Genomic DNA, 138609 nt, shown 5'->3' with positions numbered 1-138609 from the left:
CCTAAGCCAAAGGTGCATTTTACCACCGACATTAAGTGGAATCTAATTAACGACCGAAAGGCTGTAACATCGGTGAGCGAATTATGTGTCACGTGGTGTAGCATCGCTAACCGAATGACATTCTACATCTCACATAACTCACAACGTACTCATTACAAGCTGGGCATCTTCACGGCAAGTGATGAATTGGTAAAGCCGCAACCATCGGGTAGTACGGGTTAATCAAACCACATCAGTTTTTTTCCCCACAAACATAAGCGCCTACCGTCTGTCGCCGGCAGACAACGGGGTTAAGCGTAACATATCAATCGCACGTGGCACCGCACTGTCCACGGTAAAGAACGCGTTCCTGCGCGGTTGCACATCAAACAAGTTTCCGCGCACTCCGCGTGCGGACACCAGCATAAATTGTGGCCCCCAATGTCTGTGGCCGTTCTTGTGCGCTGGCTGGCTGCTTTGGCAATACCGTCCGACCCCCGTTGCAGCGGCCACGCGGCCAGCACACGTACATTGACGTTCATCTTCAGCCAGCGTGTGTACCTTTCACTTGCGGATCGCATGCAATGTGCGATCTTACGCTCTGGCGGAATGCCTCGGGGCCGTTCGCGTATTTTGATTATCGAATGTATCGCAAAATCGTGCCGGCCAACTTCACCGTGCAATCTCGTTTGGATTGGAGGGAATCTTCTTCTGTACATTTCCAACTTGACGTGGCGGCTATGTAATCGAAACCAGCGGCTTAGTTGCATATTAAAATTGCGTTATAAAGTAAGCTGCTTCATAGTTGTGTTTTGTATGGCAGTTGGATTGGTGCAACCTAAAGCCATTTTGATTTAAACAAATGTGTCATACTGAGAGTTTCTTAAAATAACCATCATTATTTAAGAATGGTTACTAGAAGAGGAAATTAATTAAATGCTGTCCCGATCGGTGAGTTATTAAAACCGAGATTTGAACATCCCACCGTGTGATTGATCGATTGCAGTACGATGTGCTTACCAGGTAGTCTATTAGGCATAAACTACTGAGAGCCGACTATTCTCGAACAGGTTGTCAAATAGTATTCCAACTATCAGTGAGAGCAAATGTATTTTATTTTAGAGTTATAGAAAGTTAATTTAAAATTAGTTATCTCTTTACCCTTACAGCTGTAAAGTACTAAGACCCATCACGTTTTTCATCATCACCGGTTAAAGGTTCAGATAATCTGTTTACTTTCATGTTGGTTGTGTATCGGTTTAGTTTAAAGCTCCAATCCTAATTGTGTGTAATCCGTTTAGAAATGGTACATCCATTTCTATCTCATCGTAACGTAACCAAAAGGAAAAACATCTGCCCGATCCGAATCAAATGCCAACCCATCGATGATGTGCATCGATCGAGTGAAAGATTGTAGCGAATTGTTTTCTGTTCGCTTCACCAGCCAAAACGAAACATCTGATACGGCACGTGACACACCGGCAAACGGTTTCACTTTCGACGATTGACCGATTCCGGACACTCGGTCTATATTGGTAATCCTTTCACTTGATCGCATTCCGGAGCACGGAACGATTCGATTGCGTATTGGAATCACACTAATTAGCGTCGTGAAGCTGGTCGCGAGTGGCAGCAATCCGTTGGGCACACCGCGATTAGATCTCCCACAGATCCTCGACGCAAAAGATCCTTGACATTTGAGCCGTGCAAGCGTGGTTCGTTTCATTGTCCGATGCGCTACGGGTAGGAATTATACTACATGCTTATGGATGTATACATAACATATGATGAAGGAAAATGAAGATCACCGCATCGGGCTCGTAAGACGATCGTGTTGGTTCATTTTAGAGTTGTTTACGTTCGCTTGCGAAGATCCGGTTGCTGGTAACCGCGATGCGATCATTCAAGTCGTTTGCCGAGGAAGAATAAAAGGAATCGGTAATAAAAAGAATCGTTTTATAAGGAACTGAACGTCACAGTGTGGGACTATTTGTGGATCATGTTAATTTGAAAAACTCTTCAAATTAGAAGCAGCTCGGTGATGTAATGGTAGCGGGCCCCAGTCTTCACACGACAGGATCGGTCCAAAATCCCATCGGGACCAATACCCCTGTACGCAGGGTAGGTTAAGTCCGAGAAAGCCAGAATTGGCAGACGCAGACCTCTATAGGTTGTTGTGCCGATAAAACAGAAGATTAAAAATTTAGTAGGCAACAGCAGACGCACCGAAAATCAAGTGTTGATTGTACAAAATCCGCTGTCCACATCCGGTTCATTCACATAACTCCAGCAAGGCTCGCGACTCGCTTCTTAAGTAATGAGGAAATGTTCTACTTTCCATTCCAGCTTTCAATTCAAACATGCTACCAACATGATCTCATATGTACGCGTGTGTGTGTGTATTTATATTCCTTCTCACCCACAGCCCTACTGACCGACCTGGACTCACAAGCTACACGCCCCAACTCGCTGGGTGAAATAATTAAAAGAATCACCGGAAATTGCACCACACGCGTTCACTCTGCCGGCTGGAATGGCGGTAAAAGTCGATCGTCAGCCCACGAAGATTGCACTTTTCCGACACCGAGCGTAGGTATTCAAATGGGGAGCAACCGGTCAGTGGCATTTTGCCCCAGCGGCACCGGTGTACCATAATTATTTACGCCAGGGCCCTCCAACATCGGCTGTGCAATAGCATCTGTGTGGTGGCATCTTCTGTGCCGTATTATGAAATGGGGCTGCCGTTGGTAGTCGTTTTGGAAATTGATACCTTTTACTAGCTGTGCGGGAAAATCGCGTACTAGCAAATGGGGTGCCTTCGGGCAACAGATGAGCTGTAGCGTGTGGTTTTGAATGTTATTTTGTAACAAATGTTTGTTCCTTGCTCGCGTTCATTTCTCACTAAAAGCTTTCTACTGAGAACGAAACATTGGAAAAAACATTTGCCATGTGTTGCACGTAGGAAAAATACTTGAACTCCGTCACGAAACATTGCTTTCATTCGAATCTATCTTAGCGTTCGTTCAAACTCGCTGGGCACAAACATGCAGAACTTCGCACCATGTAAAGGGTCGAGTGAATCACGTCTCTAGAACCTTCAGCTGTCTTTCACTCGCGTTCCCTCCTTGCGCACTGATGGGTCATCTTCCACCGAGGCTCTCTTCCACTCGCACACCGAAGATAGAAATAATGACCGAAGCAAACCCGAACCGAGCAATTCTCCGTACCCTTTGCGTTCCCAACGGTCCCTTCAAGCAAGGAGGGCCTCCATAATTGAATGCTTGCCCCGTGGTCGGTTCTTGCACGACCGGAGGAAACGAGTCGAAAGGGAAAGGACTTTGGTGTACGGTTGGATCTAACGCGGATACTGGAGCGGATGGTGTGCGGGATATGCGCGAAACGTTCAAACACCAAACAATCGCCGGACGATGTGGTACACGGTGGATTCGGTTCGGAGCACGATTCACTGACAAACGATACGGTGCAGGATTGTCATGGGGGGGGGGGGTCTGTCCAGAAGCAAACATCCAGAGACAGGTGCGCAAGGGTAAAGCGGTTGTTGGCGAGCGTACATCGTCAACCAGCGCACGACACGTGACCAGCGCAAGGTAAACCGCTTTTGCGCCTGTGGCCCAGTGGTTCGCACGATGGAAAATCGGTCACTTTCGGTCAGTCCACACCTGGGGGGACGGGGCAGAATAGGCGGCAGGAGGTTAGGACGGGCAAAGGGATACCGTCCTACGTCCTTCCACCGACCCGGATACGGTGCGATTCACCCGGCGGGGGAGAACTCGGATGAAGCGGATTTCGTTTGTTGCAGGTTCTCCCATAGTTTGGTGCTGCTAGTCGGTGCGATTGGCTTCAAGGTTGCATCAACGGTACCGTATGCGCGCGTACAACGATGCGAAAAAGGAACATGATCGCGATGTTTGCTGGTTTGACGGTACACAAAACCGGATCTTTTAGGCACGAACTGTATGGAACAGGATTTCAACGGTGTTGTTTGAGTGATTTAGCTAATTTTGCTTGTATTCTTTTGATTTTGAAGAAAATCCATCAAGTTTTCTTCGCATTTTGGTTTGAACGAGAAATTTTTAACATTGCTTTTGTAACATTAAGCACTAAATTATCCATCTTAAAGCGACGATTTAAACTTCATCGCGGGAGCAGTTCTTTGTGCATTAGCTTTATTACATTAGTAGTTGCGCGACATTTGTAAGGTTCCAAAACTAATCTCTTTCGTTTTCACTAACTATTTATAGAACAAATTGACAATTCAACTAAAGGTATTATAGATATTATATTATAAGTATTATAAGTATTATATATATTATAGATAGGGATACCTATTATTTTCTTGAAGCTTTATTGCGTTAGTAGACTATTCTAGTGGAGTGACATTTGTAAGGTTTCAAAGCTCTCCTCTATTTCTTACAAAAATATTGAACTGTCTCATTCTTGTTTTATTGAATTCTTTCACAAATGTATCTTTGAACTCTTGTTTCGGCTCTAAAGTTAGTATAAATGTATAATGTAAAATACACATGCGGATCTCAATTTACATAACATAATATGGTCATTTATTTCACCGATCACCTTATGAGGGTTGCTCGATACCTAGCACACATCCAGTCTTCTGTTCCGTACGAATCATCACATCGTCCCTTTCGATGGCAACACACTTAATTACACCCATCTCGCAGGATCCGTCCCATAATGAACGCTTTCATCCGATCAGGCATGGTGTTAATAACTCATTCTCTTGATAAATGAACAATCCCGACACCGCTGCATCATATTTATTCACATTGATACAACACGTTCAAGCGAATATCGTACTCTCTGCTGGTGGGCACCAGGAATGGAAATCCCCTTCCCTCCACCCTGTTCTCATGTTCCACGGGCATAAAGTCCAAGTGACGATGGGTTGAAAAATTGCTTAACCCACCGCACCACATGCGACCCACGTGAAAATGTCAAAACATCCTCATACTTCTCGTTGGTTTGCCTTCTGGCGCCACTAGGCACGTCGATCCCGACGTTGCCTTTATTTGCTTAAACAACACACATTGTAATATTCAATATTCCCACGTACCGTGTGCAGGGACAACCGCTCATTTAATACAACGGGCAGGGCGAAAATGGCCAATCGAGCCAAAGAAAGATCCGCACTATTAATCAACCTGCTACGGGGCGGTGATGGACGGTTCGATGGCCATGGGTAGTATCGGGGACAAAACCTTATCCCTTCGGGTTCGTCGCTTTGCAGCACCGTCAGTGGCACCGTGAGCTTCCTGAGAGTGATGCAAGCAGGACTTGTGACCCAGTAGCATACTGCCATTGTTCGACGAGCAAATCAAGCTATGGTGCCGTTTTTGATCAACACATCATGCGGAAAAGTTTGTTGTCATGCTGGGCTGTCATGCACTAAGAGCGCATCATTAGTCTCTTTGTTGTACGTTGATGATATTTTCACAGATAATATGCTATTTTTGTTGTTTATTTATTATTTTTTCCGAATGTAGCTATTTGTTGCTCACATGTTTCAAGTTTTTCAAATTTGATAAAATCATTTGCTGTTATTGTATTTTTGTTTATTTTATATTATTGTGTTGTTACTTATTTTCTCTCTACTTTAATAGTTTATTGCTTAAGTTCGCCTGACTATATCTTTGCTTTGTTCTTTTTATTTATTTAGTTTGTGTTATCATACATCTTTACTCGGTTCTTAAATTCTTTCTCATTACTACATGGATTTGTTTTCATCTTTTAGTACTGTCGTAAATTATTGATATTTTCACAGATAATATGCTAGTTTTGTTGTTTATTTATTAGCTATTTGTTGCTCACATTTTTAAAGTCTTTTGAATTGGATTACTGTTTTGCTATTAATTTATGTTGTATGTTGTTTAGTTTGTATTATTGTTTTGTTACTTATTTTCTCTCTACTGTAATAGTTTATTGCTTAAGTTAGCCTGACTATATCTTTGCTTTGTTCTTTTTATTTATTTAGTTTGTGTTATAATAAATCTTTACTTAGTTTTTAATTTCTTTCTAATTAATACATGGATCTGTATTCATCTTTTAGTACTGTCTTAAATTATTTTCTGATTTAACTGTATCTCATCAAGCAAAATTTGCTTTTTACTTTTTTTCTGCTAAATGCTTCAAAATTATGAAAGATCTTCTCTAAAAGTAAATGCAAATAATGTTTTCTACTATGAATATTACAATTAAATTATAAAGTAATAAAATGCAAATGAGCTTCATCCCTATCGTCGTCTTTGGCTATAAAATGCATTTCACATGGTTACCCATGTTGCCAGGTGCCGGGAATGAAATCATGCATCCGTTACCCCGTAACTGCACCATTGCACATTCCCTTTGATGTACACGAGGTGCCCCGTTTTGGGAGCCATTTTGTCGCGCAGTCCTCTATGTAGTTCGTCTTTATCCCCTGCAGTTCGATGATGCAAGCGATCTTCTTCATTCCGATGTAATCGATCGTCCGAATGGTTGTGCAAATGGAGGCATTTCCCTCCAGGCGATTATTGATGCGCCGGTGCTCGCGCATCGTGTTGCAACCAGTCTGCAGTGGACTTGCAGTGTACGGTTTTGCATTTGCGCATCAGCAAACAAAAACGGGGTAAATAGCTCGCAGAGCGTTTATTATCTGTGTACAGTTTTATCAACTATTTTTAAAGTCACTACATCTTCTTTACGACCAACCTTCATGTCAACGATTATTTTGTACTTAATTTGTACAAAAATTACTATCCATCTCCTACAGCCAGTATCACACACCGTTAACCCTGCTGTGAATACTTTCCCCTTTTCCGTTCGATGGTTGCATTCGCGTGCAATCGAATGCACCGCACGTGCACCTTTTGACCCGATCCATCTCCGAAAAATATCCCGCCGTGCCGGGTACGGTGACAAACGATTTGGAGACAAAGTTCGATGTGATGTTCGTTCGAGCAGAGTGAATCCTTCACCGAGGCAACCAGCTGGAGGGTGAACAGATGGAGTTGGAAACGATTCGATGCGCGACGGGGATTGATTAAAAGCGCCATCGGGCGAAGATGTGCCGGTGATCGTATACGATTGCATAACCTTCAAATTCTTCTGTATTGTTGCACTGCAGGTGTGCATGGGCTCATTGCCAAATGGTGGACTGTAGGAGGGAAAAAAATGTGAAGATGTGCCGTTGGTTCAGTTCAAAGGATCGCCTTATACGAATGCCCTCGCCGCTCTAGACAATTGTGTTTGAGCGTTGGAATCGAAAAAAATATAAAGTTACAATCAATCGCTCATAATGTAATATCCCGATTTGATCCCACCAAACTGTTGAATTGGAAAAATATTGACTTTCGATATTATTTTACGCTGCAGAGTGGAAGAATGATCTTCCAACAGGTATATTCAAGCATTTTTTTTATTGCAAGTCGAACATCCTCGTTCACATAACTCCTTCCCAAAATGGAACTGGTTTTTGTGATAGAATAAAATCGTAAACCACTTGCATCTTTCTTTCGCACCTCAGCGACCTTAAATGGTGTACCGAAATAGACACTGAAGGTAAGACAGCTTGAAAAGAAACAAAAAAAAATGAACGAATCATTCATTGAAGAGTAAAAAAAACCTACACACACACACACACGCATCAAACTTCGCGTTGCGATGCGTATTTACATAAAACACACCGAATATGTGTCATCACGCCGACGATGTCTGACCGCGTGCCAAGTTACTATTTCATCAAGTTGCAATTATGCGTCCGTTTTTTTTTAATTTATTTTTTGCTGTTTTTTCCAACCTCTCCACCGCCATTGGCACGTTGGGCGCGAGATGAGGTTACAGGGTTTTTTTTTCTTCTTTCTTCCCTGCCTGTCTTTGTTTCTTCGTGCGTCTTTCTTTCTTTAAAGTCCCTTCGGCAAAGCGTTTGGGGCAAGCGTTTTTTTTTTACGAAACGTCTGCCAAACGGAACCAACTTGGCGATCGTATCGCGTGCAGTGCAGTGAGATCGCCCGCAATTACCAACGATGACACAAATCTGACCGTTCGAATCATACCTTTTGCATTGGTTTCGGTTTCTTGCAAACAAATAAAAGCTCCTAACAAAAACACACATGCCGTGATGCGTGGAATGGAATGTTGTTACCTTTACAGCGCATCGAAATGGACGCAATTCTTCTGCCGATCGTAGCATCGATGATCATCGATTTCACCTTCATCTGTTTCTTGAGCCAATTTTTCGGTAAGGAAAAAGTCGAATGACAGATCATGTGCAATTGGCTGCGTTTTGGCCCCGCGCTCGTCTTCCGACATCGTCAAGGGCGTGGGAACTGACCGCTGACGGTGTTTAGTTTTTGCGTAATAAAATAATAACATCTAATAAGTGCATCAAACAGCGTAACTGTGCGATGTTGTTTTGTGATTGAGCAGAATCAAACATAAGCGTGCAATTATTTTCATTTTGATGATTTTATGTTCCCTTTGCTACTTTGTGCGATATGTTTAAAACGCTACTGACTTCATACAATGAGTTCGATGTCACAAATATTTTTTTGATTTACTGCAAATTTAGTGAAATTTTTCAAAATTACAAACAATCCAAGGTCTGCTTACATTGAATAAATATTTTTCAAGGCGTACATCTCTGAAGACACAAGCCGGTGTTTGTGTCTTATTTTCCCTCCAACCATCATCTGCCGTACAGGTGATGTGACATTTAAGATGATTTTAACGATTCACATAAATCACATAGCACCTAAAACGCGCGATTTGACTGCGGGTGTTTCGTGTTTTAATAAGCTCGAAAATACCACCATTTGCAGATTTGTGGCATGAAATTAGCCTCCGGGACTTGTACGTGTGCAATCAAGCGACGAACCTGCTGTCGTTTGAGGGATGGAAAAATAAAATGCAAAAAAAACAACACTCTCACAATCGTGTTTTATGCTTAACCTAATGTTGATTTTTCCACGTATCATGTGCACGCTGTGAGTAGCGTTTATTTAATGCTTCTTGGCAGTCAATAGGGAGAAACAAGTCGACGGGTACGGGATGATTTCACTTTCGTTAGAAACCATTCATCATGCTGGCGGCGATGTGCTGATGAACATGTGCTGATCTTTGATCCGCCGGGTCGGGTTGTCGAATGTTGAGCAAGTTTCGTGTGCGATAATACGCAGTTTTCGGATGTCAAATTGTCAGCCCGCTTCATCGGCCGGGTGCCTTCATTGTTACCCAAAATAAGCACGGCACGATGAGGGTTTCAGAAATTGAGAATAAGCTTCATTTGAGACAATCGATATAATCAGCAAAGACACCGATCACTTACGCAACGGTTCATGGAAGCTGGCGAAATATTCGCAATGTTTGTATTAAAAATTATACCAGTAAAAGCCTTCAATGCTTCCTGCTTTAGCAAATCAAAAGGTTAAATCACCCTAATTGACCAATTAAGCTCATTTATTTACGTTTAATAAGCTTATTAGACCACGTTCTACACGCAGCTCTCTGCAGAACCAATAACTTAATCGTAATCGGCTTTAATGTCAGCGCAGTGTGAGTAATAAAATAACAACGCGCTGTAACTCATCCTCGGTAGGGTATAAATTGAACAACCATTTGCATCTTTGCTCGATTATGAACCATTTTTTTTTGTTGCTGCTGTTTCCTTCTGATATCCCATCGGCTCGCTAATGTTTCTCTAATTTTACGTGCCATTTGCTAAATGCCAATAAAACTGATTCTCCATTAACATTTATCCTGCGTACACACGTTACAGAGCGTGTGGTGTGAAGGTCGGTTTGTCGGTACCAGCTGAATACGAGCGCCATGTGAACCCGCTGGCCTTATAAATCCGGCCCATCTGCCCCCATGCGCACATATGACCGCCCAACAATGCGACCACCTCTAACCGCGAACGATAGTTACACTGCAGGGATGCCTAATTCATCAGGATTTGCTTCTTTTATTGTTGTGCCGTCTGCAACACTGCCACTAACTTCGACCGCAAGGAATTAGGCACGGTATCAGCACGGCGAGGATGATGGCCTTTAATTTCCCACTGAAAGTTCATTCAATTAACCTCTCATTTGGATTGAAAGGGACAACATGAAAGAGTGAAAGAGAACTGTAGATTCTAATAAAGAACGAAGAATATCGCACCGGAGCACCTTTGACATTGTGGACATAAAGTATTGTGGCTTTTCTGCAAACAATTTTCTGAAGGAAACTTATAAAACAAAACGAACTCATCGGCTGTTAGCTCTTTCTACTGGAAAATAAACATACAGATGAGATTTCAATTCGCTACCCATTATACAAGAAATTAAGTAAATCAACAATTTCTCACCCAGGAATGCTCGGTGCGAAACCGAAATCGAAACAAAAGCGCTGCAATTCGCAACCATTTCTGCACACCAAAATGGTGCACCGCTTTTCCGATCCGTTTGCTTTTCTCGTTTTCGTTTCTCGGTACGCTGCGAAACTTCATGACAAAACAATTAAACCCCAAAAGCACCAGAAACTGGATCACAACCCGTAAATCAACCGCGAACGGGTAATAGCAAAAGCCAAAATCGGGCTTGATTAGTAGAATGATTGAAATAGAGCGTTTGTCTGTTATTGAAGCGTTTCTATCGTGGGACACTTGAAATGAGGTTGGTGTTTTTCGCGTGTTGCCTATGAGGTAAGAAGGAGATCTTACGCTATAAGTATTTCTAAATACTAAAAATATAGTGAGAATATATAAAATGTGATTGTGAGGTAATGGAATTTGTTGCGATTAAATAACACATCACAAGCGCCACAATGTATGCAATATGTTTACATAATGTGGTGCTTAATAATAATAATGCTTCTAGTCCTTCTCTTTGTACACTTATTATTGAGAAATCGTTTAAAAATTGATTGCCGTGGGATGATGTCAACATGATGTCATATTCCGTAAAAAAAGCTTATCAATCGAACCAGGTGCGAGTGAAAGGAATTCCACGTCGCTGAAGAATCCTTTCTCCTTCTCGTGGTGCCATTCTCTCGCGTTCGAAATCATCCTCATCCTTTGACCTTCTTACCTTTCCAAAGGTACATTACGACAGAGAACAAATAATCGCTGCACTAGAATGGATGGCGTCCCGGACAAATCCGCTTGGCAGCTTCGGTTCTGCGCGTACATCGCCACCGCGGTTCAATAAAATGTCAGTCCGAGGGAAGGGAACTAAAGGGAAAGGTTTCGTGCGGAGGTGGCTTGCCACACAGAAAGCACACATTCACACAATTTTAGCTAAACGCGACGGTAGCGACAGGCAGCCGTCATAAATCTAGACCGCAGCGAAGCGAGATGATCTTTACCGGGTTGATCGTTGATCGTTGACTTTCAAACTGTGGCTCGCCACCGTTTAGCGGATCGTCTTGAGCGCACGCAGCTGCCTAGGGAATGCAACCGAGAAGATCACGAGCGGGAAAGGAACAGAGGCTGCAACACAAAAACATCACCGTGGAAGGTTAGTTTGACGTCGACGACGACGACGACGACGGTGATGAGGATCTGCTGGTGATGCGATGCCATGATGAGTTGCTCCAGTTCTGAAGGTCTGTCAGCTCGCTCCTTACATCCACATTCTAGCACACTTTCAAATTCGACACGAGCAGTTGTAAATGTCGCACGCGTAAATCGACCACCATCGGAACGCTTCAGTCATGCAATCGCACAAAAATAAAGTACCCTGCAATCAGCCTAATTGAACGCACCTTCAAGAAATCCGTTGTTCCTGCGGGAGAGGCATCTACCGGTCGGGATGAGCACTAAAAATCTAACCACAGTGTAGGGTGTTAAATGGCTCCCGGGCATTCATTTCGAAGGATGGTACGATCACGATCGCCGGTGGTGTATGAGATTTCCGCAATCGCTTCACTCCCAATCTGGGACCGATTGATGATCCCGATGTGGTCATCGATTACCGAAAATCCTCCCAGCACATCCCGAACCCGAGGTGCTCTTTGACCGCACCGCAATGGACATGATTGGCGGGTTTCATGCACGGTTTGAAAATGTCGAACAGTTCGGACAGGGCTTGTGCCGCACGATGACGAGCTACCTCGTTCACTCCCGAACACGGAAAGGATGGTACTCCTCCGGGGTGGTGGCGCCGTACTAATTGTCGGTGCGGTGCACCGAAATGTGCACGTTCGTGATGGAGCGTGTGGCTGGCTGGTTCACGATCGTACTCACCGTGCAGCAGGGTAAGGTACAATTTTCCCCCAAAAATACGCTTGCAATTGAATTCGCGTACAGCGAAAGCGTTCGCTTTACCCTTTTGCACAATTTTTGGATATGCTTTTAAATATTCAATTGAAAATTGCTAACATAATTGGTCACTATTCCGCGATTTGATGACGACCTTTTGGGCAGTGGTTGCACCAGCATGCGTGCAATATACCGATTCAATCGATCGATGGATTTGAAATCGAGTCAATTGCAACGTATTCACAGTGAAGAATGCAGGGCTTCTCATCATTAATTAACCTCAACTAACATGCTATGTTTGCAAAGAAATTTTCTATTCCTCATGAGAGTGTTGCAGATGATATAGAAATATAATCACCGTTTATCACAAGCGCACCAAATGATATTACAAAAGTATTAGATGCCATCACGAGGGAAGAAACAATGAATACATGTTATGAAACATGATATCAGAATTGTAGCACTTGATATTACAAACAAAAAATCATAATTAGAGCAAATAAACTTAATTGAATCTATATATTGATCTTCAGTTTTTTATCAAAATATCGTTGGCATTTGAAAACTATGCTAATGCAATGAGCGTAATAGTTTCGAAATATTGTTGTTCAACCACTTTTGGGTAAGATATAAACGAATAAAACACGACTGTACGTGCTGATTGCCTGCCAAACCCTGTAAGGGTCGCGCAAACTTATACTCAAAAGTGCGAAACCCATCGAACGACACTTCGCGATCCACATCGATCGTATACCCTCGAGGGTGAACAAAAAATAAAGAGATCGCTTTCGTCAACATGCGTACACCGCTCCGGTACGGGTTAAATGCCCCGCACGGTGAAGTGCTTTGCGAAACCATGCCCGAAACCGAATCGGATCCGTTCTGTCGATCGATCGACATTGATCGAATGGGGCTGACGAATTGCGAATGGCCAATGCCATCGACACCTCCAGCGTTGGGGTCAAACACGTTGCCAACAACTGTTGTTGTTTACGATTGGTTTTTTTCTTCTTTGGGCGTGTATTGAGTGCATATGTTGCGAGCTCATATCGTATGCTCTCACACATCAATCGACTGATCTACAGACGGCAGCTCTTCCAATGTGGGGCAGACACACACAAAAACAAACGAATAAACAAATAAATATGCCCTTTTCCATCAGGAATCAATGGAACAAATATGACGTGCCTGATTGGATCTCGAAAATCAGAAGCTCGCCCTGCCCAAAAGCGTAACAAAAACTGACCCTAATTTGTCAGTGCGACTAAAACGAACCCTTACCACAAGGGTGGAGCTCACTTCACATGGCTTGCCTCATATCAGAATTTGTCCAAACGTTTGTCCCACCGTGACAAATGTGCAAATGCAGGCAACGATGGGAACAAAACCGCATACACGGCACCGAATGCGATGGCGGTTGTTGGCGTATGTTTTACACGTCGTAAAAAAAAATTCATTCATCACCGGTTGAATGCAGAGCGAAACGTAAACGATTACCACCATTCCATCGGGTGTCGCCGTCGCGCGCCTTTGGAGGTGTCATAACCACTTGCGCACAGTGCCGTTCTTCTCCATCGGTATGGCGCCTGGAATGACGTATTTATCTCACACGGTGACAAAATAATCGCCCACAAGAGGGGCTTCACCGTTAAGCAAGTACACGCCAGTGAAGTTTAGCAGCCCTCATGTGCAACTTAAACAACTAACGAAAGAAAAGGCAAACGAACCCCAAATCCGATTCTAGTACACGCGTTCGTCGCTTGGTCTGGCGCGCAAGTCTTTTGTTTGGTCGCTCGCCTATGATCAAGCCACACCGTTGCAGGCCGGCTAAGTTCGGTCCAGTTTGTGCGAGAAATTAAGCAGCAGATTTGCATACAATTCGGTGGACAATTGTGGTTTTTCATGTCGGGAGAAGCTGGTGCTGCCCTTTTTTTTTGCATACCACCCGGCTTAATGGACTCGGGCAGTATGAATGGACCCGTAGTCTTACAACGGTTCGGAGGAGTTTTTTCTTCTCACTCATGTTCGTATTATGATCGGCTCGGGTTGGTGGTGAAATTTTGCGACGTGTAATTAAAAGCGTATTAAAATTACTGCATCTCATAAACAGCTCCGAAACCGTCCGGACACACAGAGCTCGCGTGAACTGGGTTAGTGGATATGCATCGTCCAGACGCTTGCAGACGACCGCCACCACCGACAACAATCGCCCTCGCAATAGGGCATTGGGTCAAGTTGTCTGATGAGGAGGAAGGCAAAAAAAAATCAGTACCATTAGCATGTCGCAGTTCCATACTTATCACCTCAGTCCGGTACGATTCTTACCGTGGAAAGCACTCTTGCTCCATTCGGTTTGCACAATATTCTCCATTGCAATTGCTCCTGCCCGAAGAGGAGTACTTGGTACTTTCGATTTTTCCGCCGCGCAACAGTCGCATCTCGCTGGATCACCGAATCGAAGGTGCTCATTTTATCGACGTTACCGCTAAACCTCTTTTGGCTTAGAAGGAGAAAGGTGCGTGGCTTATGGTGCTCGGCTGTAGCTGCATCTCGATCCGGAGTTTCGACCCGGTGACGCTTATGTAATGCTAGAACGCCACCCCGCACACTAACTTACCATGGTACACGGACGATACGGGATGAAGTTATTACACCACTAATGATGCAGCCAGCACAGCCAGAGCCCTTTGCTGAACTGTTCGGCCACTGATCGACCGCGGCCGTGTGCATAAATTGCTGGTGACTGCACAAACGACTGCCGGTACACTGCGGGTTTGCGCAAATTATTGAGCTCGTTCGACGGAATGTCCTCCCGGGTTTTGGAGTGGGCCATATGATAATAAAAGTATCAAGCGGTTCCCATGCAGGCTGTGGTCAACGGGGGTACTGGAAGCTAAATAAACCGTCATACCGTTTTATGCGTTTTCTACTGCTGGTACACGGTCGCGGTAATGATGTTAGGTGTGTTTTATGCAAAAACACATGAACATAAATCATAAACATTAAGATAATCAAACATGAAATATGGCTCCGTTAAATGGTGCTATGTGTGGGCATTTTGTATTTTAATCATATATTTGTTATGTTTACACCAAGTGTTCGGACAAAATAAACGAAATGTTGAAGCTTTTTGTAAAATGTGACAACATTTTGTTGTGTTGATAATTGTCGAAAATATGCGCTCAAACGCCCCAATAATCCGGGAATTATTTTAAAACTTTGTGAAGCGGTAATCAGTTGAGAGTCATTTGCAGCTTTTCACCTCAAAAATGCTTATTCCGCACATAAAAAAGCAAGCTCATAAAGCATACATCCCGTTTGGGGTTATTAATTAGCTCACAGAATCATCAACATCTTTCCCCCGTTGCGTTCCATATTATCACACTGATGAAGTGCAATTATCACTTCTGGAAACTGCATGGCATCGGGACAAACTGACACCACCTATCAACACCCATGAAGCATTTCAGCCCATTCTTCTCCTACCAGACCACCGTAGAGCTTTAATGCAATTTCCGGGTGAATGAGTGAATCGCATCCGGAGCACGTTGAAAACTGCCATTCACTACTGCTGTGGGAGCAAAACGGTGCCTTCGCGTCAATATTCGCGAATCCACGACACGTAATCCCGACCCTCCCGGTGGTTTTGATGGTTAGTTCGGCAGAAAACTGTAATTTCTCGCCGTTCACGGTTTCGCTGTTCATCATTAATGATAGTCATTAGGCGGCGAGTATCGATCGACACCTTGGTGGGTACAAGCCTTCACACACTCAGGGAACCCCGACCGTTGGGGTATATTGAATTGAGTGAAAAATGGCACGGGAACAGAACGAATTGATGGCTACGTAATCTTTTAGGTGAGCAGATGTTTCGGAAAAGCTTTCCAGTATGTGTATCTCTGTGTTGGTAACGATGTTAAACACATTTGCTAAAACATTCACCAAAAACCTATCGCCCATGGTATTGCTATATTCTGGCGATCGCATTCCCGTTTAGTGGGAAAGAAAGAAAAAGATCGCCCCCCCCCAGTTCCCCCCCCGTGTTCGTTTTGTTTGTATAAACACAATCAAGAAGGGGAAACATGCAACGTACTGATATTGCAGAAGCCCAACCGATTGAAAACCGCAAAAAGGTTCGTCGCTTAATGCGGCGGCAAAAGCAAACACAGCCAACGTGGCGATCGAATGCGGCCCCGGTACCGGTACGGTGTTTAGTGATTGGTTGCATATTTTCCCACACTCCCACACTCGGGTGCCGCCGGGTGGACGACCTCCACAGGTGGACCCCGGGTGGAAAATATTCGCCACCCTAATGACTAACTGATGGTAGTCGTAAAATGACATCGCCCCCGGAGGCATTGCGCTCTAGCTAGGGGAAAATAAGGTTGAAAAAGGAAGGACGTTTGAAAATAGACGGCTAGCATTATGAAGATGCCGACAGTTTCATTTGGAACCCCTGCCAGGAACTATCGAGAGCAACAAGGGAGTAGAAGAAAAAAAGCCAGAGAAAATGCAGCAGTCTAGCGTTATGATTTTTTTCAAAGTCATTTTAGTTTATTTCAGACAGTTTTGCCAAGTTTCCATCAGCGAGCGATAGTTTTCATTTGGCCGTGCTGTTTGGCATGCTGTTTTTTTGCGTGTAATTATTTTTCAAATAAATAAATGTGTGCGAATTTTGCGTTGCTTTTCTTTCTCGCCATTTCTACGGAAGCTGGTTTCGGCCGTTCCCGTTGGTGTGAATGCACGAATTAATGTTTTAAAAGCAAGAATTGCATTGTGCTTTTCGGGAGACTCAGTTAGGTAACGCGCTTTCAACGCAATAGTTATAAACACTCCCAAGAAAGGCGGCGGGACGTGAAAAAGAGCGTTAGTTTTCATTAAAATAATTTCAATAAAAGTATGTCGTTCATGTCAACGAACAACTTGGAGGCACTCTGTTAGCGTGAGAAAAAGGAAATGCAAGGAGTAACATATCATATAAACAATACATTCCATAACAATTGCTTATGCACTATGAACTCTGGTGTGTAAGGAATAATGTCAAGTTGCCTCAATAAGTTTTCCATTTCTCACATTCACAACTTCTCGCTTGGTAGAGGGTTATTCCTGAGAGAGGATTTTCTTGAAACAATTGTATTCTTGAAAGGATAATTGAAATTGGAACTAATTAGATTCAAACACGCCAGATGCAGATTGGAACGTATTTTTTGCCGGAATGAATAAAAAATATAATAAATTCTGGTTAGTAAGACATTCGAATCAATCTCGTTCCGAAGCAAACCACTCATAAGCAATGGTTGAGGGGCAAAGCGACGATCCTGCAGGCGACGATCCTCATTAAACCTAGCACACGACACCGAACAGCATAAGCGGGAAGAGTAGCCCCTGACTGACTCAAGAGCCGTTTGACGGCAATTCTAGTTAAATTTCGTTTGAAATTTTCAAACCTAGGGGTCCGGAAATAAAAAGATAAATTTGATAAATCATACGAATATTAATAAAGCTTTTAACTGTAGATGCATTCGTCAGCATAGATTAAACTTAATTTCTTAGACTTTAGTATACATACATGTATAAAATTAATAGTTTAACCACAAAAATTGGTGCTAATGACCCATTTCATAAGTGGAACAATATAAGAATTCTGTTCAGACCTTGAAAGCGAACATTGAACAATTAATTTAAATTAGTTTTATCATTTCTTGAACTTTGTTGTCTGGTATTTAGTTTTGAAATCAAATTTCTTCTTGCTAAATTCATGTTTCTTAATTAAGTAAATAGACTCGACCAAAATAACCATTGATCATTGGGAAGGACCACTTCAACGTATCATTTCATCATACACATCGATCAACAGCATTTCATTCTAATTTGCATGAGAAAATTCCAACCTCCCATTTTAATCCGTCCATTTCTACCCAGCACAGCTCACAAATGCAGCCATGTTCTGTTTGCTTTCCGCCTCGAAAAATACGCTCAACAAACCCAATCTCCGCGCATTTACACATTCGACAGCACTGCAGCAAATGGAAACCCCCAAGAAAGCTGAAACAAAAACACATCATCCCCAACAACACACCGGCACGGAATAGCAGCCCAAAAAATTCTTCACGTCGCAAATCGCACCTTGCCAAATGACGGAAATGACCCACTTTGCACCGCACCGCAATGGGCGATTCGGAAAATTCTCACAATATGGAGCAATCGCCCGTGCTGCCGCCCACCGTCCGTTGGTCTAATTCCGTTGGGGCAAAGTTTTGTGATCTGATTTTCTAGCCACTTTTGTTTTCTTTCTTACATCAACATGCAGGACGGTGCAAAAAATAGGTACAGCGAAAAAAAGGAAAAAAAATTCCCCCCTGATCTACTAAACCAAACAAACTGACGTGCGAACCAAGCTGAAAGATGCCGCCAAACCCGATGAAGAAGAGCCGGGCACGATAAAAGGAAGCGTACACCAGCAATCTACGACGCTTGCCCTACCGCTACATCGTTGGCCGCACCGTGTCTAATCGTGGCCATGTTAGTCAACATAAAACTCCCACACCTACTCCACCTGCCGTGGAAAACCCCTCGCCTTAACAGCGTAATAGCCAAATGAAGCGAAGACAAACATGGCCCACCGACCGGTTAAAGTTTATTTTTGCTCACGTTAGAAGCATAGTTTTTCCGCGACACAATGCGCCAAAAAAAAACACAAGCTTAGCGAAGCAACTAAAGAAGCAAAAGAAAGAGAAAAACAAACAATCGAGAAAAAAAAGGTGTTACAGGGGCCCAAAAATGTGAAAACGCAACATAACGTTGGGCTGCGATGCCGTTTTCTTCCAAAAACACAAATCGTACCAGCAAGACGAGAAGTGGAAGAGGAAAATGAAACGACATAAAAGTAAAGATGAGTCAAATGAACGAGAAAAACTAACACTAAACAAACTGACACAGTGCATTTACAGCCGATTTGCCGTAGCTTCCCCACATGGCTGAATGAGGGGTTTTATTTTTCTTGTTGTTGCTCACCCTTTTTTTAAGCGAAGATCAACCGATCGTCACAATTACTGTGCAGCTGTTGTTATGATGACTTGTTTCTTTATTGCGCTGTGCGTTACTTTTGCGGTGAAAGCTGTGATGTAAATGAATTTCGAGACGAGCGGGCACAACACATTTCGATACAGTTTGGTAGATTGTCGTCGCACTTCATGTGGTCAATTGATCGCAGATTTTGGACAATAGGAAATCTCGCCGCATGTGTCATTCAGCCGTCCGTTTGTGCAAATATCTTTCACGGTATCTCGCGTGGCTGTTCATATTATTTCCCTACCTCAACACCACCCGCTCGGCAGAATCTCTCATTCTTCCCTGTTCGCAATTCGCGTTCGTCGGTGAGCGAATAGTTTGCGGCTGGGTTGATGCTAAGAGCTTTCGCCTTTCCTCCCTCACCACTCAACACCGTTTGCATTGTGCGCTCATCTTCTCCGCCCGGTAGGGAAAGAAGCCACAATAAGGGTGGTGGACGATGAGTATTTCAATGTTCCGTCCTTTCAGGCCCACACTTCCACAATTCGTTGCCCCGTGCCGCTTCAGGTGGAAAAAACATTATGCAATCTGCAGCATCACATCGGCCAGCATAAAGCGGGTGAATCCAGCCGACATTATTGCTTCATCTACTGAACGACGCTGAAGAAGATCCCGCGGAAACCTTTCCCCCCTTGTTGGTGTGCCTGGTGCCTGGGCTGACCGACTGGCCACCTTCGGTCGCGTCATCTGTCGCGCACGAGTGTCGCGCGTTGGTGGGGTCGCGTGCAGGGCAACGGGTTGCAGGGCACCGGGTTTGTTTGGCCCGTTTCGTTGGTGTGTTGGTGTGCAAAATAATTCCCACCCAGCCCGATCGGGGTTGCAATAGGATTGGCGATTCAATACGTACTCTACACGTACGAATCGCTAATTATGTAAATAGAAGCTATAAATGGAAAAAAGACATTCTTGGAATCATTTAAGGAGTCGCTGTTAGTAGATGCTGCTGTGGAATGCTTTGAATAATAATTGATTTTGCGAATAAAGTGAAATGTGTTAGGTATCGTCAATCGGAGTCTATTAATTGTATACATCGTGATATTCAACCAAGCCAATTCACTAAAGGAGTCCCCTTTTTCGGTCATTCATTCTTTAAAACCCTCTTACTCTCTTCTTGTTGACAATGTCGACTATGTTGACGGCCGTTACATTCCAGCCTCCCTACTATATAAGGACCTACATGAAGGGTTGAATTTTCCCTTTCGTATCTGCATATTGACAAGATCTTCTATGTCGAATATTCAAGTGAATCTTTTAATAGATGACAAATAATTGATTCTCCTTCTATTTCTAATCTATTTTCCACCGATTTAAGTGTTCACGTATTGACAATGTCGACTATGTCGACAGGTCTCAAAAGGATATTTGGAATCCTAGTATTTAGTCTAGATAACCAGCGACTTTTGGAGCAAGTATTAAATTATTCAATAACCATTAGAATAGTAATATTTTTTTAAACAAATAAAAATGAATAAATAAACAATATAAACAAACAAAAATACGATTATTAGATGAATTTTAAAGAGTTTAAACTACTTTATTATACAGAAAAAATTCCAAACCTTTTCGTATCGTCCTACCATCTTCTGTTAGGCTCCATTCCCAAAGAAACCTGATCAAAAGCAACTACCACAACCCTTTCCATTTTATGTTTTTTTTCTCCTTTGATCAATTTTCCTTTCGGAGCAAGTAAATAAATGTAGGGCACGGATTAAGCATGGAAAATCGAATTATCCGACAAACCCCGACTCTTAGTGGACCATTGCACTTAAAATAGGTCGTACGTATCCCAACTGACAAATTTACGCAATACTTGCATTTCTGCGTTATCCACCTTCTCGCACGGAACCCCCATCGGTATGCGAGGTGTCAGAAAGGAAAGTCCTCCTTCTTATCCTCCCTATTTTCACAGTTGACAAATGCTGTATGGCTTGAAAGAAAAGCGTACCTACGCGCACAGGTACTGTGGGGAAAAAGTGGTCAAAATGGACGCCCCACGTAAGTTTGGGGGTGGTTCAGCTTTACGCAACAGGTTGTGGGTATTACCCGGCGGTACCTGCCCCCAAGGTGTGTAAGCTAGGGGTGATCTTTTTTCGATTGCAACCCCCTATCCCCATCCCGCTCAGCGCGACAGACAGGGTGAGTGATGCATTTTCTTAGCACAATATCGCACACTGTGGATCACTTTTTTATTATTTGTAATGGTGCTAAAATTATGGGTTTGACCGTAACGACAGTATCCGTAATGGAAGTGTTTTATTATTTTCGAAAAGTTGTCCATCACTTCGCTTTCCCTTTGACGGTGTGCATTGTTGGAAGAAAAGGTGTTATGAAAAAGTGCTGTAACTGTGGTAGAATTATGATGTAACGCATTGATAATGGCATGTCATTGTGTAGCAAAATAGTCAGTTTTAGTCGCCAACTTTATGGATTTGTCTAGTAAAGAATTGGCTTTATGAACACCGTCTATTGTTTATGATAATTAGTGCTAGCTATATTTGAATAAACACATTCCTACATGTCGTACGGGGCAGCTAATTTGTCGAATCGCACCAATAAACACCGTATTAAAACGTTATGACACATTGACCACAGGGAAAGGTTATGGCTGGTGCTGGTCTACGAACTCGCCATGATCGTAAAATCAATTAGCATGCCTAACCCGACCGAGATGTTCCGAAATGGTGTTTAAATTTCTCACAACACCGATGGCGTAACATTTCGCTTTCTTTTCTACCAGCAAACTGTTGACCGCATGTCCGTTTGTGTACGCAAATGTGAACGTTCATTGTAATGATCTTGAAGCTGTAATGGTCTTGATGAAACTACAACATACATTTGCACCTGGAATAAATTTAACTTAAGTCCAATAAAGAATATTAAAGATTGTTCCAATACAGTTATAATAAAATACTCTTAAAAGAAAGTATTATCAAAGGTTGAATATCCCTTCGTTCTGATCTAACAAATCGACCCTTCAGCTCTGTAAACGAAGAGCAGAACCTCCCACAAAAGCACCACTTGCCGAATTGGGGACAGTTGTAAACCCGGCCACCGACCACTTTAAACGAGGAAACCAACCCAACCAGCGTTCGGTTTGTGGTTGCGGTCGAAAATTAATGACTAATTTGCGAACCAGATTATCCCATCCCGCAACGTGCCGTGGCCGTGCGGGAATAATGTGCACATTAAAGTCAAATTAACCCGAAACCCTTTGGCGAATGGATTGCCGGCTGGCTTCTGGAAGGGTTTGCTTCGTGATGCATGTTAAGGGTGAGAGTGCAAAACGGGATGGGTGTAAGATGAACGCAGAAAGGAAAAGTAAATCGAGAGCTGAAACGAGAGTGAAACCCGCGTACCGTTGGAAGACTGCTGCGGGTAATCTGGAAACGAACCAGGCTTAGTATCATGCACAATGCGGAGCTTATGGTTGATTGGGCCATATAGTTTGAGAAAAATTAGTATAATTTACAAACAGTTTACATCTGTTTTATGCCTATTATTAATTTCACTTTTAAGGTATACATTATTTTTTTTATTATAATTTAAACTGTTCCATTCCTTGCGATTGCCAATAAAACCCTGTCGAGGAATACAATATTTTAAAATTTTACAAAGACCGACATCACATACTGATGTTTAAGCTTAATAAGAATTTTCAAAATAGATAGAAGTCTTCTGCACGTCTGCATATCCCTGCAATCTATTCAAACAGAGCGAATTAAACAATACGTGTGTATGTCCTTCAGCACGATTGGCCGCGAAAAATCTTCAAGAACCATCGAACAAACGACAAGCGCCCGATCTAGCATCGTGCCGACTCTTCAACCAGGGTCCAAACAACACAAACAATGCCGCACAACTCTCGATGGCTGCGCCCAGCACTGTTACGCATTGCATGTCTGCAGGAAACAACACATCACGTAAAAGAAAATGCCGAAAACAAAACACTTTTCCTCAATTAAAACAAATCAGCCCAACTGTCTACTACCAACCAGCCGGTGGTTTGTTGCCCGACGATGCGGATGATGGTGATGAGGATGATGAAATGATAGCCTCCAATTTGCGTACCCTTAAGTCCGATTATTACTTTGGGAAAGTGTTTTCGGAAAGCCCTCGGCAGAGCGTCCGCCAGTGCGCTCGAGGAGTTCGCATTCGCCAGAGCCGAATGTCAAGGCTGGACCAATGGGGTTGGCTGCCATCGATCGGATCGAATGCGCGTGGGAAAATTCAATAACGTACCTTAACCCCGAAGAGCAGAATTACTCTTCGCCCCTCAAAACGGACTCCAATGGGCCAGAACTCCGAAGGTACTTACCAACATCAATCAACCCGCGATGATGGTTAGATGGGGGGTATTTTCTCCTCATTTTTTTTTGTTACTCAACAACAAACCGACAACAACGTACTACATGGAAATGGTTCAGTTCTGTAGCGCTTTATTTCTCTCTCCCCGGAAAACCCGGAACCGCACCATCTTCTTGGCGGGAACTCTTTCCCTAGCGAACTACATATTTTTAAACCCACCGTACAGTGAAATGTCGTCAAAGCATTTAACCCGCTTCGCGGTGTACAACCCCGCCAGCGATGGAAGCGCATCGTTAGGCTGCCATAAAGATGGTTGCTTGTTTTGTACCGCTCTTTACCAGCAATGCAGCAACATGCGGACGGAAACGACATTTTAAGGTTATGGCTCTGCCGAGCATGCGGCGCACGCGGTGTTGGTGGAGGTGGATCCTCCGGCACAGGATTCCGCGAGCCAGTTGATGGAGAGAAGCAAAGCCAACTGGAGAAGCAACGGAACGGAAAGAAATAAATGTCAAACAAGCGCACACACCCGCCTGGCGGCATTGGTGCGGGTTTTTCCTTCACCCCCAGAGGACGGGACAGGGGTTCCGCAGCATATTTGAAGATGAAACTTTGCTCGAGCAGGGAACTGGAGTAATGGTACTCGTCTTTCTAACTGTGTCAACTGCAGTCTACGCCGGGTCATAATGGCAAGGAGCAACGGTTTGGTTGGGTGTACCAACCGATAATGAAAGTAAGTGAAAGCATCATCCAATGACGTAATGATGATGCCTGCGAGCAGAATCAGAAGGAGCGTAGGCGAGCTGCCAAATAACTGCTATTTCGGTGCCCTTTTGCCGATGCCCATATGTACTCCCGGTAGTTGGGTGCGCGCGTTAAATGTGTACCCGTTGGGATGAAATGCTGAAAAAGGAATAAACATCTAGAGTGTATACTTTCGTTCGTGGATGAAATGATATGTTTGGCCATGCGGTAACTATTACGTTGGGATGCTGTGGGAATCGAATGGCAGAGACAAATATCATACTCTCAAGAATTATTTTGTGATAATGGCGGATTATGCCGTGTTTAAATTCTGGCTAATAAGCAACTGTTTGTAAAATTATAAATCAATTAAGGGATAGTAAAAACGACATTATATCAACTATATCTGTGCTGAATTTTGTACAATTTTTAAAAGACATAAACTTTAAAAATTATGATGCTAGAATTAAAACTCTACTAAAATTTGTAAAACTGAATTTAGCGTTAGATAAAGCTTTGTGCAGGATTTTTACTTCATTTTATTTGCATATTTTACAACATGTTGTGTATGATTAATTTTTTTTTGCATTTTCTAATTTATGTGAGTTTTTAGATTATTTACTGACAATTACTTTGTTCTACGATTTATAATTGAATTTAATGAAACAGTTTTAGTATAATAGTTACTGTTTCTACTAATATTTATTATTTTTTCGAATCCTTTAAAGAATACTCGATATATGTATGGTAAGGTTGCTTGACAATAAAAAAACGGAATAGCTTATTGACAACTAAAAATAATGTAAAATAATTACATTTTGTCGTAAAACAAAACCAAATCTTCTAGAACAAGGGAAAAACAAAAACAATAACCAATAAAAAAAATTACAGACAATAATGTAAAAATTTCATGTGAATATATGTATTATTATGGTTAAAAAAAAAACAATAAGTTATTATTCTATTTATTCAAACATGATAAAAACAAATATGTGTATGATGATATTGGTGGACTAAATTAATAGAAGCCGGTCACAAAGCGGGTATAGTGCTTGGTACGTAAGTAAGTAAATAAATAAAAGCCTATATTGCTTCTACAGGGCTCGCTTCAATAACATGAAACTTACAGAAATGTGAAATTAAAAAAAAAAACACACATCTAAATGAACAAACAATAATCGTAACTATAGGATGTAACAAAATTCAATGTGAAGAATCCGAAAAAAACCACAAATGAAAAAAATCAACTATAACAAGAGCTACAGACCAATTTATTATCCCATCCGTATCTTAATGATCATTTCCTTCTATTTTTGTCACATATTTAATATCATAATAAATAATATGTTTGCAAAATCACCAAAAACACAGCAAGTTCTGCTTAAATGCAACACTAATTGAAAAGACGACACAGTATTTTAGTGTTTCCTTATGTTCGAAACTCAGCCTGCTAAGAATTGAGAGTGACCTTAGCAAAATAGCTCCATTTTGGGAAGCCCCGTGAAAAAACTTCCGACTGCGTTCGGAATTTGTCACCAACGATCTAGACAAGATTTGGCCTCCCGATTGCACCCCTTCTTACACCTTTAGCTGCGGGGAAAAACATCTCCCTAGCATTTAATCTCATGCAAGAGCTGCTTCGACTTCGTCGCGGTGCCGAAGCTGAAAAAGTCACGCTACACCATATTCACCAGTGTGCCACGTATGCTTTCGGAGGTCGGATTCAAACAACCCAACACAACAAAAAACCCCTCAAAACATAGAAAATAATAAACCATACCCGTGCGCCATTGCCAAATGGATAGCGGAATGATCAGAATATGCTTGCATTCAGGAGAGGATAGGAAAGGGTTGTCGGTTTGATCACCGGAGGCCACGTTTGTTGCGGATCGGTACACATAACAGCAACAGCAACAAAAAAACAGCACGCTGCATATTACTCGCGCGGCCGCCGATTGGCATAAGGGGAGCAGATGTACCATTCTCCCTTCCTTTTCGCATACAGCGTCGGGTTGGTACCTGAAGAAGCTATAGCAACGCTTCGCTGCAGCATCTTCGTTTGCGATCGAGTGCGATCGGTCGGTTCCCTCTCCACGAACCTGGACGCGTGCACGGTGAAGACGGTCGGTCTTAGGCGCTTCCTTTCATTTTCAGCTCGCATCACTTCGATACTAGCCACAGGAAAGTGCAGTCGAGCTCGGGAACAGATCGAGCCACCAGTGTGCCTCACGGATGCCCGCCAGTGTTAGACATCCGGACGCCCGCTCGGTACGTTGTTGCACGTGTGTTTGTGTGCGTGTGTGTGTGTTTGTGTGTCTGGGAGGGTGGGAGTTGCTTTGTGTTAGAAATTTAAAGTTTCGTAAGAGTGAGAACAAAACAAGAAAATCAAACCCACAAGTTCAAGAAGTGTTCTAGAAGTTTTCGTACCGTAATGGGTTTCAAGAGTGACTGCTCTCGTCCAAGAATAGCTGGGAGGTTTTTCCGCACCAAATTTATGATCAACGTTAAACACGAGAAGATTTTTTGCTGTTGCCTCTGGAGCCCAGTTTTGTGCAATCAAAGTGTATTAGGGCCAGAGTGATTAAACACCTCCACCTCCACTCATAACCTGCTGAAAACAATAAATCACCTCCAGCAACGGGTATTGCACGGCTATCTCGAATGCAATGCCGTGTCGAACAGTTTTCCCAGAACAGCTGAGCAATGGGCGTAAGGCGTTTTTCCCTTCCCCGGTGAAGTGGAAGTGATGTTTGGTTGCAGCAGGGTGTCTCGTATTGTTCTTAGGCGGACAAATCATAAACCACAGCAACTCCACCAATGGTGTCCCACGTTGCGGATGGTGTGAACACTGACTACCCCCCGAACGTTGCGGTTCTGCATTCGGATCGAAAAATGCATTTCCCGGCCAACGGTGGGAACGCTTTGTGGGTGGGGTGATCGTGGCGGAACGCGTGAACGCGTGTCTGGGACCCCTCTGCGCAGTACGTACGGACGAACCGCGTGGTCGAAGCGGTTGTGGCATGAAACTCCGAACCACCGGACAGATCCGGTGCGTCTTTGTCAGTCATGATTTACGGTGCCAGTGAAACGGTTCTCCAAACTTCCGGTTTGCAAGAATTTTGTGTACCATTCGTTTCTTGTTCGCGCGTGTCTCGTCTCTTTCGAGTTTTTTCCGTTATTTACTATGTCTTTCTTTTCCCCATTTGTAGGTTTCTGTTCAGAGAGATGCAGAATCTGATCATGCGCTCAATAGTGACGACGTTTTGAGTGTTTATCATCTTTAGTGAATTTTTGCAAAACAAAAAAAAACCGAAATTAAACTAAGCGAACGGAAAGTGCTCTTATTTGCTATTCGACGTGTACGTTTAGAGGGATAGTGATTGGGGTTGGTTGGATATTTGGGCCAGAATAAGCAAAACGGCCACAGGCTTTCGTAGTGAAAGTGTGGTAGTGTACTAAAGTTAAGGTTTGCTTTGGCAGACAGAAAGCAAGCAAGTGTACGTTTTTTTTTTCTGTGTGTGTAGTGAATACTTTGCCCTCCTGTTAGTGTCCTGTCCCGTGTAGTTGGAGAATTTTGTGTACAAAACTCGATCCATAATGGAGCTGATGCAGCAGCTTACACTTTGCACGGGTAAGTTCCTTTCCTATGCCTTCGTTGAAGTCTTTCGTATTCCAAAGTCTTCCACACAACCGAAAGACATTGGAGCTGAAAAACCACGCTCTCAGTTATGCTGCAACGCGCCAATTGCACCAACACCAATTAGCAAATCGGTACGAAAATGTCCTAGCCCACGCATCCACCCTTTACACCGGTAGTCAGTTGCATCACGTAAAGAAGGTGTTTGATCGATCTTCGAAATCCGGGGCGCAGCTGCAACGATCTGCGATCACGACCCATTTCAACACCGGCACCGGAGAACATAGCGAGCGGGAATATATGCAAATGCTGTCAGCCCATCCCGGCATCGGGAATCCGCCTTGTCAGTGAGGGATCGGGATTAACACCCCGAATGTTGTGCGGATCAAATGGGGTGTGGGTTGACGATGTTTGCGATGATGCAGCAGGCGCGTTTTATGGGTGTTTTATTGGTGCGAATCTTTTTTTCATTCTGTCATCTGCAGAGAGTTGTATCTCAATGTAGTATGGTAATTTGCGATCCACTTTTATGGACCCGATAGACGTAAGTGGTGTCAAAGTTATTGGTTTGTGGATAATGTGTTGATAAGTTAAATTTTCTGTTTTGAATTTATGAGATTGCAGCATACATAAAGTGACTCCATGACATTGTTATTTCAAGATCATCCTCTAGTCTACAGGAATTCTTCTTCAGTCTGCCTCTCTTTAAAAGGAATTTTGTTGAGCAGGTTTCGACAATAATACGCCAATGTTATTACCTCACAGCGAAAAAAGGTAATCTCCTCCGGCCTTCTGTCCGGTCACATATGCGCTCATCCTAATCAGCTCCGGGATTGGCACATTCGCATACTGTCACCGACGCAGGAAATTTACATCCGCCATTAAATGGTTTATGATTTGCCGGACTTAACATTAAAGGCCCTCTCGAGGCGCGGCGACCTGTAGCATCTTTAGACCTCGAACAACCTTGACATGTGCCGCACTCGGTACTGTCCAGCCAAAAACTGCCTACCACAACAGCCTTCAAGCGGCCGGTACGGTTCTTTTTGTGATGCCTATTATGGTTAGGACGTGCCCGACGAATCTGGCACTAATAATACATCATCACCGCCACACGATTCCACTCGCATAACTCGACGGCCGATTTTTAATCATCGCTTTTTGACACCCTTGCCGACCTTTTACCACCGACCATCGGTAACGGTATGCAATCGCACTGTTCTACGGTGAGCCACATTATTCGGTAGCACGAACAAAATGAAGTCGTTGGCTGCGTCTGGTGCGGCCGTGTCATCCTTTCCGTCATGGTATCGAAAATACCAATCACCCTGAAGCAGACCCACGATGGCATATTCGAACTGGTGATCGCGTTGGCGGTTTGTGCCCCGTGACAACAGTGATCGTGAGAAAAATTCTTTTCCATCCCCATCCACCATGGGGCTGCGCGTGGATTCACGCTTAGGCAATCGACAACGGGCCACGATCGCGTGTAGAAATGAACTTTACCAGCTATAACCACTCCGGCGAGTGCTAACCTTGAAGGGTACATCTTCAAACAAACATCAAAACACGGACGGTTGTTGCGCACGTTGGAAGTGGTTTGAAAATGCGAGCAAATTAATGAAATGGCACCGAAACCGTTGGTTACGATTTTGGGGTAAAAAAAATTCTTCACCGATTCCGAGTGCCTTCGTAGCGTGTCAACATGAGCCACCCACCCCCAGGAAGGGATGGTAGCGATGCCATTTGTATGTGCACTTTTTACCGCTACCCTTTTGCGATGTGGCGGTTTGCATCTGTGTTTAATTCTCTTTCATCCCCTTTTGCACGATGAAGAAATTCAGAGACGTGTACTCATGGAGGAATTTTGTTGTAGTAGCGAAGGCACCAAAAAATATTGCAGAGGCTGAGCTGTGTTTCTCAATTTCCGTGGAAGGAAACGAATTTGTAGGAGAAGTTAATTAGCATATTTCATATAAAGTACTGTGGAATGTACTGTGTAGCAATATAAAGGAAGGAATTGATTTAACCATCTCGAACATGAACTTTCACACACACAAACATAATGAAAAACGTATTGCTCGGTTACTGTAAGAATTAAAAAAATGCAACTCGAAAGAAGTAAAATTTATTGCTATTGAAGGTTTATTTTCATTTGATATGAGACAAGTGTTTCCAGTACTTTGTGGGTTTAAAAGCTTAAAAGTTAGCATAAAGCACGATCAAATAACATGCTTGGTTTGGTTTCAACTGTCTGAAAAAGTGTTGAAGAATTTAAACCATTTTAAAGAAGCCATACTAAATACAATCATGGAACTTCAATGTTATAATAAAAAATGATAAATAATAAGTCATTTTTATTCACAATAGTTTTCGAGGGTAGCCGCGATAGTAGTAGTAGTAGAAATAGCAGTAATAGAAATCCAAGTGATTTAGTTAGTTAATTCATTCAGTTAATATTTTAAACAAAAGCATAACTGGTTCGAAATTCAGTCATTGGTAATCGTTTACGGTTTGAACGGATAGTAGTAGTATTAGTAGTGTTGGTAGTAGTATTATTAGTTATAATAGTTTCTTGGGATATAAACACATGTTGTAGTTTACATTTTAAACAATGGCATAATAAGTTCGCATTGATTTCAGATAATCAGGGACAGTCAATGCGCGAATTACATGATTCTTGGCTTACGCGAATTCCGAGATATGCAGATTCTATGAATTTGAAATCCCGCGAAGTTTTGTATTTAAAATTCATATACTAATTTGCTACTTCAAACAATTTATCGTTCATTGTTATTAATGTAAAATGTACTTTTAAAGGCATTTTTCCATAATTGTCTTAATATACGTGGAAATATCAATGTGCTTCGTAATGTGTTTGAACTTCGTAACCAATTTGAATGTGCTTCGTAATTTGCAATTAAGTATTCGATGCTTAATACGACATATAAACGGTGTTTTAAAAGAAACTCTAGTTAATAGGATATTCGAGGTATACGTATTGCTGTGGAACACATTATCCACGTGTCTCGGGTAATGATTGTATAGTGTTTTCTGGGACTGATGTGTGATGTATTGGTTGGATAGAATACAATAGAATAGGAAAAACTAGGAAAAAAAACCTGACACAAAATAAAGTAGTAATTTTCCCGCAGTTAATGCATAACTTTTTTTTCTGTTTGTATGACTTTAGACCGTCAAATACATTGAGAGGTAAAGTAAGTATATCGCACATCATCAACTCTGTTATTTGACAAATGTGTGAATGCTTGGCTCGCTCAGCAACATACTCTTTTGTGAAAAGCTATTCAAGTATTGTAGGGTTTTCTAATCAAAAATCAAAGATCATACGGCCTTTGGCCGTCATAATGGAAACAAATAAAAAAAATGTATAACTTTTATAGAACATAGTCTAAAGTAAGTTCTCTAGAAAATATTCAGCTCTGTAGAAAAAAACAAAACATCCCTTTAAAATTATTGATAATATTAAGAAAATGCGCATAAATACGTAATGGTTCTAGTGTTAAATAACCTTAAAAAAATAAAGAAAAAAATGCACCACCGATCTTATAATTATCACATCTGGCAAACAACAAATGAAGAAATGATATAACCCATTCACCCATTAAGCATTAAAGAAAAACCATTTATTTCCTTATGAACGGTTTTCCACAGTTTGCACGCCACTTTAGCGAAAACCCATCGAGCATATTAAATTAATTAAATTTAAAAATCATTTCCAAACACACACACACACCACCCAAAAGCTTTATAACCTTTTGGCACTTTCGCTGCACCGCCGCACTGTGATCGTCAATTTGTTGAATTACATTAATTTGCCTTTGCCATGCCTGTAATCGCAACGAAATTGCATTGTTTTACCTTCCTTTATCCCGCTCGCTGCCCGGTTTCACAACAGCGACACAAATGGGGGCAAATGAAAAAATTGTTTTTACAAGCATAATTTACACCGTCATCGGTTTTGGCGTTATGATCAGCAATTTGCACCGAGCAAAGCGGGATGCTGCTTTCCATACAATGGGTTAAGGCGGGAACAGCCGATTGGAAGCAGCAACAGCAGCGGCAAATCGTACTTCCGATCCCAATCGGTTGGCAAATGCAGACATTACATAATTGACCTCGTTAGCAAAACCCCACACAACAGAGTCTGCCGCTCTGAGTTCTGTGGCTCTAAAGGGGGGTTTATCTTCTGATGCTCAGTCTACAATGCACCACTACACGCACAATACAATGCATTATGATAATCGATGAACAGGCACACACGCACACGTTAAGGGGGTGAGAAAATGGGATGGGTTTGTTGCCGCTGCACTAATCGGCACCGCATCTTCAGGAAAATGAAGCCCCGATAATGATCATTCGTGAGGAAGACACAAAAAAAACCGGATAAGGGGTATGGTAAAAAACATAAATTAAAACATAATGATCCCCAACGCGAGTTGATCGATGGTACAACCTCTAGGTTGCATTTTGTGCTGTTTTTATCGTTTTTTTTTATTTGTTACTGGATAACCTGAAAGTGAAGGGTGCGAAATTGCATCTCACCCTACACTCACACATTACTTCCCAAACCGACCCTTACGGGAAGACCGGAGCCTCTTCTGAAGGTGATAAAAATCACAAGATCGTTCCACGTATTAATCAGTAAGCGACGAACCCCCATCCGATGTAAGTAACGCATGATTACACAACACAATCGTTATGATACGAAGTTTACATAAAATCTTGGCTGGGTTTTTTCTTCTTCATTGCGTGTCGTGCTCACTTCAGAATCGATACACCCAGCGTAAGGTGGAGCAGATAGGCAATGGTGTAATTATTTGTAAGAGTCTCCACAACCCTTGAGGTCAATGTGGGTGAAAGTAGCACTCCTAACGATCGTACATCAACAATCCCCCGAAAACACCCCACATTCGTATGTTCCATGTGCCTACACTCCCACTTGAGCTAATCCAGCTGCCCAGGTTTCCTCATGGATTTATCAACTTGCCCTGACAAGAACGATCCCACCACGGTACCGATCGTGCTCGTGAGCACCCATTCAGCGCGATCTCCCCTCATGCCCGATCGCTCCGTTATGCAACCGGACCGACGACTCCCACGGTTCTCATCAACGGTTGCAACGAGCATGGACGGTCAAAGGGGTGGGGGCTTTCGAAGATTACCCTTACTTTTGCTAATTACGCTACCGATCTAACTGGCCCATCCACAAGCCGTTGCAACCGGGTAAGCTGCGTGACCTTGTGACCATGATCGCGTCGCGATGCGTCGTTACTGCGTAACGGCTCGCTACCGAAAATCCGCTACCCCAAATTGTCCGATCCGACCGGGTGCTGTGTAATTTATTTTACCGCTTGTTACGGGCTTACAACATACGGCTCGGTGCCGCGGCCCGACATTGGTCACCCGCGAACAGTAGATCTGATGCTGCAAGACTGTGCCCGGTTGTTGGTGTGGCTGCGTGGGGTGTAGCGCGTTACATTTCGAACGAATCGCCCCAGAACAGATTCGATTCATCATCACCCGTCAACGAAACGTACATGCCCTGGTCTCATACACACCAGGTCCAGTTCGGTGGCCGCCGGTGACCTCCGCGGAGCATCGCGCACGCCAATGTGCATTGTTTCTGTTCCATCGCACCGCCCGGCTCGCAAAACATAAACGCCGCGCGCTGAGTATTCACCTTTGGCGAGCAGTTTGAAAATCGAAGCAACAAAAAAGAATCCAACGATCACAAACGAAACCTGCAATGCTGCCGGTTTCGATGGTGTAATTGGACAAAAAAAACGCTATTGCTTTCGCTACTGGATTGCAGTTTCCTTTCCATCCAACCGAAATGCTTTGGTTTGCATTTTTCGCCTATCGTCTTTTTTTTATGTGGCGCGAGTCCGAAAGCTTCTTCCACTCCAATGCCTAGCCTGGAATGGAAGCAATCATTCAATTTGCGGCCCCAAACCGAACCGGTGCGCAATGGTGTTGGGTCGGGAAAATAATGAGCAAACGGTGAGGCTACTGCTGGATGCACCGGGTGCAACCCGCGTTTCGGATCCGTGGCACCGACGGGCAAACGATCATCAATCATGCGCAGCGCAACGGATCATGCTGCATCGCTGTCGGGGAATTTCATTATACGAAAGTGCACGGGATGGAATTTTTCGTTGTGCGGATTTTATTTCTGGGCAATCCTTTTGGTTGGAATGTTTTGTAGAAGCCGAACGGGTTTAGGATGTTTGGGCCGCATTGATAAAATAGTGGGTGTTGCAGATGATTTATTGCTGCTGTAATTTAGTCGCAAGCTAGGTCGACAGCTTTGAGATTTGTTGATGCTTTATAAAACAACCATAATTGAGAATTGCATGAAATTTTGTTGGATTAAATTATAATTTGAAACAACAACTAAAGAAAGCTACAATAATTTACAATTTCAATTTACAATTTCACTTATTACTTCACAAGTTTTGTTCTATAAATTGGTATAATAATTACATAAGTAAACTTTTACATACTTTTGCAACGAATAATTATACAGACGTCAACGAAAATCGAAATGTTTTTGAGGTTTGCACAATCCACTACATAGATTACAATAATACCACAAACAACTATTAAGGGCTGTTATACACTGTTATACATTTAATGCCACTTCGTTTAACTATTTGTGTAATTTATTGCTTTATATGGTAGGATAGCTTTATGTATTGGATCTTTTAGAAAATAAATGTGACATTATGATAAAAATAAAACATCCGTGTGCATATCCGTGTATACCTGAAAATAACTCTCATCAACTCAAATATAACGCTCAGTAACGCAACGTTGTTTCTCGGCCCGGGAATTTCAGTGATTTACAAAAAGGTATACAGGTATGCAGGTATTTTAATAACACAATTTAAGCTTGAATTACTCATAACCAGTGTGTGTACTTCTGCTCAGACCAATCTTCAACCGCCTTACTCAATATGGTATGGATTAGTACATACCGTATGTACTAAAACACCTTAGCGTTACACTGTTATACACTAAACTACTATCCTATAATGAGCCCAATTTGAAGCACTTTTAAGTACGTTCGTGTTACCTCATGTATGCTAACGATTTGATTCCAATTCACTTGCATCGAATCATCTGCCAAACAGCCTGGCCGAGTGTATACCCATTTTTGGCATTCCATCTATGACCTTTGCCAACGAAATGCCGCACGAATCATCAACCTGCTGCTACAGCCGGTGTCGAAAGCGATCGTCATCATCATCACTTCGCCAATGGTGGTGGTAATTGTTGGCGTGGGTTTTTCAAAAGCTGTTTTGCAGCGACTCACATGATCGCCATCGTTACTGAATCAGGATCATACACCCGATTTAGGCTGGCCTGCTGGCATGCACAAGGCCCACAAAACGGTAGCGCTAACGGTAGCAAACGGCAAATTGCTACGGATGTAAAACAATTCCCCTGCTTCGTGTACTGCTCCACAGTGCAGTCAATCGGCCGTAATTGGGTAATGAGCTTTGAGGTTAAATGTCCGAACGAAGAAGGCATTCCTCCGCCGACAGGTGGTGACAGCGGGTATGGTGGACCATGCCTTTCAGCTGCGATTCGGCAATTTTAACGTCGTAGGAATCCAAACACACACAATGGACAGCTTAATGAGTGACCACCGGACAGGGAGGAGGCAAAGGTTCCCGCGTTCAATCGCGATAAAGATACGCACCCCGGTTGTGCAACTCGAATGGGTGGATGTGCTACACCAATGTCAGCGAGACGGACTGGTAAGGTTCACTGATCGGTACGGTGCTGATCGCCGAACCGAGTCGATCGGGATGCTAGATCGGTTTATAGCTGCTGCTTCAGTTCACGGCCTGGAGACAGCTCCATGTGGTCCATTGTAAGCGTCCCACGTGCAGCTGTGAGTTACCACATCGTCCAATAGGTCAAGCAGCACAAAAAAAAAGGTCAACTTTCACGGAAATGTCGTTGAAATGGGGAAAACAAAATTGTACGAAACAAAAACTAAATTCCACCCACCGCTGTTCCATCGTGGCGGTGGGTCTGGAAATCATTACACTTAAATCGTGATAACCGGAAGGGATGCTTCACCGGCAGAGGTTAGACGCTACCGCAACCGGTCACGCGCTCGGTGCATTCGTAAGCTATCGTGTTTTTTTCTAACAGCAAAAGAAGAACCAGCAACAGTAGAAGACGATCGAGAAGAAGGTTTCTAACCTGAACTCTGCCACCGCAGCGGTAAAAAACAATGGAGACCGACAGCCAAACGTCACTGTGCCATTGTAGTTCCCCGTACCATCCGACCGATCAACAACATTTGTTTCGCTGCGAAACGGCTTTGCGATTTGCATAAAACATGCGGCAGCAACAAACGGCTTGCGGTTGGAACCGGTGGCATACCCTTCCAAATATTCGCCATCGTGCGGTATTGGGTTCGGCAAAAACATTGGTGACATTAGCTATCGGTGGGGGGGGGTCGGTTTCGGTTGTGTCACAGGAAATGTCTCGGGCCAATGACTCCCCGATGGGTCCGTACCCCTCGCGCAAAAGGGGAAAACAAAAATTGATCTTTCGAGCATTCTCGTGAAGATGCTAACCTTTGCCGGCGTGAGCCATCTTCCAAATGCTAAACTAGTTGAAGTGCGGTGCAGCATCACTGCAGTTTGCTTGTCTAATGCAATTCTCATTCTCAAGCAACGTCGCGACACAGTTTCGACACCACCATGGTCGTAAATTATTTATAATAATCTTTTCTCCTTTTTTCCCCAGCCCTGCTGATGGCCGCCGCGATCGTAAGCAACAATGGACAGTTCCTGCCCGGACCACGCTACAGCCTGGACAACATGCCCAAAACGAGCTTCACCTGCCGGGACAAAATTCTCGGCGGGTACTACGCGGACTCGGAAACGCAATGCCAGATGTTTCACGTTTGCGTGAAGGTGGCCGGTGTCGGTGTAAGTATGCTACTCCCTTAAGGAACACCATGGTAGTAAATCTAAAAAAAAAGCACTCGTACGCCAAAACATCTTTGACCCGCTCGTTGACCCTTTTGATCTCCGGGGGTCACATCAGCGTCGAGTTCTTCATGCTCCTAAACACACGGTGGGAGAACACAGCGAAGCGTCGTGGTACAAACGAAACAAAACCAAAAAAAAACCTCATAGGCAAAAACAAAACTCGCTTCATATAATCGATGGAAATAGTTTGTTTGGTGGATGGCAAACGCGCGTCACCAGCGTTGGCTTCGAGCAAACCGTGTTAGGGAACCGTTCCCAAGAGACTCGCGTGACCTTTAGGTGGCGCGGTTTCGCTATGAGAGAGACAGAGAGAGTGGGAGGGGGAGCGAGCGGTAAAGTGGAAGGGAATGTCGAGTGGAGACAGGGCACGAGCATGGCATCATCAAGCAGTAGGCACCAGCCAAAGGTGGTCTCCTCTCGTTGACTTCGAACTCCCTAGTTGGGCTCGTGCTCGGCTGAGGATTTGTCTCCCAGTACCGCCAGCTCGTAAGATGCACCAAACCGAAGCGGTCTTTCCATTCGAATCCATTGTCGTGCCTTGTCTTTCGTCTCTTGCGTGGTGATCAGCAGGACGTCCTTGTCCGTGGTGGATACATCGATCCATCCAACTTCTATCGAGTTCTCGGACATACCTTACCCACATGCGCGCTCCTTTAGCACGATCAGGTGTCAAGCGCTTTGTCCTGTGGTGCTTCCCTCCATTAGGAACGAACATGGGTCGCCAAACGGAACTCGTGTATTCCAGGCGGGGTCCTTCCAACGACCAAGGACGTCCAAACACTTCCAAAGGGTGTGTTACCAGCAGCGAAACTCACGATCACATTCCTACTCCTGAAGCAAATGCCACAGATGGAATAGATAATGAAACAAGCCTGCTGGAGAAGAAAATAAATGCGACTAATCTAACCGCTTCGAAGCGTACGGATAGAAACTACTTTACTTTAAGCGATGATTTTAAACATTGGGACCATCATAAACCAACGATCCTGCTTTTAACTTTTATGACGCCCCTCCGAAGGACGTTTCGTAACGTGCGAGATCTACGCGACGCACCGAAATGGCAAAGATGGCACGGTCAAACTCATCGATCTGAGCCCACATTTCACACCTTCTTCGATCCGCAAAGTGACGATACCGATCTGCCAGTCTTGCGAGCGTATATGGGGTTGTGTGGCGGCCCATCTCCAGACCCAACAATGGCACCATCGCGCGGCACAACGAACACAACCGGAAAGCCGAAATCGGGTCACATTTAAAGTTCACAGCCTTTGCCGCGATGATCATGCTAGATCGAGATAATTGCTGGCGGGGGATGGTTTTTTTTTTGTGTGTAATAGTTTGAAACCCCGTTGACGGGATGGATCGTAAAGTAAAATCTATTAAATTAAGCTCAACAACATTGCCAAACGTTGGGTTGATAAATTTACTTTCAATTAAAATGGATCATCCGATCGGGGCCTTTCTCTTTCGGTGCCAAACAATTTGACAATCTTTACACTTTTTTATCAATCAATCAGTGGCTCAAGGCTCTTGCAGCTGGTTCTTCGCTTCGCGGGAATTTCCACATCCAACCCAAGGCAGTAGCGACTCAGTAGCGCGAATGGTAATGAAAACGAAACACCGTCTTTGGCGAATTTATTATATAATTCATCACCACCGCGATGAATAATAAACGATGATTTAGGCAGATTATGGTTTCGGGCCTGTGAACGGTTGCTAAAAACCAACAAATAAACTGTCCCCGCTTTCGGGGTCCCGGGCAAGGGGGCACCCCATGCCAGCTAATCAAACCGTACATTGCTTAACCGCAGACGCTGAAAGAACTGATGGAGCTGAGCTCGAGCACACACAAAAAAACTGAGAAACAACCGCAAACTCACAATTAATCATCATATTCACACCGCACCGTGTGCGCGTGTGCGCACACACCGTCACCGCAATGGACGGCCGGAGTCCGGTGCGGTTGAGACTTTTGTTGGCCGAATGGCAACCGCATGCACTGGGGTCTCTCGGTATCTACCAATCTGATCTTCCGCACGAATGAATGGCTACCGTGCTCGGTACACATTCAGCAGCTGCAGCAGGGGGAACCGATCAAAATGGGCGTTGGGTCTCTAGGCTGCAGCGGCGCCATACTGTCTGAGAAACTAAGCCACACCGCACGAGAATCAACCTGACGCGCGTTGCGTCGCGTGTGTACAACCTTCATCTGCAGGCCGTAATTACTGCGAGCTAAAGCTTAAGGCTCGATTTTTCAGTCGGTACGCGACTCTTTGGAGATCAGCAGCTTCACGATCTACGCTGCAGCGGTACGTGCGAATGCATACCAGCACTGGAAGAAAAGAGATGAAGGTTTGGCTAGTTGGCAGCATTGCCACACGGAGTTAGCGTTGCGTACTTTACACCTCGCCCGATAATATTATAGTGGAGGTATATCTCGACTCGACTCGTTGGTTGGTTTCGCTATTGTTTCAAGTTCTTGCATTCTTTTCGAAGTTACTGGAACACTTATTCATTGAAAGTCACTGCAAGCCTGCATACGATGTAGAATTCTCACAAATTAATTATACGTTTCATCTACGCCTGCGACACTCCCCTGCGAACCAGAGCCATAAAGCTGCGAAAGGAAAGAAAATGCACCAACTGCATGACTCCGTTTTGATTGATTGAAGGGAATTAATCGTTTTCCGGCTTCTTTTTTCTGCTCATTTGATCAACGCCCATCAGGTGCAAGATTTCCGCTTCCTCTGCCCCAATGGTACGGCTTTCGATCAGGAAGCCCAGATCTGTGCCGATTGGGGTGATGTCGACTGTGAAGCGGCCACACTGTACTACGGCAGCGATAACTTCGACCTGTACCGGTTGGGTTCCGGATTCGAGAGCAAGCGGGCCCCGTTCGCGGAGGAGGAAGAGGCCACCTTCCATCTGCAGCGTGCCGAAACGAGTAAGTGTCATTCCGCAAGGGTTTTTTTTTTTGTTTTTCATTTCAAGGACAAATCCTGAAGAGGTATTTGCTATTGCAAAAAGTACTGCCACGGTGGCAAATGTTACTGTGCGTTACTAAACCATCTCGATCCACATATTCTACAGGCGATGCTCGAAGAAGCAAGCAGTACATCGTTAACCAGAGCTCCAAACCACAGCAACCACCGAGCCTGAATCAGATCCCCAGCGTACAGAAACCGGCCCATCCCCAGCAACCTCAGCAATACTTCCGTCAACCGGTGACACCGTCCACCACCACGACGACCACGTCCACCACAACGACCACAACGACCCCCTCCACGCCAGCGGAACGCATCTTCTACAAAACGAGCCAAGCGCCCACCAAGCTGCACCAGAAACATGTGGAGCACAAGCAACATCAGCTTTTGCTGAACCAGCAGCAGCTTCTTCAGGCGCAACACTATCGGCAGCTAACGGCGGCTGCAGCCACCGCAACGCCCGCCGATCGTCGACCGGCGGTGGAAGAGATTCGCACCACGACACCATCATTCGGCAACAACTTTGCGCGCTCCCAGCATCAGCAACAGCAGCAACAGCAACGACAGCCCCAGTTGCAACAGCCGCAACAATCTCGCGCAACGCAGCACAGCGACTTCAACAGTAAATAGCGTAGCTTTTAGTGTGTTTGTTTGTGTCTAGTCGAACGCTTCATCATCCATCTCATCAACATCATCACCAATGCCTGACTGACATCCGGAAGGTTCCTTCCGGTTCGCTCAAACTCGTACATCTAAAACAAAAAACAAACCCGAACCATTTTTCTCTTGCATGACTCAACATGGCTGAACTACCATTTCTAGACGACTCTACTGGACTGATTGATATAATTACGCACATCATTTCACTTGCTTCACCTAAATCGTTGATTACGTCGAGTGCACGCCGGGGGCCAAGCCCTACTGCCAACCTGCATGCCGCTTTAAATGTCTGTGCCGGTGCACCGTTCCTCCCCAATCACGGCCGGGGAACTCCATTACACCTTGTGCCTCATCATGTTCATCGATCGAAATAAGATAATTGAATGATTATTGATGGTTTTTCACACTTATTAAATCGTAACATTTGTGTTTTTTCCTTCTCCATTTCCTCATTATGTTTCCGTTTTCTTCTCTGATTTTTCAAAAATCTTTGTTTCTTTGTTCCACATTTTTGTTGCCGCACCCTTCGCTCCGTTTCGCACGCTCGCTAGACGATGAGATCTTCCGTGGATCGCACAGTTCGCACTTCTACAACAACCGGAACAATGGTAAGGAGGACTACGAGGAGGAACTTTACCGGAAGTCCACGACGACCGCTCGGACAACGGTTGCGGCCGGCACGAATCGGGCGGCATCGCCCCAAGCTGGAACACGTGGCCGCAATCGGGGACGCGGTAGTGTCCGTGCCCATCATCTGAACGCGCTGCGCAATGAGATTAAGCCGAGTACAAGCACAACGCCCGTCAGCGTGACGAAACAGCAGCCAAATCACCAGCAATACCCGCACCAGCAACAGTTGCAACAGCAGCGACAGGTGCAGCAGCAACAGCAACTGCAGCAACAGCCACGCCAACAGAATACCAAGCTGCAGACGACGACACCCGATGACTTTGTGGACATTCCGAAGATACCCAACTTCCGGCAGCAGCCTACGACGGTGCTGAAGCCGCAGCAATCTCCCGCCCAGGTACCTTCGTTTGGACAGGCCATCATCTCCACACCGGCTCCGTTCGCTAAGCAACCACAGGTACAGCCACAAAGTCGCGGAAATGCTCAGTTCTTCAATCAGCAACAGCAACAGCAGCAGCTAGTAACGAGCTCCACCACACAGGCATCGCCGCAGCCCGCTCAGCGTTTCGGTGGTAATCCAGCGCCAGCTACGAACAACTTCAAGATCACCGTCACGACGCCACAGTACGATCGTAGCAACAACTTCAACCAGCCGCCACAACAACCGTTCAGCTTCAATGCTCAGCCACGACAGCAGGCCCCGATCGTCAGCACCACATCCGCCGCCCCGGTGAACAATCCGTTCCAGTTCTTCGCCTCCCAAACAACGACCACCATTCGTCCGCGAAGCACCTTCGAGAATCGGGCTACGGAGCGTTCGTTTGATGAGGCTTCAGTTACCACTCCGCAGGAATCCCAGCGTATCCGGCCGCAGTCGCGTACGTTCAACGTTGACCCGAACCGGCTGAACCAATTCAACTACAACGAATATCAGGGTAGTCGCGCCAGTACCACTACAACGACCACATCCACCACCACCACCACGACTCCGGTTCCTCCGACGACATTCGCTCCGGCCCAGCAGAACTTCCGTCAGCGGGCACCTCAGCAAAACACCTTCTTGAATCCATTCTTCAACAACCCTGCCACGGTGGCACCTGCCATCACTACCATCCCACCTTCCATCGTCCAGAAGGCCGTCCCTAAGGAACGCTACCAATCGATTTCACGCACCGGCAACGAAGGACACACACCGTCGACGGTGAAGAAGTTCTCCACGCTCGTGCCCAAGGATCAGTACAATCCGACCACCTTCAAACCGAACGCTATCAGCAAGAAGGCACTGCTCCAGTTCGTCAACCAGAAGAGTGTGATCGGGCTCGAGAAGTCACCGTTCACCGATCGGGTCAGCATTACTACCACGACCAGCACCACCGAGAAGGTGCCGGCACCGGCGACGACCCGGTACCCGGGCTACATCCCCACCGTGCCGCCCGTAACGTCCACGTCCACATCCACCACGACGACTACAACGCGTGCCCCCTTCACAACCACAACCGCCGCCTCCAACACACCACCACCGCCGAACCGATTCTTCCAGCCACCGATTCCGAAGTCGAGCCTACTGACGCAGTCTCCCATCGTGGTTACCTCGGCGAAACCGGACCCGACCGAAATCGACGAAGACGACGGCCAGTACCATCCGGAGCTGTACGAGAAAGACTTCTATCGTAATCGCGTAAAGGCGAAGGCGGCAGCAGCGGCCGCACTTGCCCAGGCTCGCAACTCCAACGGTCTTGCCTCGCTGTCCACCAGCGACGAGGAAGAAATCTTCCGTACCGCGCACTCGCAGAACATTGCCGCGAGCGGTAACGATTTGATACTGGAGCGCGCCCGGCAGGCGGCTGCCCGGATCAATGAGTTCTTCTCGTCCTCCTCGGTAAAGCCAACGACAACGGCACGGAAAGACCCAAAGGACGGTCAGCCGGAATCGGTCACACCGAAAGCGAAGCACCATAAGGACGGGTCTCGGACCAAGTCGTCCCATGGGACGAAGGGCGCGGGGAGCAGTAGTAACGCGACGCCACGTCCATTCTCCAAGGCTCCGACGATCCCACCGAATGCGACCATCACCAAGCGGCCACCGGAAGACGATAGCTACGACTACGCGTACTACGACACCGGCAGTCCCGATGTGCCCGAGTACGACATCATCGAGGACTTTGGCCGGAAGCGGGTCTGAGGTCAGGCTGTAGACTTAACAGATGGCGCGGGGGACTGATTCGTCCCCCGTTTAGAGGATGTGTGCGTGCGGATGTGTGGATGCGTAACGTGCCGTGTGCGCCATGGTGCATCTCGACATGGGAGTATGGTTGTGTGTGTGTGTGTGCGCGTGTGTGTATGGATGATTGTTTAGCTGTGTAAGTACGGTTGAAGAAAAAAATAACGTTGATGATGGCCAGACGGCATGGCGCTCCTTCCCGCATGCGTCATTGAACGACCTGTCGGAGTCAATGAAGGGGAGCGTCTTACGTTGAGAATGACGACACTGGTCATGTAAACGCAAATATAAACGCTATACATATGATGATAATATACTGCCATTAGCATTAAAACCACATTCATCCCAACCGTTGGCCAGATGAGAGTGTGGGACAGAGGGAGGAAAAAAGAGACACACACACACACACACAAATACATAAAGGTGTGTAATAAGGAAGGAGTAAATGGACGGACGTTCATCTGGGACATCCATCCCAGTCCAACACCCAGCAGGAAGCCAGTATTTGCACTAAACTCTCGAATGCGCATCGTTTTGCTTATCGTTTTGTGCTTGTTTGTGTGTGTGTGTGTGTGTGTTGAAGCACAGAAAAAAAGTCTGGGCACGTGGCCGCATTTTCTTTCCTTCGTATACTACCTTTCTCGGTTTCTTTGTTTAGTTTTATTGTTTGAGAAGCATTTCATGAAAGTTATCTTATGTTTTCTTTTTTTTTTTTGTAATTTTAAAACGAATTCTCTTAATACACCTCAGTATGAACGAAAAAAAAAACACATTTTTGCACAACTTTCCCCATTCGGTTAAACAATCCCATTCTATGTATGTACGGTGGTACGGTTAGGAAAATTCTTTTCATCTCATCGTCACTTCGTTTTTATTCGCTTTAAACAGACGCTCCGACCATTCGGGAATCAATTGATAGTGGTGGCATGATTTTGGGGGGCCAAGAATGTTGTAATGGACGCAGAAGTTGGGAGGAAAAGATTGTTGTAAATAAATTTCTTTAATCAAACAGTAACGCTTAACGTTTGTGATGCGATTGTTTGGCTGAGATTACATCCGAAATTAAAAACATGTTAATTGCAAGCAGTTAAGTGAGTAAATTGGCGTTACATCGTTATGACATAGCAATATAACATTTATTTTTAGCCTTCTTTTCATTGATGGAGCGGACTTATGCAAGTGGTCCCATCATGGAAAACATTTGTTAGATTAATATCTCTTTCTGTTCGTGGCTGGAAAGATGAACGGGTCACGTGCATTTTGACGAACGTAACAAAGGGGTGAACTTCCGTTTGTGATGATGCAACTGGCACGTGTAAAAATATCCTTTTTGAGAGTTATGCCCCATGTTAAAATAGTAGCAATGGGACTTTTCAATTTTATTTTAACTAAATTCCTCAAAAATTTTGTATCGATTAGTTTTATGTTGTTGTAGTAGGAATGCTAAATGTTAGGATAATTCAACCCAATAATTTCATGTTGCAAGGTTCGCAAATTAACTTCTTATTCTCCTCCGCTCACGGCGTGATAGGGCAGATTCATCACAAAGAGCTGCTAGTGACAGTTCCCTTTTATTCGCTCCTGTCTACCATGGGGATCGGGGTTTAGCTGCCCGCCTGTTATGACGCGGTTGGATATCGGGCTTGCGTAGCAATCCCACACACCAGGCACCCGGAACGAACGGCAATCCCGTCGCGGTTTGCTATTTAAGATGCCTTCGTCCCGTACGGAAGCGTTTAGTATCCTTTTGACCCCGACTGGAGCAATTAGTCGCTCACTGGAAGTGAGTCGAGTTCTAGTGCTAAGGGCACCCTAGTGCGTGCTGAGTGAGTGAGAGAGAGAGCGCGAGTGTGTGTTTGTAGTACGGTTCTTGTGGCGTGCAGGCGTGTCAAACCCGACCAATAAACTGGCTGGCCATCGTTCGACGATGGAAGTCAGCAAGCGCTATCTGTGGCTCGCTGCCTTTCAACTGTTTTGGTTCATGTGTGTGGTGGAATCGTACCCGGATGGTGCCAATTTTTACAAAGGTTCGTCCCATTAAGCCACAACCACACCATATATGACAGCGTTTTTACTATCTAACAGACTGGCTGCGAGGTAGAAACGAGGAAGATGTCGAGCGAATGATAGCCGAGGATCAATTCGAGGCTCCGAAGCTTTGTAAGTTGAATTGGATCACTGCGTTGGACAGTTCTTAGCAGTATGTAGATATTTGTTTTTTTTTGGCCAGTCTTTTACAGAACTCCAAGTTCCTTTACGGATCTCGGGATGGGTGACCCATTGGAGAAGAGGACGGTCAACAGGTACAAAAGTAAGTACCCGCAGACGGATGGAAACTGCTGGTGACTATTTTGGCAAGGCGAATTCTTAATGTTCTATCGTGCACCTTCATACAGACATGATGCTCACTAAGGACAGCCTTGATGTGCCGCTGATCGATGACGTCGAACAAACGAAGGAAGCGACACGGTTCTTCTTCCCCCGCGTCAACCCCAAACGGTCGCCGGGTGCCATCCTTAGCTGGGCCATTCCGGCCGCAAATCGAGTGTAAATAAAACCCCACTCCCGCATTGTATCCATTCGCTGAACAAGGAACATGGTGATGAGTTCTGCACGCTTCATCCGGTGCTCCTACTCCCGACTCCCAAGATGGCCCATATCACGCTAGCGAATCACATACCACACTAATTCCAACGCACGGTTCCATCTGTTTCAGGCGTGTCATCAGCACGAACTATCGCCCACCAGGCATCAATCGGCCTGCCGCTTAGAATAGCCCCGGACAGCAACGCAGCTAGAGCGCAGCGATGATTTCGTGTTTCCGGAACGATTCCGGAATTCCGGAACGATTTGCTGGCCTGTTTTCAGCGTTCACACTTACGCTCCAATGCGCTCTAACACACAAACAATGACACTACATCAATTATAAGCATCGGTGCTGGCTTTTAGAATGGCGGTTTACATAGGTGTTTTACCATCTTGTCGTCTGTAACATCAATATGGATAAATAAAATCCTCGGGTTCTGCTAACAAGCGAGTATTTTCTATTTTCCACGATAAGAGTGATGAAAATATCACAATTTGGAAACGCTCAAATTGGCAATTTACTTAGAAAAGGTGAAAATATGATACTTTATCAATCCACCGGATGATTCTATAATTTTGTTGCCGTGATGTTTGGTTTGGTTTGAACAAACATTCAAATTCATACGATAACCGTTAGTTCGAAACGTTCGAACGCATGAAAGCGCCACCTAGCGGGAAATTAATGATGCTTCAACAATACCAGGGATTGGCAAACTTTTCAACTCAGAACACCGAGGTACAGGAGGGAAGTAACAGTCAAATTTTCATGAGAAGATAATTTAGATAGTAAATGCTTGTTATTACGAGTTTCAACAACATCAATCCTTCCTACCTGCATTGGAAATTATAAGATAATCACGAAACAGTTCTCGTGGGTTTCAATTTCCGTTTCGAATCTAACTCGTTCTGTCAAACCAATTTTGTTTCATCCATGTCATTTGTCAAATTGTATCATTTCTATTTGACCGTGGCTTTCCGAACGGATTCGTTCTTGTCTCTCAATTCCCAATTCGATCGGTGCCCTGCAGCTAATTGTTTCTGTTGTGCTATTATTCACTAACTTCCGTAAACAACAAGCCATTTGAATCGTCAATCAGCTTTGGGGCAAAATGTCACAAGAAGGTGGTAAGGAATAGCGCCCTAATTCCACATTTGTACACCGGGTTTAGCTATGTTCATACATTTCAGCTGATTCCGAGTCGCCAACTGAAGAAATACTTACCTACACTGTCGATTCTGTAAATTATCCGTGTAACGTTCCATCAGCTGAAGGTAAGTGGTGGACAACGGACCATGTTATGATTACTAATCCATTTGTTATATTTGCAGAGAATATCAAACCAACGAAGCCGAAGAAGAAGCGTAAAATGTATACCAAATCGGTCAAGAAGCAACGCGACATCAAGTGCCTCCGTAAGTAAACACACGCTCTACTAACATTGCGTTTATGTAAATTATACACCTTCCTTGTTTATGCAGCACTGAAAACACTTGTGTACTGCAAGCCATATTACCGGCACCAGGTACGGTCGTTGTTTAAACTGATGAACGCGACGTGTAAGCTGGAAAACAGGGTACTTAGATCTGCTTGCGATAATGTGCCAATCAACCAACAGAACGAGGGCAATTGCTCGCCCTACTTTTCGATACTTAACAGACGTTTCCAAACTCTCGCTAACGCACAATAAACGCATGTATCGTTATTAATTGTTAATCGAATTTATTACTTCAGTACAACAGTAAAATTAGTCCTAACATGTTTGCCGACGAAAAAACGAATACATAAAAAAGTACGCCCACCTCAAACACTCGTACGGTTGTCGGTGATGCCCACCCGGCCATATCCACGGCTGGCGAATTAGTTTGTGCTAGTGTAAGTTTTGAAATCATTTCACCACGAATCATGCATAAGGGGTTTCTTTTTTTTTTTTGCTCTCTAACAGTCACAACAAAATCCGTGAGCGTATGTTAAGTAGTGTGGATAAGGACATTGTATAAACCTTATACGGGGCATTCCATTCTCAAGACTTTGATTTCCACGCTAAGGAGTTTTGTTTTGTTAACCAGTAAAATGGCGCTAAAAATCGGCGAAATTCGGGCGGATACAACTCATTTTACAGAATAATTCTAAAATACAACAAACGAATATCCGTCGTCGTTACGGTGCGAACGTTTGCAAAAGCATTTGCATGATGATAACACGTGCGATCAACCCACTGCTGTTTGTGAATCGTTCTTCTGCATAGGCACCTTGTGTTTCTTGTTTTTGGACACTAGTTGATTATCGTGCGCAAGAAAGCGGGGAAGACAAAGTTCTGGTTATCCCCAGATAAGCTATCGTACGATTGTCATAAGTTAGAAACAACATTCCCCTCTTCACGATGGAAGCTGCTGGGGTTTCCTAATGCGCATTCGTGCCGTTCAAATACTTTTAACTCGTTTCTAATTATTATTAAGTAAGGCATCTGATTGTTCTCGCTTCTTGCTCTCGTTTTAGTTGCTTTCGATAGTTTTCCTAAAAATTGCTCGCTAGTTCTGGGGGCCCAATACGACGGTACCTCAAACGATGCGTATCTAAATTGAATTGGTTTTGCTTCTGCTGCTACACAGAAATTTGGAGGTTTGGGAAACAGTAAACGATGGGTTGGAAAAGAGAGATAAAGCGATTGCGATGCCCACAGCGCAGATTGGGGGGGAAGGCAAAGCTACGATTAAAACAGCAGGTTAAACAAAAATTTGAATTATAAAAACCAACATCGCACAGATGTTGCGCCAATCTTCCTAGGGAAAAGGATGGGTACGATTACAGTAAACTAAACTATACCGCTAATGTTATGTACAGTACAACAAGAATTAAAAAAAACGACCGTGAAATGATACACGAAACAAGTAAATTCATTCCGAAGCATCGCTGCAGCTGATACTGTGTTTGTTTGTGTTGGGAAGAAGGCATCAATGGGGCCATCTCTTCTCTAGTTCCAACCACCCGTTAGCTTGTGGAATAGTTCCTCGTTGAGCGTTTGGTTCGTTTCCTTCGAACGCATCGACATGAAGATGTAGCCACCGATGAACTCATGTATCACTTTGCAATCCGCCGACAAGCAGGAGAATACGACCGTCTCATTCTGGAACTGTACCATCATGCACCGAATCTCCCAGTTCACGTTCCAGGCCTGAAGAATATGGCAAGGATTTAGTACCTATTTACTTCCTCTGTCTTTTCGACCACCGTCCACAATTTACTCACCTTCATGGTGTTGTACCGCCACGTCTTCAGATGATCGCCGGTCGTAATGTCCATCTTCATGATACGGTTGCTAGCCACACCGAGCAGCTCCTCCTTCTTGTGCCCATCGAACTTGATCACGAACAGGGTCACACCGAACTCGGGCAAACTTTGCCATGCCCGGATGTAGCTCAGCTTCGCCTCCACCAGTGGCAGATCCTTCACGTTCGCGTGTGCCTCCAGCATACGGTGTATGGCCTTGTTCTTCAGCTTCTTGGCGTACCGTGGAGCGAGATACTCGTTCGCGTCGATCTCGGTCGGGTTAATGTTGATCGCGGGAACCTGTGCCGGCTTCTGCATGCTCAGGAATGACCGAATGCTGGCCACCTCACTGTCGTACGAGCTATCCGCAAGCGATCGACCCTTCGATGCGAGCCGACACGCTGCCATCCACTTGGCGTACTGTTCCTCATTGTCACACCGGATCCACATTTCGCTGTTGATGCTCTGCTCCAGCGGTACCTCCAGCTTGATGTTGAATTTCTTCTGCGACAAATTGACCTCGGGCGTTACCTCGCAACCGCGCAGATTGATCGTCACCTGGGGCGGACTGTTCGTGCGGGAATCTTCCCGCGATTTGTACAGATGCAGATGCAGATCCTTGTACGTGAACCAGTAACGCTTGTAACCCTTCAGGGTGAACTTTTTTGGTCTAAAATAAAAGAAAAGGTAATTGATCAGTAGGATTATCATTCCCCTGCGCCGCTACGTTCACCGAGACGTACTTCAAAAAGCGCAAATAGTCGGTCAGCTCCGGAATATGCGTGATGTCGCCTGCATTCACACCGTTGCTGGGTCCTTCGAGCGTGATCTGCAGTTCGCGCAGTGCCGCATCCACATCGTCGTCAGCCGCATTGTCCAGGCTGGACGTGTCGATACCGGAGTCGGCCTGCGGTACTTCGTTTTGTTTGTTCACCTGCAGCTGCAGTGCACCGAACATCAGCATCTCCTCCTCGGTACAGTCGATCTCCTCGTTCAGCAGCTGCCATTTGGCCTGCTCGTACAGCTGATTGATGCGCACCTGGTCGTACTTGGGGTTCAGGTCGAAGAACGTGTAGTACTTGAAGCGGAGACAGAGCGTCTCAAACTCCCGAATGCCCTGCTCCATGATGGACAGGGACGAGTCAAGCCAACCGATGTTCATGCGTGCCCGCTCGACCAATGATTTCGGCTTCAGCAAGCGAGACCGAGCCTCGGGGCTCGGTGCACACGGACTGTACGCCAAACTATCCGTCGTATCTCCAATGCTGGACGACGACTCACTGAAGCCTGATCCGTGTCCGTGCCGCAATGTCTAAAATGCACACAAAGCTTACATTACACATTGTCTTGAAATAGCGCAAGCGCATCAATACTTACACCAGTCGGCGAACTGATCGGAGTGCTCTGTAAGGCCGGTTTAGGTGTGGAGAAATGGGAATTCGGTACGGGAGCACACGAAAACGGGCCGCGATTGACTGTATCGTCCAGGCTTCCGTTGCTGCCGTTCAGGTTGTGTGCGGTCACCGGGATGAAGGTGTTTGTGTCCGGCGGCAGATGAATGTAGTCACGCCCGTTGCCATTCTGTTCGATCGGTATCTTCTTTTTGGCCAAATCGGCATAGTTCTTCTTCAAATGCATCGGTTCTAGCGGTTTGCATAGCGATAGCTCCTCCGGATGTCTAATACCAAGGTCCTTGCACAATGCCACAACCGCACCGAACGTCTTGATCGAGAAATCAACCCGGCAATCTAAATACCGCAGATCCGGCATCTGTGGAGAAGCAAACGAAATGACATTTATGAACATGCGTTAATAATTTTATACTCAGACAATTGCCACACAAGTGCCATTAAACCATAAACCACAGCCACTAATTAGAACCTTGAACTCCCTGGTCGCTTCTAACTAAGAATTTAAGCGCTCCCCACTGTATCAAATAATGATGCTAATACATTCCCGAGCGGACCGTGAACGTGACAACGATGCCCAACACGCTCGACAAAAGTGGACTTGTTGGTTACACACATTTCAATTAAGATTCATTACGCGGCCCAACCGCTTAAATTAACCCTATGCACGCGCTTTCACTTCCTTGCGGGTACGAAGCTTGGCCATCTCCGGCGCGAAAGATGCCTCCGGAGTGAATTTAAATGTTTGATGCGCACAAAAATCACGGCCCATTCCATTGAATTTAATCGCTGTCCAACCATCAACAGGCTAATGGAAACAAACAAATTCTTGCTTCTCGGCGTACTGTCCCGGAGGGGTGTGGGGGTAGTATCCGTGTGGTCTCGTCTGGACGACCCAGTTTTTCACTCGAATGTCTATTATCCAGCCTCACCGTAAGTACACAAATACATGCCGTTGTTTCAGTGGAGTGTGGTTCATTTCGCTTCCCAAACGAATCACAGATCGCGTTGTTTTCACCGCGAAGCAACAAGAATGTTTTCGTTATCTTGGAAAACAGAAATAATCCTTCCGCCCGCACCACCCTCTCGCGAGACGGAATCTTCCCCGAAAGGGTGGCAGGCTGGTTTGTGAATCGTGACCGCACCAAGCGCGCGCACCATTTGGATGTCTTCCAAAAGAGGTTATGGGCGCGTGCAAAAATGGACCCGTTCACAGCTCCCAAATGCGGAGCCGGTGCGCACACTGGGGACCGCGGTTCTTAGACGGCGCTTACCGCTGATGTCATGCTGTGGCAGCATGCAAACCCTGGCCGGGTGAGTTACTAACCTGTGCCCGTATAATTAATCAACATCCCATAAGCGATGGGTTACGATAAATTGTTTCGGGGCGTTAAATGGTCCGCTCATTCACAGCTTCATCGTTGAACTGCTTTTAGAGCGCCCGGCATTTTAACAGAATATTTAACCTTAATCGGGCAGTGTGTGGTAAAGCCAGAAACAAAAATATCGGCTTAATACTCCGAGACACGAGCGTCCGAAGGCGCCGCAAATCACAATTTTGAAAAGTGTTTGTCTACTATCGTTCGCGCCTAGCCCCGGAGGGCTGTCGAAGTTTCCATGAGTCATGAGGTTTATGTTTGTCCATCCATTATGATGATATGAATCATGCAAAAAGCTACACAATCAAAACGCTTTCTTTGGTGCGGGCAGTGGGTTGTGTGTGTGTCATGCAACCGTTTTCCCCTTCCGTGTCATGATAACAAGGCACTGAAATGACTATGTTTTCCAAACTAGCAAGAATTGTAAAACTATCGCGAAACATACCGCACGAGCTTCAGTAAGTGCACACAATATTCCCTTATTTGGATCTGTTATCGTGTATATAAATACGGTCTATTAATCATCATCAGTAATTCTTGTTGTATCTTTCAAGATTGCAAGCCTTCAGACTTCAGACAAGTCTCGGTGGATCTGTGGATCTGATGTTACCTTCACCACCGACACTTCATCTACCATTAACCTCCAACAGTCTCGTTAACAATCGCTCGAACACGTACGCCATCTGGTGCAGGTAGATTTGAAGCGGTTAATGTTAAAACCTGAGGCACACAGACAAACACGAATTAATTCCGGCGAATGGGTTTTGGTTGGTTTACCCTGCTGATAAACAGAGTAAATACACCGTACAGCAGCAGGGATCGAGATATGGGCTTTGATACGCAGGTAGTGCTAGCGCTGCATCCACGTACGTTTTCGTTCGTTGGGCGCCATGTTGTTGGTACTGCCGCACGTAGAAGAAGGCCACACCAACTGCTCACGCTCAAGCCGCTGTTGCAATGCTGTCGCCTACTTAAACCCGTACCACTTTTCGAACGCCCTTCGTCAAATGTCAAGTATCCACTCGAAGGGGTGCGACAGTTTTAGTGTCGCTTGCTGCGCTGCACTACCACCCCCGCCCGCTAATGCTCTTTACCACCCATCGATAAAAACCACTCGGTGTGAAGAAAGTTTCACCATTTTTGCGCTGAGTTCTATCGAATTGTAGAATTGTACTGGCGGTAATTACTCGCGTTCGGTGCGCAAACGCACCCAATGCGAACAGTTGGCCCGTGGCCAGGGTTGGTCGTCTGTTCTGGATCGCTACCAACCCACCGAACAGCAGGTGGTGCTAGTCGTCGTCGTCATCGTTGTCGTAGGTGTTCATTCCCCCTTCCAATCGGGGCAAGTGCAGGAGACTGCATTGTGTTCTAAGAGAGGTGCTTTAAACCTTGAACAATCCGGTTGGTACGGATTAAAGAAGTACCCGTTTGCTTGCAAGCATTCCGATCTAACTGCAACTGCAGTACTTCGAATGTGTCTACGACCGGATGCTTCCAGCAATCCTCGTAGAGACGAAAGTGTTGATCACCTGTGATGGCAATACGTCAGCGCGCTAACCAAAATTGGATAAACGACCACACGCTCTGCTTGACATTTCCAGCACTGAAGAAGTCGTTTAACGTTCTAAAATATCCATACATAATCAGGTCCCCCGGAACGCCCCGTGCCTTCTACGTAACGATCCAGTATCCCACGCGAAAAGTAAGGCGACGAATTGGCCAACTAGATCCGATTGCGTTCAACGCCTATCGTTGCACCTCTTCGGCCGGCGGAATCCGCAAGGTGTCCCTCGATGTCAAGATTAATGAATCTTTCGCTGGAATGTCCACTGGAGGTGGTATGAGAGTTATGCCACCTCGCACCTCCGTTACGGAGGGATTACAGCGATTGACAACTTCGGTTGCGGTGCACTTGGCAAAATTCCCTGCTAAGCCCGGATCCATCGCCCAAGCTGCGTTCATTAGTTGTGCCTAGGTCGAAGTGGGACGGTATATTTTAACCTCCTTTTTTTTCGTTTGTTCGTATGCTAATGCATTTGCGTTACGCGAACAACAACCCCCGCACCATAAACCTACACCCTAGCTAACAATCGCGTGTACAACGGAACGGCGGGGTGTGCAGAGCCGACCAACCGTCGATTGGTTCGGTTCGTTTCGGTCTCTCATACCTAAAAATAAGCCGATGTGCGATCGCAAGTGATCGTTGGTCAGCGTTGGCGAGCTGGCCGATCGAAATACGCCCGCCAACACACGGCCTTCCTTTGGGGGAGGGGGAGAAGAGACCGTGCCACGGTACCGTCATCCGTTATGATCTGCGGACCGTCTCAGTAACCTAAACCCCACTTACACACACACACACACATCGATGGAGTGTGAAGACGAAGATGCTAGTAGCACGTGCTCGTTATAGTTTTTTTCTGCCAGACCCCCGAAAAGGTCAATAGGCAATAAAAATGGCGGAAACCTAGGGTAGGCTAGAAACTGATCGGTCTCTCTTCATATTTTTAGTGTTGCCTTCGATGCCTGCCTGCCTGTCTAACATAAAGTGATGCGACAAGATGATGCTGGTTAGATTTCACAACACCGCTTCCGCAGTATTGCTGTTCGAATCATGGAGTTCAAGCGTAGGATCATGTGGGATGTGTGAAGATCAAAACAGGCGAAACATCCCTAACGCTACATACACGATCGTAACACCGTAACGCATTGGGCACAACAGTTTTGGGCAGTCAAATAACAGTGTCGATCATCTGTTTGCCGATCGCGAGTTGTACATTTGCAGCAGGCAGACCCTAAATGAAAGAGCAATCCACGCACGTTCAAAGAAGTTGCCGCCAACTAACCGCTCGTTGACCAGCAATAATGTGTTGTCATTGTCTCTTTATTTTTTTCGTACATGCTACACCGGAAACGTCAAACTCTAGTGATCAATTAAGCCATTCCAGTAGTGCGGAATCGATTAACGTCTCCACAGCTTGCGGGCACGTCCGAGGCGCGTGTCCAAGAACTAGGTATGCAGAAACGCGATTAAAGTGACTCCCTGCTTTGGACGGAACTTACCTGAACTCGCAGCGTTTTGTGCATCGGTGTGAAGTGCAGGAGGGCGTCCGCGTGCAGACCCACCTGGTCGAGCGTTGACTTGGTACGCGTCAGCCATTGGTTCCGGGCCGGCCACCAGAGTGCGTGGTCTGACCAATCTTTCGGGTTTTCTGGAAATGAAGAACATTCACGACATCGTTGTTAGTTCCATGTTGTAAAGCGCAAGAAAGAGTTGCACTGTTGATGGATTTCTGTTCAATAACCTTATTTGTTGTTTAATCTTCCAAAGATATCCAATAACATATTTATTCTCCGCAATGTTTGAGTTTGGAATGTTATTCCTCCGATATCAGTAAATGTAAATGTAAATTGACTCATAACTTTATCAATAAGAACTGTTCAATCCATACATGATGATACTGTGAAGAACACACTTTACAAATAATAATATGTTTGCAATGATAAGCAAAGTCAATATTTCCGATTTTGAAGTCTTCCAGAACAGTCCGGAACACGCTGCCGGGAACAATCGTGGTGATTAAATTGTTAAACATTGTCAACCACTTCAATGCTTAAGCCCGTGACAGCCAGGGATTTGCCTTCCACTGTCATTTATCTCTCGAAAAGATAAAATGTAACAAAAGGACACACAATTAATGGACGAGCGATGGGCGCATTCGTTACAAAGTAGAACACATCGCCAGCAAATGCGCACATGAAGACGCACACACATGGAAATGGGAAACAACTTTCGCTTAATTTAATGCACTGTGCAGCCCATGGGCGGTACTTTCTCTTTCCCTGCCGGACTGCCCGAGGATGCGTACCGCAACATTGGGTCGTAATTTAAACCATCCCACTGTCATCCCGGCCCGATTTTTCCGGCCATTCCTGAAACAACATACTCCGTCTACCAGAGAGGGCGCAACCCCTAGGCGAAACCATCTGCTGGCAGTTTGCGATCTGTGTAATTCATTCCGATTCGGTACTTCCATTCCCTTCGCCATCCGTTTCGTGCATCACCCGGAAAGAGATTTGGGATGTGCACTTACGGGGTTCGTTTGGGTTGGGTTTGAGAATTTGTGCAACCACTCGAACGATCTCGTGGTCGGTTTACGGTCCTGAAAACCAGCTGGACCAGCAGCGTTTGGTCAGCTCTACGGTGATTTGGTCAGCTATTTTGAGGACAATTCAACCCCCTGGAGCGTATAATGCGGGTTTAAATTGCCTAGATTTCCTGGGATCTCTCGGACGAACTATCAGTGGCCGCAGACAAAAGACGCAACCGGGGGTATTCGACAGGGCGTTCGACAGAAAGATCAACGATCACTGTGCAAACTCATCTCAAGTGCTTGATGGATTCAGATTTCGTAAAAATAATGCCCAAACCACCTCACCTTGCCTCTTCCGGCATCGGCCATCAACGACACCCCCGGACGGTGCCAGATTACAATTCTTTTCGCTGGAATCCGACAAAGGGGAACTTACCCCGTGCGGGGAAAGTTGCCAGCAGTGTTGCCAGACTGACACATTTACGATTTGGCACTATAAAAAGCGATCCTGCCGCCACCCCGCCAAGAAACCACCATACATTTATGAGAATTCGAAACGTGTGCGCTGGGGTGGAAACAAATTATGCTTCCCAATACCCACTCTAGATCTAGATCCATGGCTTGAGGTGTGAGGTGACAAGGGAAGACGATTGTTTTTTTTTTTAATTCGAAAACATTGGCGTTGCTTTTGCAGGGCGAATCGTTTATGCATCATGTAGCTGTGGCGCTGTACGCTCCTGGTGCTATAAATAGTGCACCAGCCGAACTTGAGCGTTCTTGGGCGGTTTTTCTAGCGTGAAAAATGTTCAAACAGACCAAACGCTACAGAAGGACGCTCTAGTGCAAAAGAAGTGAGCACATGAATTTATAGCTCTTTGTACATCATTGCTGTTGTGAGTTGCTTGATAGAAATTTAATTCCAATTTTATGACAGCTCAGTAGTCCCCCCCCCTGCAGAAGTACACTAATAAAAGTGTACTTTATTAACTAATTCTTACGAAAGTTATTAGGTTAAAGGTTCATAAAATGGAACCCCGAGCTTAATCAATGAAAGTGTAGCCTAGTTTTGAGCCGTTCACATACTACCAGCGCAAACTGGATCACTAGCCCGCGTATATTACGCTGATGAACCCATTCGGACATGGCCACCAGCTATTGATTGCTCCATTAGCAGCCTATTAATCGCTCAATTTACACACCATAACCTCGGCTTTGCGACAGGAAATTAACCCGCTTCCTTCCGAACGATATTGGAAATCCATTCCCCCGAACCATCATGAAATGGCCGACCAGTTCGAAGGTTATCCCGCAGAAAAACACGCCCGCCCCCTCCAGAAAGCGATAAAATATCCCACACCCGAGCGGGGAATGACAGTAAAAGTGTCATTTGGTTTGGTTTGCTCTACTCCACCAAGCAGGGAGCTACACTTTCTTCGCGTACCTTTTGTGTCGTGCTGTGCTTTTGTTTGATGTTCCACCCTCGCTACCCTGATGGAAAGAACCACCCCTGCACGTGAGCGCTAATCAAACAAAGATTCCATTGCGAACCCGAAACTGGGCTACAGTCTGCCAACTTGCGCACCGTTTGATGGAATTCAATGTCAATGTTGGTGACGCTTTGCTGATGGGGAATGGCACTTATCGCACTGTGGGATCTACGCTACGCCCCGTCGACGCCCCCTTGATGTGACGCAGAACGCACCGGGAACGCGTCAACTCCACCCGGTGCGGTATGTGCGAAAAGAATTTTATCGCACCGGCAATGGCAAACCGTGATAGGCGGCTGGAAAGTGAGAATCAGGGTCGGCACGATACCGCACTGAATGCCACCGTTTGTTATGTTCCTTGCGTACGCGATCGGGCCTAGCGTCTGGTCAGGGTTCAGCAGCAGCTGTGCGCCGTAGCCGTCACGGGTGGATGTGGATAAATGTCAGGCGAGTGAAGGAACGGTACCAGCTTGCCGCACACACCGGTTGTTGATGGTCGGTTTGGGATGAAGTGCCGCCCTCGTGCTCGTGCTTCACGCTGCACTCTTGGCGTTGGAAAGTACATCCAGCTGCTACCGAAATGTCGTGTTCCGTACTCGAGTGAACATCATCGAAGAAAAAGGGGAAAAATTAGAACACATGTGGTCATAATGTACGTGCACAGTGTCGTTTGTGCCAACTGCGTGTTTTTAATGGATGTTAATACATTAGTTATGGTGAGGAAATCTTCAAACTGCTACTAACATGAAGATTACTTTCATGCATATTTTGAGCTGAGGTTCGGTAGTCAACTTGATCTTCGAATCCTCAGTCAGAGGTTAGCATATGTAATATGCTCTATGTCTGTTCTATGTTCCGATTCTCTGGGCTGAATGAATGAATCTCAATATCTATTCCAAAGACTCATGAATTCTCAGGGAGTTGGAGAGGAACTTATGTTTCCGAGTGAGAACTTCTTGAGGATTAATGAATTTCTTGAGAGTTGCCTCCTGATTTGAATGACTTCTCACCGGCGATTCATATGAATTACTCTTCGCTAAAGATTCAATAAGCAGAGCACTGGTCTATATGTCTATATCGTCAGATCGTTTAGAACACCTTGAAATACATCACTCTATGAACAGTTGGCTTCACTACTCTAAAATATAACTCTTTTAAACCAACGCACATCCCGCCCAGGGCTAGTTGACAACCGATCTCGCCCGTGTATACATCATGGGTACGCTGTCGTCTACAGCTTTCGATATCGCGATTGTCCACCATCAATTTAACATAAATAAACACAACCGGTCGGACGAATGTAAATGAAGCAAATACGATTAAATCGACTGCTGCTCGTCGCCTCCTGAAACCGGGGCTGCAACCGACCAACACAGCTGTGTGCGCATCCGCCATTAGATCATCACCTTCGAGGACTTCTGATTTAAACGTGTCAGAACCGGAGGCAAACTGAGAAGGTTGAAGGAAACAAGTACAGGGGCGGTTGGTTCGACTGCTCAATGGAATAGTTGCACTATCGGGGTTCTCTTCTCCTGCTCGATCAATTTGTGAACCGTCTGCGGGACTTCCTTTCCCGGAGTGGGCCACTACTGAGATGATCTGTGTGTGCGCGCGTGTGTCTGTGTTACACTTCCTCCCACTTTCAGCCCCCGTCACGCTGGACCTTGTGGGCGCGCAGTTGCCCAAGGTGTGTATATGCCTGTATGCCCCGTCGTACAAAACACCATTAGCTCAACGCGGAGCCAGTTACGCACCGATGGGACAGCAGACCACGGCAAGGTCTCCCGAACATCATCATCCAACTTATGCTCGCAAGGGCGTGTGCGTGCGACAGCATATTGCGTGTAAACCGTGCGTTGGTTTAGCTGCAAAACCCAGTCCCGTCTGTCAGTCGTTTGAAATGATTTAGGAAACGTGATTTCCTTCCTTCCAACGGTGCGCACAAACCGTCGGCCCGATACATAAGAGCCCGGGCTACGGAACGGGCGAAGGCAGAAACAAGTTGTTGATGTGTGTTTTGTTTTACGCTCGTATCCGACATCCGCCGCCAGAACCCGATCCACCAACTCCACCCAACGAGAGGAAACGGTCGTCGTTTATTCGTAAACAAAATATTAAACACCATGTGTGCTCTGGGTGAATGGTTCGCGAGTCGTGCGAGGGAAGACTTTGCGCGGAAGGCTTGCATTAGAATGCGCACCCTCCAAAACTACACACGCGGTACCGCCGCAATAAAACCAGGCAAGCCGCACGAACCTCCTTGACACGGCTGTTTTTGGGCGATAAACGGCGATCACCACCGAAACACCCTGTGTTTCGTCTGTGACGCGGTAGTTGATGATGCCCGCTATACCCCGTGCAGCATGATCACGCACCGCACGCTGCTGCTACTGGCGGAACCGGAGACACACGGACAGCTTAAAATGAAACCAAGGACGAGTTCCTTATATGGTAAGCGTGCGGCGCATGAAAACGGTACCTTTGTGGAGTCTGCGATCGAGCACAGCATGGCCGCGGGAGGATGGTGGGAAGGAGCATGCTGGAGATGTATGGAAACGATGGAGCAAGAATAAGACCACCACAGCACGGTATGGCGATGATCATAACAAGTCGACTACGGGGAAAAAAACGCAACCAACGATCATGTACAATGGCACACGCTATTACTTTCCGTATTCCTCCAAGAGCTAAGGTGAGCATATATCAAACGAATAAATTAATAAAAAAGCATAATATAATCTTAATTTTAGTCGAAATGATGTCCAAACTGATGAACATTTACTGAAACTTTCCAATAATTGGAATTCTAAATCCAGTCGAAATTACTTTGGGTCGTTTTACATGTGCTTCACCCAAAAGACTTCTCAATACACCCTTTTTGGTTCGATAGCGTACCGAGTCTTTATCAGGTGCACGGAGACGTGTGCCGCTGAGCGGTACGTGGAGCTCGCACGTATCATCACCAACACCAAGGCACCGCCGAACCGTCCGCGAAGAAGATAAATCTTTCGTCGATACGCGGCAACGGTCGGTAGTGTTGGTGTGCACTCGCGGTGTTTCTCTCGACCATCATCGCGCACTGATCGTGCCAGTTGTTTATCTCCCTCGATTCACCGCATCGTCGGTGTGCGTGCGCGCACCGTTACCCACTGCGATGGTACGGGCGTTCGGATTCAGATTAGTGTTTGGCTCCCGTTCGCTTTGGTGCTGCGTCATCAGTTCGGGTCACTTTGTGTGGTGTAGTATCTCGAATTACTACTGCACACCCTCGCACGCGGTACGTGCTGTGGCGTCGCTTCGAAACCTGTGCACCGGTGTACGTACGTGTTGTTACAGTTGTTGACAGATGGATTGTTGAACACTCTTGTGTAGGCAGACGCGGCCAGCTTCTGTGGCTTCACGTTCAGCTCAAAAAAAAAAAAACATTAACCAAAGATCAGACAAAGCAGAGTTTGCTCGTGAAGTAGCGTCCTTCAGCATCTTTTTAAAAGATCGAGACGATCAATCTGTCTGCATGCAATAGTGCTACATTACGGTGTCTCTTTCCCCTTTGCGAGCAGCATAACTCGAACGCTCTGGCCAATAAATGAAAATATTCTATTAATAACTATCGAAAAACACGCTACAGTGGCCCCGATCGTACACCAACACAGCCAGCAGACGCTTACCATCCAGAGGATCGCACTGTAAACGGACCCGTTTCTCAACGGCAATGGTGAGTTACCCTGCCCAGAGTCGAACACTTTCTTTTCCTTTCCCGGGGAGGCGGTAGAATGTAAATGCAAAGGGTGCGTTGAAGATGAGCGAAAGCGATCACGGCCGATCGAGATCTTCGCCAAGGAGATACCGAAAAGCAAATAACGTCCACACGGTAAGGGGAAGAATGGACAATAAGAAAGCAACATCCGGTACCCCGTTGCAGGCTTCAGTATCCCAACTGTGTAAAAGGTAACGTTTCCTTCCCCCCCTAGTGGAAAGTCCAACGTGGTGACGCAAGCCATTCGCACCGCAAGTTGGATGGTGGCCAAATAATTATTTTTGTCCGATGAGTCACATCTCCGCTGCACACACACATACACATCCGGTCGCGCGGTTCCGGTGTGGGACACTACATCCGGTAGCAAGATTTGTTACGCGAGCTCCACCTGAAGCTCGTCCTCGTCTATTGCAAAATCACGCGAAACAAAGAGCCAACGGGTGAGATTTGATAGTGGCGAGCGCGTGCCCTAGACATTCGCTCACCGTTAGGTGCGAAAATATTATCCATTGGCCAACCAGCAGGAACCCCACTGTGCCGAGGAACTCTGCATTGCTGGTGCGTTTTTTGCACTGGTCAATCTCGCGTTTGCTGGTTGTGTTTTTGTTTGTGCAGCGACTGACGGCATTCCACACGGCGGGAACGGGTTTGCTCAGTGACCGTCTCCACCGTACGGCCGTCCGCAGCGAAATCGCACACTACACGCCGTAAACCACCAACACTGAAACACATATTCGCGCATACACACACACGGCAAAACCTTGAGCACACACCACAAACCGAACGGCAGCATGTTGATGCAGAAGTAATGCACGGACAAAATGAAGTGTTGCACTTTTTTTCTGCCACACCGAGTGCCACATCTTATCGGACTGCGCCGTAACATTAATTAACTGCGGGTTAAGTGCAAATAGACATTAATGCACGAGCCTTCCAGCAATCGTTGGCACGCTTGTGCGACGTTCGATGTAGGTTTGGATGGAGTTTTTGTGTTAGTTTACTTCGCTTCTGAATTACAATCACCACCGTAACAATTTAACCTTCGCACCGTGGGTCAAATGAAGATGAGATAATTGGCAAATTTTGTAACAGAACTTGTGCCTTACTGCGAACGTCTGGAATTGATGGTCGACAGAGTCGTTTTTTTTTGTGTTAAAATGGCAAGAACGGTAAAAAATACAGGCAGTCTCCGAAATACGCGGTTTTTTTTGGCAGTTTGACGGCTGGTTAGTTTATAGCACACAATTAAGGCAAAAAAGTAAAAAATTGGTTGGAAACGCTTTGTTTTGTCATACCAAATATTTGTTTTAAAAATTGCTGCAAAAATAAAGTGCAGAGAAGGAAGTCGACTCTGTAACACTGAAGTATAAACCATATTGCACCAAGATCCGACATGCGAGGAAATTCGAGATACGCAAGATCGTTTCTTGTTTAGAGGTATCGTAAGTGATAAGAGTTCATCGATATATTGCTTTGGTTTTATCTAAACCAACCTCATCCTGAATTGTTCGTCTTTTCATCCATGATCAACTTAATATCAATGGTATATCCTGTTAATAACAAGTAACCTCACAGTTTTGAGGATCTCATAGATGTGAGTCTTATCTATATCAAGATATATTCGTCTTTTCATCAATGAACAACTTAAATCACGATACGCCATAAAAAAGCTAGGTTGGGCAGACGGATCCTTGCTACCACCTTACAAACAACGTTGCCTTTTTCTGGGCATAGAAAAATTAAAAATTAAAGCAACAAGTCTCCGGTTATCTTTATTGCAGGACTACTACTATGAACCATAGATGATCTGTCGCTAGTAAGTAGGATTTCGTTTGCTGTCCCGCGATCGGTATCTAGATACCGACAAATGTTGCACGAGCCTCGCGCTAACACTGTGTACGGTACTAACGTCCCATTTAAAGCCATGATTACGCGATTCAATCATTGTTCGTGTCAGTTCGATTCTACGATGTCTATGTCCCAATTTAAAAGTTCTTTGCGTTTATTGTAAGTCTAAACTATGATCCTTGTTAAACCGTGCTCAGTGGACCAATTAATTAATAAACATCAAACATTAAATCTGTGACATATCCAGCTAAAAATCAATATCCTCAAGGTTTTGAGGATCTCATAGGATTGAGTTTAATCGAAGTCAACCTGACTGAAGTCCTGAAATGATTGCCTTTTCATTAATGAGCAACTTAAATATATGGCATATTCTGCTAAAAATCATTAACTTCAAGATATTGAAGATCTCATACGATTGAGTCTAATCTAAACCAACCTCGACCAGCTATATTCACCTTTTCGTTAATGATCAACTCAAATCTGTGGCATATCTTGCTAAAAACCATTAGGCACAAAGTTTTGAGGATCTCATAGGATTGAGTCTAATCGAAGTCAACCTGAAATCGTCCTGAAATGATCGCCTTTTCGTTAATGAGCAACTTAAATCAATGGTATATCCTGCTAATAACAAGTAACCTCAAGGTTTTGAGGATCTCATAGCATTGGGTCTAATCTAAACCAACCTCGATCAGATGTATTCACTTTTTAGTTATTGATCAACTCAAATCTCTGGCATTTCCTGTTAAAAACCAGTAGCCTCAGAGTTTTGTAGATACAATCAAGTTGGTGGATCTAATCTCATCTGTAACGCCTCCGCTGCTAAGATATCTAGCTATCCCATAATTGGAATCCCAGCAGGTATCGACGGAAAGTTCTGTCAAAAAGAAGAGCATCCCACTAATTCTTGTACCATTGGCTCATGATAGATGACTCCAGTTGTAATCCCACCAGCATCAAATTCCCACTCCCATTACTTCAAACTATTCGTACCCTAGCAAAGTGTAAAAGCGCATTCCGATGGATCAAACACATCTCGTCTGCATTGAACCGTGTGCAGTCTCTACCCTTGCAAACCCAACACTTGATCAACACTTGCCCCCAGTGTACTCGCCTTACTTTCGCGAGCTCATTTTCCTCCCCGCCAAAGACACCTCACCCGAAAGGGGTCTCCGGTTATGGGATGTCACCGTCGTGCCGTATCACCCCTCTGTGTGTATGATATGGCAAACGTACCTGGATCGACCAGACGCAGCATTACACCGCCGATGTGCAGATCGCCCCGGACACGGAGCGTTTTCTGCACCTGAAGGTCGGTAATGTAGACCTTCAGGTTCCAGGTATTGTCACCTACGTGTATCATGTTGTCGCGTCGTGCTGCTCCGTGCCGCCGCCTCCGGCTGTACCTGTTGCTATACAAAAACACACGCCACTTGGTCAAGTGATTGCCACCTGTGTACGCCTTTCCTTCGTGCGTACACACGGAATCAGCACGGAATTTCACAAATTTTTGTGTGCTTCTTCTTTTTTTTGTGCTGGCAGGGTGCACAAATGCCGATCTTATCGGGTTTTTCTTCTTTCAGTACATGTACACGCACACACACACACAGACACGCACTTGTTCGCACTTGATTACTTGATTTGCTCCGGGATCTCCCCGTTGGAATGCCACTTTCTTCTTGACACTTTCTCTCCGGTGGTGCTGATGCTGTAAGGAAGATTTTTGCGAATTGGAAAATTAATACACCACACACACACACACACGCACACTAGCTTCTATTTGATGGCGCAGAAAAGCTGCTAAAACGGAGTTAGAAAAATTGGACAAACAAGAAAACCTCGAATCGAATCATAAATTATAATATTATGGGTATGGATATGAGCGCGGTCCAACAGTACGCAGCATCTCAGCGGGGTCTCCGTCCTTGCGCGATCGCTTCTCGATGGTTGGTTGGATCGCGCGCGCGAAGATCACCCCTAGAACGTCAGCTCGATCGGGTAACCCGTGCTTGTGTTTGTGTGGGTTTGTTCGTATCTTTTTTTTCTTCTTTCCTACACAACACAACGCACGCTTCTCGAATAAACGTTGACGTAATCAGTCGTCGGTGGGGTGCACTACCCTGACGGGGGTTGTTTCGTATGAACAATTTGCACTAACCCCTTCCCACACACACACGCACTAGAACCACCCTCCAGAACGGTTGCCTTGACGTCTTGCTCTCTCTCTCTGTTTACGTGTGATGGCACGCGGGGGAGAGGGCACACGGGTACTGCCCCGGGAAAAGGGTCAACAATTTTGGACTTTTGGCCACCACCGAATTACACGTTCTTCCCCACTTGCACCGACCGACAGACACACTGATAAGGGGACCGCTCGTTGTTCTATTGGAATGCGCCACAGCGGCAAATCGCGTTTCCTTCACGGAATCTTCACCCATACCAGCGCATGCCAACACACGCACCACTCCCCTACGGGTTAGTTGTTTTTTATGAATATCTCCACTATCTAACGCACTGGTAGAAGCAAATTGTAATCAATCAATCGCTAAACAAACACGCTACAACGCACGGGCCAACGTTCACGCACTTCACAACCGCGAAGGGGGGGGTTGAAATTGAGCTATCGTCCAAGGGATGGTCACGCGACGAAGGGATGCACAGAAAGATGCGAGACGATACGCAGCTATCTTAGTGCGGCATCGGTCGCATTTCGCTTACGGAAATGAACACCACACTCCCAGTTATTATATTGGGTGGCGTGTAGCTGAAGAGTGAAATAATTTTTAATATTCTGGCACGTTGTTTCTACCCCGCTGTTGTTTTTTTTTTCACTGTTTGTTGGATGCTTCCGTCCGCTGTGCTGGTCCGATCGGTTTAACCAAGAGCCACGAACGACACGTCCGTGCTGTTGCGAGCTCTGAAAGTGACTGCGCGAGTGTGAGTGAGGTTGCTGGCCATGTTGCGGATGTTTGTAGCAAGCGCAAACGAAAGGGCATACGCGTACCCGAACGGCGCTCCGTATGCTTTACTCCAACACAAAAGCAGCACACTCGCCGTAACCCTTAAGGGTTGTAAGGAAAATCTCATTTTTACACAGGGTGCCTCGGTGGATTTTTTGTTTTTCAACATGTTTTTGTTTCTTTTGCAATATACCTTGAAGTAATGTAATGCATTGTTTAAAGTGTTTAAAATTGGAATTCTCACTTGTACTAATTCTAATTTCATGAAATATCGATGTTGGTTTAGTTTTAAATTCAAAGCTAAGGATCTTTCTTTTGGTGCCAAAGTTCCAAATAAATGAAGTTGGTGAGAGGCAAGTCGAACGATTTCAAGAAAAATATAAATAAGGAAAAAGCCTCACTATTCAATTGGACAGGTTTTTGGAACAGTAGCTTTAAGAAATGTATTCGAGATGATTTTTACTGCATTTATTTATTAAAATGGTGGCATGACAGACCACCACCAAGCCTCCTTAAATAAGAAAAACGAAGTATAAAACGTTGATGCACAACTTTCCACTTGTAATTTGGCTATAATCGACAATAGAGTCGCAATTTTCTTAATACTCAGATTTTGTCAGCTGCCACAAGCTGCGAACAAGAAGTTAACACAATAACACAACAAGGATCTTTCAAGTGGAACTCAGTAAGCCTTGCGTTTTTAAATTGTCCAAGTAGTCCCCGAGATACACGGTTCCTTTTCGGAGATATGCAGTTTTTTTTTTTTTAAGTTTTACAGCTAGTTATAGTTACAGCTAGCTTAGTTATCAACTACTTCATGGAAATGAGGGAATGGTTCAACATGGTCGATTTAGTGGAATCGCGGCTAATCCCATACTACGTATAACCACAGCCGTGCAAGAGTAGTGGGCACAGTTTAAAGCATAAAATTTTAAAAAATATTTTAATATAACTTCTAGTTTGATGAAATAACATTTATTTTAATTTTTGGCTATGTTTTCTTTAAAAATTCGACTGAATTGGCCAATAAATTGCAGAGAAGGATGTCGAATCTGAACCTATGAAGCTTAAACTACATTGCACCAGGATTCGACTTACGCGGAAATTCGAGATACTGCCTATGCATTTCGTCAAATATGGGAAAAGAGAATATTTTCGCCCCCAACGCGTGAGCGAACGATGCTCGAACAAATCGAGGAATATTGAGTGACTTTACAATAGGGCTCTCCGTGGATCTCAAAGTAATCTTGCCAGTTGGGAACGGATCGCGGTTTCGGGTGCTCGTAATGCATTCGCTGTGTGCGTGAAACAATTCAAAGGTCTCAACGTACGATGTAAATGGAGGAGATATGTATTGAAATGTGCTGAATTATGTTGCGCGTTTATCTATTTTTCTTTCATGGTCAAAATAAAATTTGGGAAAGATTATCCATTATTACATAGTTGTTTAATAAAATATTATTATTGCATTTATTTAAATGTGTGTGTTTTTTTTTTGTTTTACTATGAATGTTTACATTAAAACACCCTGTCGTGGAGGGGAAAAAGAGTGCTCAAGTAATCAAGAGCAGTTTAAGCGGTTTAAGGGTGCATTATGCATAGCAAACATTACCAAAAACTTACCGTGTTACATAAAGTAGCGTTTGATGATTCCTCTTTATTCTAATGTAAATAGTTGTAAAACTATTTGTAAATGTGGTTGATTCGATTGGGTTTGATCATATGCAATACAATGCAATGCAATAAAACATTGATTATTTTCCCTCTTTTGACCGTTGTGAATGTGATTATCTTTTTCGTTATCGGCACAACAACCTCAGGATAGGTCTTGCCCTGCCATTTCTGGCTTTCTTTTACTATATTTGCCAGTAGCCGAATGGTCAGTCCTGCGGTACGGAGGATTGGTACGGATGGGGTTTTGGACGGGTCCTGTCGAGTGAAGACCGGTGCCGCCGTTACCAATACACCACCGAGCCACCCCCTTTGTGATGTCACACCATGTGACCATAATGTGATTGTGTTAGGCCTTTAAAGAATTGAAATACTTATATTTAACACATTCAACGCCACATCACCAGAGCTCGATTGTATGGAGATCGCTTTGCCCAATTTTGACGTGGTGTCGAAGTCTTGAATAAAAAAAACTTGATTTCACTCTCCATTTCTATTGATTTTATGGCATTATTCAATTAAATTTATCTGTCTGTTCAATTATAGGGGATCAGATTCCGATTCATTGCATCCAAATGAAGCTCAATAGAACAAACAACGATGCGCTTCATATTCCTTCAGTACAATAATTTACTATCAGAAGTAATTAGGGCAGGCATTATTACGAAAACAACCCTTGCAAAGAATACCTACCGTGCCCCTAATCACTTCTAAACCCAACGAATTATTGCCCCAAAGGACATTCCCATCCGTATCAGACACTTAAAAGCTAGCAGCCAGATTAAGCGCCCTATCAGTCGTGTCTAAATTACCTGGGTGAACGGATCAAGCAAATCAATCCGACGATGCGCCGTGCAAAGCTGTTTGGCATTTGTGGTGTCGTGCTGGTTGTTGTCCTGGCCCTAACGCTAGGGCTCGTGTTCGGCTTGCAGAGCGATGACGACGACGGCGGCGGCAGAGACGATGTAAGATTTCCCACCACAGACAGACCTACGGGGTGTACAATCTTATCGAAGAAGAGCAATAGCATCCCTAGATAGACTGGGAGCTTCTCGACATGCGTCTTATCGCATCGATTTCCGCTGTCGGATGTGATCATGTGAGGTTCGATGGGAATACGCTGCACTGGGCGCTTAACCAGTTCCATCGGAACCGTGGCTTAAATGAAAGCTTCCACGTCACAAACGTGATTGACATTGCCGGCATTGAACTAGCACAAGGATTCACTCGTCCTTGCGTCATGATGGCGGCACGTTTTGCCATGAAGTTGGCGAATACCGGACCACCTTAACCACCAGGCATCGATGACATAAATACGTCTCCGTAAGCTTATGTGTAGGTGCAATGATAAACGCCCGACCGTGCCCGTACATAAATGGTAACGAGATGTTGTAACGAGCCGCGATATATCGCATGATCAGTTTTTCGCTGACTGCCGAACCACACACAAGTTGGAGCCGAGAGTTAACTCGGTGTTTAGGCGGTCCGAGAGTGTTCAGTTGCAAGGTGTTGTGGCAATAATGTGGCTTCGAAGTTGCATCGTTCTGGTGCTGTGCTGGGCCTTTGTTGGTCTGGTCAAGGTAACAGTAGCGTTAGTGAAACTTTGCACTGAGAAACAAAGTGCTGTCGATCGGCTACCCGACTTTCCCTGGTCATAAAATGCAGTGGATTTATGTAGATTGCTTTCTGTTTCCTTATTTCCAGGCTGAACGATCCTTTACGATCGATTATGAACGGGACACGTTCGTGATGGACGGTAAGGACTTCCGGTACGTGGCGGGATCGTTCCACTACTTCCGTGCATTACCCGAAACATGGCGCACGAAGCTCCGCACGTTGCGTGCTGGTGGTTTGAATGTGGTCGATCTTTATGTCCAGTGGTCGCTGCATAATCCCCGCGACGGGGTTTATAACTGGGAAGGCATCGCAAACGTTACCGACATTATCGAGGCGGCTATCGAGGAGGACCTGTATGTGATCCTTCGTCCGGGCCCGTACATCTGTGCTGAGATTGACAATGTAAGAACGGTGCACTGAAAAGATATGGACGGGATATTGCCAGCATCTCTAATGATAATCCCTTTTTCGCTTTAGGGTGGTCTACCGTACTGGCTGTTCAATAAATACCCCGGTATTGCCGTACGTACCAGCGATGTCAACTACATGGAGGAGGTCCGCAAGTGGTACGGTGAGCTGATGCGTCGTATGGAGCCGTACATGTACGGCAACGGTGGCCCCATCATTATGGTGCAGATCGAAAACGAGTACGGTGCGTTCGGCAAGTGTGACAAACCGTATCTTAACTTCCTGAAGCAAGAAACCGACCGGTACGTGCAAGGGAAGGCGGTCCTGTTCACGGTTGATCGTCCTTACGACGATGAGATTGGCTGTGGTCAGATCGAAGGGGTGTTTATCACGACCGATTTCGGACTCATGACGGACGAGGAGGTGGACACACACGCCGCTAAGGTGCGGTCGTACCAACCGAAGGGACCGCTGGTAAACACCGAGTTCTACACCGGTTGGCTTACGCACTGGCAGGAATCGAACCAACGCCGACCGGCACAACCGCTCGCCGCTACGCTGCGAAAGATGCTGCGCGATGGCTGGAACGTCGATTTCTACATGTACTTCGGTGGCACCAACTTTGGTTTCTGGGCCGGTGCAAACGATTGGGGGCTGGGCAAGTACATGGCGGATATTACCTCCTACGATTACGACGCACCCATGGACGAAGCCGGAGATCCCACCATGAAGTATACCATCTTCCGGGACATTATCGGGGAGGTAAGAAGTGGGTGTAGGTAACCCGTAGCTCAAAACGCTAATGTCTTCCAATTTCCCCAGTACCTTGAACTCGCCGTTATGCCGATCCCGGATCCGGCACCCAAGATGACGCTTGAGGCATTCCCACTGACCGTCGTTGATTCGATTCTGTCCGAGCGCGGACGTACAATGCTCGGTGTGGAAGCACCGAACAAGGAGGGCCGTTTGCTCACGTTCGAAGCTCTGAACCAGAACTCTGGTTTCGTGCTGTACGAAACGACCCTGCCGAAGCTAACACGTGACCCCAACATGCTCACTATCAACGGGTTGCACGACAGGGCGCAGGTGTATTTGAACCAGGTATTCATCTTTCAAGCAGATGCTGATAAGTGTGTGAATTAACTTTCTATTTTGTTATAGTTCCTTGCGGGTACGTTGGCTAGAGAGAACGCTATCGATGCGCTCCCGATTACAGCCGGTTACGGTTCGGAGTTGGCTATTCTTGTTGAGAACCAGGGACGTATCAATTTCGACATTCTTGACGACTATAAGGTAAATGTTGCACTAGTGATCGGTTTGCTTGTGAGGATTCCGATTCTCATGCTTGTTTGTCGGTTTGCTAGGGTATTTTGGGTAATGTCACCATTCAAACGTTCGCCGAACCGTACACGATGGCGCTGGAGCAGTGGAAGATCACTGGATATCCATTCGAGGATTACACCAAGGTGCAACAGTTTATCGACACCGTTTCCGAAGGTACTGGAGCGAATGGTCGTGGAATGGCGGTACATGGACCGATTGTGTTAAAGGCTGTCTTTGACATTCCGGCATCCGAAATTAAGGACACCTACATCAACATGGACGGATGGGGCAAGGTACGCTTACTATAAATACGCTAAAAAATTAATTGTTTTAAGAAAAAAAAACCTAAATAACATTTGCTTGTCACACCCAGGGATTCATCTTTATCAATGGATTTAATCTCGGACGCTACTGGCCAGTTGTTGGACCACAGGTTACGACATACTTGCCGAAGGAACTGCTCAAACCAACCGGTAACACCATCGTGGTGGTCGAACAGCAAAAGGTGCCGTCCGATCGGATGCTACACTTCTCCTCGAAAGCAATCCTCGACGAAGCCTAACAAGAAGATCCCTAAAATTGTTGGTGAATAACCTTTAAGAATGTGAGAATATAATACAATCATTCGTTTTTTTATCAGAAAAATGTGCAAAAATAGCAAATATGCAAATTGAGAACTATCCAGAGCCATCAAACGAAACGAAACCTATTGTGAGGTTCCATTATATCGACTATGCTAATCTCTAATCGGTGTTCTAGTTCTCCTATCTCCTTAACTGTCATAATGAAATCACATCGGGCATATATCTCCCCATAGGGAAGGTCAGTGAACAAAATCATCTAACGTACTCAACCACTCTGAATCAGACCTCTGCGGGTTCTCTTTGAATAAAATAAACATATAATACACCCAACTGACCTTTGCCTTCGGAACCGCCGATGCCGACAGCAGACCCACTACCAATTGAATAATTGTCTACAACTGAAGAACTCAAGAACATCCGTACTCCCCTACGCTCACCGTGTCGTCTCTGCCGTCATTCTGCTCAGGCATGGAATGACTTTTAAGCGCTCTCCATTGGTAGTCGTGTATCAAGCTTATCAACACACCAGTTCCCATGCCGGAACGCCCCATTCGGCGCAGTACTGCAACGGCATGCCGTGCTCAGTTTATCGGTGCGTGCCTGCGGGAAATGTTCTGCGGAAAACCAGCGCCTAGCATGGCGAACATCGTGCACATTGTTTCCTGTTTGGTGATCTTGCTTGCAGCGCCACGCTCGGTCGATATGGTAAGGGTTCCCAACTTTCCCAGATTGTCGCGGTCAGCGTTTCACAACTTAACGCTAGTTATATCGCAACCTTGCCGGTGGATGTTTTTGTTTGCTGTATCGCTCGCAGCGCCTGTTCAGCATCGACTACGACAACAACACCTTTGTGATGGATGGTAAACCGTTCCAGTACGTGGCCGGCTCGTTCCACTACTTCCGCGCACTGCCGGAAAGTTGGCCATCCATCTTGCGGTCGATGCGCGCCGCCGGACTTAATGCAATTACGACGTGAGTGTAAACAATGCATTGTGATCAAGAATTAATGCCATTCGCGGTGGTGATAGCAGCGTGGGCTCTCGGTACCAATTGATCAATGACAGCGATACACAGGATTAAGCGGAGAAGATACTTGCACACGGCAAGATAAGACCATTTGTTGGGTGTAGCCAGTGATAAGATGCGTGTTGTAGTATGGCGTAATTTGGTTTGTTCGCGGTCACTCACCGCTGCCGATGTTTGTACAACTTCGTTTCCCCCTTAGGTATGTCGAATGGTCTTTGCACAATCCCGAGGATGGCGTCTACAACTGGCAAGGAATGGCCGATATTGAGCATTTTATCGAGCTGGCCGATAACGCCGGACTGTACGTTATTCTGCGCCCGGGACCATACATTTGTGCCGAGCGGGATATGGGCGGATTCCCATCATGGTTGCTGCACAAATATCCAAACATACAGCTCCGCACGTACGATAACAGTACGGATCGTATTCCAAACGAACCGAAATCGACTGTCCCACTCACTCTCCAACCATTTTTTCCCTCTCTCATTTCCCAACGCAGCGTATCTGCGGGAGGTACGGACCTGGTATGCTCAGCTGCTGTCCCGTCTGCAAAGATTCCTTATCGGACAAGGTGGTCCGATCATGATGGTGCAGGTTGAGAACGAGTATGGATCGTTCTATGCGTGCGATCACAAATACCTGAACTGGTTGCGTGACGAGACGGGTATGTATGTGTGCGACCAAGAATTGAAATGTCACCCGCATTCTAATCGGGCCATCAAATTCCCCTTCACTCGAACTTCAGAGCGGTACGTGATGGGAAACGCGGTACTCTTCACCAACAACGGACCAGGGCTGGAGGGATGCGGTGCAATAGAGCATGTGCTGAGCTCGCTTGATTTCGGGCCGGGAACAGGTATAATTTGCCCTGTCGCGGGCTCTCCCTCTCTCTCTCTCTCTTTCGGTTTTTTTTTGTGAAACACTTGACTACAAGCGTAAAAATATTCTTTTGCAGAGGACGAAATTAATGGCTATTGGGACACGCTTAGAAAAACACAACCCAAAGGACCATTGGTCAGCGCGGAATACTATCCGGGATGGTTAACGCACTGGCAGGAACCACACATGGCCCGCACCGAAACCAAACTGGTCGCCGACAGCTTGGACTTTATGTTGCGCAACAAGGTCAATGTGAACATTTACATGTTTTACGGCGGTACAAACTACGGCTACACGGCGGGGGCTAACAAACAGGGTGCTGGAGAATATGCGGCGGATATCACCTCGTACGACTACGACGCACCACTGGATGAGTCCGGTGATCCAACGCCCAAATATTTCGCGCTTCGTGACATCATCCTCAAGTACTTCCCGACGCCCGATGTACCTGTTCCCGAACCGGGTTGGTGTATTTCTCGACAACAAACAGACAAACACCAATGTAACACGCACACGGTTTATTTGCAGCACTCAAAATCCAGCTACCACCCTTGGCAATGGTTCGGCTAGGAAGCCTACTTGAACCGGCACTGCTTGATCGGCTCTCCGCACGAACCGTCACCAACCATCTGCCCATGTCGTTCGAAGCGCTAAACCAAATCTCCGGCCTAGTGCTGTACGAGGCACTCATACCGGACGACATCAAGACGGACCCACGCAAACTCGTCGTGGAGGGTGTGCACGATCGGGGCTACGTGTTCGTTGGGGACCGGTACGTTGGGGTACTGTCGCGCGAAAACCAAATCAACGCGCTTCCGCTCGCCCTAGACGCGGGCCAAACGTTGCGCATTGTGATCGAAAACCAGGGACGCATCAACTTTGGCACTGCCAACGACTCCAAAGGTATCGTGGGCAATGTGTACGTTAACACGCGGGAACTGTTCAACTGGACCATGCACAGTCTGCCGCTGAATGATTTCAAACCGATCGCGCAAGCAATGCGCCACCACCGGAAGCAACGGGGTAGAGGTGAGGCGCCGAAGGTAACTCCAATGTCCGTGTACTATGCGGCATTCGACGTGGCAGGGGAGCTGGCCGATACGTACCTCGATCCAACCGGATGGGGCAAGGGGGTGATTTTTATCAACGGGTTCAACATTGGACGCTACTGGCCGACGGTCGGTCCACAGGTAACACTGTACGTTTCGAAACATTTGCTAAAACCCACCAACAATTACCTCGCGATTGTCGAATACCAGAAGGAGCGTGACTCTGTGCCACCGGTCAAATTTTCCAAAACGCCTTCGTTTAACTGAGGAGGAACGGGCAGACGATCGCTGCAGTATCGAGAAGGTACTGCAGCACACGTTATCACACAATCATTGCCTCTTATCGTGCATCGTTGATCGTTGACCTGGTTCCAATTCGGGCCAAACGTCTATTGCATCAACCATACACGAGCGTACCCTGCCAAACGGGACACAATCTTAAACCCCAACTGTGTAACTAAGTGGCCAAGTATTTAATCTGGGCGTTTAACAAAGTAGAATAAAACGAATATGCACATCCGTCTGAAAACACGTGTCTACTTCTATAAAGCGTTTTGCACACTGCCAGCCGAACAAACACGACGAAACAGGACGTGTTCGTAAGACATAACACCCGGATCAGCAGCATTAATGCTCGCATGGTGTCCCGCTCTGCAGAATGCGTCCGTTCGGTGCTCGCGGACCATTCTGGGACATTTGGCTTCTATCGATGAATCTGCTCAATATAAAACCCGTTATGCCACTCGGCAAACAAATTCACATAGCATCGCAGAACGATCGTCGTTTCCAGCCGCTCGTGCAAAGTGGCGTGGCACACAGCATGAACAAAGAGGGCCTGTTCTGATTAGCTGCATGGGGTGGGGATACGATAAGCCTGTCTTGATGTCGCCTGCAGGTTGCTGTTTAGTCCCGGTACGTATCGAATGTCGGTTAGTTGCACCGTACACCTGGAACGCAGCGGATCGGGTACGTCGAACGATCCTACGGCAACAGACCGGCAGCCGAAGTTTTGCCCGGGAACGTCTGGAACAGTTGTGAGCAATTAGACACAGTTTAACGCTTTGTAACGTTCTCGTCAAGGGTTGTTCAACCTCTTTTGTAATTGAAAAAGCGAGATTGTGAAATAGATTGGTGAGCTATAGATAACACATAAAATATACCCAAGAGTGTACAAGATCTCATTCGGTGCGCTATCTCTTGTCCATCTTCAAACGCACTGAAATAAGATCCTGTGGGATTTAATGTGGGAGGATTGAGATTGTAACAGACGAAGCAGAAACGCCAATAACAATCGCTCACTTGCCTTTGAGCCGATTCTGTCCGGAGCTTACAGAGCTGTTCGAACGTGCCCGCAGTATAGTCGTGCCTACCGCCGTGATTAACTATTGGTCCGTGTTTCATCCCCTTCGATCCAATCAATTCTAAGTGTAGCAAAAATTCAAGATGAACGTTTATCTAGTGCTATTGCCGATAGCACTCTGTCTTTGTGGTTTGCAAGCTCTTCAACCGGCTGTAAGTAGTTACGGAATGTTTATCGTTGGACGTTGGTAAGCGATTGTGACCTATCGTTGGATGTCCTCTCCACCATAGCGAAAGTTTGATATCGACCTGCAAAATGATACCTTCACGAAGGACGGCGAACCGTTCCAGTTTATCTCCGGTTCGTTTCATTACTTCCGCGCGCTGCCCCAATCGTGGCGCCACATCTTGCGATCGATGAGGGCGGCTGGATTGAACACAGTTATGACGTAAGTGTCGGGAGGGGATCATTGCACGGGGGAGTTGCGCGACTCCAATCAGTACGAGACTTATGAACAATGTTACTGCGCTCTAGCTACATCGAATGGTCACTACACGAACCGATGCCGGGTCAGTACCAATGGGAAGGCATCGCCAATCTGGAGGAATTTATCGAGACAGCGAGCAGTGAAAATCTGTTTGTCATACTGCGGCCCGGACCATACATCTGTGCAGAGCGGGATATGGGAGGATTCCCACACTGGTTGCTCACCAAATATCCTACAATCAAGTTGCGAACTTACGACGGAGGTTAGTCGAGATTACATCCAGGGTTTCTTCACATTTTCTACTGTTTTGTTGCACTGCTCTTTCTCGGCAGACTACTTGAGGGAAGTTCAAACTTGGTACAATCAGCTCATGCCACGCATTGTACCTCATCTGTACGGAAACGGTGGTCCCGTGATTATGGTGTCCATTGAAAATGAGTACGGGTCCTTCCATGCCTGCGACGGGAAGTATATGGAGTTCTTGAAAAATTTAACCGGTACGCCTGGAAGAGTTCCATTGCGGCACACAAGAAAAGTTGTTTTAATATTTTTTTAATAACTCCCCATAACAGTTCACTTCGTGCAGGATAAAGCCGTACTGTTTACTAACGATGGACCGGAGCTTTTAAAGTGTGGCTCCATCCCCGGAATTCTACCGACGCTGGATTTTGGCATCAGTAATACGATTTCTGCCTTGTTAGCAATTTCATGTTTCATCATTCACTTATCCGCACCTTTTAGCCAACAATCCGAACGCATTCTGGCAACAATTGCGCAAGTTTTTGCCCAAAGGACCGCTCGTCAATGCTGAGTATTACCCTGGCTGGTTAACACACTGGATGGAACCGACGGCGCGTGTCGATGCGGGAATGGTGGTTAACACGCTGAAGATCATGCTCAACCAGAAGGCAAACGTGAACTTTTACATGTTTTTCGGTGGTACCAATTTCGGGTTTACTGCCGGTGCAAATGATGTCGGACCCGGTAAGTACAGTGCGGATATAACGTCCTACGACTACGATGCACCATTGGATGAGGCCGGAGATCCAACCGCAAAGTATTTCGCAATCCGGAAAGTGTTGATTGAGGTAAGGCATTGTGCCGGTTGTGTAGTGATCAAATTCTCACTTCAAACTGGTTTTTGCTCCAATTTACACAACAGTACTTTGGTGATCCTGGCGTGCCAGCACCGGAGAAATTGCCCAAAATGACACTTGACACGGTATGGCTGGAACGGCGTGGATCGATGATATCGAAACACGGCCGAACAATGCTGTCGAGCCGAATTGTTGCTGCCGTTCAACCTGTTTCGTTTGAAGCACTCAATCAACATTCTGGATTTCTGCTGTACGAAACGACGCTACCGGCCGGGTTGAATCGTGATCCGTTCACACTGAAGGTGGAACATCTTCACGATCGTGCTTACGTGCATGTCGATGGCGTGAGTATTTCGCCCTTTTCGTTACATTCATACTTTAAATAACGTTCTCTTTCTTACAACAGACTTTCTACGGTATAATGTCGCGTGAAACCAACGTTGATACGATTCCATTGAGTGTGGGACTGGGTACAAAGCTTCAGCTGCTGGTAGAAAGTCAGGGCCGAATTAATTACAACATTCCGAACGACTTTAAGGGTATATTGGGATCGGTGACTGTCGATGCCAAAACCCTATACAACTGGACTATCACGTCATTCCCACTGGACAGCTATCGCTATTTGGAGAACTTTTTGTCCCAACAACCCACAGAGAAGGAAGATCTAGTTGGTGCCGGTGCACAGATTTACTACGGCACGTTTATGATCAATACCGATACAATCTACGATACCTATCTGTACCCGAGTGCGTGGGGTAAAGGATTAGTGTTCGTTAATGGTTTCAACCTGGGTCGCTATTGGCCATTGGCTGGACCTCAAATAACTCTCTATGTGCCGAGACACATTCTGAAGAAAGGCAACAACCAGCTAGTCATGATCGAGTACCAGCAGCACATTCAGCATCCTTACGTGCAGTTCATTGATAAGCCAATATTTACTTAAATCAAAACCTAACTTATACCGGCAGTACAGAGTGGACCAACTATTAAGTTGTTTCCTCGTACTTACAGCAAAAAAGATTATTTTCAAATCTTTGAGGAAAGGTCAAAGACCACACTAAACAACGATCGTTAAATTTTGAATAAATGCTATATTTAATGTATTTTTGAAGAATGGATTATTGAGATGAAAGAAAAGGAACTTGTAGATATTTTATTGTATTGCTCAAATGTATTACAGACAACGCTTCGCGTTCAAGTGCAATAAATCACATAGATAGCATAAAGAACCGCTACGACATAACAGTTTTCTTGTAAACAAGCGATAACACTACTGCACCGGCAATTAACATTAAAGGTAGGCCTATTTTACGTTTGAATGATCGTGATCCTTCACAATTTTCTGTCAGGTCAACATAGGAATGAATCTCATCCAGCTTTTCCTTAATCTTTTTGGTCTGATGTAGGCAATATCCCGATGCATAATGCCGCTCATCTAGCAGTACATTATAAGGAAAGGACGCTGTTGTCTTAAGGTGAATTAACCGCATCATGCAACTCATCACTTCCATGTGCTCCATACTGTTACGGCAAACAGTTTCCACATATTCCTGAGGTTGGAACTCGTTCCGAAGCACACTGGGAAATATGGGAATGCCGGCATCGGGTTAGTGTGTTCTTTTGTTGTTCAAGAGGAAAAAAAAAGGTTAACGCTTACCTATCGTAGAGTCGCTCCTGGTTGGACAGAGTGGATATTTCAGACAAAATTTCCTCTATGGCCTTACTGTTGCTCATGCCCATTTGTCGCAGATCCTCCTCCACCAGACCACTGAGTTGGTTGTACTTAACGCCGCATTGTCTGCAGGAAAAGATTATGATGAATTAACGATAAGGCAACGATAGAAACGCGCATCAGAAGAAATCCCCTACCGTAATACTTCAGTGAGATTTTCAGTGTCGTGATTTACGCTACTCAGCAGAATGGCAACCGGATCGTAACACTCGGTCAGCACGTCGTTATCCGTACCATTTTGCACCGGCTGACTCATTTTCTAGCGATGCCTACCGGCGTGATTTTTGTCGCTCAAATGAAAATGAGAGATCAAAACAATAGCAAGGTTTATGATATCTTCGACACAAACGAAGACACCACGACTCTATACACCTTTGGTTATGTCGAATGTCAAACCGTTGTCAAATGTGCGATTCGTGTCGGCGTAGTTTGTTTGTTGAAAAGTTTCGTATTTTGTAAAAAATAATCTGGTGTAGAGACAAAGTTGATAAATTTTCTGTTTCATGTAACGTTAGCGTATAAATAATCGTCGTAAGGTATGTTTGAGCGATTGGTTTAACTAATCAATGAGTACATTTTGGAAAAAACATCGTTTCCATTGCATTACATGGTGCGCAATTGTCCCACTGACTCGGTGGCATTGAGCATCCGGCTGATGAAAACAACATATAGAAAGTTTGCATGCGGTTGATATTGATTATACTCCATTTTCAATGTTAATTTCTGCACGTAGCTTACGTTACACACTATTCTGTTGTGTCGTACCGTAGCCATCATGATAGACGATCCGCATTTCATCGACGCCATGGTGCAGGAGCTGAAGTCTCAAGGCCTTTTCGATCAGTTCCGGAAGGAGTGTTTGGCCGACGTGGATACGAAACCTGCTTATCAAAACTTACGCCAACGCGTGGAAGGTACGGTGAATAAATTTCTAGGTCAGCAAGAATGGTCCGATAACATACGATACAAAAATCAGCTGCGAGATCAGCTGCGGAAAAACATCATCGAGTGAGTGTACACTGTTTGACGGTAGGAAAATGTACGGCCTCATCATGTGATAATTATATTTCCAGATCTGGATTTCTCGATGCCGGTGTAGAACGGATAGTGGATCAGGTGGTGAACCCTAAGATAGCCACCATATTCCAGCCGAAGGTGGAAGAAATTGTCTACAACTATCTTGGAATTGAAAAACCAAAATCATCCTTCAACGGGAATGAGCATGCATCCATATGTGCAGAATCATTGCTAGAAGACTTGGAAGCGGTGAGTCCAGATTCAGACAAAAAGTCTGAAGGTTGCCTGACTCCTTCGCCGCCACCGCCAGAACAGCTTCCACAACCACCAGAACCCATGGAAGAACCGGTTGAACATGTCGTGGAAAACATGGACATCGATGACGATGATGAGGTGCTGGATGAATCGAAAGAGCAAGACGACTTTGAATCCCCCGCATTTGAACCGCTGGAAGTGCGATCGCCCAGCAAAACAAAGGACGAAATGAACGATTCCAACTCCTCCGCCATTAGCGGACTTACGTCTCAGGAGTCGGTGAAAAGTGACGATCGTGCGGATAGTCCTGCACGCGGTACTCCTAGCAAGGAATCGACCGATGTGCCGGCATGCGACGAACAGGAGTATCCGACGACGAAAGACTCAGAGTTCAGTCAGGAAATTGGGCCAGCAAATGATTCTCAGCTGTCACAGGTGTCTAGCAACAGTCAGCTGCTAACGGCAACTGCACCATCGTCTAGTGAAGAGATGCAACCTCCGGAAGAAAACGAACGGCTGGACATTACCGAAGAGGCCCAAATGCCTACACTGTTCAGCAGTTCAATGGACAAAGTTTCCAGCTCCAACGAGGGCGAAAATGATAGGAGATCGGGGGTCGGGAAGAAGATTACGTTCGATTTCAAGAAGGATGAGTATGATTTCGTCGGCACTGGGCGTCCTTCAGCAACAATTATTTGTGGTGATGAGAGTTTTGGCGATGGTAACCGATTGCGCGATCAAGAAGGTAATCAAACAAAGGCCCCCCTATGAAATATTACATTTTACTTACGTCGTTTTCCTATTTGCAGATGATAGCACTCCAATGGAGACCCCGATGGAAACGCCGACAGATACTTCGGAGAAACCCAAAGATAATAACGAACAGCCAAACCTTACGCTGCAAGATGAGGAAACGTCCCAATCGGAACATTCGCTTAAAATTTGTGAAGACACGTTCAGTGACGATAATACGAAGGATTCACGCTCAGAAGATGGCCCGGTATCGGCACAAGATAGTCCATCGAAAGTCAAAGGACTGTCCGATGCTAGCAGCTGCAGTGTGAAGAGTGATGAGCATGCTAAAAATACTCCATCAAACCAACCCCTTATTGCAGATGAAAAACCCACAGAAACGGAACATATAGGGGATGACCAAAAACCGGAAGAGGAAGGCGAAGGAAAAAAAGACGAAGAAGATGTTGATGAACAGAATGATAAAACAATAACGTCAAACAAAGATGATGATCACTATCAGGAACATCACAAGCACCAAAACGACCGTCGATCGAGTGATCGCGATTCAGAGGATGGTAGCGATAAGCACGGTTCTGGCGGATCGGGTCCACCACCGGCGTGCGAAGAGAATCGTAGTGCTGAAGATAAATTATCCTCCTCGCAGGAATCCAATGAAAAAGTTCCTGAAAAAGAAAAATCCCCCACAAAAGATGCGACGGATTCAGCGCAATCGCCAACTGGCAAGGAGCTGGATCGAAACTGTCGTTCGGTGACACCAACGGGTAGTGGCACGCCTATCGATTCATCCTCTTCCGGCATCCAATCGGGCGACGATTCGGAGAAAAGTCCCGAAACGTTGAAATCATACAACAGATTGGAATCGATCGTACTACCAGTGCAACCGGTCGTGATCGATCAGATGCTTACGAGTGCGGATGATTCGGAAATTGAGCGGCTGTTAAGCGGTGAAACGCAAACGAACGATGCTACCTTGGAATCGCTGCAACGACAGTGGCAATCAACGGAGGGAAAGATACGGAAGCCAATGTGTGCCTCAAACTTTTACGAAGCACGACGTCTAATAAGGGTGCGCAAACAGATCCAACGTCACCAACAGAAGTGTCGCGCACAGGCACTGGCAATGGCGAAAAAGTACATCAACGAGAACAAAGCCTTCGCCGGACGGGGCATGGAAGATCAGGGCATCGAGCTAGAGTTTGTGTGCGACGGTAAACGGAAGTCACCCGGACCATTGATATCGTCACCCGTTCCGAAGGTGGAACAACCATCGGTGGATAACGCACCGAAGTCACCGGTTAGCGAACCGGAGCTGCTGTACTTTCCCGAGGAGGAAGAAACTTACCGGATCGATGAGAAGCGGTTAAACTTTTTGCGGTCCAAAACGGATGGTGTTACGTTCGGTAAGAACTTTAAGGTACAGCATTACAGTACGATGATCTATTCGCTTACCGCACCGCCGGTGTCTATGACGAGAGTTTCCAAACGACCCACAACAAGTGCGTTCGGAAGCGCTAAAATTAGACGTACCGAACCAATCAACGGTATAACGAAGAAGCTTGATCTTAGCCCAGAAGGTGACAAAAGCGGTACCACTTTGGCTATTCGGAAACAGCGCACCATAAGGAATCGATTGGTTGAAAAAAGCACTCCACCATCCGTGGGAACGGATGCTTAGGATAGGAACATTTGCCCGTAGTCAGACAAACCACCAGTGTGCAGTTGGTTGAGGTGTGTGTGTAGTTAGTAGGAGAGTGTTAAAGAAATGTATCGTTAATGTGGTAATTAATAAAAAGTGCAGTTAACTTTACATCAATGCCATTTACCTTAGTAAACTCTCGGTAATTTTTTGCTTGAGAATCTTGCTTTTTGGATAAAAGTTTTTAATTAATTGGTCTTTTAGTTTATACACTTATCTATCACGAGCTAGAGCCATCCAGAACCCAGAACATATTTCAATAGACGATATGCATAGTTTTGTTCACCAGTTTCGGAAATTTGTGAAATTCTCCTAGGACCGAAAAGCAATGCGAACGCAACAAGTGGAACCAGCTTTGTGTAGCATTTCTGTTTATTTTTCTCATTACATAACACAAAATAAGCAAAAAAAAACATATTACGAAACATTCTTAAACCTAGGACACAGACAGACTTCCAACAGATACTTACATCTCTACCACTGCTATTCATTCGTGTACCGGGCATTACTAATAGAAGCGTCCTATCTTGTTTTGGTTGCACAATCTCTTTATACTTCTGCACTACTAGTACTATTCCTCTCCAGCCGTATTGTGTATGTGTATGCAATCCTTATGTTACTTAAAACAGCACGCACACGCACACACAAAATACTAAACACTCACTCTTGGATTGTAGATCCGCGCAAGTGCGTGCGACATTAGCTTGCAAATTAATGTTAATGGTCTATGTACAAAAGAAAGCATTCACACGCGCCGATTAAATAGCTTTTTGTTTTTCCCCATCGTGTGGGACGCGTGAGTCCAGGTTGAGCAAAGGAATGGGGTGTGGAAACCGTGGGGTGTAAACAGTACCGATACACCGTAAAGCCGTGTTTTGCACTTTACTTATTCCCTACCATCTAATATTTAGTGCGGGGAATAGGGTATTAAGCGGGTTCGGGGGTGGGAGGGAAGGGAGGGAGAGCATGAAACTTGCATTCCAGCGTGGTTGCCCTGTTGGTTTCAATAATATTAAATACTATAGATATAGCTGATACCCCAAAAAAAAAAACATTAACCCCCATCGTACCCCGTTAATCGTAAAAACCCCATACGGTCCATGTTGAACTATTTCTTGATCTTCAATCCCAGCAGGCACAGTAATAGTAGGCTTATGATCCATACGCCCACCGCACCGTATCCCATGTACACTTGCGAGTTGGTGATGCTCCAACCCTTGGTTAGAACGTTCCGCACCGCTATCGATGGAATGGTGAAGGGGAAGCAGTATGCAACGTACTGCAGATACTGAGGCATACCCTCCAGGGGCCACATTATACCTGTAACAGCGTAACACCGATTAGTAACGTGCCTTGCGAATGAAAACCGATCGCCTTACCGCACAGGATGATCATGGGATAGAAGCTACCGGTCGCCATAAAGTTCGCGGTTGAATGTGCATCACAAAAGATCGATATTAGTAGACCTGCAACGGGAGCGGAACATTAGACTCCAACTTTATCGCAGGGGATGTTGTTTGAACACCTACCGTACAGCATTCCGGCAAAGCCTAAAAGCATCAACAGGCCCACGACAGTGATGTTGCTTCCCTGGTTCTGTGCATCGAAGAGGAATGTGGCGAGTAGAATAATTTCCAGACACTGCAGCAACATAATGGACGTTTGTGTGATAATGTGTGCCAGCAGTAGCTCCAGTGCCGTAATGCCTGTGTGCAGGAACAAGGGAGAGAGAAAATGGACAAGAACATCAAGTTGACGCGACTCCTCCCATTTGAACACACGGGGCATTAGCACACGTACCGGCCACGATCGTTCGGTCCCATACTCCCTCCAACCGATCCGTGATGAAGATGGTGGCCGTAATCAGCGTAGCCAGAAAGAAGATCATCCTGCAAGAAGCGAAACAAAAAAGCATCTCCCGCAATTACGCATCAGTCATTAACGCGCGCGCTTCGACCGAACGCGCTACTTACGTCATCACGACACCCGGTGCCATGAAGTCGGTAAACTCCTCATCGAACGTGCCGTACACGGGCGTCTCGAAGGTGATCGGTATGTTGGCAAGCTGCTTCGGCAACCGGCAGTCGGACATGAGACTTTCGGCAAACTCGCGATACGTTTGCAGCAGCTTCTTCTCGATGAAGAACGTAATCTGCTGGTCCGATTTGTCCAGATACACCTTTATCTCGGACGTGTGGAACGAACCGTAGTCCGCGTCCCGCACATTGTCCCGCACGTCCTGCAGCGACTCGGTGAAGTTTTCCGAGAAGTGTATGAACCCAAGAATTTTGCCCTTCCGGGCATCGCGATACGCATCCTCGTACGTGTCGTAGTATTCCTGCAGAGGATGGAAACCGGAACAGGCATGTGTAAGTCACTCCAGCACTCCAGCAACCGTATAACAACACCCTCTTACCTGTATCGCTACACTACGGTTGAGTTTTTCCAAAAATCTACACGATACTTTGTACAGATCACAGTCGTAGTCCTCGCGGTAGTAGGTGGTTATGAGCGACTCGTTGAAACACTGCCGAATGTTTGCCAGCTCGTCGTTCACGATCCCCAGCCGCAGATCCTTCGGGTTGCCGCCGACCGCGATGTAGAAACTTACCAGCTGAAATATCGGATACAGGAACAGGAAGACCATCCCGCTGTTTCGTGGTGGCGCAATTTCGAGTGTCACCGAAAACGAAAACAAAAGCGCCCGGTTTACATGAGAGCAACACGCTGGTATGTACGCACGATCAAAGTTTGTTTGAAGATCGTGTTTTTGTTGTTGAGGGCGATGAAAGAACGTGGCGGAAAAATGAACGAAACGTGCTGTAGTTGTTCGGTCGCGTTCTACGTTCTTGTACTTCTAAACGGCGTCATCTAGAAAAGGGCTTGTTTTGGGTAACATCATTACGTTATAGATTTAAATTATCATGATAGTAATAAATTACTCCCCGCGACGACTCACTGCATTGTGTTTGGAGTGAGTGCGCCTGAAAGTATGCCTTTTAGTAGTCATAATCACCAGTCGACAAAAAGCATCGACTAAGGACAGAAATTGCATACTTTCAGGTGTTATTAACCCAATAGACAAACCCTCACAACCATGAGCGATAAGCTCGTGTTAAGTCTTTTATATATTAAGTTTTGAAAAGTATTTTTACATTAAAGATGATAATTTAACTAAGTTAATTTATTTTTTTCTATTAGAAATCGAAAAAGTTTTGTTACTGTGTAACTAATAATGTTCAAGTTGCATGGAAAGTTGCATTTAATAAAGGTCTCTATTTACACTGTAAAGGTGTCGTAAGTTCGGTAGTACGGTATGGTTAATAGTCCACCAATGTTTTGGGGTATATACAAGGAGGGATACGATTTTGGCCCCAATTTCCAAAATCTCCAACATACAACCCACACAAACACACACTGAAACGTCGCACTTTTCCATGCGCATGTACGTAGTCATGTGTCTTATTGGTCCTGCTGTGTCCGTTGCTTGATCGATGGTACGTTCTATGAGGGATGGATAATGGAGATGGCGATGAAATAGTAGTAGAAAAATTCGAATATGAGCTATCATTCTGGCAACACACTTTTGTTCACATCTCACTCAGCCTTCCCTTCCAAACAACATCACACACACACAAACTTACACACACACACACATTGGACAGGAAAGAATTGTTATGCCCGGCTTGGAAACGAACGATACGTTCCCTAGCCACATCATCCATCCGCATCACTACTCACGCCGGTTGTCGGACCATCTGGAGGAAGTTCTTCGACAGCAGTGCATTCATGCGCCGCTTGTTCGTGAAGCTAACCAGCTCCTTGATCGTGCTGGTGAGTGGTTTTCGCTTTTCCGCAAACAAGCCTCCCCCGTCCTTTGCCTTCTGTTCGTTCGTCGTCAGCGCCGGTATCACCTTCTTAAGGTCCTGCGCGCCCGCAATCGCTCGTAGCGTTTGCGTCTGGTGTGTCGTCCGGTCGGCCTCCTCGGAGGGGCCATGCTTCTGGCAGAGGTTGAGAAACGCTTCCTCGAGCGACGTGCAGGAGAACCGCTCCAGGATATTGGTCGGTGTGTCCTCCGCCAGCAGTATGCCATTCCGCATCAGCCCAATCTGCGCAGTGGAGTTCGATGTGGAAAGCGTTAAGTGTCGTCGCGCCGTTACGCCCCCGGCACAGGCTGCCGGCAACAGCCACACCGACCGCAAATACTTACAAAACCCGCCTGCTTTGCCTCCTCGATGTAATGTGTCGTTATAATCACAGCCATTTTGCTTGTACTCGTCGTTTCGACTAGGTACTGCCATATCTTTTCGCGCAGCAACGGATCCAGCCCGACGGTCGGTTCGTCCAGTATGAGCAGCTCCGGTTCGTGCACCATTGCCGCAGCGAACGAAACCCGCCGCTGTTGACCACCGCTACAGTTGCCGACGTACCTAGGAAGAAGGGCAGACCATTTCAACGAAAACGCTCCAAAGCGCCGGCGTATCCAGCAACACCTACCGATCGTCACCGGGCAGCTCCAGCAGGTGCTTCAACAGTTTGTACCGCTCGCGGATCTTCTCCTTCGACATGCCATATATTCTGCCGAAATAGTAGATCGTTTCTTTGATTGTGAACTCCTCCACGAGGGCGATGTCCTGTGGCATGTAGCCGATCCGGGGCCCTGGCACGCCCGAACCGGCTGTGCCGGGTGTTCCACCGAGCACGTTAATTTCGCCATCGTTGAGAAACTTTCGCCCCACGATGCAGGACAGTAGTGTGGTTTTGCCGCAACCGGAGGCACCCAGAAGTCCGTAACTGTAGATGGGAATGGGAAAGGTTATTACTAAGGTGGAATGAAGGAAGCTATGAAGATTTGGTATTCGGAAAAGTCTTACAGGGTGACTATTAGAGCCTGCATGCTGTTGAACTGAACATCTACATTTTTAGTTGTCAACATACATCTCTGAAACATGGACTCTGTCTTTTTTTAAAAAAAAGTGGCATCCCTATCCCTCTCGTTTGAGATGGATACACCCAGAAGAATTTCTGGACTTTCATACGAACTCTCAACATCCACAGAACCCATGATCAGGATCTAGTTGAAGTGAAGAGGTTAGCGGTTACTGATGGACTGGGAGTTACCCAATAGGGCCATAGTGGACAAGTTGCTTGGAGATCCTCTATCGGAATGGCCCTCAGAGGCTTGGAAATTGTGGCAAGTTGTTCAAGTATTATTGGTACTGGAGGCTCCCGCGATTGCTTAGTAGAGGATGATAGTAGCACAGTGGATGCTCCTCGCCTGACTCAAAGACAATAATTTCAGAAACAATCAAGAATATTGCATTCCAGAATATTTCTCTGAATATTGGGGTAGATCATCCCAAAAGTTAGAAAGCTTAAGCATTAAGCCTGTATCTGTCAAATAATCCAGGTACCGGGCTGTATCATTCTGTACAGATTCGTAAAGGACATAGTATTTTGACATAAAGAATGACACAAGGGATCATTTTTGTGAAACTAAAATTTGAGAAAAATCGATTTAAGTTTAGTAATTTGATTTTAATTTCAATGTATTTGAAATAATATACAAGTCTGATTGTTTAAATAATCTTTTTTTAGTTCTTTTCGCTAAAAAAAATTTGTTTACCTTTTTCGCACACGGGAAACTTGGCCTAACCTGGCTCAGGCTAGCTAGCAAAATTTTTTGTTTTGACATTTGTCGAGTTTGGGTTTTGGGTACTTGGGTACTTTCATTGAGAAACCAATCTAATCCTTCTTTCCTAGGCTTAACTCGGCTTGCCATTTGTATGGCGAGCTGTAAGCGGATAAGCCTGGAAACGTCAAAACGCATACAAAAAATCTGGCTTAGATCTACTGATTCTGACCGTGATCTACCCCATTATTGGTACTGGAGGCTGCCGTGGTTGCTTAGTAGTGGATGATAGTAGCACAGTGGATGCTCCTCGCCTGACTTAAATACAATAATCTCGAAAGACTCATGAATCCCTGAGCAATCAAGAATATTTGAAGTTTCTTTAATCTTTCTAATATAGATTCAGATTCACTTATTAAATTTAAAAATTCATTCAGATTCGCGAATATTTACATATCTCACTACTAACCTTTATATCCCACTACCTACTACTACCCAGTCGGTTCTGGTAGGCAATACACAAGAACACGGATTCAACGGCCGGCAGATATCATAATCTCTTGCATCTGACAGCAACATCACGAGCGGAGAAACTGCTGGAAACTTCAATCGATAATTCTTCTCAAGATCTCCAATTACCTGTCGGTACATTCTAATGATCGGTACGCATCGCATCAGCATAGAATGTGTCGTTCGGTAACACTATCCCACCCCTTTTGAAGGTGTAAAATGCAGAACGCAGCAAAAGCTGTTCAAGCTGCGCCGAACTCCACCAGTGCAACGCTGAAGATCAAAATACATTAACCCTCCTTAGCGGCCAATCAGCCCGCACCAACGCGCTCAGCCGAACAGATGAAGCAATGAACCGCAATAAAAAAAATAGAAAACGGCTTAAAAACCAATCGATTAGAAGGAGGTCATAGGTTTTTTTTTTGTGTGTGTATGTATCGTCGACAAGCTAAGCCAAAAACCTAATCAACCCCCCACAACACAGTGTGACTCATTTCCTTTACCCCCACCGTACCGGACCGGCTCACGCAATCAGCAGACAAGGCCTGCAATGCATTTTTAGGGAGGTAGCGGTAATTTCGGTTATGTTTTTTTTTTTTGTTGCTTTGAAAGCTGTGAAAACTGCTACCAACCGCACGCGTCAACAAAATGGACACTTCACTAACGAGTGACACGAGTGTGCTGGTGTGCCGTTAACCTTACCAAGGCGGGTGGGCATTAAACGTTGACCGGCGAGAAAACGGGAAGGTTATGGTTTCAGTTCACTTTCCACCTTCCAGTCGGTTCTATCTCGGTGTTGGCTGCATTGCATTGTCTCACGGTCTTGGTGTTGGTGCCGTTTGAAATGGGTCAGAGTGGACCCACAGTGTGCCGCACAGTGATGGTTCCGTGGACGGATGGCCAGCGGTCGGGTAATTAATGGCACCTATTAATTAACGCGGGCAGCGGCCGGCCCGGGTGGTACGTTGTCACTCGGCCGTGTTGCGGTAAGAATGGAGATATTAATCCACGCCGTTGCGCAACGTGAAACAATGCATTTACGACACTCACGAAAAAGCGATGGTTTGATGGTGACACAAGCCGTATAACCCGTTGGCGAGCTTTATCTACGCATGGCGTGCGGTTAATAGACGGGACAGATAACAGAACTCGCTTCGATAGAAGTAATCGTTATTAGTTCTATCGTCATTTGATCCCCGGGAGGTGAACCTTCCTATGAAGCGACGTGTAATAGTTAATGAACGATTAACATTAGAGCTGCGCTACGCCGCTCGTACACGGATTCCCTTTCTTCCTTGTTCCATCTTCCTACATTTCCCAACATCTGAACCGGTTCTCTATGACACGGTGCCACGATCGGGGCCATAAATCGAAAACCTTACCGCCCGTTTATGTAACAGAGCTTTTGGCAATATCCCCGAAAGCGCTAGGCGTAAAATAAAGGTCCGCCAGGCTGTGACTGTATCGATTGTGCTGGATGAGGTTTTGGGGGTTTGTACAGCTTTTTCCCCCCTTTTCAAGTCTCTTAACACCCCACGCACAGGCTGAACATTCCTGTGAAAGACATGACACGCTAGACAAAGCGCTGTCGGAGATGATCGCTAAATTTCTTTCTGGCCAGTTTCCTTCAACCCATCCATCATCGGGCGGTGAGTCGTGGGGTGTACGCCAGCAGTGGTTTCGACTCCACCATTGGCGAAGATGTAACCTTTGCCGTCTGCCTTTTTTCATCCCGACCATGACCACACCATGATGATGAAGATAAACCCCTTCGGCGAGCGCCTGTGAAGGCGGGGAGGCTGTGTATACGGGTGGTCACCCGAATGCCTCATGGAACACATCTGCGTACGTGGAACACATGGCCTTGACATGTACTTTTCACACTGGGATAATGTGTTAACTTTGCCGCTCTTTCCCCTCATCCGTGGGTAAGAAAGAGCAGCACATTTATCATAACGCGCACATCGAAGGACACATCATGCTCACGTGGAAGCCTTACAAGGAGTTGTCACCGAATGTTATTTAATTTTCTAGTAAGCTCTCACCAACAGCAACCCCTTGCGGCACGATCATCCCCGTCCACGGTTGCGTGATCTTCGCATTTGCGTATGAACTTGAGCTCGAAACCCCCGGCTGCATTGTGAACAAACAGAACGTGCACCGTGCGTGGCTGCATATCTTCCCATCGGACAGAAGAGAAGAATCCTCGAACGAACCACGGCTCAGAAGGAAACACCGGCCCATACGAAGGGCAAGTGAAAACGGCTTTCGCATCGTGCCCACCCGTCTGATAATATTCCACCGGATTGGAAACAAATGTGTCTCGAAAGGGAACGAACGACACAGAACCGATCGGAGATCTCGTGCAGGCGAGGGAGAATTTGTCGTTGACCGTGAACGACTCGATGCCCCAATGCTGCCGGCCGCCTGTGTTCCGGGGAGGGCCCGAGTCCGAGCAACGATCACGGTTTGGAGCCAGGTTTTGTAACGCTACCCGGTCTGGAGGACGCCCACCTCTGGCCCGGTCGCGTCCACATCCTTGTAAACCACACTTGAACTTCAACTCTGGCCTTCGTAACGAAGCTTTCCATGATGATGCTGCTGTCCACGATGGTGCGCATCCATCTTTCTACCGCATCGAACACCTTGATGTCCGGCCCGGTCGGTATTGTTTCCTCCATCCTGATTTCCCTTTTTCGGGGCGCCTCGCTTATCCAATCGTGGGGTTTTTTTCGAGTGGTTCATTAAAACATTCTTGCCCCACACAAAAGCTCCCACCGATGCCCTCTAGAAACCGGCCAGACCGGTGGCCAAAGGGGAGTGCGCAACACCTTGCGTTTGTGCCAGCACAAAACGTGAAACACCTGGCACCAGCAGGACTACTTACATCGAGCCGCGGGTAACGCTCATGTTGAGATGATTCAGAACGATCTTTTTGTTCGGATCGTTCGCCTTGCCGTAGTATTTGTAGCCGGATATTACTTCCACCGCAGTCATCTTGGAGTCTGTTGTTTGTTTGTGGTCGCGTTCTTGACGTCCTGAAAGAGGTACAAACGAATCGAAAGTTAAGACGCCGGTTCAAGAAACTCCCTTCAAGGACACTAACGACTAATGGGTCTCATTAATCATTTCTTGATCAGGGCTAGAATGAAATGTACATTTTTATTTTCCCCCTTTTATGCCTAGCTTTGGGGTGTATTGGTTAGCGGCGCCCGTCTTCATACGGCAGGACCGGTCCAAAATCCCACCCGGACCCCAATTCCTCGGACGGGCTGGATAGACTATCAGGCGACGGAGTAAAATAAACCTCGTAAACCAACAATGGCCGACGACTTGACCTAAAAGGTCGTTATGCCAAGAAGATTCTCCACACAAAGTTAGCCCCCGGTAATTGGCGTATGTACCCATTTAGTATCTAATTGCACTGTTGCAGCCACAAACAGGCTCGACGTGGTGGTCAATATTTGAAGCTTAAGTAGTAAACACGGCAGTTATAAAACCGGCACATCTAAAACAACAGCACCCAGGAACAATCTCGCACGTGGACTTACGTTGTGAGGCTTACTGATTAGCAAGAAAGTGTGATACAAACAACCTTTTTGACTCGCATCTCGTTTCCTTCATTTGGACGAACTTTCATTCTTGCGTCGAACGAGCTCTCCTGCTGGCGTGTCGTAGCGTCTGATAGAATAAAATATGTCATCACATCTAGGTCTAGCATACATTTTGGGCGAATGCGTGTGGAATATTCACCAACGTAACGGGCTATCGTTCGGGACCAATTCTATCGAAGCGTGATCTTTTCATTGATGTTTACGGTTGAATGTTTGGAGTATTAGGCTTTTAAATAGCTGATTATATTCACCGAAGCGTGGGAGCCTCTAAGCCACAGCTATAAAACCCACATTTACGGCAGAATGTTGTCCGTAAATAAATAAGCTCCAATCATCTTGCGAAATGAAATTCTTTGATCTTTATATGGCTATCGTCCAGATTTAAGAAGTCGGGACATTAAGCTTTCGTTCTGCAGACGGTCCGTATTGTGCGGACACAATGGAAAAGAAAGAGAGCGCTAACAAGGCTGCAAATAAGGTGCCCAATCCCCACTAGCTGTTCGCTGCGTTCTTGTTTACTAATTACTCATCTCAAATGTCAAACGCAAGCGGTGACAGTTGATAGGGTAAATATTGTTTTTTTTTTAAGTATTCTTCTTTATTCGCAGCACACACCTGCCCGGGCAAGGTAGCACATGAACCCGTCCAGCCGGTTTTTCGACCGTATGCCCATTCTGGCGAGAATCTTATGATGAGCGAACACAGCCAGCCTTCGGGGCGGCACCGCTCACAAACATAGCGTCACGAAACGGGCGTTTCTGCAAAGGGTCATTAACCAGTGCTACTAGGTCAACGTATTCGCCCAAGGGGAATGGATGATGGCGAGGAAGCCGCGCGCACCTTTCTGCAGTGATTTGGCCTCGTTCCGCGAGGCGAAAAATGCGAAGCAAAGGCAAGGGAAAAAAGGCAACTCCGAAACCACAAACCCGACCGATAATGGCGCGAAGGAAAGCGAAAGACGTGAGAGTGGCGCGATTCACTTTCAGCGTTTGGCAGGAGGCATCAGAGAGAGACAGGAATCGTAACGGAACGGAGGATGGTGGCTGCGTTGACAGCGAAGATGTGGAAAGCTTTCACATTACGTCGCCGTCCGGAGCAGCTGTGGAGGACGCGAAGATTTCACGTTCACTTTCGTTCACCTTCGCGAAGGCCCGGTGCGCCAAGCCAAATGTAGGTTGTAGGCGACCGGTGATCCAGTTTCGGCCGCCCTCGACGCACGGGAAAACATTCCGGTTCGGGGCAGGCAAGCGAATAGAAGTGGCGCTTGCCGCGGCTATTGCGACTGCAGCAGAAACGACGGTCGTAAACATTCGGTGAAGGATCTCTCTAATGGTACGGCCCAACTCAGCAAACAGATCACGAAGAAGCGCACCGTACAGCGGTACGCCCATTGCCCGAGTGGCGATCAAGTATCGCTCGAGTCGCGCTGAAGCACCTCGCGCTATTCGCAAACGAAGGCACCAGTGCCCACCTTTGACAAACAGTGCGGGGCTAATTCGCACGCTAGCACAAGCTTTTCAGTAAACAATCGTTCTGAAGAAAGAAAAAAAAAAACGTAACACGCGTAAGGTCGGGATCGTTTGTGTGCTGTCGTCCCGTCCCCGTAAACCCATACAGCGGCACTGGCTTATGTAAGTGATTCGGCATCCGTCTCGCCAACCGATCGGTCCGGACTGTTTGACGTGTGTGCCATGTCGAAGTGGCGCATCTGTACGATCGAAGGATGATGTAAGTGTTCAATGATTGCTTCTCTATCACCCCTCCGTGTCTCTCTCTCTCTCTCTCTCTCGCACTGTATCTTTTTCGTTCTCTTTCGCTCTATCCGTGGAGACATTCTCTTCGTGTGCCAGACGTGAGGATCGCACGGCGAAATATGCCGGAATGTGGAGGATCGTTGTACCAGATCGGTGCGTGTGTACTACGCACTTTGTACCAACGTTGCAAGACAACATCCCACTGCCCTTGCCGTTTGTCGGGCTGGCGATTAATGAAGCAAACTTGAACATAATCACACCGTTCAAGGTCGCACCGTACGCGTTCACGCGCGCACTTGCGAACATAACCAACTGCGTCGCAAGTAAGTACGCGGCTTTAGAAGGACAGCTGTGACAGGGGGCCCCGATCGATCGATCATCGGGGACCGCGATCCTGCTGCGCTCCGTTCGGCAGTTCCCGCGCGGCACGGGGAGACCGGGTGGAATTCGGTAACCCGTTTTGTAAAGAGGCTTCAAGGGTACCACTCCTTCGCCGAGTCGGGGTACTTTCGGGGCGCGTCAGGGCGGAACTTTTATTTTGCACATCGGATATGCACATTTTCGGATGATGTTCGCGCCACACCTACAGCACGCTCGAATCGGTTAATCCCCCCCCCCATCTCACACACGTAATAGGCTGAATTTATGCAATAGACAAGCGGTCATAATTGGTGCACCGATCCGATGATGGACCGGACGGGGGGTAGTGTTAGTAGCCTCCAATTTCTCCTCTGTGCGCGCTTAATTGGTTCACAGTTCAGTACGCGGCGCGGTGGTTGCGCCATCTCTCGTTACTGCGCCTGAGTGTATCGTGCACCAAGGTGATTAGAGACGCGTGCGGCGTGGTTACCTGCGGCCATACCAACCATCCCGAGGAAGGAGTTAAACGATCGCGGCACAGTGCCTGCCTCCCACCTGCTGCCCATCCTTGCGGGCCCGCTATCCATCAACGCGTCGGTGATTGTCCGATCCGGACGAGTGTCACGAGCGTGCGGTGATGGCTTTGCCAAGTCCTGTCCATTTCCAAATCGTACCACATCCACGCCATCCACCGCGTTCAATGCCACCGTGGTCATCTGGTGCACTCGCGCCAAACCCCGCAGAACGCGAATCCGCGTGCATTCTCCATAGAACCGGCTCCCAGCTACGTCAGCTCGGTGGTCGGGTTGCAAAACCTGTACCTCCAGCTGCTCCATCGGTGGTTCGATTTGCAAGTTCATTTACTTTTTGCACCGGTTCACCTTCAAAAACAAAGGCCCAAAGGTGCAACCCTTGCCGGGGAGGGGGCGGCTAGCAGTTTGGACACCACCAGCAAACGCAAGTGTGTGCAGGTCCTTAAATATGGCGTTGCACCGCAGTGTGGAGCGGCAGCGTACGCGTGTGTTGCACAATGTCCGAACAACATCCGATTGGCCATCGGAATGGGTCGGATTCGGAAATCGCTTATGGTGTGATGTGGTTTTAATGATGCATTTTCATGCAATTGCTACTTGCATATGGGCTCGATATGGAGGTGTACGAGCGTGAGAGAGATAGAACATTCTAATGTGTGTGCTGATCGAAAGGGAAAACATGGAGTGTATACTGTTGCAGCAGAGCTTTAAGTAGTAGGCTGCGATGAGTTGCTTCACAGACTCCCTAATTCAAATCAACCACACCAGTGGTCGGCAAAGATCGAATCGAATGCCGCATACGCCATTTTCATCGTTGCGCTTCGTCAATAAAGATCCTTCCCATGCCAAGGTTGCTACAATTGTAGCGTGTATTGTAACTGTATTTAAACCATATTGTTGATTGATGAGAATATTGGAATAAATATTAGACAGTGTAGAAAACTCCTTGAGAATTTGGGATCTTTCTGTATCCGTTGCGTTCGGTTGAGGTTTACGTCACACTCTACTGCGCCCTGAAATAACCTCAACCAGCTTTATCCATCTGGTGCCAAGATGGTAATAAATAATTTAACAAATATTTTAGTGCATTGAATGAACACTTTTCATTGAATTTAATCTGAAGCAACAATATATAAATTAAAATTGATCGTTTTCGCCTGGTGGGGCCAAATGATGGTACCTCGCTAAGGTTTTTATAAACAATAATAATAATTTAATAAAAAATGCTTTAGAGACACTTTATGATATTTTTTTTGTATTGTAAACTGATAGGAATCGCATATCCATTGTTTTAAGGACAAGATTATTGAAAACTTTATCCTTCTTGATATGCGAAGTGTACAACAGCCATGGTAAGAGTGTTTTGTCGGTTCTTTTAACACACTTGTATAATGTTATGTAAGTTGACATTTTGGAAAACCATTTGAACCCTAATCTGGTTGTTCTAAACCTTTGGCAGCTTATTTTCCGTAGGAATTATCCCAACTTGTCGATCACCTAGATGCTCCCGCGCTTCTTTCTTTTGTATCTACTCTTATGTTCCTTCTCGCTCCACCCACCATCAGCAGTGAAGGGAAGTAAAGAACGATCCTGATGGAACGGTTTTGCTCCTTATCTGGAGTGAACGACATCAGGTTAACAAACTTCCCTTTTTAGTTCCCTTCTGATACCGCTCCTAATATCGCTCATTGGAACGACGCTCCAAGTATCGTTCCTTGGAGCGACTGTTCAAATATCGTTCCCCAAAAATCGCTCTTTGGAACGACGCTCCAAATATCGCTCTTTCGAACGACGCTCCAAATATCGCTTCTTGGAATGATGCTTCAAATTTTGCTTCTTGGAACGATTTTCCAAATATCGCTCCTTTGAACTTTCATAATAATTTTTTAAGCACTTTTGTTGTTTAATGTATCTTCTTGTGCATCTCCGATTAAGCAAGAGGCTTAACCCGCTGTAGGTTAAAAAACCTGTTGGAGCGTCCGATCCTTGTTTTCGGAACTTTTCCCATCACTACGCCGTGCCCCTTTAACTATCCGCACTAGGTGCTCTACGGTTGGTCATAAAGAGTAAAGGGTAGTGCTGTTATTTGCTTCAATCTCGCACTTCACCACTTTGATTTAATCTCCTCTTCCGTTCTAATCAAACTTTCCATTGTTAGGATACAGTTGTTAAGCTATTACTATGTAACAATAATATTAATATTACTTTTATTTTCGTTCATATTTTTTTTTATCTCTGCTTGAAACTGGAAAATGTGTAGTTTTATAATATTCGACTGCAAGTTTGTTTGCCGACCACTGAGCGACACCCAAGTTTCATTCCATGTATTAGCATAACGGTTTTTCGTTGTTGTTTTGTTGTAGTTTATGGGCGTGTGAAAAATCATCCATACCTTATCAAAATTATAATTTATCATTCGAAATCAACTGATGCTCACATATCTTTTTCCCGTATTTAGAACAATGGAGTACGATAATCCAAAATTTTGTTAATAAATAACCGTTATAAAAATTGCAAACATTTTGGTAAATACATTTGTAATGCATTATTTATAAGCAGATCAACTATCTGCATTCTGCTTGATTAAAGGCGTAGATGGAGCCCCATGATACAGAATAACGATCTTGATTACACCCTTTACGCCATCTTATATAAGCATGACGCACTGTTTCGTTCGTGTTTAGGAACCAACTCGAATCCTAACAAGCGACCCTCATAATAACCGCCTTTTTAAAACACTAGACAACAATTTGTAAGATGCTTAACGCATCAATTCGATTTACCTGATGGATGTAGCGCATTAGGAATTCCGTTCTAATCATACATCAGCGAATATGTAGCATTCCTGTGGCAGAATGCGTGTGATTGAAAAATGTGCAAAGCACACACAGCAAACGTGCGTTTACATCACTGCACATTCATCTCGCATTAGGATGCGTTAGATCATACGTGGCTGTACACTTCGCTTCCTGCTCAACCCCGACCCGTCCGAGATAGATCGATAAATATTTAAATAAGTCATTCACATCCGCCACAGCCGATCATTCGGTGCACACCCCTGCTGGACACCGTGACACACTTAGGTTGTGACATCTGGGTCGCTTTCCGGGACGGGGACGCATGTTACTTCAAGATCACACACCCAGCTCCGTAACCGGTAGGGGCGGGAGCGGCTGCGGTTTTGCCCCCCGGCTTGCGAACCGATCGAATGTCTGGGTGAAAGATATAAAAAAGCCAAAAATAGGAATAACAACAACAAAAAAACAAAAGTGAGAAACCGGTCGCCTACGCATGGCGCTTGGGAAAATTGTGCCTCCCGCTCGCGTGGTGGTGGTGGAATTTGGAGCACAGCCGGCATCGAACCACCTTCGCCCTCGGTAATTAAATCCCAAAAGTCGAGGTCTGTACGCAATGGAAACCGATACGCGATGGATGGGCGGTGAAGCGTGTATCATTTTTCCATCTTCTCACCCGATTACTTCAAACTGTGCTCGGAGGTGTCTGACCTATCGATTAGTTCGAGTAGCACTAAGCGCCTTCGCCACCGAAAACAACGTCAAAATGGAGGGTCTTTTTCTAGCTGAAAAGCACAAAAAAAACTATCCTAATTACATATTAATGTACGCAACGAACAATTTTCGAAGTATAAAGCCACCGCATCAAAATAGAAACTCTTGCTCTGTGCGGAGTAATTTTCTCGATAGATCGACCGGATTGATTGGAGCGGGGCTTCATCCGGTAGGGTGGCAAATCAACAAACAACATCAACAACGAGCACCGATCGTAATTTCGGGACACTGACTTTTCACCGGTAGCCGCCAGCAAAACCTGCCGGCGATAATTACCTTCCCTGGCGACGGTTCTCTGCCACCGCCCGCTCATCTCCCAACAATCAACAGCCGCATGAATCACGGACGGCCGGAATAAATTAGGCATGTCGGCGTGTGCGCCGATAGCATCCATTTCCGTCACCGTCACCACACCGAAAGCAATTACCTTTAAAGCTAAACATACAAACCCCAACGTCTCGCCACCACATTGTTTAACCTTTTTTTTTTTGTTGTTGTTGCTGTTTTATGCTCATCATTTCGCGATCATTAATGTGCGATCACACCGGTGCGCGCACGGTTTAAGTGCGCGCACGCAGCCAGTATGACATTCGCGCGCACCGTGCAGCAAAACAAGCAACACACCGAAAAGCCGATGTCCTCTGCCGGTTTTCCCACATTGCCTCCCACCGCTGCGGACCTTTACGGGGTGGTGTGTGTGTGTGAGAGAGAGCGAGAGAATGGTCGCCATCGGAGGCACTTTCGATCTCTGCCTTGACTTGGCGGGAAAGAGCATGACGCGCGCGTGTCTATATGTGTGTTGTGTACGGTGCACACGCGTTGTCATAACATTTCAGCTGTCGTCGTCGCTGTTGTTGCCAGTGTTGCATCATAGTCATGTTGGCAAGGCCATCAGGGTTGCTAAGAATAAGAAAGTTCGAAGAAATCGTACAACCTCCCGTGCCGGGGGATGATTTTTGTGTAGTATTCTTTCTTTCTCTCTCTCTCTTTTTGTTGTTTAACATTTCAAGCAACCCGGTTTCTCTATCAAAATCTTTACAGGCTAATCTTTGCGTTCCTACCAGCGTTTTAGCTGTTTAGCACAAATCTTAGCAAATACTTTGTTTTTACCGAGTTTTCCCCTTCTGAAAGATTAAATATCATTATGCAAGCAAGCAAACAAAAAAAGTTTTTTTATCAGCCTACCATTCGAGCAAAACAAAAAACATCGACAGTAAATGTAAGCGACGAACCCATACGCAAAGCGTTGAAGTCGTTCTGTTCAAATCAAGCGACGAACCTCCTCTTGGCAGGCGTTGAAGTCATTCGATTGCGAACAAGCGACGAACCTCGCATAAGGCGTTGAAGTCGTTCGATTGTGATCAAACGACGAACCCGCGGGCTGTTAGTATTCGTGAAGAAAAAGCGACGAACCCGGCATTCATCGGTTGAAGTCTTTTGATTTGTGGCGTGCAGGTAAGCTTCAATCTCGCTGTAATCAATTGTAAACCATCCATCAAAGAAGTCGCTTGTGTCACACAGCGGTCGCAACTAAATACCACAGATAAAAACACGGCCAAAGGACAACGAACGGTGAAATGGGTACAAAACCGGGACGCCAATCGGGGGGGCCGCACCAAAGGAGCGAAACTAGTTCAAGTTTAACCGATTCGTACGCGTCCGCGTACGGTGCACGAGCGTGTGTCCGAGTAGGTGGCAGTAGGTTGCTTCGTTTTTGTTTTTCTTTTTGCTTTGCGACGTGTGCGAGCAGTTTTTCTCCCCACATTTCCTAATGTGTTTTTATTAACAGCATTGCATTGGTTTACCTTTTTGTTTCTATGCTTGCTGGTCTCTCTGGCCCACTGCCAGGTGGGAATGATGGGAGGAAGGGGCGGCGACCACCCGTCACTGCAACCGGCCTTCCCTCTCGAGTGGCCAGGCACGTGTGTTTGCAAGTGGTGAGCTTTTTAGCACTGTTTTTTTTTTTCTTCACTACCCGTTCAACTACTGGGCACAACGCCGTTCACCTTCACTTTCAATGGGGAGGTTCGCGGCACACACTACACATATGGACACATACGCACACACACACACATTCACAGTGTCCTGCACACGCACTCCTAATCCCCGTCACTTTGGGCAGACGGTTAAAAGCCGAGGGGCGGTGGGATTTTGATGCTGGACTGCTCGCGGGCTAGTGATAGCAGCAAAACGAAATGTGGAGGAGAGAAGAAAAAAAAACGGTAAACACACAAAAAACAATACAGTTAAACCATCGTTTTCGGTGACAAACGCATCTTCGTCTGTCTGCGCTTCCTTCTTTTCGCGTGCCGTTATCTACACGTTTTTTTTTTTTTTTGTAAACTGTCTTCTATTTGTCTATATCTACACTTCGACCGTAGTTTCGCGCGTTCGGCTGCATCACCGACCGCGTGTGTGAGAGTCGTCGGTTGGTTGGTGTTGCTTCATTCAAGAAATTAGACAATATTCACTTATATAATCGCCATCTCGCGTAGCGAAAAGGAAAGCATTATGTGGTAAATATCCCGTCCCGATCGTCTTGATCGCTGGTGAAGAAGCGACCACTAGCGTGTGTGCGTGTGTTTGGGGAGCCAACAGAAAATTGAGGGGTTGAAATTAAGAAAAAAACGGTTATCAAAACGGATTGATAACGCGGCCACCCTTGGCTGACATCGAAAAATATATTTATAACAAACAAAAAAAAAACACCCGTGAACATAAAAGTGGGCCAACCAGCAATGAGCAGCTTCACGATCAAGAAGTAGATGGTGGGATGGGTAAGAGGAAAAGAAAATTACTTAAATTCAAATAAAAGAAAGAGGGCTTTGCACGGTAGCGAACTTATTTATGCTTTTTTTCGTACAGATGGTGTTAAAGTATGAATTTCGTATCAATTCGCTTACTAAAGAAGAAAAACAGTTAAAGAAAATATGTACTAAAACACTTAAACTTCACCAACAGTTCACATTTTCATGTTATTTTTTGGTTGTTTCCCACTACAAAATGGCTTCTCGTTGAGCTTCTCGACTATTCGCCCTCTCGATGTTTCCATTGGCTGATTCGTTGTGCAAATTGTATGCATAATGTTTCTGCTTTTCTTTCACCAATTTTCCTTGACACACGGACACACACACATATACACGTACAGCGCGTCTCCATCGCATTAGTTTTCATCTTTGAGATGCACCAAAATTCACGGTCACACAGTCGCCAAGGATCACAGTCGCCAAGGGTTTTGAGATGCTCACTCACTCGTTAATGTTTTTTTTTCAGGTATTAAAGTGTTTTCTTTTGTTTTCTTTGTTCTGAGAGTTTAAATTTGAAACTTAAAGCTTTTCCGATCAATCCACCCAGTTGGGTTTTTCCTTTTCTTGGCATTAATTGATTTATTTATTAATATTATTTTTCGGACACGGGTCATTACACACAGCGTGTGCCACACAAAAGCATTCGATCAGGGTTTCGTTCGGGCGGCGTACAATCACCCGATACGATAATGGACCGTAGATCGGCGTACTGCTCGGACCAGCGCAAGAAAATGCAACCGCCGCGAGAGTGGCCGCGTACGACAACAAACGACAAAACTAAACTAGGCCGAGGCCGAAGTCCGGTCCGGTAAATGCCGTAGGGAATATGGCGTGCACCGGTCGGGGAAAAGTACTGTCCCCGAAAACGACCAAAAAAAAATCACACACACACACGCACACGCACATAAGTTCGAGAAATGGTTCGATGGATTTAAAAATATCCAACATATTTTTTCTCCTTCCCCTAGGGCGGGACACACACACGGCGGTAGGGTAGGGATAGCCCGGGTGGCGGAAGGGGGGAGGGTTTGGGTCAGTTGCCCGTTCCCGGGCACAAGTGGTAGGTTGCGCGTACGGGGAAAACCGTTAGCCGATTTCTTTATCGATTCCAATACGATTAGTGGTTGGACCTCCCCCCACCCCCCGATGGATGGAAAGGAAAAACAACAGTCCAACCCTTAGCGGTGACATACACACGACCAGGCGAACAGGGGGCGTCCATTTGGCGTTTTGCATTACGCGTTGCACTGTTGTGTCTAAAAACCCCGCGCGAGGGAGGAAGTCAACCGCTTTGCCAAAGGCTCGAATCAGTGGCGACGGAATGGTTGGGAAATTGCACAACAGCAAGGAAAAACAAACAACACGATCCGCACGGGGGAGGGGGGGGGGAGGCAAACCACCCGTTCCACCCATTCACACACACAAACACACGCAGAGTCACACAGCGATCGACACACTCGAGAAAATTGATCCACTAAATGCACTCGAACAGGAATGCCCCAAAACAGTTCTAGGCGACTTATTGCTGTGGTGGGTACACACTGGTGCAACTGAAGTATCGGTCGAGGGGGGGTGCGGGGGCGAGAGGGGATCTTGACGGACGTGGAGGTCTTGATAACGCGGGCACGTGTGCAACTGATCTCCGCAGACGACGAACAGCAACTGAGGCCTACCACCGTTGGCCGTTCCGTACCAAACGTACATCCCAACCGGACCGTTGGCGTGCTGTCGCTCCCACCCCGGCACCGATGTACGATGCGCGCAGGTCGGGTCGGGCTGGTGCCCCGGCTGGGCCGGTTACCTCATCGCGGTTTTCTTCGCCCTAGCCAGAGAACTGTGCAGCGGCAGAGCGAGACCATCCGATCCGATGTCTGTGTGTGAGTGTGTGGTGGGAGAGGGGGTGGGGAGGGGGGGTGTATCATAAGAAGTGTGACGACAGGACCGCAGCATCCAGCACAGAAACCGCTGGGAGGTGGGAAAGGGATGCCAAAACCGATTATTGCCCACACTCGCTCTCTCGTTCTCTTTCACCCCTCACCAAAGCGGGGTGCGTCTGTGTGTATGAGTAAGTCTTTTTTTTTTCTAGCCGTTTTTCTCTCCTTCTTTGAGACCCAAAGCAGTCTCCTCCTAGGCCCGTTTACGTTGGGCTTCTCATTGTGTGTAAATGTTGCGCTGTGTCGAAGGGGGTTCTTCTGCTGCTTCTCTCTCGCCAAGCGCGATCCTGTGCGCTCAATCGATTGGTAAACCTCCGCCAATAAGATGGGACCGATGTCGGGGTCGCAGGGCTTCATGTAGCGCCCAAGAATTGCTGGGCCTTTTTTTGTTGGGACCTCTCGTGTCTGTTTGGGGACTGTAAACGCTCGCAATCCGTTCCAGCCGTGGAGAGAGGATGGGGTAATTGGGTTGGCAGTAGGTGTGAAATTATTTTTAGCTTCAATTATTGTTTCATCAACACTCTTCTCGTTAGTCTTGCTCGTGGTTGGCTGCATGCTGACTTCTGTTGACTCGGATGACGGATCACTAATACTGCGCGGGCAAAACCATAGTGCACGTTGATGACCGCTAATGTCCACCCGGGGTTGAAAACATGCTCCCGCCTCCAAAATGCCCAAATTGCACACAGGACAGCGAAGGCAACGAGTCCAATGACATTCAAAGGCGAAGAATCAAGCCCAGTCATCATCTACGGCGGCGATTTGCTTTCGCTGTCCTTCATTGTGCCGGTATTTATTGTCCGTTTGCTTGCATTTGGAATGCTGCAGTGACCGTCAAAACCCTCCTCCCGCGAAAAGCCTCGACCAGAATACGCTGTTTTTTTTTCGACTGTTGAAGGATGTTCTCGAAGAAAACACTCGCACGCTCAAGTTGTCCACGGCACAATGGCGAGCCGTCTTTGACGCATTCAGAGAGGGGTTTTTTTTGCATACGTTTTCAAAATATTTGCATGCCAATATTGCCATACCGTGGTGGTGTCGCGCCGTCCGGAAACTAATGGTGATTATTTCTCATTCCACCTCGGCCCAAGGCTTACGGAAGTCTTTGGAATATTATAACAATTTTTAATAATCGGTTTTGCATTGATGAGGCAGTTCACGGATATGACGACAGTTGTGATAGATCTAGCGCAAATATTTATCGTTATTTCATCTACAATATGCACATACCGTAGGAAAAGAAGATGCATAATCTTCGTGCAAGATGTTGTAGTGATTATTGGTGAATTTAAGTCTTCAAACCAGTCAATCAATCGTCAGTTGACAATATTTGGCCTGTATACACATGATTTGTTTAGTTATTCACGTTTAGAAGCTAGAAATGTGTTTCGTTAGTATTTAATTATTGATGAATAGAACAATAAATTAAGCTTAAAGCATTATGGCCTAACCGTTCATTTTGAATTGAAAAAACAATGTAAAATGAAGCTTAGCTTTACATTTATAAGTTATAAGAATGTTGTTAAAATTAAACGAAATTATATCTCGATTTCAGAACGATATCCTTACAAGACTTCAGTTCATAAATTTATGTGTTGCGTTTGTAACGAGTTTTTCAAATACTCACATGAATTTGCATTGTTTTATTTACTAACCTTGGTGGAACAACAGTGCTGTGTGTAGTTATAGGCAAGCGGCCTCATCAATGTTGATCTAATGTTATTATTCTTGTAAAAATATAAATAAAACTCTTGTCAAGCCAAAATGAAGTGAAAACGCTAGTTGCAAATGCAATTTGTTTGCACAATAAAGGGAATAAATGCGCAAAATAAAATTCCAAAGTCACATTCAACATGGTACCAACCCGACAGACGTCACATATGTCAAATCTCGCTCTCTTTGTCACGAGCTGTCAAATCACGGATGCCCATCACTACATTGATGAGTCTCAAAAATTGAAATACGTTTCCGTGTGTTTATTATTCGTGCGAGCTCATTTAACTCACTGTAAAAGAATAGTAAGTACTTACGCGTATGGTCCGAATCTTCAGGCAATTAACCGATCAACGTAAATCCACAGTCCCAAGATGCCGGTCGAAAATCTGGAAGAGCAGGGTTTGGAGAAAAACCCCAACCTGGAGCTGTCGCAGTGCAAGTTTCTGCTCAGCCTGCCGGAGTTTGCACACGATAAGAAACTGTCCGAGAAGTTGCTGGCCGCGATTAAGGCGGAAAACATGGCACCATGGTACGAGCAGGTTTGTGCTGACCTTGGCTGGACCGTCGACCAGAAGCAGCTAGCCGAGATGAAGGAAATCAATCGGAAGATGCTGGAAAAGTTGGATGCCGCCATTGAGGACGCGGAAAAGAATCTCGGCGAGATGGAGGTGCGCGAGGCAAACCTTCGCAAATCGGAGTATCTGTGCCGCATCGGTGATAAGGAAGGGGCCATATCGGCGTTCCGCAAAACGTACGAAAAGACGGTATCGCTGGGCCATCGGCTTGATATCGTGTTCCACACCATTCGCATCGGATTGTTCTATCTCGACCACGACTTGATCACGCGCAACATCGACAAGGCAAAGTATCTGATCGAGGAGGGCGGTGACTGGGATCGTCGGAACCGGTTGAAGGTGTACCAGGGTGCGTACTGTATTGCGATTCGTGATTTTAAGGCAGCGGCAAACTTTTTCCTCGACACGGTCAGCACGTTCACCAGCTACGAGCTGATGGAGTACTCGACGTTCGTGCGTTATACGGTGTACGTGGCCATGATAAGTTTGCCGCGTAATGAGCTGCGCGATAAGGTCATCAAGGGGGCGGAAATTCAGGAGGTGCTGCACCAAACACCCGACGTGAAGAAATATCTGTTCTCGCTGTATAACTGTCAGTATGCCGATTTCTTCAAGCATCTGGCCGCGGTTGAGTCGGTGCTGCGTAATGATATTCTGTTCCATCCGCACTATCGTTATTACGTGCGTGAGATGCGCATCCTGGCGTACACGCAGCTGCTGGAATCGTACCGATCGTTGACACTTCAGTACATGGCGGATGCGTTCGGAGTCAGCGTGGATTACGTCGATGCCGAACTGTCGCGTTTCATTTCAGCCGGCCGACTGCACTGTCGGGTGGATCGCGTTGGTGGTATTGTGGAAACTAACCGGCCAGATAGTAAAAATTGGCAGTATCAGGCCACGATCAAGCAGGGTGATATTCTACTGAACCGCGTGCAGAAACTCAGCCGGGTCATTAACATCTAGATACGATGGACTGAGATTGTCGCTTATTTTTGTATTTTGTGGAACGGTTGCATATAATAAACACGAAATTCTCCAACAACTGGATTCGGATGTTGTTTTCGTTCAACTTGACGTTACAGCTTTTGGTAGGGTCCATGTATTGCTAAACGATCTAATATTACTTCTTGCTTTTGTCCTTAATCGTGTACTTATCGTAAACCTTGGTTGGATCATATGGCTCCCATCGTGAAGCCGGGAAGATGTGCTTATTGCGCTCGTACCAGGAACGGAGCAACACTTTACCGGCATGGGAATCTTCCTTCTCAACCGTGGCATCGCTTATCATACGAATATCATCAAACACGTCGAAGTTGAACAACGGACCACTTTTGCCACGTGCCTTTGTCACTATGAAGTCATAGAATGTGTAATGATGGGGCAATATCAAATCCTCCTTCACGTACATCAATTGATCGGCCATCACCGTTTTCAATTCACTGAAGTCCTTTCGAAGCATTTCGAGACACTTTTGCAGGAACTGATAGATGGAGTTACCTACAACAAAAAGGATATTCAGTCAGTGCAAGTTCTCTTTGCAGGAAATGAAGATATTAACGTTTCATGCTTACCTTTCTTCATAACGACCGATTTTCGGTGCCCGGAACCATCCCAGTAGCTGAACGTGATGGTAATTTCCTGATCTTTCAACGTAGCCTGTTTCATAGCCCATTCCTGTCTCAGCTCCTCGCGCAATCTGTTGTCGCGTTCCTCACGCTCCCGATCTGGCAGGAACGACGTATCCACGTCCGGATTTTTGCGTATCTTTTTCACCCCACTCGGTACCTCGTCCTTCCAGGAGCGCTTAACGACCAGTTCCTCCTTCTTTTCCTCCGGTTCCGATTCCTGATCCGAATGCCCATCCCCATCCGGCTCATCCTCTGGATCGAACGATAGCGCTTGTATCTGTCGCTTTTGTCGGTCCTTTTCCGCCAGCTTAGCTTCAAGCGCTTTCAGCTTTTCCTTGTCCTTTTCCTCTTTCTTTTGGGCCAGCTTTTTCTCGCGCTCTCGGACAATGTCCTCCTGCTTCGCTTTCATCTCATCCAGGGTAACCAACCCGATGGTGGAGCTTTTGAGCTGCTGCTCCACCGCATCGTAATGGGCGGCGAATTTGTTCTCGATGTTGCTCACCTTCAGGTCCTCCTCGATTTTCTTCTTACGAAATTCGACCTCCTGTTGGGCTAGTTCGCGCCGTTTCATCAACTGAGCGGCACGGCCCCCTTCCGAGGCGGCACCCTTGTAGTACGCCATCGTGTCTGATGATTTGGAGAAGTTGTTTTAAAAGTGACCCGTGGTACACAAAAATCCACGGACAACGACGATTCCTGCTCTGGTGCTTTGTTTTACTAGAAGGCCTCGTAAACAATCAAATGACATTTGAGGGGGTTTTCTATCGAGAGCGATTTCTTAGCAAGTGACAGAACGAAATGAAATCAACTGGGTGAGCATTTGGTTTCATTTTGTACTCACATAATTTTTATAATACTACTTCATATACACATTTTGAAAAAAAATCATCTAACCTGTTTATTCGAATGCTTTTATTTTAATTATTTTTTTCCTTGCCATACCAAACGCCACAGTCGATGAACTGTCAGTCGTGAGAAGTCCCCATGGTAAACTTCCGGTTGCTGTCAAACGAAGAATCGCATGTTGTTTTCTATTTAGACCACCACGCGCGGAAGCGAGGTGGAATGAAATCTGTAATTTTGGACGATTAAACAAGAAAGTTATTGTTGTTTTTGTTCATCCTGGTTGTAAATTGGCGGTGAAATGGTAGGTAACCTTTGGTTGACCGCTCGCGAGTCCTCGTTTTCTCATTATCCTTGCTCCAACCGCAGGCCCTGTTTGTGTTGTACGAGCACGCCGCCGGGTATGGGCTGTTCAGCGTGAAGGAGTTCGAAGAGATCGGCATGCTACTACCGCAGGTAGAGGCATCGATCCTGGATATGGCACGGTTCAATGCGATCGTCAAGCTGGTCGGTTTCCATCCGTTCAAAACGGCCGTCGCTGCCCTAAATAATGTCAATGCCATTTCCGAGGGTCTGCTGCCGGACGATTTGTCTAGCTTTCTTGATACCACGCTACCGAAATCGGCGAAGAATAAGCCGGTAACGCTTGGTGTGGCGGATGCGAAGCTGGGTGCCGCAATTGCTGAGGGACTGAATGTGCAGTGTTCGCACATTGGTGCAGTGCCGGAAATATTGCGTGGCATTCGGCATCACTTTACCAGCATGGTGAAGGGTTTCACCGATCAGTCGGCCGCAGTGGCACAGCTCGGACTGGGCCATAGCTACTCGCGGTGTAAGGTGAAGTTTAATGTGCACCGATCGGATAACATGATCATTCAATCGATCGCATTGCTAGATCAGCTCGACAAGGACGTGAATACGTTCTCGATGCGTATTCGCGAGTGGTATTCGTACCACTTCCCGGAGCTGTCTAAGATCGTGTCGGAGAACTACTTGTTCGCGAAGGTGGCTCACTTTATCAAGGATCGCAAATCGCTTACAGCTGAAAGCGTGGTTGGGCTAGAGGAAATTTTGATGGACTCGGAAAAAGCACAGGCTATCCTGGACGCTTCGCGCATGTCGATGGGTATGGACATCTCGGTGATCGATCTGATGAATATAGAAATGTTCGCCAAGCGGGTTATTAAACTGTCCGACTACCGACAGCAGCTGTCCAGCTATCTGCACTCGAAGATGAACTATGTTGCGCCGAATCTGCAGGCCCTCATTGGTGATCAGGTTGGCGCTCGGCTAATTTCGAAGGCGGGCAGTCTTACGAATCTGGCCAAATTCCCTGCCTCGACGGTACAAATTCTTGGCGCAGAAAAGGCTTTGTTCCGGGCGCTGAAGACGAAGAGCAACACGCCCAAGTACGGTTTGCTGTTTAACTCGTCGTTCATTGGAAGAGCGAACGCTAAGAACAAGGGCCGCATTTCCCGGTTCCTGGCCAACAAGTGTACAATCGCATCCCGTATCGATTGCTTCACCGAAACACCTTCCACCGTGTTCGGCGAGGCACTGAAAGGTCAGGTTGAGGAGCGTTTGAAGTTCTACGAGCAGGGCGAAACACCGCGCAAGAATTTAGACGTTATGAAGGAAGCGATTGCGCTGGCTAAGTTAAAAGCGGATACTAAAAGCAAGAAGAAGAACAAACGCAAGCTAGAGGACGCGAATGGTGTTGCGGCCGAAATGAACGGAAGCGGTGGTAATTCGGCAAAGAAGCAGAAGAAAGCGAAACTGAACGATACGAACGGAGACGATGCGGATGAATCGACACTGAACGGGTCCACCATGCTGGACGTTTCGAACGGCGAGGCCAAGAAGAAGAAAAAGAAGAAAAACAAAAATGGAGCATCCGCGGTCGAGGCATGAGCGGTGGTGGGATGATCCGGATTATACCTATCGACATAAGATAATTTAGATGTGGCATTAAGAATTACATTGACAGGTTTAATAGAATAGAAAGCGTATAGCTTACATAGCATCCAGGGTCAGCAGGGGAAGTAAAATGGTCCTCTACGCTACTACTTTTGCGGCAAGTGTATTTCCGTTGTCTTTTTTCATTCAACATTTTTTTTCTTTTTCTCTTATCATGTAATTTTGAGTCTTCGTATCGTATGTATCGAAATAAATCTATCCACAGAAGACTACCTAGAAGTGTTATTACTGCTGTTCGTTGCAATCAGTAAGTTCCGAAACCATGTTCGGATGATGGCGCCTGGAGCAACAGGAGCGGTATGGGTTTCTGGGCCACCTAAACGGGGTAGACAATCAGCCCCAAAATCTAGCTGTTACGAATCCCTCCAGAGGTATTTGAACGCAGAGCCAACCTGTCTGAAGAATTCTATGGACTGCAGCAAGCAATAGGAGAAATCGAAACATATCTCACCGCAATTGGCTCACGCCCACGGCGTTCGACCGTGAGCAAAGAAGTAAGCTGTTCGTAGAGTGATAGTAAGTCAGAGTAATAATTATTATTAACAATTTCTTGTGACATACGAGTCTGTTTTCTTACAATATCAAGCGTTTTTGGTTCCCTTACCACCCTTGAATGGAACGGTTGTGTGCTCCTTTGGATCTTCATCGTAGTGAAATTCTTTGTAGCACGCCCTACAATACAGATCATTATCACATCCGCGGCACCTGATCACTGCATCCTCGTTGCAGATGGTACACCAAGGCAGTTCCTCATTATCGTTAGAAGGAACTCTGGGTTCTTCTTCTAATTCACTTTCCAAGTTCAATTTCGCTTCCATTTTACCCTCTTCCGCGTACCTTTTGGCCAACTTGCGCGCTAGTTCTTCATCCGTCAAACCCTCATCCGAATCACTGTCCGGTAGAATGGATGGTCGAGAATTTCCACTTCCCGATTCCACATTTCCACCAGCACCACTCGACGGAAATTCCTTCAATGCGTTTAATCGTTTGACAATTTCTTCATCCTGTTCGGCACGCTTGTCATCCATCACGTTGTTTAGCTTTGTTTCCTCCGCAAACTGACCGAGCAAATCCTGCACCTTCTGTTCCTCAGTTCGATTGTCCGGTGCCATAAATCGTTGTGGTGCATCTTTATAATCCTTGTACTCCACACCCTTAAGAGCTGCCAGGCGTCTCTCTATGTCCACATTATCCCCCGTTAATGCAGGAGCATCCGAATTGCATGAATCTTGGTCTTCTACATCGTTCGCCTTTAGCGCATCCAGTTTGTTGCGTATTAAATCATCATCTATCGGACCTTCGGGTGGATCTACAGGACTAGGAATTCGGTTCTCGGTCGGTTTGGAGTTCGTTGCGATCTCTGCTTTGCGTGATGTAGTAGGCATGGGTTTAGCTTCGCCCTTCGTAGGCTCATTCACAAGCGATAGTCTTGAGCAGCGTAAACAAACGTTTAGCCTCTTTCCATCGCGTACCAGCTTGTATTTGAGACATCCCGAACAGAAGGAAAACTTGCACACGGGACATCCATGCTAAAATAGGAGAACACATCGGTATGACGTTGAGGATTCACTGTTCAGGACTGTGCTAGTTGATTTCTTACCTCTTTGTTGAAAAATCCAAACGATTTCGTACAAATTGTGCAGGCCATTCGTTCGCACTGTCCCTGTATCCAAAACGATGAATCACCGGGGACCGTGTTGCTGTTACCGTCGTTTTACTATGTTTACGATCGTTTTCTAGTTTGTTTCCCCTATCAGCTGAGTCTGTAGAGGTTTGTCCGTGACAATACTAAACCAACCCTTAGTTTTGACAGCCAAGCAACCCATGAAGCGCACGCAACTTTAAAATCAACCCAAATGGTACTTTTGAACAGCACTTAAACAGCAGATTGGTTCACTATACCGTGCAATACAAATGGGCATGGACAAATTTAAATTGTATTTTTTATGTAAAGGCGGCATTGCAAGATGCTAAACACACAAGAAATATGTGAAAAAGGGCCTAGAAACTAATTAAATATATTAAAACGTGTACAAGTGACTTAGCTAGCTGAAAAGAATCTAGTCATCAAGAATAGAAATTGTTTCTTTTTTGTTTGAGAATTTACCTGAAGCAATTTATTTATTGCAATGAAATTTGGGATTTTTTTTTGCAACGCACACAATCATATACCCAAACAAAACACACACATTCACTTGTGGGAAAAGCACCGTCAACAAAACGTCAAACAGCTGACCAACCGAATCGGTACTGTGGGACTTGCGTAGTAGGCAAACAAGCAACTGTGTTGAAATTGTAGTAGCAGTTTTGTTCAGCGTTGAATCAAAGATTCAAATGTCCATTACGGCCGAAGATCCATTACGGTACGCATTTGCTTGCACAGTGAGTACAAGTGGGGGTGCGATAACAATTAACTCATTGTGATGTAGTGAAATGCTCTGTAGTGGTTTGTAGCAACAGTCGTTGCGATTTACTGTCATAATTAATTGCGGTTTGTTGTAACACTTCCCATTTTCAGCTGGCGTTATCACCAGTCCGTTATCACGATACACCTAGATCGTTCGGTGACTTCTCGACGCAGTCGTTTAGATTAGAACGAACTCGTCCGTCGAACGAAGTGTACACGCCGCACAGTGAATCGATCCCTTTGCTTTATTGAGGCGTGCATAGCTGTCGTTTCGATGCAGTGAACTGTTTCAAAGTGGACCACCAACATGAAGACGGAACAATGCACCACAATCGGGGAGTCCGTGTTCGTTGGGAACGGTGTGGAGGAAACGGCCGAACTACGGGGCACCAGTATTGACACGCTGAAACAATGGCTACTGGACGAACGGCCCGAACTCGTGATCCCAGAGGAATCGAGATTGATTCTGTTCTTTCTGCGTACCACCAAGTACGACATCGATAAAACGAAGCGGAAGTTAATGACGTAAATATCACGCAACGTGCAGAACTTTCTGGCATACGGGCGCTAGATAAAAATTGCTTTTTGTTTTTTTTTTCCTAGCTTTCTCAAAAACAGAGAAAAGTTAACGGAATGGTTCAAGGATCGTGATCCGTTTCGACCGGAAATACATGAGCTGCTTAACATAGGGGTGTTTTTGCCGCTTCGCGAAAAGGATTCACTAAACCGGCAGATCGTGCTCATCCGCACGTCGGCACACGATCCCGCCAAACATAAGCAGGATGATGTGTTCAAGGTGGATAAGATGATACTGGACCTGCTGATGCACCTCGACGAAACGGTTTCCATACACGGTGTGGTGGCAGTCTTTGATATGCAGGGCGTCACGCTTGGGCACGCGCTGCAACTAACTCCGTCCATGATCAAGAAGTGAGTAGCGATCGGAATGAAATACTTTACGTAATCCGAATGTACCGCGATGAGTGAATCATGGCGATAATGTTTAAATTTGTATGTCTTTTTGCCAGATCTGTTGAAAACTGGGAGAACTATCCCTGCAAGCCAAAGTTACTCGAGTTCATTAACGTACCAGTGCATGTGAACATCGTACTAAATGTGTTTAGGTATATCCGCAGACCGTTTATCTTATTCGAGTTATCTTGCATCGTTAAACTGGGTATTTCTCCTTTTGCAGAAGTTTCATGAGTCCAAAGATGCGAGAGCGGGTTATCATCTCGCGCAAGGGCTCGTCGCTGGAACATTCGAATTTGTTACCTCTCGAGCTGGGCGGGCACGGCGAAAGTATCTGGGAGCTTGCAGAGTATTGGAGGAAAACCGTACAGGATAATGAAAACTTTTACACTAAAATGGAAGAGAATGTGTTCCACTTATGACACAAAATGACATAATGAAAATGGTGGTCTTATATGGGGAACATTAACCTAGAGGCTCACAGTTGCACGTACAAATATTCGTTTTAATTGTGTCGAAATTGGCATTTAAAATATAGTTTCAATCGCACCGCCACATCTGAACATATGTGAATGCTCGCCTTTTTTTGCTACCAGTCTGGGGAATAGCCGATAGACGGTCGAATTAAACGATAATCCAACACTCGTTATCATCACACATTGATGTGTTACATATATAGGTGCGATAGCGTCCTGCTCAACACAGGTGCCCTATTGTGTATCACATCAGACTTTAAGTACAAAGTAATCGCACCCACAATCACCCGATAACGAGCCACATCCATTGACCCGGGTCATGATCGCGCACACCTACACGACACGGACATTTCTTTCGTTTTTTTCTCTTCTCCCGCTTCAATCGATTATCGACAACGATGAACACAAAACACGGCAATTAAAAGAAATCTACAGTTATCGTACTTTAATTAATGCGTTCACATCATGCCTGCAAATGTTCAGCTAAGTCCTTTTTGCCCAACTTTCGTTTTGCTTACGGTGCCGCACCAGCCTAAAAAAGCTTAATTTTGAAATCTAAAACAGCTCCATTAAGCTATCTTTACACGGTATCGAGCAAACCACGGTTGGGAAAAAGGGTTTTCCAACCTCTCGCGCACCGGCCGTGTGTTTTGCGGTTCTGGTTACACTCGGATTGTATATCATTACTCTTATTATCATCAAGTTGGGTTTTGTTCTGTAAGCCTATCGTTTCCATTTGCTGCCCTGTGTGTGTGCCTTTTTTGTTTTTCACCATTTGTTATCAGTCAATTGTTGGCGCTGCTTGTAGCATAATTTATCCATCGTTTTTTTATCGTTCGCATTCCGTTGCATTCCCCCTTACCATACTGATCGTACTCGGATATTTTAGTTGTTTGTTTAGGGATTACATATGGTGGATGATGATGGATTGGCATCCATTCCCGGTAGGTTTAGATTGCATTTCAGATGGAGGAGGGTAATCGATACGCCTATCCACGTCCACTTCGATTCTCTCAAGCTGTCCTTTCGTAAAATTAACGTTCCATAATTTCGTCACTCGCATACACACGTGATTTGATCGAATGGGCGTATACTGGTCTCTCGTTGTCTCGCTCCCTTAATAGCATCAAACATAATTTGCCACCAAACTACCGGCGGTATTTGCAATTGAAACATTAAATTGCGTTCTAAAACGGTGTGCAAACAACTGATCGGGAGAGAACCGAAAAGAAAAAAAAACAAAACAAAACACAGGAGGTATTTATCAACGATATATACAAAAAATGCGAACGGAGCCAAATTCTCCGATCCGTTTCGATCCGGCATATACAGTGGGTGGGGTCATTTTTATAAAATGTCACCCGTAGCGCCACTGTGCCGAATCGGCTAAGCTCACCGTCGTTTACGCAACCGTCTACGTTCCCGTGCCTAGCGACCGATAGTCGCCATCTAGCAGCGGTGCAAAAGCTTAACATTAAAATCGTACATTAATTTAAAAAACAACACATTCGAGAACATCATAGTGGTAAAAGAAATAAATTAGCTTAGTGAGTGGTAAATAAGGGGAACACGATTATCAAGGGAAAGGTAAGGGATGCTGAGATAGAGGATAGTGTGGAGGTAAGTTGTCTTCTTGTGGCCATCGCTGGCAGGATGAGCTTGTGGTACCGTATGCATTAATAAGCATCCGTGCCGTACACACACACATACACTTATCGTCCGTCCTTTGTGATGAGCTTATCGATAAGATCCTGTAAAGGTGCCAGCTCCCGACGATCGATGAGATTAAACTCTTGCACGAAGTAGATGAAATGCTTGAAGGACGTGTTGAGATGTGCTTCCTCGCTCAACCGGACCACCTCCGAGAAGTGCTGGTGGTAAATGTGGGCGTACACGCGAAACAGTCGCTTCAGGATCGTTTTAGCGATGTTGATGAAATTCTTCGGAAACGGTACACCGATCTTGGACGGGAAGAGCGTTTCATCATCGAGCTGATCCTGCACCCACGTCATCAGGTAGTCGATGTACTTGGGTGCACTGCATTTGATGGGTTTCTTTACCGTCTGCCCGTCCGCCCAGTGGTACTCATATTTGGGACCGGCCGACATAATGCTACATGTGTCCTCGGTGCAAAACTCCGTGATCGTACCGTACAGCATGTTGATTTGATTGAAGAAATCTACCGCTAAAAATAGACAAACATATAGTTTCGGTACTGAAGCATGGCAGTACGAGCAGGTGGGTAAGAGGGTGGTAACAACAAGACAACTTCAACGCTACGCTTGTTTGATAATGAACAACGAGGATAAAATTATCTTCCCACCGACTTATCAATGGAACCGACGAACGTGACGTTCGGCAAAATGTGTACTGCCGCTGTTGACCTGCACGTATCGACCAAAGAGTGGTGGGAGACGATAGTTGTTCAACTTACTGTTTACTGCAACCCATTCGTTGAGATCTTCTCCATCGGGAAGCTGTACCGCGTTTCGTAAATTGCCAGACCCGAGCGTGGCGGCCGCATGTTTCATAAGGTCATACTGATGTGTACCTTCCGGAATGTTTTTCTTTGGTTTGAATGTTTTGCTCGAGCGACTGCGGAAAAAACAAGAAAACAACCAATTAGAGAATGGGGTTGGGTGGTTTTATTTTTGGCCCCTTCCCCATCCCGGCACGTAGCCGGTCTACAATCCCTTTCTCGGGTACGATACGGTTGAGTACTTACAACAAGAAGCTCATCGCGCTGGGTTCTGTGTGAGTTGTGTCTTCTTTTCTTTCTACCCCAAACGAAACGAAATCGAGGGGCACAATCGATGCAGACCGCGCAGATAGGATACGCCCGCTCCTATCCACCTGAACCGAAGCACAATTCTACCGAGCGGCTGGCTATTTGCAATTGATTGCCCGGTGTTGCTGTCCACCAAAATATACCGTCCTAGCTGGGGGTTATTCGCAGCACCTCTCACACACCGAAACCGAAAACCGAACGGATCGAAACGTAACAGGTTTAGGGGGAGCCTACGGAATCTGCACTACGTACGATGGTGACGATGGAAACAATAGAGCAGCCGCTCTTGGAATGGGGACACAACTTACGAACGGAGCAACATGAAAGCGAATTGAAGTGAAAATTAAAGACGAAACAAAACCGAATCTTTGGAACACTGGCAGTGGGCAACACACTTGTACAATAAAAAAAAAACCCTACAGCCCTGGATGCATGTGTGGGCGTTTGTGTTGGATTTGTTGTTCTTGAGTGGTGGTGTGCAGGTTTGACAGCCAGTGTGACAGGTGCAAACGGTTTACACAAGAATGTTGATCACTTGAAGGGCGATCGTTTCGAGATTTTATGTTCGACAATGAAATTACAATATTTTTTGTGAAAAATGCACTTTTAAATTAGTTCTGATTATGTGTACGGAAGCAGCGTGCATGTTGCACAAGGTATGGAAGAAGATTGTCAATTCTAGTGTGGTACCGAGCGTGGAAGCTTTGCCCGATTTTCTTTGCTTTTGAAAAAAGTTATTGACTGTTGCTTATTTTGTGAGAAAACCCGTGAATCATCTTGTTTAATTCTGCTTACCATGCAATTACTTTCTTTTCATAATATCATATTCAATTCAAACATGAACCAACGAAAATTATTGCAAATTTGAAAACACACAATTTGGCTGCGTGGGTCTTCATCTGCTTTCTGTCAAACCCGCATGCATTGAATTTTGACATGTTTTGGGTCATTCGATATCATCAGATATCATCCGGTAAAGTTTAGTTTTAGAGAGTTTTTTAACTTATTTCTTGGTGCAAGATTAGATTAAGCAGTAAGTATAAATTTGTAGACTGTTTAGCGAGCACGGGCATCAGAATGTCTCGTCCCTGAAGTTAGTTTTCAGTTAAAGTTGGTTCCATCGGTCACCCTGCACTGTTCGCGGATAAACATATTACATAAAATGCTGTAAACCCGGTGGTGAAATGCGTGTTTTTTACTCTCTTTTTTCAAACAACAGATATGATTACGCTACGACGTATCAGTCGAAGTTTCGGATACTGTTTGAATGCTCGCAGCTACAGTACACCAACGAGTGCAGCCACGGCCAAAGTAATTGCCCCGGATGGAAACGGTGATCGTAATAAGGTGCAACCGAACCTTACCCGTAACACAACCGGTGTCAGTGGTACCCCAGCAGGTTTAAAAAGTATGCGCAAACATATCAAGCGTGATGGCATTTGGGAGTAATGTGCAATTTTGCAACCATTTTAGATCCTATCGTAGCGGCTGCATTTGCTTCCTTGCGCAATGATGAGCCCGGCAAGGAAGACAGTACCACCACCAGAGCAACATCCGGCGATGCAAAGCAAGACATTCAGGTCGATGAGATGATCCTTAAGGCAAACACGGTTTCAGAGCTATTAGCCGTGGCGGATATGACGAAGATGAATCGGAAACAGGCGTTAAAAGTACGTTTGAATAGTATTGAGGACCATCGTAGATGACCTTATTAATTGTGTTCTTCAAATGCAGATAGTTTCCATTTTGGCGGAATGGAGTTCGATAAAGAAAGCCACTCTGTCGGACTTTGAAAGTGATTCACGTTTCGTGGAACTGTGCAGCATGCTCGGACGATCAGGCGGGCAACGTACGAACGGCGGTAACCGTACAGCTCCGTCGAAGATGATCGAGTTACAGGGTGACGATCTGCAAACTGTGCTCGGTATAACGGCCAACGATGAAGCGGCTAAACTTATTGCCGGTCTCACGTTACCTCAAATGATCAAAGTTATGTCCTCGCTATCGATGAAGAAAAAGCGAAGCATCCCACTGCTTCGTTCATTATCGTTCAACATTGCAAGCAATCCGGGACACCTGAATCTGAAGGAATGTGGCGATCTGTTGTATGCGATGGCATGTCTAAACTATCGAGACGTCGTCCTGGCCGGTCGCATATGTGCCGATTTGGACCGAGAACTGTCAAAGAATACGGACAAAATAGCACCGATCGTGTCGGTGTTGACAAGCTTGGGAATGTTGCGATATCGCGATGGAACCGTGGTGGATAATCTGTGTAGCTGGATCGCATCGCACCACGAGCTGTGCAAACCAACGCAGCTAGGTTCGCTATTGCTTTCGTTGGCCACGCTTAACTACGAGCCGATCAGTATGGACACGATAAAGGCGAAGCTGATAGCAAATGTATCCGAGAATGACTATATCCGACCGGCCGATTGGTTGAACACGGTGTGGTCACTAACCGTTCTGAACTGTGTGAATGGTCATCAATTATCGTCCGTGCTGAATGCGGACTTTTTTCACAAGCTACAGGAAGCGAGACGCGGAAATTTACAGCCCTCGATGAAAATAAAGCTACTTAATTTAGCCGCCGTTGCCAAACGGGTACCCGGAGCGCACGAGTCACTGCTTGATTCCCACAGGACGGAGCTGTTTGTTCCGTTTGAACCATCGAAGGATAAGCGAGTTCTGGTGACGGGTATGCTGGATGCGCTGAAGAGTTTAATACCCTCGGAGAGCATGGTCAAAATTAGTCAAACAACGACCATGGGATTTACTATTGGTAAGTATTGAAGGAACTTGTGGACGGTAAAAACAATCATTTATTTGACATGATATTCTTTTTGTTTTCGGTCGACAGATGCTGAATGCGTTTTAGATAAAAAATGCTTACCCTTACCCGTGGACAAGGAACACGAACATGGAACGAGGTACGTTATTCATAATCTCAAAACTTTTACCAAACTATATTGCAAATCAATTTAATTTGTCCCATCTTTCCATCTCGGACAGGATTGCGCTGCTGGTGCACGACTACCACGACATGTGTCAGGGGCCGCACGTTTCACTGAACGGCATACAGGCACTGAACATGCGATTACTGGAGCAGGCAGGCTACACCGTACTGTCGATACCGTACAACGAGTTCAGCACCAGTGATAAGCTTCTGAAGCGTGTAGAGTATTTGCAGAAAAAGTTCAAGTCAATCGTTACCAACAAACAGCAGTAGTACATTTGGCCACCTTCATCGGACATCATACGCCTCGTCCCTAGTGACCGACCTACTCGGGCTCGGTTATGTCGTTAAGAATGGAAAGAATAAAACATTATCCTAACAGTCCTTCTGCGCGCTTTCTATACCAACTTCTCGTCCAGTCCGACCTGCCACCAATCACCGGACTCGGTAAACTCTTGATCGATTTCACGCAGCTGACCAAACACGGACCTTGCCAACGCATGCTTGCTTTGAATTTCCTTCATTACGCTTGGTTGATAAAAGCGATCCAACCGTTGCAGCTTCAGATGTGCACGGGTTTCCTGCTCGGTAAGACAGATACAGTTCCACGGGGACCAATCCTGGGCGACGTTCCAGCGCGGAAGCATCAAATCAGCACGATCCGTATCGTTCGAGATGACCGAATGGCCGTGCCAGATGTTCTCGACGATGTGCTTGATGTCATTCTCCTGTATGATGAACGCATACGATGCAAGCGAACCACGCTTTCGTTCATCCCGCCGGATAGCGCGCAGAATCGAACGATAGACGGCAATATCAACGGTAGAGCCGAGCAGCGAAGTGCACTGCCCGCAAACATCCGCCGAACGTTGTCGTGTGTGTACGGTGAATGCGTGCGTCGGGCGAAGTTTTTTGCATTTTCGACACAGTTTAGTGACTGGTTCTGTGATCCGAACGTAACACAGCCGGCGAATGAAAAAACAAAACAAAAAGGTAATTATGAAGTATAAACCAAACAAACCAGCTAGGGCGCATCCTTACTTTCGCGTGCCTTTTCCGGATCGGTGCGTATGATATCGGCCAGCAAGGTTAGCTGGCGTTTTCGCAAAACAGACAAATCTTCCATTTTCAAATGAGACAGTAAAAGCTGCCGTTCCCGTTGTAGCAAACTTTCCAACTGTGTCATGTGCGTGATCGATGATGAAAGAGAGCAGAATTGGTGAAATAAACCCCGTATAAAAGGAACATACGTTATGATTAGGCGTTACCACGGAGCAAAAAGTACGCACCTCTGCCGTTGCGGGATGACTTTCCTGCACGATTACATCCGACAGCTCGTCCAGTAGTGCCATATGCTCTTGAGGATCAGCAACGCCGGCATTGGGTGGTGGAGCCATCTTCAGCCGCCGGTAGTACAGCAGCAGAAACCGGGCCCGTTGCGTTTGCGGTGTTTCCATCTCAATGATCCGGTCTAACCGAGACACAGGCTAGGGTTATCAATCGTGCACGCAAAAGGACAAACAACCCAGGTGAACTGGCTGGCGTAACACTCGCGGTACTTACTGTTGTAACCGACCCAACGCTTCGGTTCACTGATTTTGACCAGCTGCCGTTCGACTACCTCTTCCAGCTGTTCCCGCCGGATCGCCCGCCGCTGCCGTTCGACGCCATTCAGCAGCTGAATTTCCTTGTCGAGCAATATGTTCATCTCCGCTATCTTCGGTGCGCCGGAATATTTTTCCCTTATCAGCTTCAGCTCGTTCTCCTTCCAGCAGTGTATTTGCGCGAACAGCGCATCAAACTCTTCGTTCGTTCTGGGATACGTTCGGGCGACGGTCGTTTTGTTGTGAGCGATTGTTTTTGAACTTTCGGCACCAGTTTCAATTTGCTGCTGCAGCTTCTGCAACTCCCTGGTAAATAAAAGAACGTAAACTAGATGGTTGTTGTTTACGCTTTGCTTGGTACACTTATGTGCGGCACGTAGACAAAGCGTTAGCTCTTGTTACAGAAGAATCACTCCAGATTAGATTCGCCCAACTAAGATTGAATGTGCGTGAAGTCAGGCTGGGCACTGTGGGTAACAGCACATGTGATAGTTCGCATTGAAAAGAGGATAAAACAGCAAACTGTAGGCAATGATTAATTTGTCCTAATTCCTATTATGAAAAGCCGGTGAGAAATGTACAAATGGTGCGTCCCAATGGACAACTGCCTCAACCACCCCGTTTATACTGGTGGGGTTGTTGTGTGCGACAATATCCATTACCATAACAAATCCTTCTAATGAATTAATATTCCACACAGTGCTGAATAATAGCTGGCTGCGTTGCGTTAGACCGTGAAACGAGGTTGAAGACAGGACGCCCGGTGCCGGGTTCGAATGGTCTTTTCCGCACAAAACGATCGTCGATCGGCGAACCCGGTGGTGGAATCTTTTGATAAGCTTGTTAATTTGTAGCTACGGTGTGTCCCGATCGCACGTTGCCGTTGTTAAGGAAGTGATCGATAAATTTTCCCCGATCGTGCAAGAGTAGTAATCATCGATCGGTTTGTTCCGCCCACGAGAAGCCCGGTAGACCCACTGCCCGTTCGTGACGGTCGGACACGAGTGAGGCGTTGCACCGTACGGCTAACGATTGGTGGCGCGAGTAAATCGTACGATTAATCGGTGCGATCGGGGGCTGAATCAATAGCAGCTACGTGGGTATTCCCCCGGGGTACGCGCGCTGGCACCACGCTCCAGGCTGGTACTATCCAATGCAATTATTAGAGCCACGTGTTATTCAGGCCGGAATCGCCGGAGAGCGTTCTAATGAGTTGCTCAGTTCTCAATTTAATGGGACATCTGCTGCATTCCTGTGAACGGAGCTGGTCGGAGTGTGTGTTGCGTACACTTAAACGCGAATCATTACCCCGCCACGAGATGGGGCTACCGGAGTGACCGGATGCCTGACGAACTGGGACATGATGGATGGCTGGAATGGGAATTCGGTTTTATGTACATCGTAGCATAGCTAACCGGAGGATTCAATTAATCAGGAACCATCAAAAACGACATTAAACCGTTGCGGTGGGTCCGGTACATTTTGTGGCCAGCGTGCGCAAAAAATGTTGCTAAAATCTCCACCTTTGCTGTGAATAAAAACTGGCCAACAGCAGTTAGTTCCTGCTCGATAAAGGTATAAGATGCATGCCTGCTGCACATTAGGCATATGGGTGTTGGCGGTATTGGAGCAAAGATTGATTGCACATCGGGTACGCTAAGCAGCTTAAAAGCTTGACGCTCATTTTAATGGTTAATACATCCACCAGCCCGCACTTGCTGACTGGCCAAGAACTAACGAACGCGGTGAAATTGACCGGCGTAGCGTTGGGTCCTCCCACACATTGCGCAAATCGAGAAGGAAAGAACTTCTCTATTTAGATTTTATCACGCAGTGGCCTAGATAAGTTTATGGCATGCGGTAAAGGCCCACCGTTCCCCCCTTTCCCGCGGGGGGAGGGGCGTTGTTTCGATTCTGTGAGCGCCTGTTACGGCCGGTCGGCGTGTGCGCACCTAAATCTCGGCAAAAATGGCGTTCCGCTACACTTTTCACCAAGTTTTGCGGCTGGTGCGCCAAAAAGGTACGGAACCGTGGTGGTGCAGACCGAATCACCGTGGTGACGTCGTTTGTTCAACTGTTCCGTGTTGAGTATTGTTCACCCTTATTCATTTCCTGCGTACACTCGGCGGGCTGGCGTGAGGTTTCCGAGGGGCGCGGAATCATTTCTTTTGACAAATTTGCAATCATTTAGTTAGCTTTAACGCCGGTAGCAGGTGAAAGCTACTTCCTGCTGCCGCTGGGTTGAAATTAACATCATCAGACCAGTTTAATTGGCTTCGAATATGATCCAAAGGCACACACACACATACTTTACAATTTACAATTTACCCGTCAAACGAACATTAAAGGAAATTAATCGATCACGTTAAGCACACTTCGACGGACACGTCCCCATCGGCCACCTACCTCCATTCGGCGGCACTCTTTTTGATGAGCCGTTGCCACAACGCACGCCGGAAGTTGCGCTGTATCAGCATCACTTTGCCAACGAGATCTTGGCGCCGTTCGTACTCTTGGGCGGTTTCGTACGGTAGCGCCATCCGGCACGGACCGTCCGGAACTTTACGCTCCGCCACATCCAACCCGGAGTGCTGCACTGCCTGGGTGCGCGGGATCGTGGTGATGGTCGTCCGTTCGCACACGGTCTGCGTGTCACGGCTAAACTTTGTACCGCCGCGCGCTAAACGATCCGCCGGTGGACCCGTTTGCGTGAAGGCGTGGTGATATTCAATGTCTGGAAGAGAACTCAACTGGGACGGTGAGAATCACGGGTGGCAGGAGCAACGAACGAAAGCTTACTGTTCAGTTTGTTGATGTAGCCACCGACGAACGGTTTGGTGATAACCTGGTTCTCTATTTCCACCACCACATCGCGGCTTGGTTTGCCTTCTTCGCCGGGGATGCGGACTGTAATGATGTCGGGAAGGGTAAGATTTCTGTAAAAGGGCGAAAGTACGGATATTTATTAGAATGCAGCACGAACTCATGATGAGAGGTAGTATATCTTCACTCTTTTTTGTTACACTTGCTTACGAAGTGTTGTTTGGGGATGATTGATGAAAAAATCGCTCCCATGTCGGATTCTATGGGCCCCAATATAAATCCATCCGAATCCGATCCGAATTCCTTCTTATATACTAATATACAATATATTTACATGCATCCCAGAGAATAGACACGATAATTCTTAAATGATGTATTAATCTGTCTAAATTTTCTTAAACCTCGCCATAAAAGATGGTGAAACGATTTTATTAAATAAGCGAGCTTTGTTTTGCTTTATATTAAAACCACTAAACTTTGATAAAACCATAATAATAGGAAATAATTTCACTCCAATCATGACAGATTTGGATCCCGGAAGATTTTGATAATTGCTTCGGATTCCAATTCCGTATTCCTATAATGAAAAAATCCTCCGAATCCGGAAACTTGTTTTGTGTTCCAATCCCGAATTCCCGTCATGACAGATCCGGGTCCTGAAGGTTCCAAATCCGGACTATTCTATTGGATCTCAATCCCAAATCAGGACTTGGGGTCCAGACGATCCTAGATTTAAGATAGAATCCGGATTGAGCCGATGAAGGAGAATCCGATCCGGATCTCATTACCCATCACTAGTGTTATTACCGTATTCCGGCTATATCTGTTGAATTAATACTCCTGTACTTAATACCACCTCAATACTAAACACAGCCAGTAAGTAAGATAATTTTGAATTTTTAGTGAGAATCATAGTTCTTAATTCTTGTTCTTCCACTGAACTTCGATTATGATCAGGCAATGGTCTACTAGATAGACGAGATAATACATTGATTTGATTAGATAGTCTTTGCAATGGGTAGAAAAATTCCATTTCATAATAATTTCATAGCCAAAACTTGTAAGTACAGTAGAGACCCCCAAATTGTTGGCATATTTTCCTAACATAACCTAAAAAAAAGATGTTAACTATCCTAAATATTAACCACTGTTTTAATTCTATTCGCCCTCGGAAAAGTTCATAGAACAAGTTCAAAACTAATTAGCCCAAGAATGACACTAGCATTTCTTTTATCACTCATTCTCCTGTAGAGGCAAGAAAAAAGAAGAAATGATATAAATTTGGTTGAAATATTCTAAACAAAATATGCACTTTTCCATCCAATTAAAATGGTAATGTAAACCGGCTTCACATAGTCAAACGTTGGGAGTCTTCTCACGCGCTCGCCACATACCCGGGCAGCAACAACAAAAGCCCACACCGACCGCACCAAACCTACCGATAGTACAGCTTCAGATTGAGCTGCACATTCTCCTCCCGGGCGGTCTCGGACAGCAGCAGCTCCAGATCGCACACGTTATACTCGCTGACGCACAGCTCCTCCAGACGTCGGTGACCGGGCACTTCCGCACCGGCCTGGCGCAACAGCAAGAATTTCGATTTCACCTGAAATTTGCACGCAATGTGCTCCTTCACCTCATCGAGCGTGTGGTGGCGTGGGTAGGCGTGGGCAACCACTTGTGCTTTCATGAGATGGAATTTTACGGTTACATCCTTTCGGCACGTACGGGTACCGCCGGCCGTTGATACCGACAGCCCGGGCAGCGTACCGGAAGTGCTCGTGTCCGCCACCGAGAACGATTCTTCTTCGCCGACGCGTTCACTCATTCCGGGTTGGGTTTGGTAATTGAAGTTGCCGTCCTCCTGGTTGCGGAGGTTATTTGCCCGTGGCACGCCGGGCTGCTAGCTTGCCACTTCTCCTCTGAAGAACCGATCCGGAACTGACTCCACCGGTCGCACTGGGAGGTGGACGCCAAAGCAATGTCCGGTGCCGGTGCGTTGAAGCGCGTGACGTCGCCGATTAGTTTTTTGTGAACCGTGCACGGAACTGAACTGAAAGGCAGCAGCAATAGCAGCAGCACTAATTGAAAGCATCGCGCATCCAAGCTAGCCTGGAGTGCTGAGTGAAAAACAAATAACGAACCGCGCGCAACAGTTCTCATGGTAACGATGACATTGGTCCGGTGGTGGTGGGCGAGGGTGTTGCTAAGGGCCAACCGGCGCCTGCGATTTGGCTCTTGTTGGACGCAACCATGGCGACGATCACACCGGTGAGAAGAACGTCTTTACCGACGTCATTCTAGCCATTCGGTTGGGTGCAATGATGATTGTTATTATATTGCCACGATCATCGCTCGACGCCGCCCGACGATTGACCCATCGGTTCAAATTGTCCACCGAAAAGGGGATCGATCGACCGAGCGGACACGAAGGGCGAGGCGATGCAGGGAAGGGAAAAATATCAATTTTCCAAACCTCATCCGTCCGGCATCGGCCTTCGACCCCTTTGGGTGGGCCTCGCCCAAAACAAAATGAAAAAATACAGACAAAAATTGATGAATATGAAGCATGGAAGAACACTCGCAAGGTGACCAAAGCAGAGCACAGAACATGCCCGATTCTCATGGGGCCACCATAACCCGGCGAAACTCTTCTCTTCCCCCTCCCTTTGGACCCCAAACCCCTTTATGATTAAGCCAACTCGAATGCAGGGGAAATGGGTGCCGGCAAACCGCTAATTATGCGATGTTTGCCATCACATAAATAACTGTAAAGACAGTGAAGTACGATTCGCGTTCCCCTCCCTCATCTAACCTCCCTCTCCCCCCGAAACCCGAGCGCCGTATGCGTTCTACTTCGTGTGCGATTCCCAACGTACGGCCGGTATCGGTTCTGCCGGGCGTTTGTGTTGCTGTTATGCGTCTAATAAAGGTTTTCTGCAAAGATTTGGGTTTTTTTTTAAAGATGCTCGAACTGGTTGGAAGGGATAGTCAAAGCTCGCCCAGATTACCGATCGCGGATGAACCAGAACGGCGCACATTACCGTGCAACAGGACCGAAGGCCACAATAAATGCGCGGAAATCACAAATCATTCGCATCCCATCGCGATTCGGTGCGATCTTCGGTTGTGGGGTTGGACATAAAACGGTGGCGTTGGTGAGGTGAAGAAAGGGTTCGCAAGGAGTTGCGTAGTACGTTGGAGAAGGTGGTTTATTTCGGTACACCTCAAATGTTTTGTTGCTTAAATTTGGTGTGGAATTTACCCACAATTTTTTTTTAAATTTAAAATCCTCTTCTTTAAAATTTTTACTTTTCTACTACTACTATTACTACTTCTACTACTTCAAATACTGTTTTATGTAGTTGATTTAGTTACGGCGTAAATTAAGCTACAAAATACGATTATTTAAAACATTAGATTTTTTTTTAATTAAAACAAAAACAGCACTTAAACTAAACATAAATTACTAGTGCGCTAGCAAACCCTGCAATACTCCTTCTGGTGAAAGATTTAAACGCTCGGCAAATGTGTTACTCCCCGAACTACGCGTAAGCATCCGTAGGGCGTAATGTGTGCGATAATCCGATGCGCTAATCACAGCACACCCTAGTCAGCACGTTTTGACATCCGTTTCAGTCGCCGACGGGCGCAGCGTGTTAGGGAAGCGAAAAGAAAAAAAAACAAGGCGCTGATCTAGTTGCCCTTGGTGTACGAGGCATCAATTACGGTGCAACCGACACGTTAGGCCTGGGCGAGGTAATAATATAAACGGTGCTTGAGCCCTTTTTGCGCGTGAACCCGATCATCACCGATTGTGTTTGTGTGTGTGTTTCCTTCCCTAAATCACACCACGATCGGATGGGAAGAAGAAAAACGGCGATAGAAAGCCTGCCTCCTTCCTCCCACCCCAGCTGGCGGTGATAGTTATCATTTCCCAAAGGCAGAAAGAAAATGGTCCACTAGCAGGGAAGCGAGCGAGCAAGCAAGCAAGCAAAAAAAAATCGAGATCAATTTAAGCTCGCAAAACAAGTAACATGCGCGAAAGTGAAAACGACGAACCCGGTACTCGGTACGGTGGAACGGTTAAGTACGGTGCTCCTGTTTATCTTACTTTTTTTGCTGTTCGTGCTGATTTTTTTTTTTTTTGCAACGAGACAACATCTTCACAGCGCAGAAAGACACAGCAGAAGGGTAACAACAGTAGTTGGTGGTTTTGGATGGATGAAATTCGGGGCCATCGTTTCGTCATTCGTGTTCCATTTTTGCGCGTTTGCGTTCTCCCACTGGTGTCTTTCTAGGAGGGTAACGGGATTGGCAACAACGAAAAAGAAAAGAAAAAACACCAGTACCGGGATGTGCGTGTGTGTGTGTGTGTGTGTCTCTCTCTATATGGTTCGTGGGTGGAAAGGATGCAAAAAGAATAAAACGAAGCAAACAAACAACACCAACCAAAGTACACGCCAAAGGAAGATCGTTTGGAGTTTCAAATCTTTGTCAGTCGATCTGGCACTCGGTCGTCCGCCCAGCGCCTCCCTCCCCCTCCCCGCAAAACCCCGCTGCACAGATAGGAGACGACGTACGAGAATATAATTAAATCCATTCTGCGGTTTTGTGTGGTTGCGTGGGAAATACGGTACCCGATTGGAGCGAAGTGAAGTGAGTGACTTTACCACGCGAACGCGGAAAGTAATCAGTCGGCTTCAGACCGACCTAACTGTTTATGTGCTGAATTATGTGCAACCATTGATTTGCAGTCGCGCGTGATGGATGATGGACAGGATGAGTAGCGGAGGGTGGGGCAGGGAGGGGGAGGGGGGGGGGGGGTTAGTGCGGCTGCAGAGCGGAGGAATCAAATGACACAAAACTCTCCACCAGCTTGAGGGGGATGGGGAGGAGGGGGTGGGGTGGTCGATGCATAAACCCCCAAAACCGCAAAGATCCCTTTTGCGTGGTGCGTAAGCTTGGAAGTGACTGCGTATCATGTCAACATGTCAACCGCTTGTCATTGGGGCTGGTGAGAGCTTTGTCTTTTCCTCCCGCGCCTACTCGCGCCATCCCGCGTCGCGTTGGCTGCCAGCAATAGGCGAGCGTCTTTAGTTACACGCTCGGATAGGTCTGCATCTTGCAACAAACTAATCGCAATCTCTTAGGAGTCTATTAACAGTCGCAAAAGGAAGCGTGCGCCTTGTTTCGCAAAGAATTTGACCCCATTTTATGGCCATTTTGTGCACTTGGAATGGTGCTCAAAGCTCCAAAGCGAGAGGATATGGTAGGGAGAGCCGATGAATAGCGATCAAATTAAAAGTCATCAATCTTTTCGACCCGCGCGGGAAGATTTCAATGCGTAGCAGGCCATGCAAAAACTCAAACACCAGCGCTGTTTGTGTTTGCATTGCGCTTTTCCGTTGCTCAACGGCTGCTGGGATGGTGTGTGGCGCTGCACGACCATTGTGTGAAAGGACAGACCAGGACGTTACACGAACCTCATGCCACCGATCGTACATCACGCGATCATTATCGTGATTTCGCCTGCCGGAAGCACAGAAGTGGATCATCCACCTTTCTTAACCTCTTATCGTGTACGGGGTTCGCTTTATACATCACAGGTGTAATGTGTTGTGAAGATAAAGCACCGAACCGATGGGATTTGATTTGCATTAATTAGCGCACAGAATGGGTTCTCTTTTAGCGCCCTAGCCTGGCAAAGTATTGTTTCCAACCTGACCATGAACCTAACCGGGCGCCCGTTGTTGTCGATGAGGATGCGGAACGGTTTGGCACGCATGACAGAAGAAATTTGTATTTCGACATGATTGGTAAGGCAGAAAACGGTACGAAACGATATGATTAATGAACGGGGTGGGGGTCTCTTCTTGGAGTTGGAGCTTCTGGGCAAACTTAAAAATAAATATCTTTCTCCATCCATTTCAGCTGCACGATCCAAATGTCAGCTTCGCTTCCAAGCTTCATTTATTTGCACGGTAACAGGTTTATTGCCCGGGTCGCTATAAATAAGGTCTGTAAACATGCAAACATTCATGCACAATGTACACACACACACCGCGGGAGGATCACCCATTACCGGATCGTATTTATGACATAAGACCTTTCCATCGGACGAAACACCACGCCACAAAAAAAAACCGTCAAACGGCAACGATGCGGGAGCGTGTCCGCGTTCGATCCGTACCGGGAAGGGACATCACGGAATCGGCAAAAGCCGGGTAATGAATATTTAAATCTTCGTTCGACATCAGACTTTAAGTTAGCCCAAAAACCTAACAGTACTTGGTCCAACAATTCCACCTCGCACTCTGGTACTCGGCCGGACGTAATAGGAGAACTGCTCCACCCCGTACTGATGGGCCTCATTATCAAGTCTGGGAACGTACGAACACTCCGCGGGAGCACGTGAAGAACGGGCAGACGTCTCCATTTCAATTGTCATTCCGGTCGGCGAAACAGTGGACAGAGCCCGTGGACCACCACCGAACGGCTCATCGTCAGAATGCGATTTGGGGAATGTCACCAATTTTAATGTCTGCAATCAATTCCGCCAGAATACAGAAGCTCGTTTGGGGCGGTTTGGGAACCGATTCCCAAGCCCCGCGGTGGGAGGAACCTTGCCGAGGGTGGAATCCCGTGGAACCCCAAAAAGTAAGACATTAAGGGGAACGACATTGTGTATTATTTTGACCCTTTTTTTTACTTTTTCTCCTAATCACCGAAGACTTTCGGACAGTGAACCACAGCCGAAATATCCCAAAAAAAAAGGCAAGTACACTCACCGGGAAAATCGGTACAAATTAATTCCACCAGGTTTACGATGACGTCTTTTCCTCTGTTGGAGTCAAAAGTTTATGGAGAGGGTGGGGGAAAGTTAATAATAACGCCGAAATTAGCATACTGACCCAATGGCATAGCTTAATCCCTCTCTTTAGAGAGTTGAAAACGGCCTGCGCCCAAGCGCCCAGCATCGTTGCATTCGCCCCAGAAGATGCAGCGACGACAGGAACCATGGCGTTTCCGTGGCATTTTTGCTTACCAGGCCATCCATTAGCGGATATTTTGGGATCTGCCGTAGGGGCAGGTTGAGGAAAAGCACGAAACTCCCAGGGTTCAACCTGCTGTTGGAATAAACGGCTGCGATCACAAATCACAACTCTCGCGGGCGGGCGGTCCACTACACCGATCCGCCCGGTGGTTGGTTCGGGTTTTTAGTTTATTGGACGTTTCCTCCGAGCTCCGCACTACCCACATCTCGTGGCATGGCGGGCATATTATGTCGAGAATATCTTCATTTTTGCCACCGACCGAGCCCGTGGCATCATCAACTTCCCGCATCTAGGGTTCCATTTCTTATTTACGATCACCGCAAACGAGCTCGGGCGCGCGCCATGACACACGGCCACACGGGAGTATAAATGGATTTGGTGGCGCTTTTTGAAGGGAACGAACGGATGCAACGGTTGATCGAGCTGGTAATGATAAGTTTATGACGAAATGATCGATTTCTCCAATACACCCGGCGAGCGCTGGCATCCCTTTCGGCCAAAGGGTGGTGTAAACTAGTTTCTCGTCCGGAATCGGTGTTCGGTGTTTGTTTTATGGTGCGGTGATGTAATTGTAAATGGAAAACAAGTCAATTAGAATTTTAATAACCATTCATCAAGACAGAAAAAAAGGCATAGGGGTCGTTGTTGTTAAATGGTTTTGTTTTGTTTGGGACAGTGAACGGGACACTGCGAGGTACCGCTCGGTCAGTTGTCCCATTGTTCCGTTGCACTAATTTGATTTATGTGCTTTTTCCAAATGATACGTTTTGATTCATGTGGCGAGGTTCAGTCAGCCGGTTTGCGATACAGTACTTGTATTGGTGGTGATTTATGTTCCTTGAGCAGCTTTTTTTTCTCCTTTCGCATTTCATTTAGAATGTGACTCGTTAAGTGTTGTCGTTATTTTCGAATAGTAACTTCTGCTTAGAAGTAATTTCATGTAGTGTATGATAAAGACGCTTGGCCATCTTGTACCTTCGCACCTTGGCTACCGGGAGTCGTGGATCATCTGGATCATCATCTGGAATCGGGTCATTTTGATCGAGTCCCTCATTATGACAATTCTGTCTGTCTACTTATATGATCGAGGTTTAGTCTAAGTAAAGTCTATTACTTCATGGCCGGAACGATCGAGTAAGTTGTTAAGCAAGAATCATCACGAAAATATGTAGCGTAACAAAAGCAAAACACTTGAAATAAAAGCTCATAATTGAATACTAAAATTATTTAGCTGTAAGACTTCACTGATAATCCAAAAGTAGAATTGAACTAAGTTCATCATTAGTAGCAACAGAAATTTACTATTTAAATATCAGGTTGATTTGGCTTCAACTCTCGACTGGATCTTGCTTTCAGGTATTTTCACTGTTAAAGGTAATAGCAGAACATTGCAGGACAAAATAGATAACACTTGTAGAGCTCAATAAGAATAATGCACGACGTAGTATGAATTGCAAGCGTCCTGATGATCTAGAAGAGTATTGTGTAGTATTGTGAGTATTGTAAATTTTTTAAGAAGCGTCATTCATATGACTGTTTAGTGAGGAGTCATTTCAATCAGAAATCGATTCTTAAAACATTCATAAATACTCAAAGATAAATTAATTCTTTCCTTAGGAGTTAAGACTTATTTTTACTTTTAAGAGCTTTTATTGTTACTTACCCAAAAACTCGGTAACTTTAAGTTATATCACGGAATGTATGTAAATTCTTCTTTCAGCAGCAAAACATGTGAAAATCATGATCATAAAGCATGGAGAAATTTCTGATTCTATGCGGATTTATCGATCCTTGAGGATCCTTCATAAATCTTAGAGGATTTCTTGAATCTCTGAGAAATCATGAATCTCTGAGAATTTATGAGTCTGAGGATTTGAGGATAAATATTTGAGTCATGATTCTTTGAAGATTCATAAATCTTTGATGGTTCATGAATCTTAGGAATAATGATTCAGATTAATTCATTCAGTTCAAAGATTCATTCAAATTCATGAATCTGAATCAGCTTCACCCAAAAAGTTCACACAAAAAAAAAAAAAACCCCCTAAGTTCCATCGATTCGGTTTTTTCTTCAATAAGATGTAAATGTAATCGAGCATGGATTACGCAAATTACAATAAGGAAATGCCTTGAAAACTCATCGTAGTCATTGCAGCCCTACTAGGGGTTGGCAAAGCGACAAAAAAGCCATGATTTATTTTATGCATTTGAGTGTTTTATTTCTGTTTGTATATTTACAGCTGACTCGCTGATGTCTATGCTGATAGTTGGAAAACGAACCTTAATGCTGTTGTGCAGATCCTCAAACACTCTAGCTAGGACTATAGTTGCCAACAATAAAGGGAACGGTCACGATGGATGGTTTGGTGCTGGTCACAAATCAATATCAATGCTTCACCACCGTATGTACAATCAACAAGGTGCCAACAAGTTACAGCAGCAGTACGACAACGACCCATACCTGCTGTTGAAGCATGATCTGAAGTACATCTACGAAGATATCCGTCTGCAACTTAACCGCGCAACAACGCATCAGGAGCTGAACAAAATGGCCGCATACTATCTGGATGGACAGGGTAAAGCATTCCGTCCAATGGTTACATTATTGATGGCAAAGGCACTGAACCATCACGCAGAAAATGAAAACTCCTGCCTATCGAACGCTCAGCGACAGATAGCAATGATTTCGGAGATGATTCACACCGCAAGCTTGGTGCACGATGACGTCATCGACCAGTCGTATGCTAGACGAGGCAAGCCGAGTGTCAATATGCTGTGGAACCACAAACAACTGGCACTGGCCGGTGACTTTATCATTGCCGTTACATCGATGATGCTGGCACGCGTAAAGCATGATGAAGTGTCGCATATGCTCAGCCAAACACTAACCGATTTGGTACAGGGCGAGTTCATGCAGCTTTATTCGGCGCAAACGGAAAATGAGCGCTTTGCGTATTATTTCACCAAAACGTACAGGAAAACCGCTTCATTGATAGCTAACAGTTTGAAGGCGATTGGTGTGCTGTCCGGGGTGGACAATCATATGGTGGAGCTAAGCTTCCAGTATGGACGCAATATTGGGCTCGCCTTCCAGCTCGCAGATGATCTGCTGGACTTTGTGTCAAGCTCGGACGTGCTGGGCAAACCGGTAGCGGTCGATTTGAAGCTGGGTCTTGCCACTGCTCCGGTGTTGTTCGCTTGCGAGCAGTTTCCTGAGTTAAACTTGATGGTTCGTCGACGCTTTCGTGATCCGGGTGACGTCGAGAGAGCCTTGGAGATGGTGCATATTTCGCGGGGTTTTGAGCAGACACGCCACCTCGTCCAAAGACACTGTTCCGAGGCCTGCCGTTTGGCATCTCAGCTCAGTGGATCACCGTACCAGAGGGGTCTCATCATGATTGGCGACATGATCCTCAAACGGATACAATAGAAATCGATAAGCACACATGAAAACGCAGAGAAAACGAATATATCTAGAGATACTAAGATCCAGACATGTCTAAAACTTATTACACTACTACATTGCACTTTTCTGCTCATGAAATATAAAAAAATTTAAATAGAACAGATTAAGTTTATTTAATTTTCCCGTGATTGCTGCCAAATTTACACATTCCAGTAGCGTTATGGATCCTTCTCCATCATTTGCAACCCACATCAGCATCAACCGTTTTCGTTCGTTAATTGTATTTTTGCGCACTCAAGCATATCCGCAATGGAAGTGATTCGTAGGGTAGAAAAATATATACCAATCATTGTGTCCGAAAGAATGTCGATCATTAACATGCACACGGGCGTAATCGTATAAAGTGTAAACCTCACGCACTCCCGCTTTATTAGCCATTTTCTCGATCTCGGTCCATCGTTCCCCATTTTACCATTCTTAGAAATTTGTTAGTAGATCGTGAGGGCGATCTGCTTTGACGCCAATGCCAACGGTTCCATTGACCAATCCGTCTGTTTAGAGTGAGCGCCAAGCAGCGAAACGGCAACCCATCTGCCCGTACAGATCTCGACAATCAAACAGAAGAGGGGGGGTGGGGGAGGGGGACTTTTCTTTTCCATCCCCTTTTGCAGTGACGTTCCCCAATTAGATCGGCTGGAGCGGAAGAATGCACTACCGAACCGGTGAGCCCTTCAGGGTGGGCTTGCATTTCGTGGAATCGGTAGGTGTGGTGTAACATTCGTGTGGCATCAAAGTACTTGTATACAAACACATAAACACATACTCACACATTTCGTAAATACAGCTCGGAGGATCGGATCTCATCTGGTTTACCCTCTGGAAGAGTCTGGAAGAGTGGTATCGAAAAGAAGGGAACCGCCACTAACCACATAACCACTTTAACCAACTCGATTTCCGATGCGCTCGCTGTGTCCTCCCGAACATTAAGCACAGTGTGAAATGGGGTGGACAAAATATTGCTGTACTTACTTTTTGTTGTAGTGAAGATATTAGCTCACTTACATTGAATTAACTAATTAATTAAATAATTCATCATATTAATAGTTACTTAATGCTTTAATGCTTACTTGCATTAAATCAAACAGATTGAAAGGGTTTCTGGACAAAAAAACTTGTGTTGAATTAAGGTATGCAGTTTATAAGAAACCTTGTGCAATGAGAAAATAAACGAACCGTTTGACATAGCTTAAAACAAAATAGTTGCGATAACAGATAATAAAGTAACAATGAGATCGATTTGTTATATTTGTTCTGTCCGAAGACACTGAAGACACTGTCTTCGACATGTGGCTTTTCTTTCTTTGCGGCTTAACAAGAGAATACCAAAAGTCTTTTATGCAAAATACTTGAAGTTGAACTTGAAAAGGAAAAAAAACTTTGAACAGTTAATTAAAGATACATAGATGTAATTGGCAGTAATAAGAATTTGGAGTTATATATTCATTTATTAAGGTTTGATGTAAAAGTAGACATAATTGTACCTTGCTAGATATTCAAAGGTCAAAGGCCTTGAATGAGTTAAAGGAATGGAATGGAATGGATTTTACTTTCCTCCCATACATTCCTAAGCAATACAATAAATTCAGGAAAATAAATGAGTCTTATTGTTTGCATTCGTATTAACGACGACTCGTGTTTTTTGTGAACTCGTGAAAATTTTATGTTTGGTTCAAGTTTTTCAAAATTTTAAACAAATGTTTTAAAATAAATTTTAGCCTTAGGAGAATATACCTTGGTAGCGGCGCCGGTCTTCACACGACAGGACCGGGTTCCGGATCAAATCCCCGCAGGACTGACTACCCTCCTAAGGCTAAAATTTATTTTAAAACATTTGTTTAAAATTTTGAAAAGCTTGAACCGAACACAAAATTTTTGAATTGACTAAATTAAACATCCTTTTTTTATTTTTTGTATAATTAAAAAAAAAATTCGTTATTTCAATAAAAATAATTTTCGGCACCCTATTTTTAACATTCCAAGGCTCCGAAACAATATTTGATAAATTATTCGAGACCAAAAAATTTAAGCTAGTAAGTTGTTGTTAGTTACGTAACAGTTGAAGTACGCTAATTAGTTTATTTATTTATTTTTTCAATACTCTAATTTGGGCCTCCCGTTTGCCCACCGTGACGAAGGTTCGCTTTGGTGCCACACCACCCGATGAATGGGTGAACGAGTGAATGATTGTTAGCTTTAGCATAATTAGATGCGCGGACGCGGGAATCACTGAGAAGTGGTTAATAAATCACTTATCAACATAGCGTAACTGCGCTCACCTCCCGTTGCTTCCTGGAAGAACGTTGCGCACTAAATGGGACTGATGGGTGATGAAAACCATGGGTGGCGGGGCTCGAGGGGGCGAAAGGGTGCATAGCGGGGCGGGTGCACAGCAAGAGAAACAAACGAATGCATACAGTCGTTGGAAAAACCTGTTAAAGATCTGGGCTATTGTTCGAAATTGTTTTAATTACAAGGAAATGCCATCCGCCCAATGGGTGTATTCGTAGTGGGTGGTGGAAGGTGGGGAGGGGGTTCGGTACCCTCCCATACTGATGGACCGATGCACTCGACGAAATGCACTTTTTGAGTCGAAACGGTTCTTGACAGTGAACGTGAGCGAGCGGCTGTGACCGGGAGACTTTTCCGTTGCTCTGTCCCTTCTGTGAGACGTCAGTTTTCCACGGTTTTCACCGGTTCCGGGGATGCTCTATATTTGCCGCTTTTCAGCCTCATCTCCTCGACCCCAACCGGCTCTACCTTCATGGTGATTTGCTCGGCATCCTCTGCTCCATCGGTCCTTCCTGCTAGCCTCTTTTCTTCTCCCGTAATATAGGGGAGATGATTAGTTTTGTTTACCGTACACAAGGCAGGCCGTCCGATTATTTCCCTTTTTTTTGTTGCTTTTGCATCAACCCTCTTCCTCCCACCACCAGTTCCGTATCTCCGAAGGAGTTTTGGGATGGGCATGGAAAACTCGCCGATTTGACTGCTTGCTCTGTATGCCTGTGCGGTGGCCTCATCTCACTAGCTAAAGTGGCTGTGCTTTGTTTTTGCACTGTGTGCAACACTTGCGTTCTTCATTGCTTTCCCCGTCCTTAAGTGTCTTGTTTTGCGTAGTGGTGTTTTTTTTGTCTTGTGTGTGCCCTCCCAACCTCATCAACGCCCCCACACTTCTCATTGAACCCTTTTCTTTTCGTTGTCTCCCATTCTCTCGTTCTCTTGCCCGGTCTGCTTCCTTCCGTTTAAGTGACGTCCCAGGGCATACGAAATGCGCAAATTTGCTCCGTTAACCAGCCTACCGCACCGCACAGTTAGCCACCCAAAAGGCCCGAAAACGAGAGATTTGGACGCGGGAATAATAAAAAAAAAACCCCTGCCGATCACCAACGCTAGTGTG

General features: G+C 45.8%; 19 protein-coding genes across 19 annotated transcripts; 12 read left to right on the top strand and 7 right to left on the bottom strand.

Annotated features, from left to right (window-relative positions):
* Window positions 1-27952: 27952 nt before the first annotated feature.
* On the top strand, window positions 27953-43489 carry LOC128706973 (mucin-5AC). The gene is made up of 5 exons (XM_053801918.1): window positions 27953-27986; window positions 36786-36970; window positions 39761-39977; window positions 40124-40639; window positions 41229-43489. Exons 1-5 carry the CDS (start codon window positions 27953-27955, stop codon window positions 43487-43489), a joined length of 3213 nt encoding a protein of 1070 aa, XP_053657893.1.
* A 1966-nt stretch (window positions 43490-45455) lies between these two features.
* LOC128708828 (uncharacterized) lies at window positions 45456-46299 on the top strand. Its single transcript, XM_053803808.1, has 5 exons — window positions 45456-45555; window positions 45614-45688; window positions 45759-45839; window positions 45925-46075; window positions 46245-46299. The coding sequence occupies exons 1-5, from the start codon at window positions 45456-45458 to the stop codon at window positions 46297-46299; spliced, it is 462 nt and encodes a 153-aa protein (XP_053659783.1).
* Window positions 46300-47223: 924 nt separating this feature from the next.
* On the top strand, window positions 47224-47802 carry LOC128717965 (uncharacterized). Its single transcript, XM_053811641.1, has 4 exons — window positions 47224-47239; window positions 47303-47386; window positions 47444-47527; window positions 47594-47802. Exons 1-4 carry the CDS (start codon window positions 47224-47226, stop codon window positions 47800-47802), a joined length of 393 nt encoding a protein of 130 aa, XP_053667616.1.
* A 1284-nt stretch (window positions 47803-49086) lies between these two features.
* LOC128719905 (unc-112-related protein-like) lies at window positions 49087-64713 on the bottom strand. Its single transcript, XM_053813545.1, has 6 exons — window positions 64587-64713; window positions 55231-55379; window positions 50760-51152; window positions 50126-50694; window positions 49362-50052; window positions 49087-49287 (listed from the first exon to the last, which is right to left on the bottom strand). Exons 1-6 carry the CDS (start codon window positions 64711-64713, stop codon window positions 49087-49089), a joined length of 2130 nt encoding a protein of 709 aa, XP_053669520.1.
* Window positions 64714-68826: 4113 nt separating this feature from the next.
* LOC128718850 (beta-galactosidase-like) lies at window positions 68827-71891 on the top strand. The gene is made up of 7 exons (XM_053812465.1): window positions 68827-68946; window positions 69686-70000; window positions 70076-70768; window positions 70829-71107; window positions 71168-71299; window positions 71371-71622; window positions 71703-71891. The coding sequence occupies exons 1-7, from the start codon at window positions 68827-68829 to the stop codon at window positions 71889-71891; spliced, it is 1980 nt and encodes a 659-aa protein (XP_053668440.1).
* A 101-nt stretch (window positions 71892-71992) lies between these two features.
* Window positions 71993-75134, top strand: LOC128717964 (beta-galactosidase-like). The gene is given in 9 exon segments (XM_053811640.1): window positions 71993-72045; window positions 72415-72487; window positions 72490-72618; window positions 72728-72885; window positions 73139-73353; window positions 73439-73603; window positions 73685-73795; window positions 73895-74281; window positions 74347-75134. Coding segments are annotated over 9 exon segments (2079 nt in total).
* Window positions 75135-76310: 1176 nt separating this feature from the next.
* LOC128719745 (beta-galactosidase-1-like protein) lies at window positions 76311-78694 on the top strand. The gene is made up of 8 exons (XM_053813375.1): window positions 76311-76379; window positions 76458-76615; window positions 76702-76916; window positions 76987-77151; window positions 77227-77331; window positions 77396-77742; window positions 77817-78095; window positions 78158-78694. Exons 1-8 carry the CDS (start codon window positions 76311-76313, stop codon window positions 78692-78694), a joined length of 1875 nt encoding a protein of 624 aa, XP_053669350.1.
* A 289-nt stretch (window positions 78695-78983) lies between these two features.
* Window positions 78984-79739, bottom strand: LOC128717963 (uncharacterized). The gene is made up of 3 exons (XM_053811639.1): window positions 79621-79739; window positions 79409-79549; window positions 78984-79329 (listed from the first exon to the last, which is right to left on the bottom strand). The coding sequence occupies exons 1-3, from the start codon at window positions 79737-79739 to the stop codon at window positions 78984-78986; spliced, it is 606 nt and encodes a 201-aa protein (XP_053667614.1).
* Window positions 79740-80258: 519 nt separating this feature from the next.
* On the top strand, window positions 80259-83186 carry LOC128708885 (biorientation of chromosomes in cell division protein 1-like 1). Its single transcript, XM_053803864.1, has 3 exons — window positions 80259-80491; window positions 80557-81500; window positions 81565-83186. Exons 1-3 carry the CDS (start codon window positions 80259-80261, stop codon window positions 83184-83186), a joined length of 2799 nt encoding a protein of 932 aa, XP_053659839.1.
* A 1129-nt stretch (window positions 83187-84315) lies between these two features.
* On the bottom strand, window positions 84316-92358 carry LOC128710257 (ABC transporter G family member 20). Its single transcript, XM_053805302.1, has 10 exons — window positions 92237-92358; window positions 87705-88001; window positions 87418-87637; window positions 86949-87316; window positions 85624-85858; window positions 85181-85545; window positions 85008-85096; window positions 84737-84913; window positions 84587-84673; window positions 84316-84527 (listed from the first exon to the last, which is right to left on the bottom strand). The coding sequence occupies exons 1-10, from the start codon at window positions 92344-92346 to the stop codon at window positions 84316-84318; spliced, it is 2160 nt and encodes a 719-aa protein (XP_053661277.1). The 5' UTR covers window positions 92347-92358.
* Window positions 92359-106007: 13649 nt separating this feature from the next.
* On the top strand, window positions 106008-107177 carry LOC128718987 (26S proteasome non-ATPase regulatory subunit 6). Its single transcript, XM_053812608.1, has one exon. It carries the CDS (start codon window positions 106008-106010, stop codon window positions 107175-107177), a length of 1170 nt encoding a protein of 389 aa, XP_053668583.1.
* A 157-nt stretch (window positions 107178-107334) lies between these two features.
* On the bottom strand, window positions 107335-108464 carry LOC128708104 (protein FAM50 homolog). The gene is made up of 2 exons (XM_053803063.1): window positions 107786-108464; window positions 107335-107711 (listed from the first exon to the last, which is right to left on the bottom strand). Exons 1-2 carry the CDS (start codon window positions 108462-108464, stop codon window positions 107335-107337), a joined length of 1056 nt encoding a protein of 351 aa, XP_053659038.1.
* Window positions 108465-108907: 443 nt separating this feature from the next.
* On the top strand, window positions 108908-110596 carry LOC128717961 (nucleolar protein 56). Its single transcript, XM_053811638.1, has 2 exons — window positions 108908-108916; window positions 109055-110596. Exons 1-2 carry the CDS (start codon window positions 108908-108910, stop codon window positions 110594-110596), a joined length of 1551 nt encoding a protein of 516 aa, XP_053667613.1.
* Window positions 110597-111243: 647 nt separating this feature from the next.
* LOC128717960 (abscission/NoCut checkpoint regulator) lies at window positions 111244-112310 on the bottom strand. The gene is made up of 2 exons (XM_053811637.1): window positions 112263-112310; window positions 111244-112191 (listed from the first exon to the last, which is right to left on the bottom strand). The coding sequence occupies exons 1-2, from the start codon at window positions 112308-112310 to the stop codon at window positions 111244-111246; spliced, it is 996 nt and encodes a 331-aa protein (XP_053667612.1).
* Window positions 112311-113376: 1066 nt separating this feature from the next.
* LOC128707249 (retinol-binding protein pinta) lies at window positions 113377-114463 on the top strand. Its single transcript, XM_053802199.1, has 4 exons — window positions 113377-113594; window positions 113673-113999; window positions 114098-114193; window positions 114265-114463. Exons 1-4 carry the CDS (start codon window positions 113377-113379, stop codon window positions 114461-114463), a joined length of 840 nt encoding a protein of 279 aa, XP_053658174.1.
* A 1766-nt stretch (window positions 114464-116229) lies between these two features.
* Window positions 116230-117256, bottom strand: LOC128707250 (MOB kinase activator-like 1). The gene is made up of 3 exons (XM_053802201.1): window positions 117243-117256; window positions 116952-117112; window positions 116230-116702 (listed from the first exon to the last, which is right to left on the bottom strand). The coding sequence occupies exons 1-3, from the start codon at window positions 117254-117256 to the stop codon at window positions 116230-116232; spliced, it is 648 nt and encodes a 215-aa protein (XP_053658176.1).
* A 1270-nt stretch (window positions 117257-118526) lies between these two features.
* Window positions 118527-120538, top strand: LOC128707248 (FAST kinase domain-containing protein 3, mitochondrial). The gene is made up of 5 exons (XM_053802198.1): window positions 118527-118713; window positions 118779-118975; window positions 119040-120087; window positions 120166-120235; window positions 120318-120538. Exons 1-5 carry the CDS (start codon window positions 118527-118529, stop codon window positions 120532-120534), a joined length of 1719 nt encoding a protein of 572 aa, XP_053658173.1. The 3' UTR covers window positions 120535-120538.
* A 121-nt stretch (window positions 120539-120659) lies between these two features.
* LOC128707247 (IQ and ubiquitin-like domain-containing protein) lies at window positions 120660-126516 on the bottom strand. The gene is made up of 7 exons (XM_053802197.1): window positions 126128-126516; window positions 124665-124801; window positions 124272-124599; window positions 121825-122171; window positions 121551-121732; window positions 121303-121438; window positions 120660-121204 (listed from the first exon to the last, which is right to left on the bottom strand). Exons 1-7 carry the CDS (start codon window positions 126514-126516, stop codon window positions 120660-120662), a joined length of 2064 nt encoding a protein of 687 aa, XP_053658172.1.
* Window positions 126517-133997: 7481 nt separating this feature from the next.
* LOC128718869 (all trans-polyprenyl-diphosphate synthase PDSS1-like) lies at window positions 133998-135176 on the top strand. Its single transcript, XM_053812485.1, has one exon. The coding sequence runs from the start codon at window positions 133998-134000 to the stop codon at window positions 135174-135176; it is 1179 nt and encodes a 392-aa protein (XP_053668460.1).
* The last annotated feature ends 3433 nt before the right edge of the window (window positions 135177-138609 follow it).

This window comes from Anopheles marshallii, chromosome 2 (assembly GCF_943734725.1).
Source record: "Anopheles marshallii chromosome 2, idAnoMarsDA_429_01, whole genome shotgun sequence".
Taxonomy (NCBI): domain Eukaryota; kingdom Metazoa; phylum Arthropoda; class Insecta; order Diptera; family Culicidae; genus Anopheles; species Anopheles marshallii.
This window is presented reverse-complemented; position numbering and strand designations above follow the sequence as displayed.

What these genes read in the sequence shown, in the direction of transcription:
- LOC128707247 (XM_053802197.1), bottom strand. Translation starts at nt 126,516, where the DNA reads ATGAGTGAACGCGTCGGCGAAGAAGAATCGTTCTCGGTGGCGGACACG. An exon ending in GTCATCCCGCAACGGCAGAG is followed by an intron (nt 121,439 to 121,550) that starts GTGCGTACTTTT and finishes CACATGACACAG; the next exon opens with TTGGAAAGTTTGCTACAACG. An exon ending in TCCGGAAAAGGCACGCGAAA is followed by an intron (nt 121,205 to 121,302) that starts GTAAGGATGCGC and finishes TTCGGATCACAG; the next exon opens with AACCAGTCACTAAACTGTGT.
- LOC128719745 (XM_053813375.1), top strand. Translation starts at nt 76,311, where the DNA reads ATGAACGTTTATCTAGTGCTATTGCCGATAGCACTCTGTCTTTGTGGT. An exon ending in TCCGGAAAGTGTTGATTGAG is followed by an intron (nt 77,743 to 77,816) that starts GTAAGGCATTGT and finishes TTTACACAACAG; the next exon opens with TACTTTGGTGATCCTGGCGT. An exon ending in CTTACGTGCATGTCGATGGC is followed by an intron (nt 78,096 to 78,157) that starts GTGAGTATTTCG and finishes TTCTTACAACAG; the next exon opens with ACTTTCTACGGTATAATGTC.
- LOC128710257 (XM_053805302.1), bottom strand. Translation starts at nt 92,346, where the DNA reads ATGACTGCGGTGGAAGTAATATCCGGCTACAAATACTACGGCAAGGCG. An exon ending in GGACCGAACGATCGTGGCCG is followed by an intron (nt 84,914 to 85,007) that starts GTACGTGTGCTA and finishes TCCTGCACACAG; the next exon opens with GCATTACGGCACTGGAGCTA. An exon ending in CTTTGCCGGAATGCTGTACG is followed by an intron (nt 84,674 to 84,736) that starts GTAGGTGTTCAA and finishes CTCCCGTTGCAG; the next exon opens with GTCTACTAATATCGATCTTT.
- LOC128708885 (XM_053803864.1), top strand. Translation starts at nt 80,259, where the DNA reads ATGATAGACGATCCGCATTTCATCGACGCCATGGTGCAGGAGCTGAAG. An exon ending in CTGCGGAAAAACATCATCGA is followed by an intron (nt 80,492 to 80,556) that starts GTGAGTGTACAC and finishes TTATATTTCCAG; the next exon opens with ATCTGGATTTCTCGATGCCG. An exon ending in CCGATTGCGCGATCAAGAAG is followed by an intron (nt 81,501 to 81,564) that starts GTAATCAAACAA and finishes TCCTATTTGCAG; the next exon opens with ATGATAGCACTCCAATGGAG.
- LOC128706973 (XM_053801918.1), top strand. Translation starts at nt 27,953, where the DNA reads ATGGAGCTGATGCAGCAGCTTACACTTTGCACGG. An exon ending in GCAGCTTACACTTTGCACGG is followed by an intron (nt 27,987 to 36,785) that starts GTAAGTTCCTTT and finishes TTTTTTCCCCAG; the next exon opens with CCCTGCTGATGGCCGCCGCG. An exon ending in TGAAGGTGGCCGGTGTCGGT is followed by an intron (nt 36,971 to 39,760) that starts GTAAGTATGCTA and finishes AACGCCCATCAG; the next exon opens with GTGCAAGATTTCCGCTTCCT.
- LOC128718869 (XM_053812485.1), top strand. Translation starts at nt 133,998, where the DNA reads ATGTCTATGCTGATAGTTGGAAAACGAACCTTAATGCTGTTGTGCAGA.
- LOC128717960 (XM_053811637.1), bottom strand. Translation starts at nt 112,310, where the DNA reads ATGGCCTGCACAATTTGTACGAAATCGTTTGGATTTTTCAACAAAGAG. An exon ending in TTGGATTTTTCAACAAAGAG is followed by an intron (nt 112,192 to 112,262) that starts GTAAGAAATCAA and finishes CTCCTATTTTAG; the next exon opens with CATGGATGTCCCGTGTGCAA.
- LOC128717965 (XM_053811641.1), top strand. An exon ending in TAACGTTCCATCAGCTGAAG is followed by an intron (nt 47,387 to 47,443) that starts GTAAGTGGTGGA and finishes TTATATTTGCAG; the next exon opens with AGAATATCAAACCAACGAAG. An exon ending in ACGCGACATCAAGTGCCTCC is followed by an intron (nt 47,528 to 47,593) that starts GTAAGTAAACAC and finishes TTGTTTATGCAG; the next exon opens with CACTGAAAACACTTGTGTAC.
- LOC128708104 (XM_053803063.1), bottom strand. Translation starts at nt 108,464, where the DNA reads ATGGCGTACTACAAGGGTGCCGCCTCGGAAGGGGGCCGTGCCGCTCAG. An exon ending in ATCGGTCGTTATGAAGAAAG is followed by an intron (nt 107,712 to 107,785) that starts GTAAGCATGAAA and finishes TTTTTGTTGTAG; the next exon opens with GTAACTCCATCTATCAGTTC.
- LOC128717963 (XM_053811639.1), bottom strand. Translation starts at nt 79,739, where the DNA reads ATGAGTCAGCCGGTGCAAAATGGTACGGATAACGACGTGCTGACCGAG. An exon ending in AATCTCACTGAAGTATTACG is followed by an intron (nt 79,550 to 79,620) that starts GTAGGGGATTTC and finishes CTTTTCCTGCAG; the next exon opens with ACAATGCGGCGTTAAGTACA. An exon ending in CAGGAGCGACTCTACGATAG is followed by an intron (nt 79,330 to 79,408) that starts GTAAGCGTTAAC and finishes CATATTTCCCAG; the next exon opens with TGTGCTTCGGAACGAGTTCC.
- LOC128707250 (XM_053802201.1), bottom strand. An exon ending in CGAATGGGTTGCAGTAAACA is followed by an intron (nt 116,703 to 116,951) that starts GTAAGTTGAACA and finishes GTCTATTTTTAG; the next exon opens with CGGTAGATTTCTTCAATCAA.
- LOC128707248 (XM_053802198.1), top strand. Translation starts at nt 118,527, where the DNA reads ATGATTACGCTACGACGTATCAGTCGAAGTTTCGGATACTGTTTGAAT. An exon ending in GACCATGGGATTTACTATTG is followed by an intron (nt 120,088 to 120,165) that starts GTAAGTATTGAA and finishes TTCGGTCGACAG; the next exon opens with ATGCTGAATGCGTTTTAGAT. An exon ending in GAACACGAACATGGAACGAG is followed by an intron (nt 120,236 to 120,317) that starts GTACGTTATTCA and finishes CATCTCGGACAG; the next exon opens with GATTGCGCTGCTGGTGCACG.
- LOC128718987 (XM_053812608.1), top strand. Translation starts at nt 106,008, where the DNA reads ATGCCGGTCGAAAATCTGGAAGAGCAGGGTTTGGAGAAAAACCCCAAC.
- LOC128718850 (XM_053812465.1), top strand. Translation starts at nt 68,827, where the DNA reads ATGCGCCGTGCAAAGCTGTTTGGCATTTGTGGTGTCGTGCTGGTTGTT. An exon ending in ACGGCGGCGGCAGAGACGAT is followed by an intron (nt 68,947 to 69,685) that starts GTAAGATTTCCC and finishes CCTTATTTCCAG; the next exon opens with GCTGAACGATCCTTTACGAT. An exon ending in ACATGGACGGATGGGGCAAG is followed by an intron (nt 71,623 to 71,702) that starts GTACGCTTACTA and finishes TGTCACACCCAG; the next exon opens with GGATTCATCTTTATCAATGG.
- LOC128707249 (XM_053802199.1), top strand. Translation starts at nt 113,377, where the DNA reads ATGAAGACGGAACAATGCACCACAATCGGGGAGTCCGTGTTCGTTGGG. An exon ending in ACTCCGTCCATGATCAAGAA is followed by an intron (nt 114,000 to 114,097) that starts GTGAGTAGCGAT and finishes TCTTTTTGCCAG; the next exon opens with ATCTGTTGAAAACTGGGAGA. An exon ending in ATCGTACTAAATGTGTTTAG is followed by an intron (nt 114,194 to 114,264) that starts GTATATCCGCAG and finishes CTCCTTTTGCAG; the next exon opens with AAGTTTCATGAGTCCAAAGA.
- LOC128719905 (XM_053813545.1), bottom strand. Translation starts at nt 64,713, where the DNA reads ATGATACACGTAGGTGACAATACCTGGAACCTGAAGGTCTACATTACC. An exon ending in CGATCAGTTCGCCGACTGGT is followed by an intron (nt 50,695 to 50,759) that starts GTAAGTATTGAT and finishes TGTGCATTTTAG; the next exon opens with ACATTGCGGCACGGACACGG. An exon ending in GGCGGTACAACACCATGAAG is followed by an intron (nt 49,288 to 49,361) that starts GTGAGTAAATTG and finishes CATATTCTTCAG; the next exon opens with GCCTGGAACGTGAACTGGGA.
- LOC128708828 (XM_053803808.1), top strand. Translation starts at nt 45,456, where the DNA reads ATGGAAGTCAGCAAGCGCTATCTGTGGCTCGCTGCCTTTCAACTGTTT. An exon ending in ATTCGAGGCTCCGAAGCTTT is followed by an intron (nt 45,689 to 45,758) that starts GTAAGTTGAATT and finishes TTTTTTGGCCAG; the next exon opens with TCTTTTACAGAACTCCAAGT. An exon ending in GACGGTCAACAGGTACAAAA is followed by an intron (nt 45,840 to 45,924) that starts GTAAGTACCCGC and finishes ACCTTCATACAG; the next exon opens with ACATGATGCTCACTAAGGAC.